The sequence below is a fragment of the Eleginops maclovinus genome, chromosome 21 (genome assembly GCF_036324505.1).
Source record: "Eleginops maclovinus isolate JMC-PN-2008 ecotype Puerto Natales chromosome 21, JC_Emac_rtc_rv5, whole genome shotgun sequence".
Classification (NCBI taxonomy): Eukaryota; Metazoa; Chordata; class Actinopteri; order Perciformes; family Eleginopidae; genus Eleginops; species Eleginops maclovinus.
The window spans coordinates 12706572-12847793 of NC_086369.1; the positions used below are offsets into that span (position 1 = coordinate 12706572).

The 141222-nt window shown below is 41.7% G+C and overlaps 10 protein-coding genes, 1 long non-coding RNA gene and 1 other non-coding gene across 23 annotated transcripts in view; 6 read left to right on the forward strand and 6 right to left on the reverse strand.

Moving 5' to 3' along the window:
• The first annotated feature begins 209 nt into the window (after positions 1–209).
• Positions 210–5688, forward strand: LOC134883916 (crystallin J1B-like). Of its 2 annotated transcripts, none has more exons than XM_063912413.1 (10): positions 210–356; positions 724–790; positions 1572–1751; positions 2528–2626; positions 3171–3263; positions 3339–3495; positions 3574–3689; positions 4059–4136; positions 4515–4654; positions 5281–5688. In XM_063912413.1, exons 2-10 carry the CDS (start codon positions 724–726, stop codon positions 5383–5385), a joined length of 1035 nt encoding a protein of 344 aa, XP_063768483.1. In that variant the 5' UTR covers positions 210–356; the 3' UTR covers positions 5386–5688. The 2 variants fall into 2 exon arrangements, with proteins under 2 accessions (XP_063768483.1, XP_063768484.1); XM_063912414.1 differs by having other exon boundaries at positions 229–356; positions 721–790.
• A 2048-nt stretch (positions 5689–7736) lies between these two features.
• Positions 7737–16698, forward strand: sh3glb1a (SH3-domain GRB2-like endophilin B1a). The gene is made up of 9 exons (XM_063912489.1): positions 7737–7989; positions 8431–8572; positions 9118–9246; positions 9713–9846; positions 10609–10701; positions 12836–12925; positions 13191–13291; positions 13781–14015; positions 15472–16698. The coding sequence occupies exons 1-9, from the start codon at positions 7927–7929 to the stop codon at positions 15577–15579; spliced, it is 1095 nt and encodes a 364-aa protein (XP_063768559.1). The 5' UTR covers positions 7737–7926; the 3' UTR covers positions 15580–16698.
• Positions 16699–20992: 4294 nt separating this feature from the next.
• Positions 20993–25609, reverse strand: nrros (negative regulator of reactive oxygen species). The gene is made up of 3 exons (XM_063912488.1): positions 25199–25609; positions 23896–24010; positions 20993–23090 (listed from the first exon to the last, which is right to left on the reverse strand). The coding sequence occupies exons 2-3, from the start codon at positions 23995–23997 to the stop codon at positions 21141–21143; spliced, it is 2052 nt and encodes a 683-aa protein (XP_063768558.1). The 5' UTR covers positions 23998–24010; positions 25199–25609; the 3' UTR covers positions 20993–21140.
• Positions 25610–28857: 3248 nt separating this feature from the next.
• fbxo45 (F-box protein 45) lies at positions 28858–31725 on the reverse strand. The gene is made up of 3 exons (XM_063912490.1): positions 31242–31725; positions 30095–30451; positions 28858–29938 (listed from the first exon to the last, which is right to left on the reverse strand). The coding sequence occupies exons 1-3, from the start codon at positions 31566–31568 to the stop codon at positions 29753–29755; spliced, it is 870 nt and encodes a 289-aa protein (XP_063768560.1). The 5' UTR covers positions 31569–31725; the 3' UTR covers positions 28858–29752.
• Positions 31726–31930: 205 nt separating this feature from the next.
• fam168b (family with sequence similarity 168 member B) lies at positions 31931–37102 on the forward strand. Of its 4 annotated transcripts, none has more exons than XM_063912491.1 (7): positions 31931–32437; positions 33986–34092; positions 34192–34275; positions 34444–34586; positions 34713–34929; positions 35247–35371; positions 35494–37102. In XM_063912491.1, exons 2-6 carry the CDS (start codon positions 34008–34010, stop codon positions 35357–35359), a joined length of 642 nt encoding a protein of 213 aa, XP_063768561.1. In that variant the 5' UTR covers positions 31931–32437; positions 33986–34007; the 3' UTR covers positions 35360–35371; positions 35494–37102. The 4 variants fall into 4 exon arrangements, with proteins under 4 accessions (XP_063768561.1, XP_063768562.1, XP_063768563.1 ...); XM_063912492.1 differs by having other exon boundaries at positions 31938–32437; positions 33986–34077; XM_063912493.1 differs by having other exon boundaries at positions 31958–32437; positions 34713–34911.
• A 602-nt stretch (positions 37103–37704) lies between these two features.
• Positions 37705–44258, forward strand: rbbp8 (retinoblastoma binding protein 8). Of its 5 annotated transcripts, none has more exons than XM_063873860.1 (20): positions 37705–37801; positions 38937–39004; positions 39366–39469; positions 39589–39631; positions 39758–39853; positions 39935–40026; positions 40358–40430; positions 40671–40852; positions 40960–41055; positions 41492–41565; positions 41696–41763; positions 42101–42323; positions 42419–42584; positions 42673–42761; positions 42886–42997; positions 43120–43242; positions 43324–43369; positions 43453–43540; positions 43622–43763; positions 43953–44258. In XM_063873860.1, exons 3-20 carry the CDS (start codon positions 39376–39378, stop codon positions 44051–44053), a joined length of 1908 nt encoding a protein of 635 aa, XP_063729930.1. In that variant the 5' UTR covers positions 37705–37801; positions 38937–39004; positions 39366–39375; the 3' UTR covers positions 44054–44258. The 5 variants fall into 5 exon arrangements, with proteins under 5 accessions (XP_063729930.1, XP_063729932.1, XP_063729931.1 ...); XM_063873862.1 differs by having other exon boundaries at positions 37738–37801; positions 39363–39469; XM_063873861.1 differs by having other exon boundaries at positions 37746–37801; positions 39340–39469.
• A 90-nt stretch (positions 44259–44348) lies between these two features.
• On the reverse strand, positions 44349–48488 carry LOC134858021 (transmembrane protein 241). 2 transcript variants are annotated; one of them, XM_063873863.1, is made up of 15 exons: positions 48244–48475; positions 47668–47714; positions 47382–47459; positions 47205–47286; positions 46996–47073; positions 46735–46760; positions 46608–46659; positions 46457–46505; positions 46261–46306; positions 45598–45633; positions 45478–45512; positions 45313–45382; positions 44822–44915; positions 44617–44681; positions 44349–44535 (listed from the first exon to the last, which is right to left on the reverse strand). In XM_063873863.1, exons 1-15 carry the CDS (start codon positions 48313–48315, stop codon positions 44472–44474), a joined length of 894 nt encoding a protein of 297 aa, XP_063729933.1. In that variant the 5' UTR covers positions 48316–48475; the 3' UTR covers positions 44349–44471. The 2 variants fall into 2 exon arrangements, with proteins under 2 accessions (XP_063729933.1, XP_063729935.1); XM_063873865.1 differs by lacking the exon at positions 47668–47714 and having other exon boundaries at positions 48244–48488.
• Positions 48489–49320: 832 nt separating this feature from the next.
• nsmaf (neutral sphingomyelinase (N-SMase) activation associated factor) lies at positions 49321–64009 on the forward strand. The gene is made up of 31 exons (XM_063912624.1): positions 49321–49455; positions 50349–50435; positions 51138–51216; positions 51366–51427; positions 51772–51808; positions 51939–51989; positions 52740–52811; positions 53014–53061; positions 53292–53344; positions 53464–53593; positions 53680–53751; positions 53852–53960; positions 54225–54401; positions 54599–54678; positions 54963–55053; positions 55400–55463; positions 55679–55730; positions 55880–56000; positions 56137–56268; positions 56351–56393; positions 56479–56645; positions 57203–57314; positions 57545–57603; positions 58092–58159; positions 58244–58311; positions 58394–58517; positions 58637–58720; positions 58850–59000; positions 62838–62940; positions 63215–63324; positions 63469–64009. Exons 1-31 carry the CDS (start codon positions 49418–49420, stop codon positions 63561–63563), a joined length of 2739 nt encoding a protein of 912 aa, XP_063768694.1. The 5' UTR covers positions 49321–49417; the 3' UTR covers positions 63564–64009.
• Positions 64010–64280: 271 nt separating this feature from the next.
• Positions 64281–71324, reverse strand: cngb3.1 (cyclic nucleotide gated channel subunit beta 3, tandem duplicate 1). Its single transcript, XM_063912628.1, has 18 exons — positions 71052–71324; positions 70627–70751; positions 69904–69999; positions 68775–68929; positions 68008–68307; positions 67726–67934; positions 67552–67602; positions 66936–67022; positions 66764–66828; positions 66549–66671; positions 66315–66456; positions 66064–66223; positions 65852–65949; positions 65683–65766; positions 65482–65600; positions 65100–65252; positions 64875–65016; positions 64281–64693 (listed from the first exon to the last, which is right to left on the reverse strand). Exons 1-18 carry the CDS (start codon positions 71142–71144, stop codon positions 64682–64684), a joined length of 2214 nt encoding a protein of 737 aa, XP_063768698.1. The 5' UTR covers positions 71145–71324; the 3' UTR covers positions 64281–64681.
• Positions 71325–71940: 616 nt separating this feature from the next.
• LOC134884029 (cyclic nucleotide-gated cation channel beta-3-like) lies at positions 71941–76901 on the reverse strand. Of its 3 annotated transcripts, XM_063912627.1 has the most exons (14): positions 76651–76901; positions 75942–76462; positions 75808–75858; positions 75650–75736; positions 75495–75559; positions 75244–75366; positions 74402–74543; positions 73914–74073; positions 73694–73791; positions 73536–73619; positions 73263–73381; positions 73019–73171; positions 72476–72626; positions 71941–72384 (listed from the first exon to the last, which is right to left on the reverse strand). In XM_063912627.1, exons 1-14 carry the CDS (start codon positions 76829–76831, stop codon positions 72367–72369), a joined length of 1953 nt encoding a protein of 650 aa, XP_063768697.1. In that variant the 5' UTR covers positions 76832–76901; the 3' UTR covers positions 71941–72366. The 3 variants fall into 3 exon arrangements, with proteins under 3 accessions (XP_063768697.1, XP_063768695.1, XP_063768696.1); XM_063912625.1 differs by having other exon boundaries at positions 71941–72626; XM_063912626.1 differs by lacking the exon at positions 74402–74543 and adding an exon at positions 74774–74915 and having other exon boundaries at positions 71941–72626.
• Positions 76902–82764: 5863 nt separating this feature from the next.
• LOC134884031 (uncharacterized) overlaps positions 82765–141222 on the reverse strand; it is a 63741-nt gene continuing 5283 nt past the window's right edge. The window contains exons 2-3 of the long non-coding RNA XR_010168367.1: positions 103893–104029; positions 82765–85998 (exon numbers count right to left, since the gene is read on the reverse strand). This is a non-coding gene — a long non-coding RNA (uncharacterized LOC134884031). The remainder of the gene's footprint in view (positions 85999–103892; positions 104030–141222) is intronic.
• On the forward strand, positions 131762–131891 carry LOC134858190 (U11 spliceosomal RNA). Its single transcript, XR_010164931.1, has one exon. It is a non-coding gene; the product is annotated as a U11 spliceosomal RNA (small nuclear RNA).

Consider the following 141222-nt stretch of genomic DNA (forward strand, 5'->3'; position numbering starts at 1 on the left):
TGATTTTGAGTGAATTATTGTTTAAATAGCTTAGCACACAGCTCCAATGATTAGGTCAGAAGTTGTCAAATACTTTAAAATATACAAAATTCAGATTTCTACATATTGATGCTTATTTGTTTGAAAAGTTTGAACCTTACACATCAATTCTACTCCAGTCAAGTTTTTATGTAACCTCTATTTACACTACCAGCTCTTCGGCCTCTATCCTGTGCCAAACGGTTCTTCTAAGGTTGCCATTGGTCCATGCTTATCACTGAGCTGATGGTACCCTCCCTTTGTGAGAAAACTGACATTGAGACAAGATATTTCAACACTTCAAGTCGTCAGTTAAGAGGTGAAGAGGAGCCTCGAAGGTAAGGATAGAAAAAAGTCTGTGTTTGTTACGGTCTTAAGATATATTTTAGCACTTCATTACGATGCACCATGCATATACACACATTAATATTCTGAGCATATTACAAAATAACTGGACTAAATTACAAAGTGTGTTGTCTCTCAGGTTGTATTAGTTTTGAATGCGTACAAATAACTTCTCTAATATCTTTACCAGATGTTATGTCATCAAATGCTGTGTTGATACAGCTATCTTTGATTTCTACAAAAATAACTGGTAGAAAAGGATATGAAGACAAACTAGAACTAAAAATATGATTTCATTTAAGATGAAATGCTCATATTATTTCAATGCATGTGCTCTTCTTCTGTGTGAAATGAAAGCAGATGGCCTTGACTTTGGGAGACAGAGCCATTGGGGCCATTATTGGGGCAGCAGTGGCAGATGCAGCAGGTAAGATAAACTGTGTGATACAACTGCTGGGACAGCCACAGTACTTTCCATTTACAGTGTGCTCACCAATTCACATGGCGTTTGCATGTTATGAGGTTTTCATAGCACTTCTACTGGTTCCTGTATATATATATATATATATAGCTTTCGAGTGTTTTTCCAGAATTTTCCTTTTGTATAACACCTTACAGTGTCTTGTTTTGCAGCATGTTGCATAGTCACATTGTCAGTGCTCTTATCTTTAAACAACATGTGTACATGCTGATTAAATACAGAGGAGGTTACCATTCAGAGTATGGCGCTTACTTAAAAGTCATGATGACTTCACACATGGGTTATGAAAGCACCGTTTCTCCAATAGTAGCTACTGACTATTGAATCACTCCAATATAATACATTTTCTTTTTCACTTCCACATCATTGTGAACTCACAGCATAATGATGAGTAATAAATGAGTGATTCAAAATGTTAGTTCCTGCTTGGTGACGGCTTCACATTGTTTCTTATTTACTTGCTCCATTACGCCACACATCTATTTCCCTTCCCATGTTATCTGTTATTGACAGGCTGTATATACAGAAGGTCATTTCCAAAACAAAAGTATTGAATGTTCCACTATTTTTCTGTGTGTGTGTGTGTGTGTGTGTGTGTGTGTGTGTGTGTGTGTGTGTGTGTGTGTGTGTGTGTGTGTGTGTGTGTGTGTGTGTGTGTGTGTGTGTGTGTGTGTGTGTGTGCGCGCGTGCGCGTGCGTGTGCGTGCGCGTGCCCCCCACTGATACAGCCCAGCCCATGCATTGGATCTACAATCCTGACAGACTCAAAGAAGTTCTCTCTGATCTGGAGCCCTGTCCGGAGTTTCGGCCTCAGTCAGCGAATCCTTTCTACCGCAGGACTACGGGCGAGCAGACCTGCTATGGAGACCAGGCGTACGTGCTGCTGGAGTCACTGAACCAGTGTGGAGGTACGGGAACAGGCAGCAACTATGTTTACATGACACTGTCAGTGCCTGCCAAAGTCATGGAGTAGTATCATCGTTTTGATCAGCAATAAATCAGTGATGGCTGCTCAAAGATTCTCTCACATTTCTAGTAAACGTCTGAGAAAAACACTGTGCATTGTTAGTACATCAAATAAGAAGAATTAGAGCAGAGATCATTGTTTTACCTTAGCATGAAAAACCACAAGCAGGCGGAAACGGCTAACCAAACTGTAGTTTAAAACAGATAATTGGTGGTTTTATCTGGGGTTAAAGAGAAGCACTTTTTTTCTCTTTAAATGACTTCTTATAAAGGTTACTTCCTTAACATCATGCTGCTTTGAAGGATACTTGAAACTAGCTATTAAGATAATGAGCTTCATAGAAACATGTTTCCAAAGATGATAAATCAACTGAGGAGTTTGGTCATTTTTTCATTGACTTCTATACATTCTGACTTGCTACCAGTGGAGTCGCCCCCTGCTAGCCATTAGAAATAGTTCAGGTTTAGGGCGCCTCAACTTTGACTTTACTTTCAGACCCGAATGCTACCCATATGTTACCATCATCTCTAACAGATTTTCATGTAAGTGTATTAACAATGTTGAGACTTTCTTTTTTTTGGTGACGTACTATACTTAACAGATCTCTTGCCTTATGTGTACGTTGTATTAAAGAGGATGTTACATACAGTAAGTGGGTTTGATTATTGTAACATGGTTTTTATTAAAGAAATAAAGCACTATGTCATGTGTTGGCAGATGTTAATGAGGAAGATTTGACCAAGCGCATCTACAAGTTCTTTGGTCCAGGAACAGTGTACGACCTGCCTCTCAATGATCCTTACAGACAGAAAGGAGGTACTGTACATGTCCATCTTTTATGTAAATGGCGATTATGTGATGTCCATATTAATCAATCATTATCCTAACAGACCTAAAAGGATGTGAGAGCCTCTGTTACTGTCTGATAATGCTGTGCATAATGTTTTCCCTATCAGCTGATGGGGGAATTCCCACCCCATGAAAGTATTCCATACAGTCAGACTTCTCTGTTCTTAGTTGGTGTTCAGAGCTTTGGATATGTGCTGCTTTTTTTTACTGTCAGGATATCATATAAATACAGTGCTAGTAAAGCACTGTGACAGCACAGGGCACTTTTGGGTACAGTAAACCACAGACATCTTTAGAATAATATAAGAAGAGCTGTGTCACCATCACTGGCAGAGATAGCTGTGGCTGAGCAGACAAAGAAAAGAGCTCCACCTACAGAAACTTAAACTGCATCAACAGAGAGAGGAAGTGTTTCTTTTCCTGTCTCTCACTTGCTTTGCAGCATAGCCATGTCATTTGAATGAAGCTGTAATTCTTCTTTAACATTCTTTTTTTTTTTGTTATTCTGTAGCACCCAAAGCAATCCTCCCCATCGATGGCCCATGGAGAAACGCGAGCCTCAAAGCATTCATCAGAAATGTGGATTCTGGCAAAGAAGAAACTGGTAAAGACCACAAATCAGAATTCAGGAAGACATCCCAAGTTTTGTGTTTGTAATGTGTGTGGTTTTTTTTATAAGGATGTGATGTGGACTGTCAGATGGACGGGGTCACCAAGCTGGCTCCGGTGGTGGCCATGTATGCTGGCCGGCCTGAGATGTTGGAGAAAGTGGAGAAGGCCATTCGAGTGACCCAGAACAATGACATGTGTGTGGCGGTGACACTGGCTGCAGCGAGGTAAGAGAAAAGCGTTGAGCACAGTAGTTTGGAAGAGAGTGAAAGGAGAATGAACCTTTTCCCGTCTAATTTTGCAAGGTTTTTGGAGCATTTCATTCTGAATGGTCCAGACCCCAATGCTCTGGATGCTGTTGTGGCTCAGTTGAACGCTCCAAACAGACAGAACCCTCAGGAGCTGGACCGGGCTGTCGTTGGTAAGATTACATGTGTCTTTAAAGCTTCATGAAATTTAAAAGAATAATTGACAGACATCCTTAACCTATGGTTCAGAAAGAGTAGAATTGTTCAGGAAATAGCGAAAACGTTTTATAGTATCCTTCCTTAAACAAGCAGAGAGGGCATTGGGCGAAACACAATGCAGAATCAAAGAGGACTTGTGGGAAATGTGGTCAAATCTGCAAGAAACGCAAAATGTTAAAGGGGTGAAATATGTCCTTTTTGCATTTGTTCTTTGAAAGCAAAATAGAATGTTACATAATGTGTGTTATTGGCAGCCAACATGGGCTCCAGCGTTTAAACATTAAACAATACATCTAATCTCTTTTCCTGTCTCACTTCTGCAGCGCATATCCACCAGGTGAAGGACAACCTAGCCAAGTCATCCCAACAGCTCCTACCTGCTGAGTTCAAAAACACATGAGGTGAGCCGGTCGCTAGCAGCAGGATCCAGGTCTGTTGACTTGGCATGGGCTTGTGTGCACTCCCTGTCAGTATCCGTTTGTAGGGTACAGTCTTTGATCTCCTGGCTAATGCTCTGCCTCCTTTCTTTTCATCCTCCCCCTTCCTGCTGAGTTGAGTGTCTCAGGTTTTACAGGGCTAAAAGGTTGAGATGCTTAATATACATATTCAACTCACCAGAGCTTTTCAAGTACTTCTATTGATATTGTGTACGTAAATCAAGCCACGCACTTTGATGGCAATATTTGACACTTAATAACTTCTATTTTATAGTTAAATCAGTTACTGTATTACTCACCATGTCTTTGTCGATCTGTGACTAAATATGGCTGTGTGTGCAGTGTTGCCTGATGCGTTCCAGGGAGCGCTTCATGGAGTCCTGAAGCTGAAGCAGCTGGATGAAGCAGTCAGGGACACCATGCGCTGCGGGGGATGCACCTCGAGCAGAGCCTCCTTCATTGGAGCCTGTTTGGGGGCACAGGTAGTGTAGGGCTGTGGCTCTCGGCATATGAAATAGTGATTAGTCATTTAAACTGTTTTGAGTTTCTAATTGGTGAAAATCAGTAGGAAGAAGTGCTTTTCAAGATTTTAACATTGTTTGAACATTTCTGTATGTATATAATATGTTTAATTTATCCACTTAAATATATTTTAGTTGATATAGAGCTGCAACGATTATTGGAGAACTCAAATTTAACTATTTTAATAATTCATAAACTATTGAAGCAATTTTTATGCAGAAAACTCAAACATTGAGATGTTATCCTTCAATCAAATTGTCTTTTCATATTTAAATGAATATCTCCAGGTTATCGCTGAATAAACAGCACATTCTGAGATATCCCTTATTAAAACATGATGATGTTTACATGCAAATTATGTTTAACGGTACAATAATGATGCTAAGCTAAGTGCACAACAGCTAGCCTAGTCACATAATCAATCAAAAAGGCCAAGCCAGGTCAAAAGCAGGCTGAGACATTTCCCATGTTTGTTTCATGGTTCAAATATATCATTTATCATATTGTTGTTGTCTGTGGGCTCAGTTATTCTGAAAGCTTTGTGCTGCCTTCGATGCTTTCAGCTGTCATCTTGATGTGTTTTCAGACTGGTCTCCAGGGGATCCCAGAGTCTTGGAAGGAGAGGACACTCAGATATCCTCTGCTGCTGGAGCTAGCACAAAGTGTGGTCCAAAAGAGTCAGCAAAAGTAGTTCAGCTTTGATTTTGCCCTAAATACAGTTGTTTTATCACATATCAAATATTTATGGAGTGTGGATAATCAAAGCTTTTTAGAATAGACTTGCAGATGTACTTTGACACGACGATTCATGACAGTCGCATTCCAAAGTCTTGTACTGAATGAAACTCGAACCCATTTGCTCGGTCAAATCTGCATCATGTAAGAAAGTTAAAGGTTTGTATGTTGAGTTGAAGACATGTAATACATTTACCCTCAGCAGCAGCATTTTAGGAAATAGTATCAAATAAAAAGTGACTTTTCTGTCATCAACATACATGTTTGTGTTGCTTATTTGCTGTGAAGTGGACAGTTTAATAATCCCAAAAAACAAACTTTGTCTTAGTTAAAAAAAGTCATTCTGCTGAAGTTAAGTTTCAAGAGGTTTTGGTTTTCTCTTACCCTCGAGTGTTTTCTGTTATTGTCGAGTGAAAGAGCAGATACACACAGATTTACTACTGGAGCAACCAGAGTGCAACCGATTCCTCCCTCAAAGGAGCTGTTCTGCCTTTCTAAAAGTGCTGACTTTTAAAGCACCCGCCCCAACAATTCTAAAAGTTAGCCAAGCATAAAGCCAAGCCAGAGCCTTAATATCTTTGACATAGTGTGGTTATAAAAAATGCAGTGTGTACAATGGGAGTCCATTCCCTGTTATACAGCTTATACTTGTATATGTATGCAGAAATGTATAATAAATAGGGAATAGTTGATGCTTGTTTAATAAAATTCAAGGTTGTTAATCTGTCCCATTATGTCATTTACATGTCGATAAGAAATTACTGTAGGTGTCCCATGGGAAAAACCAAAAGCATGTTAAGTTAATACCTAACATAAGAACAATTGTCTGGTTGAATAAAAAACTTTGAGCCATCGTTTAGCTGAAAGGTTGTAGCTGACGACGCGTTGATAGCCTACAGAGGGGAAGTCATTTGATTTCCCCCTCTGCCTGACTTCCTCCCACACAGCAGGTAGCAGGCGCTGTCTGGCATAATTACAACCAGACATGAAGAGTGTTTTTGTTTTTCCAAAATCGGCCAAAGTCTGTTCCCTCAACACATTTTCTGAGAAAGAGGGGACGGTTGCAAGACATTTCGAAATATTATCCTCAGGATAAATGAGATGCATGAACCAAACCTTCATCGTGGCGTAAAAAAACTGGAAAATAATTTAAATGGGGGGGGATCTCTCCCTGCCTCCCTTAAAGCCTCAGTGTAGAACCATTTGTCCTTTACTTTCATTTGAATTGCAAAGTTTGGAGTCCAGCCATGACTGCTGCTAATAAGAAAATGCATAACTTATGAGGACAGATGAGACTCCCTCTCCTCCTCCTCCTCCGTCTCTTCCTCCTCCTCTGCATAGTAGTAATGCATAATAAAATGTGTGCTGTTGCGGGAGGGGAGCATTTCTGATAGAATGGTGTTTTTTGCTTTTGATCGTTACTGCTATTTGAGCCCCCAAACATTGCATGATTGAGTTTAAACTCTCATTTAAATTTGATAGCTGTCAATCAATCATGAATAAATCAATGGTAAAGGGTCGACGAGTGGTGACCAGCCAAGGGTGTGAGGTTAAGGGTTCAGGGCAGATCATTATACTGTATGGGTTTAGCTGATGCTTAACAGGAACTTCAGTAGAGAGAAAACAGTGTGCTTATATTTTCAAACCATGCTTTATATGATTTCTAGTATATTGTACATATGCATATATCTCAATAGCCTAAGAAAAGCAGACAAAATGCCTTAAGCTTTTAAACATGTACAGTATGTGCAAGGTGCCTTTACAATGAATATCCTTTAAGTATCTAATGCATTCATATACATTATATGTTGGTTTAAGAAATGCAGTTCTATTATGTTATTTCCCCCCACTTCATAGTTTTGGGATGAGGGGACTCTGGTCCACCCTCCAGTATAGTAGGTGGCAGTAATGCATCTAAAACGCTAGTTGCCAACCTCCAGTAAACTAAAGAAGATGAAGAAAAAGATGGGAAGTTACCGTCTTTGCTTGAACATACACCTGAGCAGGGGAAAGTGCCAATACCGTAGATATAGGCTTTAATAAGAACATCAGTTGCTGCACCTGATCAAAGAAAGTAAAACATTCAGGGTAAGGTTTTTCTATGAGGAAATACTACTCTTGCCTTTACACCTCTAAAAAACATGAAACTGTCTGGTGTTGTCCCACACATGAATGCCGTTTCTTACAATCCCCCTGCGGAAACAACAGACGTTTGTTGGTTTACTAAATAAAACTCGTGTTGTGTAGTTTTACTTCACTGACATTCATTTTTCATGTCAACTTTTCCGTTCTCAATGTGCGCATGCGCGACACTTTCTCCCAGTTGTCAGAATCGGCTGGGAGTGAACTCTCTTGTGCTGTGTACTACCTTTGTCAGGTTCAACAGCTGGGTGGAACTCCGACAAAAAGTTGCTTCAATGACATTTTCAATAGGGATGGAAGTTTGACTCTGAGACAAGCTAGCAGTTGTGTACGTGTTTATTCTAACCACGGTGCCATGGATTTTAATGTTAAACGGTTAGCTGCAGACGCCGGTACTTTCCTGAGCCGCGCGGTACAAGTAAGTGTGACCGTTGAGTTCGTGGAAGTTGTTGCTAATCAACGTTAGCTGCTAGCTTTATCAGTCAGGCAGTGTTAGCTCGCTTGCTAAACAGCTAAAGCTACGGTGTTGCTAAGTAGCCAGTTATCTTCTGAGAGAAATACATATCCTTTAAAGTTGCACTATAGTGTTTTTAAACGGAACCTGCGACACTTTGGTCCATTTATAACGTATTATAACACCCGTCAACATTACTATTAAAGCAGGCCTCTGAAACCATTAGATAAAGCTAACAACATTAGCTTGGAAAATGTTTATTTTAAGTTGGTCTATTCAGTTTGCTAACATTAAGTGGATATCAAATATGCCACGCAAAACACCCCAGCCCTTGTCTCTTCTCTCTAGTGTGTTTTTAGTCGAGACAGTGTGTGCACCCTATAACCGGGTATTTTCTGTTTCCAGTTCACAGAAGAAAAACTCGGCCAGGCTGAAAAGACTGAGTTGGATGCCCATTTGGAGAATCTTTTGATCAGAGCTGAGAACACCAAGCAATGGACAGAAAGGATTATGAAGCAGACAGAAGTCTTACTACAGCCCAACCCAAGTAAGGCTCTCTGATGACTGAGTGAACTGACAAACAAAATGCTGACATTCTGGACCCCCTTTTCAGGGTAGTATAGCACAGGTACCCTCTTTATGTTCCTGTGTATTTGGGGCGAAAGCCAGCAAACCTCATGTATGGGTCTCTTATATGTGTGCCACTGAAAAGGGGTCACATGAAAAATGCTAAACATCTCTGTGATGGTGTTTTGAAATACATCAGTAGGTAGGGTATCTGTGCAGCCTGTGGGCTCAGCTGTGCATCCTCCTGCGTTCACACCATGGTGCCATATTGCAGTGACACAACAAACACAGACAGACCAGCTGCTGTAACAGTCTTGGATAATGCAAACTGGAATTGTTCTTAATTTTCCTATGTACAACATACTGTAACACATATATGCTAAGCTGTGACTCACTGTGTTCACCCATGTGATGCAATAACAGTTTCTCATTATGTTTGTCATTATGAAAGCCTCTCTATTAGGCTGGCTCCCCCTCTTGTAGTCTTATGACTTTGTAATTAAGTTTTGGTTTTCTGATTTGCAGATGTCCGGCTAGAGGAATTTGTGTACGAGAAACTGGAGAAAAAAGCCCCTACACGAATGAACAACCATGAGCTGTTGGGCCAGTCCATGATTGAGTCAGGGAGTGAATTTGGTCCTGGCACTGCCTATGGTGAGAAATACAGGGATTGCCCTGACACATTAAGACGTTAATGAACATTTAACTCCTGTGGAATGAAACTTTGGCTGTCACACATGTCATTTTCTTTTTTTAGCCAGTTCCTTTTGATGATGATGATGATGATGATGATGATGATGATGATGATGGTGATGATGAACAAAAACCTCCCCTTCAAATTGCTCAATTCTAGGAGCATACATGTTTTAAAGCTTCTTTGCTTCTGGTTATTATGATTCAGATGTTGATAATGCATAAAAGTTGGGATGCATGATATGGATTTCTTTCAGCCTACTTTCACAACATACTTTGAATTGCCATCATATTGTCAGTGTCTTGTCATGGCTCTAATTTCATTATCAGAATGATGATTCTTGTTTGTACGTGTCTCACGTCACAACTATTTAGGCCTTGTTACCCCGTCCAGCATAATATTTACAGTGAAGCTTTGTTTGTATAGGAAATGCTCTGATAAAATGCGGGGAGACGGAGAAGCAGATTGGTGGGGCCGAGCGGGAGTTAATCCATAGTTCGGCCATCAACTTCCTGACACCTTTCAGGAACTTTCTGGAGGGCGACTTCAAAACCATCCTGGTGAGTTGCTGCTGCTATGAATCACTTTCACTTTTCACCAAGCTTTGAACTTTTATCTGGAACTGACTCAGCAGTGTTAGTGGCTTTAGAGTTTAGATGAATTATAGTCTTGATGATTACCCCCATCTATCCGCAGTTCTATCTTGCAGCCTCTGTAAACATGAATTATATAAACTCGCTGTTATCCTCAACTCTTTTATAGAACTTAAGATATTAAGTTCTGAATTCTCAGAAAGTAAATAATTATTTTGGGAGCTGAACATTTTTCCAAAACGCAACAATGTTTGGGTCTAATGTCGATCCAAATATGGAAACTGACCACTCACCAAGACTTGTACAAAAACTCAGATCCTGGCCTATGATTATGCTTGATAAAATTAGCGGTTTTAGATGTTAAAAAATGCTGAACAATCATTTTTGTTCCTGATTCCTCTGGGAAAAGAAATCTGCCTGTGGATAATGTTTCCCCTCTGCTCATACAGCTATATTCATTGATCTTTCACCTGTTGCACAACTTTTTTGTAACCTGGTGGAGAAGCATCTGTAAGAAACATAGTCTGTTGCGTGTGTAACTTTCCCCGTCGGACCATTTATTTAATGTCTCAATCCATTCTACACAATAAAAGTGTCTTCATAGTTAGATTCCCAACATTATGCTCATTTTTACCATAAAGTCGATGGTGACAGAAGACTCACCTCTCTAATCTAATCCTCACCAAAATTGGGACATTTATTTAATGGATTTCTTGTATTTTTTTCCAGAAAGAAAGGAAGCTGCTGCAGGTCAAACGTTTGGATTTGGATGCGGCCAAAACCAGACTAAAGAAAGCCCGGATGACGGATGCTAGAGCTGCAGTAAGTTCACACACACACACACACACACACACACACACATTATCGTCAATGCGATAGTAACCTTATCTTGCATCTCCGTGTCTTGCTGCCATTGTAATGCTGAATCTCGAACAGTGTTAGTGAATTCTGTTTTCTCTACAATCATAATCCAATTTCCTTTTAGAGAAAGAAAAGCTCTCTGGGCGTTTCCTTTTTCTGAAGTCTTATAAGTCACACTTTTACACAACATGAAGCCCATCGCTGTGTTTCCTGTGACATACAGTCACATGAGCAGCCATGGGAAGTTAAGACTTCTCTTTTTCTCTGCAGTTGTTTTAAAGCTATGGTGTCCACGTAGTCTTTAAACATCGGATTCAATTACCTTTCTATACTAGGGCTCCACACTTGCATACTTTTCTGTAGGTCGAGAGGGCAGAGTGTTAGCTTTAGTATTGTTGACAACATGTAGATACATCATTAAACATTACATTGACCTTAAAGACATGTTTGTGCCACAGATGCTCAGTAATCAAACATAGCATCAAATGTTGGTTAAATATTCATTTGCATATAAGTTAGCAACAGCTGATTTGACCTTCCTTTTTAATTGTAATAGAAAGGAGTGGATACAAAATGGCTAAGGTTTTGAACACTTATTTATATCGTTTTGCTTATCAAATTATTTTAAACAAATGCTCCATTTATATTCCCCACATTTCATTCTAATTGGAAAGGTCTGACTTTCAAGTTGACAAACTATTTCTGAAGATGATCTCGATCAGGACTGGAGTATTTATTAACTGAGCCAAAGCTAGGCACATTTACGCCACAATCTATCCCCGTGCAAAAGAAAACAGATGAGGCAAATATTCAACGAAGCTGCTGGTATTCTACATCTACCAGAAGCATTATCACTTACAGAACAACATAATGTCAGAGTGGATGGACAATAAAACACTTGGAGATATCCCAGCAATGCTATTTGGCTGCAGTTGTCAGAGCATCAGAGTAAATGAGTGGCTTTTGAGCCAACTTCCCACAAATTCAAGGCAACAAAGAGCTATAATTTTATTCCAATTTGCTGATTCAGAGCCAAGTTACCCCTGTGGCTTCTCAACATGCTCATTTAATGTAGCGCTTTTAAACAGCAGGAGGTAATGGCTTGTTTAATCCATACAAACAAACATGTGTCCTGTCAACAATTTCTGAATGAAAGAGAAGAGTGTCATAAAATACGGCGGTAGATTCTGCTGGGTAACACTAGCACTATTCTTTCTGTAATCTTTGTTTGACGGTACACAGACACAAGTTTGGATCTCTGAGGATTAGAAGTATTTATGTGCATCATTGTCCCAGTCCTTGTATAGTGTGTGTTTTGCCGCTCACACTAACACACACACGCACTGTTGTAAGGATGTGTTGTGTTGGCCGCAGCCGTGCAGCAGCTGTAGCTCTAACTACTGTGTCACTGTTTTCAAAATGCAAAGCAGCAGATGTGAGCAGAGGAAGTGACAGAGGTGAGTGGAATGTTGGAGCCATCTTTTAATTGAACACACACCCTCGCACAGACACACAGCAAACCCCCTGGTAGCAGTGTTAACAGCTGCTATGAAAAGCTCTCTGTAGCTCCTCCATGACACACACTGTGGTACCTCGTGGAAAACCTAAAGCCCTGAAGAAGTTCTCTCTGTGGCTCCGGACAGTAAGGCCGTTGTCCCGGTCATTCTCAGCACCACACCATATGTTTATTGGACTCTTTAGCAAATCTCAACAAGCCATTGTTCCACACATCTCATCTTGAATCTCTTGGCTCAGCGTGAGGAAAGGAAACATTTCCCTCGGGACAGCAACATCATGCTTAGCTGACCTGTTTGTTCCCCTGTCTTTCCTGATGTCTGTACCTCTGACATCCCTGTTATAGGTTTATATAAGACCACATCATGTCACATATACAGATTCTGGGATCAGTATATGTTGCGGATGACTAAACTCTTCCTTTTTTGGCCTAACTGGAATATTATATGTTGGAATTGAGTAGTTATTTTGGAATTCAACAAGCTTAAGAACACAGATAATAAGACACATCAAAGGTGGCAACACTGACTTCCTTTTTTTTATCTTGTTATTCTATATGTCATTTCTTCTCCATTCTCAGGCCGAGCAGGAGTTGAGGATGTCCCAGAGTGAGTTTGACCGGCAGGCGGAGATCACCCGGCTGCTGCTAGAAGGCGTCAGCAGCACACACGTACGAAACCCAGCTCAGCTCAGCACAGGCTACAGCTTCACAAATGCTTGTTAAAGGCCTTCCCCACCACAGGCTTCCCCTTTTAATCGTCATTCAACCAATAAACAATAAGGGATGTTATTGTAGTGCTGCCAGGTTTTGGTCGCAAAGACTTAACCCCAAACTGACTGGGAGCAAGATATACAACCAAAGATTTTAAAATGTGTTTGCCTTGCATTTTAAAAGTTAACTGGATAGAGATTTGTGAATTATTTTGCATATCCAGGCACACCACCTCCGCTGCTTGAATGACTTTGTGGAGGCGCAGACTACGTACTACGCTCAGTGTTACCAGTACATGGTGGATCTCCAGAAGCAGCTGGGCAGGTAAATACCACCGTCATCCTTGAAGTGCTTCTGGTTCCCATTGATTCTTTGAAGTTTAGGAATTTGAGGAAGATAATTAATGCTTTGACTTTCTGAGTTAGAATGATCTGCGCTCATCTCAATGTTTTAAGCATTACCTACATTCGACTTCAAAAGGGAGAAGGGAGGAGTAGTAAGTCATTGTAGTCTTTCCCCTTCTTACTTTAAGAAACCCTTCCTGTAAACACAGGTACGGATGTCCGAATGTGTTTTCATTCTTTTGTGTGATAAAGTGAACGAGAAGCAAAGCCACTTATACACTTTTTACTTTTCTGCTGAAAGAGGAAAATGAGCAATACTTTATCAGGGATGAGGTCACAGGGAAGTCAAGAATTCTTACAGGAAAAGAAAGAGCCCTATAATTAGACCGGTAAATAAAATACTGCGGAAGAACACGTCCGTCAGGTTGCCACAGTTCCAGTGTTTATCATCTCCCTTTCCTTTCACCAGTTTCCCCTCGTCCTTCTCCAACAACAACCAATCGTCGGTGTCGGGAGGGGCCAGCATCTCGGTGCCCACCATCCCGGTGTCGGCCTCCCTGCCCAGCGTGTCCGCCGGTCACGGCATCTCCACAGCCTCGGGCGGATTCAACGAACTGAGGAGCTCCAACGGCAGCCGCAAAGCCCGGGTGCTCTACGACTACGACGCCGCCAGCAGCAGCGAGCTTTCCCTGCTGGCTGATGAGGTGAGCCCGGGGTTATCGTTGCTCTGTTTCATTGTATTACTGTGCAAAAAGTGAAAAAAGGTGTGGGAAACATAACAAGAAGGATGTGTTTCTTTCTTTCTTTAAATATTTATGAGGATTTTATGATTCGATAAACAGGAATCACCACTCTTAGATGGTCGAAGCGGGTTGTGATTTAGCAGACCACTTTTTTATATAGGTGTTATTTAGCATGGACCGCAGTACTGTCTCACAAAACTCAACAAGAAATACAAACAAAAAACTCTTTATCTTTAGTTTAAAATGATCCATTTCAAGTTGGACAATACTTCTGCTTGCTAATAAAATGAGGAAGTAGGGTCTAAACCCAACATGCAGGGGGGGCAGTTCCTGTACCATAGCGAGATAAACGCCCTCCCTTTCCTGGAAAAGCACCGAGCGGTCCATTACAGCCTGTGGGTGACAATAAGCCAGCATTACCTCATTCATTCTAGTACTCACATTTCAGAAAAGTTTCCAGCCGGACCTTGCATTCGGAGAGCCTGTGTGGCCTGCAGACAGGATGTATATCCAAGCGTTTCATAAACCCATCAAACTTTTATTGAAATAGCTTCTTTTACAAAAAGGTGCTTCACCTACGAAAGAGGATTAGGGCCACATGCGAAAATATTTTGGAGATCTGATCTGGATGTGGATTTTCGTTTTTGAATTCAGAATTCTGACATTTTAACTCAGATCTAAAAAAATAAAATAGCTTTTGGTCAAATCTCAAAAAATGTTTTAGATAGAATCGGAGGATGAAACCCTCTTTATTAGTCACATACATGCACACAGCAGAGCACACACAGTGAAATTGGTCCTCTGCATTTAACCCATCCTAGTACTAGGAGCAGTGGGCAGCTATCGTGCAGCGCCCGGGGAGCAATGGGGAGGGGGGGGATTGGAGGTGTCCGGTGCCTTGCTCAAGGGCACCACAGCAGGGCCTAGGAGGTGAACTGGGACCTCTCCAAGTAGCAGTCCACTTTCCATTTTTCAAGTCTGTTCGGGGACTTGAACCGGCAACCCTACGATTCCCAGTCCAAGCCCCTACTGACTGAGCCACTGCTGGACATTTTTTTTTTTTTTTTTTCCAGGTGGCCCTAATCCTCTTCCCTACTTTAAAAACCGAGAAAGTCCCACAAAATAAAAAACAAATCCCCCTGCTCCAGCAAGTTCATATACAGAGCTGCACATAACTAAAATAAAGAATGAAGTCATAAACACAGGACTGAGTAAAGAAGAATAAACGTCATTGATTCAAAGCAAACATTAGAAACCTGGTGCCTTAGGGAAACCTTTGTCTGTGCGGTGGATGAGTCGTTCAGAATGGACTGCATGCTGACCTTTGCTATGTCAGTAATATGACAAATGAATCTAAGATTGAAATGAATAAGACTTGATAACTATACACATAAACGCTGTATCCCTGCGTTTACAGGTGATCACAGTCAGCAGCGTCCCAGGCATGGACTCAGACTGGCTGATGGGCGAGCGCGGCAACCAGAAGGGCAAAGTGCCCATCACTTACCTGGAGCTGCTTAACTGATACCCCCCAACCCCCAACTCCCAAACCCCCAACCCCCCCCCCCCCCTTTCAAGCCCTCTGTAACCAGCTGTGATCTCATATTTATATATTGTGTTGCAGGGCCCCTTTCTCTTCCATTCAGCCATTTTTTAATGAGTAATATTTCTATGAAAAGGAGTCTCGATTTTAGCAGACTCAACTGGAATGAATATTTTGAGTGAGGTGAAACGGAGCCCGATCCCTGATGTGTGTTTTTACCCGACTGCAGTACATTTCTAAAACCTGCTTCCACGCCTCCTTTGTGTTTGATGCCATTCAATATGTGCCGGAACATCTCCCAAATTGTAACTTTTAAAAAAGAAAAAAAAAAGCTTTGTTTACAGATGTGTCTCAGAGGGTGATTTCAGAGGGTTCGTTTTTACAAAAATGTGCTTCACTTTGAAGTAGAGATTGATCCTGATTATAAAGTCTTATTTTATAATGTTAATCTTATGGTGCACAAGCTGTTCCAAAATATGAAACGTTTCTTTAACATTATCGTAGCTTTTGTGCGTCAGCTTTATTCAGTTTCACTCGTTCGATTGATGACCGAGGTATAAAATAAGACAAGTTGTAGCCTGCTGATAACCAAGCAGTTACAAAACTAACCCAGACATTGTTTAGTGCCTATCACCGGGAATCGGCCTTTCTAAAAACCAATTGCCCTTTTGTATCACATGCAGTATTGAGACTGTAAATTCAGTCTCCTCTTTTATTATTGAAGCCCAATATTTTAAGTTATTGACGATTGAACACAAGCATTTCCACATTTATATTCGATGTATTAACCAGAAGACGTTTTCTGTCTCTGAGTAAATTATTAATTTGTGTATTCTCCATTTATCCACTCTGTGGCGTGTTTATCATCTCTGGTGTTGGTTGACTTGATGCAAAATATATATACTTCTGTATTTCTTTTACAATATTAAAGCCCTTCTAAAGCTACATTTCAACTGCACATTCAGAAAAGGCCGTGTTACGTTCTGGGAGATCAAATGATACTACCACATGGCTGCTTTTTGTTCTGTGTGTTACGGATAAGATAGCATACATTTGTAAAATAAATATATACAATATGAAGCATTAAATAAGAAAATATAACTGCTCTGCTGTCTGTTGAGATTTCTGATTTCCAGGTGGAACCACTAGAGGGCAGAACAGGCAACATTATCAAACTGTGGGTATTATTAAATGTAACTGTTGGGACATAGAATGTTTGGACCATGTTAGCGGGCAGAGTCACGTGAAATTCAGACACAGAAAGTTAAAAGTGTCTGTAATGCATGTTTTCTTTAGAACCCGTGGTATTTCGAATGCTGCTTGATGACATTTGGTACGCCTACAGAGCAATTTCAGAAAATGTTCTTATCAAATGTTCAAAAAGTGCATTCTTCGATTTCAACACTGATGAAGAGTGGGTAGTGGTGTGGCAATTCGTTGAAAGAGGTCAAATTAGTTGAAAAACATGACCACAAAACTAACTGAATCATGCCAATTTTGATCCAGCGACACATTTAATTTGATACAGAACGACGTCTGATTCTTTTGTTGATTTGTCCTTTTTATATATAGATAGATTGACAGTGAAATACATTTCCTAATGTTGACACATTCAAAGTAAAGAGTAGAGTGCCTCTACCCTTTGAATTATTTTGGGATCGCTCCTGACCCAACCTCCTGAGGCTTCCACTACTCCCAGTGGATGATGATACAGTGCTAGCAGCTGCGGACCAAAAATGCACAAATCCCTAGAAAATAACTGACACTGCTGACCCAATTTGACTGATAACTTCATTTGAAGAAGATATGAAGTGTACAGTGATATTGGCCTTGCTTAGCCTCTCTTCTGAGGATTCCGCTCTAACCATAGCTTCATAAAATGACCTTCAAAATCCTACATAGAAAGTATTTTTGCATTTCCATAGTCATTGAGCAGTCCGGAGGCAGTCACGTTTAAAAACTCATGGCTAAACAGTAAGTCCAGCGCAAACCACCCCGTCCTCGCTCGTCATAAGAGCAGGAAGGGTTCAGAGGAAGTGGAGTTTTGCAAACTGCCTGTTGACTTAAGACACATCTGTACATCATCACACATTTTTATTTCCAGTATGTGCACATTAACATCAGCAACTAGTCACTAAACTGTGACCTTGGTAGCCTGTGTTGCTATTTACCAAAATCTTATTGTAGTAGTTTTGAGTTCAACATGAAAAGCTAAAGGTGATTTAAGGCAAACATTGGTCCTAACAAAAACCTCAGCTGTGAACTGTTAACTGCTTTATGGAACCGGCTTGTATAACTCTTCTGTATCTCTGAAAATAACCTCAGCCACTTACAGATAGAGTTAGCCTTAACCAGTTCACAGCTCAGATGAGTGATCCTGAGAAAAAACACTTCCTCTTTCAGAAGTCCTCATTTTCTTTCATAATGTCACTTAGAAAATACTGTTGGTCAGCTGCCATTTTAGGCCTCCTTGAAATTCACTTCATGTAGGCTACAGGAAAAAAAAAGCGAAATGGCAGTTTTGTATCATCAGCTCTTCTAAAAAAAAAGGCTTCAATATCACTACTACAGAGCATGCTTGTGTGTGAACAACTGTAGGCTGTTTCCCATTCCTTTAAACATCTACCAAGAAAGCTTTGAAGACTAGAATGAGTTTGTTTGTGGGTGCAAAGAAAAGGTGCATTGAGTTTTCATCTGTGAAGTCAACGGAGGGAAAATAACTGGTGAGAAGATAAACTGCTTATCTGATAAGTTCGCTGGAAAGACTGGTTCACAATGTAATTGGGCAACAGGTAGCCACAGTTCTTATCACTGTCAAAGAGTGGCTGTCACCACTAAGAAGCTGTGTGGTGTTGTGTTTTGGTCATGAATGCTCTATGGATGGCAATGCTCTATGGATGGCAATGCTCTATGGATGGCAATGCTCTATGGATGGCAATGCCTTTTGGATGTTTTTTATGTCAAAATACTAATGATATTCCCATAAGGCCTCAGCTGCAATTGTTGTGTAGTGATTGGCAAATGTTGTTATGCTAACATGCTATACTAACGTGGCAGAAAAAGGACAATTATAGACTTCCTTCGCATGGGATCAGACTAAATCATTCAAGGGTCGTAAGGTTGGGGGGGTCAATGCCTGCTTTTATCCGCCTATTACCAGCACCTTTCTACAGGCTCATAGGTGGAAGAAATACTCATATCTTTAACTCGAGTAAAAGTACAAGAGTGTTAGCATTAAAATATACTCGAAGTAACAAAGGTAAAAGTACTTGTTTTGCATAATTGGCCATTTCAGATTTTAAAATATAATAATTCATTAGTTAATTTATATTTTGTATTAGCTAATAATCTGAATCTGTAAAGTGACTAACTGTCAGAGAAACGCTGGAGTAAAAAGCACAATGTTAGCTTCCAAAATGTAGTGCGATGGAAGTATCAGTATCGATATAAGGTATCTTGACACCTTTTCAATGCTATCAGGAACACCTTTACTGATACTTTCACACTGTGACCCTGACCACTTCTGGTTTAATATATCTGGACATGCTTTGTGAAGATTGTAGATAGGCCTTGCTTCGATGTACGACAGAACTTACTCGCTATCCTTCAATTCAATTCAAAATCATTTCATTTGACCACTTTAGGTCATATTTCACTTTTGCAGTTATCTGTGAGAACCTTTAGCCACTGGTTGAAGAAGAAGAAGCAAAAACGTTATTTCCCTTGCCACATCTTTTGTGAAGAGCGTTGTGGTGTTTATTTGCTAACTTACTTCAAGGACTGACCCCAAAACCACAGCTGGGCTGATGTGTGTTATGCTAGTTTGCTTTGCTACGTGCACTCTGCAAACTATGTATGTGTTCCCTTGCTTCCCTGACCCCCTCTAAATTTGGCTTTTGCAACCACATGTAATTAATTTATACACAATGTTGAGCTAGCTACGTTTTTAAAGCTTGGCTGCATGTTGGGTAAATTCCCCTTTGACTGACTTTTATATAGTTGATTTCTAACTTGTGGATGGGATGGATGGAACTTCTGACCGGATATAGCTGAGTAATCAAATGTAATTCCTCTTGGTCAACAATTTTGTGACCAGTAGCAAAGTACCTTCCGCAAATGATGCTTTCTTGACGGCAAGTGTTTCCCAATCTTTCCCAATCTGACTTTTAAAAGAACAATCCTCAACAAAATCTAAAATGTATGTTATCAAGTTGGGTGTTTGGGTATGAGTTATCGTCGTCTTAAATCTAACGAAACTAGACTTGCACTCGGCTTGTGATACTCAAACACCCCAAAAACCGATGGGCTAGGTCTTATTGACGACTTTATCATAAAAGTTATGTAAAACTAATGACATTTTTAGGCTTTGACACGGATTCACTCAGGTTTTGCTTTTTATGTTCCAACCACCATGACCCTGAGCATCACCACAGCGGTATTCTGGTTACTTTCTGGTTAGGGTTCCGGCACTCAGCACGACTTCACACAGATCTACCAACCTTCCTGCTCGTAAACAACAGACACACTCGCACTCGCACTCGCACTCGCACTCGCACTCACACACAGGTAGAGAAATGTCCCTTTTTTGTAATGGCTTTCATTAAAGTATTGTAGCATAATACTGTAGATGCATCTGCCCATACCTCCTCATTCAACAGTGTAAAGAATTTAAATACTCTCAATGTATTCCACTTATGTATATATTTCACATCCTCAAATCTTTAGTGTTGTTATTGTAAATATTCTTCTCTCTTTTGCACTATTTTATTTATCTTATTTGCACCATGTATGTTGAGTTGTTGGAGGAGCATGGGACATAGGATTTTCATTGCCAACATATACGTTGTATATGCTGTGCATATGACCAATAAAACCTTGAAGCTAAAGGCAGAATTGAAATGATTATCAGTCATCAAAATAAACCAACGTTTTATTGTTTTTAATGTTGCTGATTTGCATCTGTGACTCCCTGATGGGAAGGAAACCTCAAACCCCTCCTCTCTGAGATACTGAACTGGGCAGTTCCTGCACATCTTAGCAAAACAGGAAATTTCATGTTTCCTCTGCTGCTTATAGCCACAGCTTGCATCACACTACTTCTGCATATGTACACACACACCCACCCACCCACACACACACACACACACACACACACACACACACACACACACACACACACACACACACATTCACATCAAGTCCCACAAGAAAACGGCCACATATTGACATTAGGGTTAGGGTCTGGTTTTGAACCAAAGTATAAAAAGTAAATGGTCTTTTGCTCAAAAATCATAGAATTATTCTTTCATTAATGAAATAATAATAATAATAATAATAATACAATGACTTGAATTTATAATAATACAATGACTTGAATTTATAATAATACAATGACTTGAATTTATAATAATACAATGACTTGAATTTATTAGATAGATAGAATCGGAGGATGAAACCTCTGATTCTATCTCCAACATACATTCAGTTACGTTTATTAATAATATACTGTACAGAACATGGTTTTGTTTAGGGTTTATAAAGTATCAGTAGGATGTACGCTTCAGGCACTTCTTTTTGATTGACATTGGTAACTTTTTTGGCTTAGAGGTGAGGAGAACAATAATTGTTATGCCAACAAAAGAAAGACAGATGGGTACAAGGACAAAGTACCACCATATAGGTTCCCCTTTCTGATAACACCAAAAGGCCTGAAAGCGCTCCACTCTGTGTCTCATCTGGAAGAGATCCTTACATTCAATGTGTGATTGTCCGACCATATTGATAGTCTTTGTTGTTTCAAATGCCCCGAACCATTCGATTTGGCAGCAGTTGAATGGATTTCCTGTTAGGAAAACAGTTTGCAGTTTTTGGGCTAATGTGTTTGCCTGAGCTACGGGAATAGTGGACATGTTGTTGTCCCTCAAATCCAGCACTTTTATGTCAAGATTTAGAAGGGAAGGGGGAACATGGGAAAGATAGTTACCGGAGATGTTTAAAAACTGCAGGCTTTGGAAATGGGAGAAGTCAAAGTCTTTTATGTGAGTGTTTCCTAAACCTAGATGCTGTAACGTTCTTAGACTTTTTATTGACTCTTGGACAATGACTCCAGGATTGTCTGACAGATCTAAGCATGTTAGAGACAACCCAGTGAATGCAGATGAAGGAATTATTTTAAGGTTGCAACCCTTAAGGTAAAGCTGCCTTAAGGATGCAATGTTTTTCCAATCCGCGCAAGTTGTTCTATTGTCTGTTTTAGTCTCAGATTCCTCAGGAAAGCAAATGTCAACATTGTTATAACTCAGATCCACTGACCTGAGGCTTGGCAATGAGGAAAATAATCCAGACGGTAACAACTCAAGGTTGTTCAGGCTAAGGTTAAGGTATGTCAGATTACCAAGAACTGTCAGCATACCTACATCCGCTGAGATCTGGTTCAGCCTGTTGTTGCTAACGTCCAACTCGTACAAGCTGCCAGAGAACTGTTCAGATGTTAGATTCAAGGTTTCCAGACAGTTTGTTCGCATTTGAAGTCTAGATAGAACAGGCATTTTGTGGATGAATCCTTGAGGAAAATACTGCACCTGGTTCCCTCTTAGATCCAAAATCTCCAGAGATGCGATGTCTCCGTGAATGCTCTCGTCCCACAGCTGGACCGTCACGTTGCCCGTATACTTGTTCATATTGTAGAACTCAACGGTTGTGGTCGTGTTTGGCAATGTGCTGTTGTCTACCAAGTGTTCGTAAAACCTCACATTGTTTTGGGATAGGTAAAGATTCCGTAAGTGGCTGTGGTCAGGCAAGAAAGGAAAGAAGAACAGTCTGTTATCTGATAGGTCGAGCGTCTCTAGCAGGAAAGTGTCATTAAGATCCTGTCTGGAGCTGAACCATTCAATAAAGTTGTGGCTGACATTGAGGACCACCAGCTGGGTCATGTGGAAGTCTGTCAGGCAAAGCAGATAGTTGAAGGCCAGGTTGAGCCGCTGGAGTTTGGGATTGCTGTCGAAGGCGCCGTCGATCTCGTACATGATGTTTCTCTGTAGGTCCAGCTCTTTGAGTTGGTGGAGATCGCTGAACGACGTCTCATCCAGTCTCTCCAAGAGGTTTCCAGAAAGATTGAGGTACTCCAGGGATGTCAGATTTTGGAGGAGAGTGGCAATCATTTCATCATCAAGCTTATTCTCAGATAGATCCAGAGCCCTTAGCCTGGGTAGAGTCTTTAATGCATGGCTGGTTTCTTGGTAGCCAACATGAAGATAGTTGTGGGCTAAATTGAGGCTTTGTAACAACTTTAAGTCTTGAAAAGTGTTTGATTTAATTTTTTCTAAACTATTACAAGCTAAGCTCAAGGTCTTTAGTGAGGGATAATCGAGGAGAGAATTGTTCTGTAGTGTTTGAATGTTATTGTCGTTGAGCTGAAGCTCCTCCAGGTCCTTCGGGAGTCTTGCAGGCACAGAGGAGAGCTTGCCATTGTTGCAGACAGCCGTTCTTTGTACCTGTAGAGATAAGAGAGAAGTTGTATGTCTATTTTTGTCAGCCAGATGGGTAATGAAGTTCAATTCAGCGGTCTACCATTTGAGTGAAAACAGTGTTTTTCAATTTATAGCATTGAATTCTATTTATATTTTTTAATTCAAGTTATCTATAGGATTTAAACTGTCGATATAATTCAATCAATTTTCAATCCATTTTATTTAAGTGCAGAATCACCATGAAGCATGGTCCCCATTCCAGAGATAAGGGGCACGGTAGGCAACTGCTCTGAAGCCAACCGATTTTTTGATCATTAAACTATGGTGACCAAACCAAACCAAACCTGGATTATTAACAATTGATTTACTTCAATAAAAAGAGACTTTATTACCAGTTAGATAGTGAGCATGTCACCAATAAATCCACTGCTGTAAATGGGAAGTTGTTATACAGCCTAAATTATATGTAGTTCAGCTTATTAGATACTACATTTCTCTAGTGTGGACATCACTTATAATTGGAATATTTAGGATTACTTACTGATTATTCATTTAATAATTTACTCACTTTGCCAGATAAGCAAACATTGCAAATGTCAGAGCACATGAAATATCATTGCTGCAAAATGTTCACATGACCTTTTTTAGTCTCAGTTCTCATCTTGACGGAAAATCTGATACGCACTGAATAAAGGGTTATACGAGTTTGTTACTGCTAGACATGAATTGGTCTGCCGTTACATCCGATTAACTGTGTTCCTCCTGTTAATGAGACATCAGTTAATTTCAAGATCTGTTTTTATTAAGTAGAAAAAGAGAGACATCTTACCAGCTGGCATATGCTGTGTTGAGGGTGACTTGAGGCTGTCGAGAGAATTATCCACATGGGTAACAAGCAAAGCAGGATGCGTTGGAGCCTGGCGACTGGCATTTTAACATCCTCACTGTCGACAATGATACAAAAAAAAGAGGGGGTGGGGGGATAATGTGTTAGCCTTTCTGTTCCTCAGTTTAAAACCCTAATTATTAGAATGGATCTAGCATTGGAGGATCATCGTAGAATCATGACATGTCTTTAAAACTAAATGTGTGCTTAATGAATATTCTTTTTCACTGTGTTTGTATTGTTGAACTGGGAGAGCATTGGGGATGTCACAGCAATGATAATGCAACAGAAGAAATGTATACTTTTAAATTATTTAAGTTATGTTTTTATTATTTAGGCATACATAAATATTTATTGAGCAAATTATTTTACTCTTTTTTTTTTGCAACCCGAAACTTTAGGTATGAATATGGCCTGAGAAACTGACAGTGTCCGGTTCATGCGCCTTCCATTACGGAGAGTAATAATATGAATGTTCTCGATAGAAAAATAGTTCTTTCTGAAAAAAACTGCAGCTGGACAATTTTGTAACATTTCCCCAATTTCTAAGTGTGTGACAAACACTGAATATGGGGGCCTTGTGTTCCTTTTTGGCCTGCCCACATGTTACCTATTTATTAAAGGTGTGTTATCCTTTTTTGGAGATGGTATAAAAAACCCTCAGAGTTAAGATTTGAGTCTCATTTGAAAATGTATTTGACCACCATTTACTTTTGTTTTATGATAAACTATTCAAATAAATATTAGGGCTAAATGGAAATGCACAACATAACTTACAGCATATCTAAACCATCCTGCGGTTAGTGCTGACACACTATAATCAATGCTTATTTTGCATACAAATACCACAAAATGACAGCATATTGTGTCCCATGCATCTGGATAATATGCATGGGACACAATATGAAAATATGTTAATTGGAAAATATAATCTAAAATTAAAAATCTGCATAAATAAATGAAGATGACTTTGAGCTATTTGAGTTTAAATAATGAGTAATCCATGACACAGAGCTATAGCTCAAATGCATCAGCGACATTGAAACACATTCTGTAAAGCATACCATAAAGACTTTTAACAACTCTTAACAACTGAAGCATGTGTTAGATATGATACAGTTCTTAAATGCATCTAAGACGAAAGAGTTGAAATCCAACATTCAAATTTAAGATACATCATGCTTTAAGCAGTCGTAGCCTTAGCGCATACTGCAGTACTAGTTGAGTGCAAGGTGCATTTACTTACGCTGGTGGTTAGGTGTGGATTTCCCAAGCCACTGACGGTTGATCCTCTGACCATATCGCTGGTTGATTCGCTGTTGCAGTGTGTGTTCTCGTGTGTGAGATTCAGCTGCCTTCCTCTGCTCTGAGTGAAACACCAATACCTCTTTTTACTATTCACGGAAGCAGGCAAGCAACGGAAACCCAAGTCACATGGACAAGCTGAAATCAGAAAGATGTTCTCAAGGCAGGGGCCACAGGAAGGCGAGTGCAGGCTGAACAGCTCTCAATCAGCACAGCATAAGCCTCTTTGTTTTTTGTTTCCCACCAGATAAACTTCACGATAGTAGTTGCATGCAACTTTAAGGTTGACAGCGCAACTGCAACCACAAAAACCTGAGCAGCGTACACCCTTCACACCCTACACTTGTTCTGATCAGCCAAGCTACTAGAAAGGAAACCACTCGACAAACACACCCTTCCTGCCTGATATTCGGCCTGTCGAACCGTCACGAAACACACAGATACACTCCAGTCTGTGAGTATGTTAAAGGGTCACAATGCTTCTGGCCGAAAGGTAATTTAGAGAACAAAATTATTAAGGAAAAACACACTTTTAAGCACAAAACACATCACTGCAACAACTGTGTAAACTTCTTAGAAGTAACCCATGGGGGAAAGAAAAGGGAACAGCACCGATGGTTGATTTGTTAGTAAATCCTTCCTGTTTTCACACAGGACATCTCAAGCTCTCACTTCTTTCCTGTTGTAAGTTTAGGTGGCAACAACATGCATTAATCGAGGACTGCATACTGAGGGTAATTGTTGTGTGACACCCTTAAAGGTCCAGTGTGGAGGATTTAGTGGCATCTACACAGTGTCCTTATGGTAACGTAAAATGCCCTTTTTGGATGATTTGTATGTTCTAAGCTCCTGTAGAAACATAGCAGTACAACATATTAAACTCTGTCAAACCCGCTCTCTGTAGATATGAAGGGCTCATTATAAGCTAGTGGAAAACAAATCATTTTAAAGTTTCAGCCTATTTTACTTTAATATGACATTAATGTGTTCATCACAGCTGGTCCAGGTGGAGCTAATTTAATTACTGTATATACTGCTGCTCGACATCTTAACCTACAATTATATGTCATTGCTTATGCATTAGGTTATTCATATTTTGTATTAGCTTATAATCTGAAAATGTAACTATTAACTCATTTTGTAGTGAGGAGTACAATATCGGCTTCCAAAATGTGGTGGAGTAGAAGTATACAGTTACTTAAGTAAAGTATAAGTGCCATAATATCATACTTAAATATCTACTCCGATATGTTACACATTTTGGTGTATGGATGTAAACATTTCAGTTAAATCTCGAGGTCTGTCCTCATTGAAGTGAGGTAATGACTATTGGACTGTTAACCACTATTTCCTTATTACAGGAGAGACTTCAAATGCGGTGGAAATGAATTAATTAACTGAACTCGTTGGTGCAACTCAATTAATCAGCTCTTTTGGTGGAAGGGGTTGAATTTTCTGTTACAGGCCCACAGCAAAGAACGTCTGCCTTAAGAAATGAGACGGTGAGTTAGACAGGAGTCTTCTACCGTCATGGCAAATGGTGAGTAGCGCAACGAAAGGAAACATGTGAGGGTCACCAAAAACATCAGCATATTAACTCATGTCTGACTGGCATGAGGTTTTCTCACTTGTGTTATTCTTGTCTTCTGAGCACAAAGAAAAGCAGCTCTCACTCTGGACGTGTGGTGAAAACATGTGGGCACACGTGTGAACCCTGTTCTGTGTTTCAGGAGATATCACGGCCTGGTGCATTGTAAAAATTCAAGCATTCTATTTTTAAGGGCTAAGGTGGTGAAAGTGGCCGTTGGGGTGTAAAGTCCCTTGGGAGAGGGGGGATGTGGGTAACACATCCTGCAGTAAAGAAACACAGCAAAAGGAGCTGCTGCTACTACAAAACATGACAATAAATACGAGAATACTGAGGATTATGGTTTAAATGTTCTTGCTTACTGTAAAATGTGCTTTTTCTTCTGTTTTCTTAACAGTAGTCCCTGTCAACAGCAGATGTTAGTCCTGAACCTATATCCTCTTGAAATTGTACTGTGCACATGACCAGAATTGTCTTTTGCTGCAAGGCTATTAGCATAACATGCACAAGAGTATTACTGCCCTCTTGGGTTCACAGGATATATTGCTTATTTGAAGTATTGCAGGTGTCAGTAGGACTGTTATTTCAGGGCATGGGGTTTAAATGGCTTTGCATTTGATCTTACTATATGAAATATATGATAATGGAGTATGTAGAGCGGCTTTAGTCTGAACACTGAGCAAAAGAAACGGTATGGGGAGGTTAGCTTTTGTGCTAACCTCCCCATTGACCTTGATTAATAGGGTTGTTCATTGATATAAAGATACTGCAGTAAAAATTGATACAGGAGATCAGCAACCCAACAACAAAGGTGACTGACAGGCCGTTAAAACGATCAAAGATGGAGAGGCTGACATTGACAGACAGACAACCGGGCAAACAGACGTTCAGGGTCAGAACGCAGAATGGCAGCATATTAGAGATAATGCTCTGTAGTAGGAGATACGCAGTGCCTGAGAAAGTGACAAATAAGCAGACATACAGGGGCAGCCAAGCTCTTAGCATTAGCAGCTCATACTGTATTCAATCAATCATTTATTAAGGTGGTAACCCTCTGACCTCACGGAAGAACACTTTGTCCAGTGCTGTGATGTGGTCTCCTTTTATTTCCTGTTGGCTGACGGCTGAGATCCTGTAGGTGTATTTTTTTGTCTGTACTTTGCACAACACAATTTTTATGGCAGTGTGAAACATGAAGTCAACTAAGGAAAGAGTGTTTTATATCCCCAGTGTTTGCAAAAATTACTAATTCAAGTTCATTTTTTGGGCCATACATTGTCAGGGAAATGTGACTATGCAGTTAGTGTTGCAGAGGGTGTTGGTCTGCTCTATTGTTTTCATAATGGGAGCCTTTTCCTGTAGTGACATACTGTTTTGTACTCTGGCCGACCCGTGCAAATGCGCAGCCCAAAACACTTACTTATGGAGAAAGGCGCCGCACTTTAGTAAAGCCTGCACATGTTTCGCCAAGTTGTTTCTTTATTTGCAGATCTGTTTTTGAAAGCACAGACCGTTTCTCCTAATGTAACGTTCTGGGCTGTTTTAGCTCGTTTGCACAGGTCAGCCACCGTATGTGCATGCAATAATGAAATGGTGCCTGCAGAAGTAAAATCACTATTTTTCAATGCTTCATTTCTTTTGAATCTCCAGATATGCAAGACTCCTTGCAGTGCAGAGTGGCCAGTTGTATTTGCACATTGCCACTTAACTTCTGCTGCTTGACTAGAAGACAGAGAGTAAGGATAATAATTAAAGTAAGGTTAGACACTGGAGAGGTGCAGATTTTGCAATATTCACCGCTGAGTACAGGGTGAGACAAACACACACTTATGCTAATTATTCCTTTGCTTTAATCCAGGCACACATGAACATTGGAAACTTTTAGAAGTGATCAGATTTAGAAGTGGTAAACGCAATGCTTAAGGAAAAATAAGTACACATTTACTCTGACATCAACTCTATGCAGTGTCTAAAAGTGGCTGCTAGCATCTATATAATTCAGAGCTTTATTAAAATTCATATCACATGGGATGGAAACATGTAGTGTAGTGGGACAGTCGTGCATAATCAGACATCCAGTCATCTTAATTCTAAGAGTGGCAACAATGTAGACTTTATTCTCAGGCCTTATTACCATACAGTAACTATAGTACCATAGATAAAACCAAAAATAAATAGTGTGTAATACTACGGTAGCACATTAAAAAGGACTCACATTAACATGATACAGGTATAGCTTACACCATTACTGAATAGGTATATTAAAATGTCAGATGTTATACTCCATGCACATGCATGACAGTTGGTCCGCATGTCCTCTATGTTTTCAAAGTATAACATCAAGTCACATTGATTTGGCATATAACTATTATAATCCACTCATCACGTATAGTCAAAGTGTTAATCCACGATGAGCTGGTTCTATAAACTCATACAACAGATGGCAATTCATAAAAACTATTGTTTCACTTGTTAACATGATGTCTTAAAGTATTTGCCACATTTTAGAATAGTTTTGGCCTTATTTAAGCAGACATAAAATCTCAAGTAAATGTTCAGCACTGTTATCCATAATCGCATAAATAATGTTCCCCCATTCCTGTAAGTAAAACAGTCCAGCAGCTAAACTGTAAAAGTGGACACTTCCACATTGATACAGAAAAATGTTTCCGACACATTCATCTTTCTTGTAGTTTGTCCATTCCAAAAACTGCCTCCTTATGTTGGGCAGTAGTAGAAATGTGAACAGTTCCCTGTGCGTGTGTGAATAGTATTCAGCTTGGAAGGAACATGACTCCTTGGACTCCAAAACCTTTTAAACGATGTAACAAACAGGGTCAGCTGACAGAGAAGGTCCTGCACTTGCCGGTGGACTGAGTTTTAATGGTGGCATAGGTAGGTTTGCTTCTATCCATCTAGAGGTTTTCCCAGGTACACCATGGTGACTTCAGTGTTGCCATACACTGCAGAGACAGCGGGGAACAGGCAGGCTTTGGGCAGTCCACGAAACGCTATTCCAAGAAACTCAAAACCCCTCTCGAAGGCTAGTGTCTTGTCGTCCATGTCTAGAATAACTCGTATTCTCTCTCCAATCTGCAACAAACAGAATTACACATTACTGGATTACAAAAACGGTAAAGAATGAATACATTTAGAAGAAAGACAAAAAACATATCTCCTTAGGATCAAATGATTCCACTAGTTTTAGATCTAGAATTTGAAAAGGGTACAACAATAAATAACTCCTACCTGATATTTTGGCGCATTGTTACACTGGGGGAAGTTTCCATTGACTTCCCCATTATGAAGCAGGTTGTTGTCCACCAGGTTCCAGCCCCAGCTCTGGTCATCACTGCCCAGCAGGGCCACGTAGCCCTGGCACTGCATGGACGCCCGCTTGGTGGCGAGGCCGATCACTGCCACGGTGCCAAGAGGGCCTTCCCACCAGATCTCCCAGGCGTGCCTTCCTTCCGTAAAGCCAATTTTGCCTCGTGCACCATCCGTGCTCTGGGCAATGGGGTTGCGGTGCAGGGTGAAGCCGTTCTTCTTCACGTAAACATTGCGGGAGCAGTCGTGGGAGCTCAGAGCATATTGATAGGCCTTGAGCTGTAGTGGACACACATTAAGGGTTAGTCTGATGTTAATGGCATCACAGTCGTGCAAACATATTAAAACACAAACACACAAGCATACTTCATAACATCATATTTAAGCATGTGTCGGGTGCTACATTTAAAAGGGAAGTCCAAACAAATCCGGTACCTAGATGCTTTCAAAAACAAAGTACTTAAGCTTTAGGACAGAATGTGTTGCATTAATGTTGGTTTTGGAGCTCATAGCTTCTGTACAATTATTGTGGTTGATTATGGCTGCTATTACTTTGAAATAAATTGATCAACATCTTCAGATTTAAAGCCTCAATCTAATAACTGTTTGGGGTTTTCGCATTTTCAAGTGTAGCAAGTGATTTACAGCAGCTTCAGTGGTCCCAAAATCAGATCCATAGGTTCCCATTTGATATATTAAATCAGGTAATACCAAAATGTTATCCTACATACTACTCCAAAATATGGTTATCACTATCATTTCATATTTCTGGTCTTCCATAGTGTACAGAGACTTACGCAATAGCATAGTAAACAATTACAGTGACCTCACCATTGGGCCCTGTAATAAAATAGGGTTCAATGACCTAATGTGAGCGAATGACAACAAAACACAAATGATTTAAACTGGTTAATCTCTTCACCAAACCGTAATAAGGAATATGCACGTTTGATTTCGGTTTTCAGCAAACTGCACTTGTAGTTTGTCAGTGAACCACATTATCCGCAACGCTACGTGAAGGTGTTTGCAACCCGAGACCAGAAGAACAACAGCATATATTGAAACCTACTTTCCCCCTGTAGGTGGGCAGGTTGCACAGGATGTCAGATCGCATAGATTCATCGCTTAAAGACCGGTTGCAGAGGCTGCGCCACACCTCGCTATTTTCATCTGCCAGGATATTGTTCCAATGCCAGCACACCAAAGTGCAACGCATTAAGTCGGACAGCTCCAAATACGAGAAAACATGCTCCAGGACCCGAGCTGGTAATCTCCCGGCCACCCCTGCGCCTCCTCCGGCTGCAGCAGCGTAGGGAGAGCCGGCGGAGCTGCAACTGGCTGCCGCTGCTGCGCCCTGACAGGAGGAGCCTCCTCCTCCACCGGCCGCTCCAGACATTGTGCCCCTGCTCTTTAACCACAAAACCAGTCGACCGAATAGTTTCACCTGACGACGTAAAATAGTTCCTAATATAACTTAAATAGCAACATTGTACCTATAAAATCGCACACAGTACGCAATGAAACTACAACCGTATGGACCCTACTCTTCACAGTTCAATGGCTGAATGGAAACGATGCGTCAAGGTCCTTGAAGATCAGAAATAAATATAAATTATATAAATGTAATGCTGTTAAAGAAACATGAAAATTAACTGATATGAGTGCTTTTTACCTTAAGTCTTAAGCAAATTGTCAGATCAGGTATTTATGAGTTATTAGATAAATGGAATCACTTGACAAAATGAAATATATTGTAGGTGTCTTCAAGGACCATTGAGTAGACACAATAATAAGCTCACGGTGAATTACAACAACGTTGGAGTTATGTGTATTGTACATTATATTATTGCAATTTCAACGTTTTGCGACTGTGTCGAACAAAACCCAGCGTGAAAGAACCATACTAAATATGAACCGTATTGTTAATGCACAGTTTTATCTGGGGCCGGTTACGTCATTTTATTTTGGTAATTAACCGTGTTAGAGATTGTGCTTGCATTAAGGAACATTTGGCGGAAAAATACACGAGTGTGTAGAGACGATAACAACTTGACATTACAATAACAAAATCATTAAACTGATAAAGCAAAAGCGTTTTATATTCAATAGATTTTCACATACCACGTGACACTACACGGAAGTGACGCGGATGCTGAAAAGAGTTCAGTAAAGCATCTGGGAGCAAAACACCAGCTAGCGTAAAATTTCACATTTTACACCAGAAGACCGAAGAAAGAGACCAATATACGTTCAGAACAGTTGACAGTAAGTAGTTCTTGGTTATTACCTGGATAAGAATATGTGTTTTTCTGTGGTGTTGGGACAGGCATTACTGCAGAGCACAGCTGTCGGGCTGCCTGCCTCCTGTGCTATGCGGCCTGTTGACAAGCTGCCCCCATCTGGCTGCTGTCCGGGGACACTCCGGTGTTTTTCTGCGGTCAGACAGGTGATTAGCAGGTCAGGCTATACATCATGACCAACCTGCAATGGTAAACATGTGTAGCTAACGGCGGGTCGTGCCGCTAATAAGGCTTTTGAGCCGAGCTAGCTAATGATAACAAAGCCCCGCTGCGTTCACCTTTCGAAATTCTTCTACTTAAAGGTTGCCATCTTTATTTTTGCAGGCAATGTATCTAACATCACCTGAAATTACATAAACACCTCTTTATCAGCAATGCAACCTGGAATAAAGATTCGTTCTAATTACCGAGCATCATTTTGTAAAAATAGGAAATATATATATATATCAATTTAGTGTATTGCGTCACACTCGCTCCTTGGTTTTGGTGGTAGGAAAGAACACTACGATCTTATTATAGCTGACATTTTCCTGGTGACAGTTTTGCATGTCTATTCAATTTCGAAATGGGATGATAAAGATTGTAGCACACTGTGAGGTTATTCATATCATTGTGGTTTCCATAAAGAAAACTCTTACTTTAAAATAAATTCGAGTTTGTAGTATCCTCACCTTAACTGTGCACATATTGTTCTCTGTATGAATAGTTGTGTCATTTTTTAAGTTTCACCTCCGTATAAAATGAAATAGAGTACTAGAATGGTGCGTTCTTCACTGATGGAATTGTCCTTGGATCAGCAGACTCGCAAAGTGATGTAATGGTGTTTGGACCACCGCTAGAGGGCAGCACTGAGCGGCTTCCTTTTTTAACTAATGAGCATCATGTGAAGTCAGAGCTTCCTCTGGTCATAGACGTTTTAGAACAACTACAACGCACATTTGACATTTTAATAAATGCATGTATAGGATTGTGTTTAACTAAATGTTTATTACAGTGGGTTTTTTTCAGATTTCGTATTAAGGCCATAGTACAACATTAAAGATAAAAAACCGTGACAGTGACTTGGAAGAACACAATAACGGCAAGCCTTTTATGTGATGGAAATGCTTTAAGACATAATAGATACAGAAATCTATTGTCACTATGACCTGTGAAGGTCATCTCGCATTAGCAATGCACCAGCAGTCCTCACTGTTCTCCTCAGAAGATAATATCATATCCGTACACACATTATCATTTCTACAAGCATTGTAGTCCTTAACATATCAGGACTTGTCTCTGCTAAGTGTTGGCATATGGACCTGCCACTTGGCACGAGAGGAATGTCAACATTTCAGCATGCCTTGGCTTGATCTGTTTAACCTACAGAATAAACTGTGATGCCTTTTGAACAGCCTTGATGATGAACAGCTACACTTGACTCCTGAATCTGTGCTATATTTAACCAGATATAGATTTCCATTTCTTTTGTGTTGTTGTGTTTGTCTCTGATAATGTGCTTCTTGTATTGCAGCATCTGTGAATAAGCATCCATTATGAATCCGGTTTACAACCCTGCAGCAGCAGGGGTCCCATTTACCAATACCAAGGGTATGGCATACCCAGGTAATTTTATTTGCTGTGTGTAATTTTTTTAAACAAATATCCTCACTTAAAAATATCCAGGAATCAAGAACATTTTCAATGATTGACTTGCTGTTCTTTTTTTGGTCATGGTAGCTGGATTCCCTGTTGGCTATGCAACAGCAGCCCCGCCATACAATCCCAATATCTATGCAGGAGCAAACCCAGGCTTCCCCAGCGGTAAGAGCGTTTTATTACTGCATGTATGACATAAGCTAATGGAGATTTGACAAGTCGGTGCTGGAGCACGGATTTAAACGTGTTGTATGCAAGTCACACCCACTGACTGGAAGTGACGCTGAATTGAATTATCATCAGTACTAACTGAAATGTCTTCGTCCCACCCAGGCTATGCTCCAGGCACTCCTTTCAAAATGTCCTGCTCTCCCAACAATGGGACTGTCCCACCTTACTCCTCCTCACCCAACCCCTACCAGGCCGCTATGTACCCGGTCAGGAGCACCTACCCCCAACAGAACCCCTATGCACAGGTTGGTGTGTGTTTGAAATGAGCTCTTGGTTCTAGTGTTTATTTATTGATATTGCTGCTTCAATGTATTTTCTGTCAGGTTTACATTTATTTAAACTCCTGTTTATTTCAAACTTTTGTCTTCCAGGCGCTAATACCTTCACAACAACAAGGCACTTATTACACACAGCCCCTGTATGCTGCCCCGCCTCATGTTATCCATCACACTACAGTGGTCCAGCCAAATGGGATGCATGCAGCCATGTATACCCCGCACATGCCTCCTCAACGCCACAACAGCGTCGCCATGGGGATGGTAGCCGGCACCACCATGGCCATGTCAGCTGGTGAGCATCGATTAAAGGGTTGGTTGGTGTAAACATTTTCCAAACACTTGATCGTACCAGCAAACTGAGTTGTACCACATTTAGTTCATAATGTCTGAAATGCCGATGTAGCCATTTAGCATATAATTAAACCGGTTTAAGCTTGTACACCGGACAGGATTGATTGAAGAATGGAAATAAAGCCATGTCTAATCCCTTTCCTTTTGTATAATGTATCACTTCCATTTATTTGTAGAGATGCTAATTCCAACGTCACATTCCCTGTTGAGAAAGTGTGTGTATATATATTATTGTATCATGGCTGTGTTCATTCTGTGGTCACTTCTGCTTCTCAGGAACCTTGTTGACGACTCAATCACCAGCGTCTGTTGCCCCCCACCAAGTCACGATGCCCACATATCGGCCCCCGGGCACACCTGGCTACAGCTATGTGCCCCCACAATGGTGAAGAGAGAGAAGCGTGAGTACCTTTTTTTTAAACATTTCTTTAACATGTTACCTTTGTGGCTTTACATTCTGCCCCCGGAAACCTTTCCTGAAAACACGCATTCAAAGTGTTTCTGCATTTTGTTCTCTTCGCAGGTTAGAAGACGGTAGATATGCATTCACACTCTACGCCAGTGTTTTTTGCAATTGGTTTGGACCTGCTCTGCCAGTGTCTGCAACCAGTTACTCTTCTTCCAGCATAATGTGAATCTAAAACCCAAATACATAGAAAGAGGCCCATTTGGATAGTCGGGGGTGCAGAATAGGCCCATCCCCATGACCCCTCTCAATGGAATAAGGCTGCATTCCATGTCAAACCCCAGCGCCAGCACCTCTTCAACCTGCTGCATATCTCACATCAAACAGCAATGCCTCCATGCAAACTTCTTTTGTGAACTGTCATGCAGGGTTTTATAGCTTAAAAAAATCTTAAGTGGTAAAAAGGGAGTTTGGAATAGTTTTCTGTTGTTTCTTTCAATTTGGGGGATATATATGATGTTGAATGCATGTGTATACATAGATATATGAAGTAATGCTAGCGCAATCTACCTGCTGTGACAGATGCAAAATCAACAAAAGGCACATCCAAAGGAACAAAAAAAAGTAATAATCTGCAATGCTGAATCACCAGTGTCCATCGATTACATGTGAAAGAGTGAAAGACAAGAATCGTGTATTCATGCAAAAACATACCTGCACAAAGACGTGCAGACCAAACTGTACTATTTTCACTGTTCTGTGATTTGGTTTTACGGCTAGGTTTTCATTATTTCATGCAGTTAAAGCATTTGTTCTTTCCATTTTTGTATTTTAGGAAAAGATGGGACTTTTTAAGTGTCGCAAAGGCCACCAGTCAAAAACTCAACCATTTTGAGTGTTTTACTTTTCCTGTGTCAACTTTTCCAAAAGTGTCAAGCAGATTTTGTTCCTTTTTTTTGGGGTGATGATTTTCAAATTATTCCCTTTTTTTTTAGCCAGAAACACTCTTAGTGAGGAACAAGTAGAGGAAGTGGTTAGGAATCATTTGCACCCATTTCGAAGTTTAAGAGAGAGAGAGAGAGAGAGAGAGAGTGTGTGTGTGTGTGTGTGTGTGTGTGTGTGTGTGTGTGTGTGTGTGTGTGTGTGTGTGTGTGTGTGTGTGTGTGTGTGTGTGTGTGTGTGTGTGTGTGTGTGTGTGTGTGTGTGTGTGTGTGTGTGTGTGTGTGTGTGTGTGTGTGTGTGTGTGTGTGTGTGTGTGTGTGTGTGTGTGTGTGTGTGTGTGTGTGTGTGTGTGTGTGTGTGTGTGTGTGTGTGTGTTAAAATAGAAACCATTAAGTGGTGCCATATATTGCAACGCGCCTAGAATATTCGACCTACATCTCACAATACTCAATTTGTTCTTAGGTAGGTCTAAAGCACTACATAAAATCACTGCTAACTGTGGACATGTAAGGAAAAAGTAATCTTGTTAAACTTCATTCGTGAATAGCACCACTGAAGGCACTAAATCAAAACAGTAAAGTAAAGATATCTGACCTTTTGCATTGCTCGCTGTTTTACCTCAAGGTTTCAGGCTAACCACCAATATCACTGTTTCAGACATGCTTTCATATGTTGCCTCAGTCACCTCGGTTAAATAATCTGTTTTGTAAATGTTATTTTTGTGATTTTGGTTCTTGTTTTGTATTATAAAGAAAGACCAAAAATAAAACAAATATAAGAATAATCTTTGTTCTGTGTCATTCACTTCTTGGTCCTAAACAGTACTTACTCACATAAAGCGTTACACATACAATGTTTATACACTATAGGTCCTTCCTTCCTGCAGGGGTCAGGCTGTACAACCACTACAGCCATTGGTAGACCCTCCACACACATAGACTGGAATACATACCCCTGATGTGCAATCACACTGTCTGTAAATATAAACTGTCTTTGTGCAATTTACAAATGAAGGATTTCTGACTCTGATAAACAATAATACCACGTTTTTCTTCCAACTGTAAGCTACAGGTGATATATTAGTTGTAAAAAGTACACAGCAAATGTTGCTTATACATCTTGGGCAGCCAATTAGAATGAGGGTGAAGTATTGCTTCTCGACTAACAACAGACAAACGCCTTCCATGCTCTATTATACATTAAACAGCTATTAAAGAATAAGCTACACGTACTGTAAACACGAATTCAAATATATATGTTTATTACGGGGCTGCTACGCATAAACAAACAAAGGTGCCTCAATATCGACAGTAGAAATAGCAGTAGTTATGAACAGACTCGAACAGTAGAGGGCGCCACATATTCCAGATCAGTAGAAGAAAAAACAGTAGAAGAAGAAGAAAACCTCCCAGCATGCAGTTCGGCGCGCGAATTCTGGGATTAATACACGAAATAACATATATTTAACGTGTTAGCCTCAAAGTATAGAGCTCCTGCAGATGATGTCATATATGCTGGTCACGTGACGAGATACGACAGGGGCAGCCATTTTGGCAGTCATCGCGGCAGTAAATTGACAGGCACTGGCAGACTGTCAAGGATGGTGGATAACTGCTGTGCACCAGGTTGCACAAATAGGCGTGGGAAAAAGAAAGGTGTATCGTATTATCGCATTCCTAAAGACGCGGAGAGGAGGGAGAAGTGGATTGGAGCGATTAAAAGAGCCAGGAGCCTTCAGAAAAAGACTGAAAGATGGGACCCCCCGGCCGTTGGCTTTCGCTTATGCAGTGATCACTTCATATCAGGTGGGTGAAGGAATACAGTACAATGCTACAAAAAGTTTCTGGTCAGTTTAATTAAATTTAATTAGTTTAATTTAAGAAGTAGCACCCAGTTATTATAGCTAACGGACACTGTGATGTCCCTTTTTAACTCAACAAGTGTGGCTCTGGCGCAGCCTAGCCAGTTAGCAAGTTAGCTTGTAGCAAGCTAGTGGTAAACAAACCCGTGTTGAAATATTCCTTCTTATTTTGTAGGGAGAAAGAGTGATAATCCGTTGAGTCCGGATTTTATCCCCTCAATTTTCGATTACCTTCCATCTCCAGAGAAGAGGAGACATAAAACGAGACTGGAGGTTTTTAACAGAAGGCAGAAGGCTAAACTGCACAAAGTAGAGCAGGCAAAGATATCTGCAGAAGCCATCCGTCAAAGGTGGGTAGATCAAACTCCTGTCTGATTACATGTTGGGTCTACTTGTGATCGGTGTGTTATTCAGATTATTTTATTTCAAATAGTTAACTGCCGTACAAGCTTTTGTACGCTCTGAGGGAGTCTCCTGAGTACACTGATGGAAAGCTTACAAGATAGCTGTGGATGTCTGCGTAGCGCAAGTCGGGTACATCGTCTTCAGAGCAGGAGGTTATGCTCTTGAAAAGCACACCGGGTGAATTATATGGGTCGCTTATATTTAATCTCTCTAATTTTGTACTATAAAGCCGAATTTCACTTGAATTAAAATGAGAAGTATACTCGCTCGGTAAGAAAACACTGGCACCGGTGGTCATGTTGACTGCCAAAATGGTGGCTCCCAACCAAAAGTCACGTGACCGCAGGAGCTCTATAGTCCCCTACAAGCCTCAAAGTATAGTCCCCTACAAACAGATACGTGTTCATTTGACTCGTTTATGTAAGTTTTGTTTCACGTCGTGTATGTTTAACTCAAGGCTAGTAACGGGGCTTCTGTTTACAGTATATTAATAGCGAGTGACAAGTAATGTGAATTTAAGCTAACGTTTTATCTAACTTCAAGTTGACCTTAAAACTTGTACTGTGTAACTTCTATCGATGATACTGCTCAAACTGTTCAATATAAGCAGTCGTAGCAGCATTGACAGGACATACCGAGGTTGAGCTTGTAGGTAGTTAGTAAAGTTAGTTAGTATTTAACGCAGAGAGAACAACGTGTTTGCACATTGAACCATAAATGCATACAGAACACTAGATACAGATATGTGTTTTCAGGTAGTAAGGTGTCTGTGTCTTAGCAGTGAATGGAGGATGAGCAGCCCGGGACAGAGCAGAGGGACATCAGCTGACCTCTTTGAAGACTTATGGAAACAGCTTAGAGAGTGCCACCAGAATGCATTTCAAGGTAACCACACCCCCTCTTTGTACTGTATTACATTACATGTAAGTGACTCTAAAAACATATTGAAATGACTGTTTTTATTGTGTCACACTCTTCAACATTGCATATGTTGCTGTTTTTAGAACTTGAGACAAAAGTGAGCAAGTTGAAAAAGGAGCGATACTTGTGAGTATAACAACTAATTAACTTAAAATGATGATGGCAATAACATTAGGAGTTTTGTCCCTGGCTTGAAACCATCGTGTGTGACCGGTCGCTGAAGCTACCTGTCATTGCTCTTGTTTTCTCCAGAGATGCTCAGAGACTTGAGGTGTTTCACAGTCGCACCCAGCAGCTAAAGGAGCAAAACAAAACCCTCCAGGATGCCATCATTCTGCTGGAGGAAAAGTAACGTGTTGCACAACAGGTTAACTTTATTAAAAAACTATTTGAAACAAAGAGCAGCAACTGTTTGAAAACTATTTACAGGCTCCATGCAGGAGGGTGTGATCGTTGTGCCAGCTTAGAGGAGGACATGAAAAATAACCAGGATCAGAATATTCGACTCCTCGGCAAACTCAGTGAGTTAAATCATTAGTCCTGTTATTCCAGTCAGATAGAAAAACTACTGTCTTTAAACATGTTTGGTTTTTAAGCAGGTATCTGTATCTTCAGGGGGGCTGGAATTGAATGGATTGCCATGACATCTTCAGGACGCTAGCGCGTGTACATTATAAAAGTCAAAATAAACCAATTCAAGATAAGATAAGACGTTATAAATGTACACCTTATCTTAAATGGGGTTATCTTGACTATACCAGTGTACCACAGCATATTGCTACTGGCATGGCAAGCAGCACAGTGTTTTAATTGTGAGCGAGCATATGTGTAACACCTTCCGTTTTTCACCAGAGAATGAAAACAAAAGCCTCGAGGATGATAAGAGAAAACTACGTGCTGAACTGCAGAAATTAAAGGTTTCTTGGTAAGCTCTTTATTATGTTAGCTTCATGTTTTGTGTTCTCTTCGACATAGTCAATGTTAAAATAAATTAGCAGCTTTTTCTGTAAAAGCTACCCAAGACAATTATAAATACTGGAGGTGCAAATCTGATCAAACTGCTTTCACTTCTGCTTTGATTGAGTCAGGTTTTTGAAGCAGAAAAAGCATTTACTATGAAGTTTCAGTTCTCAGTTAAATATTGCAGGTGTTGTTTTATTAACAGTTCAGCGCCCGAGCAGATCACATCCCCAGAACAAGAGGAAGGTATCATCCCAGACTCACCGATCCTGCCAAGCACGCTGCCTGTAACAAACAAACTCAAGAAACGAAAATGCATTGACAAAATGAAGCACGTACGCTATGCAGAGAGGCCTCTACCACAGGCTAACAACTCGCTCTTCAGCGGTCAGTCTGTTATAAAGTTACTTTTGTTTTTACATTTCTGATGCCCTTTGAATCTAAATCTCCTGTCTGAAGGCACCACATCTTCTAATGTGTGTTCTTTTTTAAAGCACTGGATAAGGAGCATGTTGATGCAACGAAGAATCCTGGAAGAGCACAAGTTCTTGTACCCAACACATGTGAACTGGACACAACAGAAATATCAAGTATGGCTTAATCCAATGTACTGTTTTATAGAACTAAGAAGTATAATACAGGAGGACTGCTTTTGGTTTTCTAAGAAATAAGAACTGGAACCCTATTTATTCCCTCCCATTAGAAAATATCTGTTACTTGAAGTCCTAGATTAGCACTTGGCAACTTTTATCTACACAAACACACCCATCGTATCAGCGTAATACACACGACGGTCTGCACGGACAGAGGCCTGGCTGTTCAATTTGGTCCCCTTTACACAGAGGAATGAATGATTAATGAAAGCTCCAAAGAATAGTATAAACCACCTGTTGCATAGTTATCTATTTGACATAAGGCGTCATATATTTACATAAATCGTAAGCCTGATAATGTCTGGTAGAAGTTGAAGTCAAAGATCTATTCTGAGATTTGTAAAGGTGTTGTTGGGTCTCTGTCTTTTTTCAGATGATGTGAATTTAAATCTGGAAGACGCTATAGCAGAAACCTGCGGCCTTGAACTTATTAACAAGCCTTACCGGGTAGGTAGCTTCATACTGGTGTACAGTTTGTGTGAAAGACGTTTCCTGGAATATGTACTGTGTAACTAAATCATTCTTTCAAACTAACTCGGCTCATTGATAACATCCCATTACCTTCCTTTTCTTCCAGAAAAAAGAGACAACTGCAGGCCAGAAAAGCAGCTCAAAATCTCCCTTGAAGTATGCCATTCATTCAAAGTAAGGAGGACAACACATGTTACAGATCATTTGCTGACTATCACAAAATCATAACTTGTCAATTCTGACTTTTGCATCTTTGGCTTGTGAAAAAAGACACAGTGGCAAACAGCAATGCATACTGCTAACCTGTCACTTATCTGAGTCATATTTAAAAACTACAGTATTATACCAACGAGGTTTGAAGCTTTTAAAAAATGTCCATAGTTTACGTTTAGCTTTTTCCTGACTATTTTTCCTGACTATAATATATTCATTCAGAAATGAAGTTTCAATAACACACATATTTGTGTTCCTGACCTTACCGCTCCTCCCCTTCTTCCACGCCGCTCCACAGCCCAGACTCCACCTCAGAAAGGTCTCCGTCGCTTCTCCCACGTGTCAAAAGGTTTTCTGGGGAGGGCTCCGTTAACAAAGCAAAACGGAAAAAGGAGGAACGTTTTCTGCAACAGGAGGACAAACAAGTAAACCAGGAAGGGGCCGACACACAGAACGGAGGCAAACGAACTTCCACGCCTTTACGCAACCAAAGCTTTAAGCAGGGGCTGCATGACGGCAAGGTTAGAGATATGTCGGGTGTATGAATGTGTGTGTTGGGATGAGTTGGATAGAACATTTCCTGCATGTGTTTTATATGTCATGTGATTTTTTTCAGTCTGCACAAAGTGGGTCTTCCAACCACAAGCCAAGTGTTTCCTGTTTGAGTCCTGCTTTCAAGAAGCCAAATGTTAAAGGAGAAGAAAACAAGAACAGTGTTGGAAGGAATGGAAAAGCTCAGCAGGATCCGAATGCCTCACACAACCAACATGGAGGAGAAGATGGTGAGTTTTGTCCTGTTTCTCGCAGAGCGCTCTGTCTGATCATCACTCTGATCAAGTATTGCTTTATAATCACTTTGTGCTCTCACAGGTAAAAGGAGGATTAAAGTGGAGCCCATGTGGAGCATGGATCCTGCTCTCGTCCCATCCATGTATGACAGTGAGTGGAGAGGGGATGAGGTACAGTCACATGACGTGATGAACATACAATGTTCAACAGGGTGTCTCTGTAAACATTCGTACAGATACATTGCTTAAATAGTGTCTCTTACACCCGTCTGCTTATCTGTATTTTATATTTTAGCCAAAGGAAGAAGAAGAGGAGTGTCCTGCAGATACTGACCGCACTTGGGTCAGTCACAGCCTTCTCCAACGCCGGGGAGAAAATGTTCAGGACAGCAAAAACAGTGTGTCTGGTGAATACAGCTTTTATAATAATTACTTACTGAATAATGTTTTGATTGACAGCTTCTCTACAGAATTGAATAGACTAATGGGCTGTGATGAAAGGTAATAACATATCTGTCTCTTTTTCTAGGACCGGGAGAGAAGGCAAATGACAGTTTGGTTATGATGTTTGACACCACAGCTTGCGGGGAGTACAACTCACACTTAGACCAGAGCCAGCCCTGTGGTGGCGATGATGAAGAGGAGGACGATGGTAGAATTTTATATTTAAAAAAACACTTTGCTATTGATAATCAGATCTGAATTGAACTTTGTCCTTGTTTTAATCTCCAAGATCCTCATGAAACCACTATGAGCCAAATCAGCAGACGCAGAGCCCGGTAAGAAACACTGCTCTAGCCTCACAGTCTTCAATGTAGGAGGCATTCTGTTATTTCCAACCATCTTTATCTGATCTTTTTAGAGGTCCAGCGTTTGCACACTTGGCTGTGGTCCGCAAGAAAGACGAGAGAAGAAAACTGAAGGGCACTACCTGCAAGGAATGTGACATTGTAAGTGTTTTGATCACCAAGCTCAGCAACACTGACATGTTGTATCACTGCTCCTTTGCTAAAGATGTTTGTGTCCAACAGTATTACGCCCATCTCCCAGGAGAGGAAAAGGAAAAGAAGTTATCAGCATGCTCGAGGCACCGGTTTCTGTACATTCCTCCTTGTACTCCTGAAAACTTCTGGGAAGTTGGATTCCCATCAACTCAAACCTGCATTGACAGAGGTACTGTCACTCTTTTCTTTATTAGTCAAACCCTCAATCTAACAGAAAGGGTTATGGATTAACAGGACATTTAACACAAGTCCCTGCAGGCGTCATAAATTGTTATTTTTCACAATGTCTCGACTGGCACAAAATCCCTTCATTCTACATAAAGACAATACATATCTAAGATGTATCATTTCCTCATAGGTTATATAAATGAAGAGAAGAATCCCCAGGCTCGTACTCGGAGAAGACAACCCTACAATGCTTTATTCTCCCCCCTAAAGCTAAACCAGGAAGAAAGCTAAAAAACTAAAGTGTGTTTTTGAAAAAGGCTCATCACGTCTGTTTCATACAGTGATCTTACTCAGAAAGTTGACACCTTGTTATCTTTTGTTGTTCCATTTAAATTCTTTAATGCAGGTGTTTTCTGTATGTCTGACTGACCTATGTTTATTGGAGATTCAGATAGTGACAGAGTTTGCTTTGGGTAAATAAAAATGACTAATGTTCCGAGTTATTCCAAGTAATCCTTTTTGATTGATCAAATACTGCAGTTCAAAAGTGTGTCCATAGAAATGTTTTGGAACATAAGAGCACAGGGGAGGCACAAAAGATAGTTTATTTGGTCAGCAGATTGTCAGTGCATAGATCAAAGTTACAAAAATAAGTTACATTTTTATAGAACAGAATCTCTTTGGGCGTAGCTGAAATGTTTCTAATTCATCACAACTGAGAGTCTCTCTGAGAATACACCAGCAGGGCCTCTCCAACATGACTGGCGACCACACTGTGAACAAAATAATTCATTAGTGGAATGATTATAACCCAACACCGTTCAGTACTTAGACCAGGCAGGAGATGTGCTTACCAAATAAGGGAGGGAGTGTTTATGTCCATGTTGAAAACAAATGGGGACAGGGACATGGCAGTGATCTGGAAGGAGAGAGTTTCTTCTTAAGCAACCAAAGTCTTTTGAGTGTGTGAATTAGGATGCTGCTTTTATGAAGTTCACCATGCTACTAATTTAACTGTGAAATAAACATAAAAGTGAGTAAACTGTATTTTATAATCACCTTAGACAGAAATATCCACACCTCAAAGTGCTCAAGGGTCAACCCACTCTTTAGTTTGACTGTGGCCAGCAGCAACAAAAACCCCAGCAGTGCGCTGTGAAATAAAAGGGTTAGGTTCATGATTCTCCAAACAATCAATCAAATACATTCATTCCTTAAGCTACACAGAAACGTTCTGGTTTCTACAAAGGAAGCTGGGACTTCCCCACATAGATCTTCTAATAATGGCTCTACGCCTCCACACGGTATAAATAGTTAACTTGTTAAGTTGTGCACTTGATATCCCACAAGGTTACATTGACAGTCCGGGCTCTGTGTCAAAGGACACCTGGCACTGAAAGCTTGTTCTGTATGTACACTGTATGATGTACACTGTCCTTGCTTGAAGATATTTTGGCTCAGCAGATGTTTATAATGACCTAGGATTTCGGGGTTGGCTCTATTCCGTGTGAATGTTTCCAAAAAAGTGTTGATGGACAAAAAGCTCTCACCTGGCACAGCAACCACAGTGAAATGTGTAGGACTGAAGCGAGGGAAACTCCATGGCACCCATGAGGTCCCCTATAGGGTGAATAAGACTGATAATGTGACCCTTCTAAGAAAGAAATCAACATTCGATTTTTCGCAACTTTTATCTCACTCAGGGTCAACCTCACCTGTTGGGTGAGCGGCAATGGCCAGCAGCAGTACGCTGTTATAATAGGGGGAGAAGATGAGTTTAAAGTAAAGATTAAACTGACTTAGAAAGTAGCTTTTTAATACATATGTGTTCTTACCTGAACAAGTAGTTAATGCACTGCTGCTCAAGGTCACTGCAATGAAAACGTCACAAAAAGATGTTGGTCAGAAGAGTGGTCTAACTACTTTAGACTGAGAGCTGCATTTGACGTACACGGCCCGGCCAAAAGAAAGGTCACCAGTCTGTGTGGGGGCAGTGCTATGATCTGGGGTTGCTGCAGTTGGTCTGCTCTAGGTTCAGCAATGTGCCCAAAGGATGAGGTCAGCTGACTCCCTGAATATACTGAAGGACCAGGTTATTCCATCAGTGGATTTCTTCTCCCCTGATGGCACGGGCATGTTCCAAGATGACCATGCCAGGATCCATCGGGCTCAGATTGTGAAAGAGTGGTTCAGGGAGCATGAGACTTCATTTTCACACATGGATTGGCCCCCACAGAGTCCAGACCTGAACCCGATGGAGAATCTTTGGGATGTGCTGCAGAAGGCTTTGCGCAGTGGTCTGAATCTCCCGTCATCAACACAAGATGTTGGTGAAAAATGAATGCAAGACAGAAACAAATGTTGTGACGTTGCAGAAGCTCGTGGAAACGATGCCACTGCGAACCGTAATCAAAGCTAAAGGCGGTCCAACGAATATTAGAGTGACCTTTTTTTGGGCCAGGCAGTGTATGTGACTATATTGTTGTGCTTCCACATACCTCAAATTACTGGATTTGTAGTGAACTTGAAACACTCTGTATCCACCTGAAAGATCACATAATTGTATTACACTGATTAGAAGTGTTCTTTCAGTTATCGGTGGTGTCCCTCAGCTCAGACCTCAGGCTGCGGCTCTTTCCTTTACACTGTTTTCTGATTTCTCACACTTAAAGCATCTCTGTATATTAGACTTACCGACGCAGAGCAGGTGACCAACAGCCCACACGTAACCACTGATGTCAAACTGGAAAATGAGCAAACATGTAAACATATGTCATTTGTTGTATCAAAGGACCCTTGTATTCTTAGATAGGATCACACTGATATGACCGTGAAGAATCATTACCTGAGGGTCATACATGGGGAGGTTGATGGCGGACAGCAGCATGAAACATATGCTACAACAGAAAAAGAAGAAAGGTCATTTTTAATCTTTGGATTTCTGAGTTTATTCTGAGTTATTTTGCACAAACCTGACAAGTTTCAGCCACTGGGTCTTCTGTTGATAGAAAAGAATCCCTTTACTACTTGATGCGATTTCAATATTGTCCCTTTTGCAACAGAGCATATAGAATTGCTTCTAGATGTATAATATAGAGTGTGCAGCCAGGCTCGTGAAGCAGAGGTGGGTCTGCCTCCTTTGTGCTCCATTTTCCTCCAATCAATAGGATGAGGGAGTACAAAGGGACGGAGTGTACAGACCATAATGGTATGTCTTCACATACGCCACTTACCTCTCTATGGACAACCTTCAGGATTATGTAACTGACAACATGGGAGGAATTCTGAAGAGTGAAGAAAAAAGGAATGTCCTGGGTAGAGGAAAAGAAGGATTTCAGATGAACTGTATCTCCACCGTATATGTTAAAGCAAATATAGGAGATTTAGAATGAGGGTAGTTAAGACGATACATTATCTAAGGGTTGTAGGTTATATGACGTACAATGCGTGATAAAGCTCTTGAACCAGCATAAATGTTTCCCACAAACAGGAGGGAGCCTGGAAGCCAGGAAAGAGCCGCTGATCTGTAACACAACATGTTAAGCTCCTCTTAGATATGTGGTCATTTGTAGCCGCTGAAATCAAATCATGTGATTCATTCAATATGTATGAAACATGCCTGGTGATGCGGCTCATTTCCACCCATCCAAACTTCCCAGAGAGTAAGAGCAGGAAAGCCCCGACAAATGTCTGCCATCTGAAAAGGTGCATTTTAAACGAGCTTTTCAGGTTGTGAAGTGTGTATTTATAGGACGCAAACAGGCCATTTTAAAAGAGATGCAGATGTAGGGTTTTTCTCAAGCTTTTCTGTAATTACACATGTTTAAGACTTGTGATATGTACATGTATTTTTCAAACAATTGGAATTCACTTAAAGGCAACAAATACCTTCAGCTATTACTCACCCTTGAAATAAGGTTGGATATGTGAATTTTAACACTGACAGGACGAACTGGAAAAAAGAGTGATATAGTTCAGGTCATGTTAACTCATCATTCTGAAACTAGGAGGTGCTCCACAAGAATATGCCAAGGCAGTCTTAAGGTATAACTTCAATTAAAATACATAAATTGAATCTGTTATTATTATTATTACACTTCGATTCGGTATGCTGTACATCCAAAACTGTTTTTACAACTTAATTTCCTGCAAATAGTTTGTACCAAAATAAGAGAGGAACGTGTTGAGTTGTTAATGTGAGTTTGAATCGGTGTCTTCGTGCATGATTAGTGACGGGTCTTTACTGATAAGGGTTACATTGCAATGTCCATGAGATTACCTCACGTTATCTACACGGGTAGTAATGTGAAATGCACAATAATTGCCTCGTTGTCGATGGCTTGGCTTTCATAATGCAAAATTAAAGTATTTACTGTCACGGTAAATAATGATTAAAAGTCTGATTGATTTTATTTAATTTGAATTGGATGCAAAACACTGTGCTTGAGAGTAAACGCCAAATCCTGTCGTCTTACACTCACCTTATTCGTGAAATATGACACAACGAAAACGACACTAAAAGCGAGTCCAGCAATGTGTCTCCTCCACTGCATGTTGACCAGCAGACACACTGCAGCTGGGACATTATTCCCAACAAAAAATAATAATACTACATTTAATACAGGGAGCCCGTTTCAAACTAAAAATGTCAAGACCGAAAACTTCCTTCACTGCCTCTGATGACACGTCAAGACGTTTCGAGACAAAGATCGTCTATACTTGAGGAGACCAATCACTGCTCAACTGTGCGTCACGCATCTTAATCCAAGCCTCGTGTATATTTTTCTGCAGGGCGTTTTGGATGTGATTGTGTATGAAAACAAATACACCAATATTTAATGTAAAATGTGAGTCCTTTGCAATAAGAAAATATTTAATTCATATGGAACCTACCATCCTTCTTTCTATCTGTACCTGTATACCCTCATGTTCCAAATAACACAGCTTCCCCAAAATATCTTCTTGGTGTCTGTCTGCGCCGGGATCCTGAGTGGTGTCTGATGCTGTGGTCCTGAGTCTGGATGCAGAGCCGGGTCTCTACCTGTTGCTGTTGTCCTGCCTGATGCCCACCTTACTACTTTGATGGCTGACATCCACCTGGATCCCTTGTCTTCTTAGTTAGACACATGCATTTTCCAGCATTTTGGACTATATGTATTATCTCCTTAATTTTAACACAATTTTTGCACGTCTGTCCGTCCTGAGAGAGGGATCCCTCCTCTGTTGGTCCCCCTCAATGTTTCTTCCACCCCCCCCCACCCCCCCACACTATTTAGATTTAGTAGATTCAAGTCAAATCACTGCTTCACTTTTCAAAACATTCATGGGCCAATTTTAAAGGTAATTTCTGAAATAAAACCAGTACAATATGACTACCTAATTTTGAAATAAAAAACTTTAAATGCAGAATAAAAATAAATGAAAACATTATCATGACGTTTTGTTTAATTTTTGATCAGGTTTCTTAGCCTTGGTTAAATGTTGTTAATTCGTTATGGTATCCCGAAATAAAGTCGGAGTGAAGCCTCTCGTTTTCATTGTTATGGTAGCGTTTGTCTCATGCAGTCACGTGGTGTCCAGCAAGTTTCCGTGTTTACAGCGATGTGAGCAGACTGCTCGGTGGGTCTTTGCTTCTTTATAGGATGGTGTGCAATCATGGCCTTTTTAAAGACGCGAGAACTGACTAAAGAAAGGTTTGTACTGCTTCTCCTGCTGTTGACATCAATTCAGAAAGTCGAGGTGATTCTGTGGGTTAAGTCCGGGGTTTTTCTCTGCTGTGGCTGAATCCCATTATGCGGGCAGGCTGGGCCACTCCGCTAACGAGCGCTTCGCTGTCAGCTGTGTGATGCGCTCCTCTTTATTGAAGGCACAATGAGCGGCCTCGGTAGGGAGCCGGAATTCAGTCTTCGCTATCATAACGCCATTAATAACTGTTTTCATACCAAACCGTTATATATCCAATGTCTCCTTCAACTAAACACATACAACTTGTTTTTGACTTCACATGACCTTAAAGACAAATCCTCACTAACCTAGTTTTGACCTGAAGGGGCATCACTATCTATATTCAACTGATGTGAATATCCCCACAGAGACATATATCCACCGAGGAGCATAATAGGTATTGTAGTGGCTATAGTGAACATGTGGTAATAGAATACATCCTTCATGAGTTGGACCCTATATAGGTTTCACATTAGGAGCATCTCTTGAAAGTTTTTGGATCAGTTTCTAAGTGGTTCTGATCTAAATTGAGGTATTGGATTTCCAGTCTACTCGCTGACATGTGGCTGTGTCAGGAAGAAGAATTAAGCATCCACTGTTTCAGCTGAAGTGCAAAGCTGTTTGCAGCACAGTTGTTACACTTTCTTATTTCATAATTCATCAAATAAGAGACAATGTTTTGAGACAGTTAACCATTAAACATTCATTCAAACATGGTGAAATTCAGATTTCCAGAATAGCTTGTGGTTGAATTGTTTCCCGATTCAATTTAGGAGTAACAGCTGATTCTAATCCTTCCATTTTTGTAGTGGTTTCAGTAGTTTCCTCAAATGATGACATTCCTCTTATTGTTTTCCTCTAGATTTTCCCTCCTGTTGCTGGATTTGGAGGAATATTATTTTGAACAGCACACTGCATACCATGTGACAACCAGTTCAAACAAGGAGAGGTAATTCAAATAGTCTTCATCTACTATATTTCTACTACAAGATAATGAATCATATCCTGTTAGCTGTGCATGTAGAACTTTATTTATTCATCAGTTCTTTTGAGGGAACACATTTTAAGTCAAATCCTTTAAAGCTTGTGGCGGTTTTGTTAGGAGCAGCTGTCCAAACAACATCTTATCCGGTTCTTAAGCCTTGAGCAAACTGAGAAAGAAGTCAAACCCGCTCGGAAGAAGACTATGCAGACATATTTGTTTTATTGTCGAATCAAAGCAGGCGTAACACGTGTCCAAAAAGCAGATTTCTTAATGTGAAAAGCGTTTTCCTTATGACAATGGATAAACCTGTGCTGTGATAATGATCCGTATTTGTTGTCATTAGTATAGTTTTTCCAATTTCAGCATGCTGTATTATACCATCTTCAAAGCTGCAGTAACCTAGTGTATGCTTATTGATGCAGCCTCATAAAAGGCTCCTCCTAACCCACCATTATAATCTACTTTGACCTCATACCAATTCATCTAAGCACGTATGTCCCCATCACTATTCAACGCCAAGTGCTTCTTCCGGAACATGTGTAATTATGCGTTAGGTTACATTTGTAGGACTCTTTACTGCAGTCCTTAAAGTATAAGTGTGGTTATATAATTTGACTAAAGTGGCTAACAGTACTTACAAGCTAACATCAGTTATTTGCTTTTCAGAAAAGTCAGAGGCTCATTCAAGGTCTGTTCCAGATCTGTCATATTTGATCCAGAGGATGTTGCAGAGCCAATTTTAAAGGTTTGTTTGAACATACTGAACTACATGCTGTATTCATCTCAAAGCCAGTATTGTCAACACTTAGCGCGGATGTTATGTTGTTTGTTGCGTGTCTGCTTTGCAAAATACAGGTTGTTGTAAAAAAGTGACTACATCATTTGTCTCTGCAGATCCCTCTTCGAGACTGTAAGAAGATAGAGTTTGTGGAGGGAGAGAGAAACCCTTTCAATGAGTGAGTGTTTCTTCTCCAGCTCTGTCCACACATTGATGTTTATTCAGTTCGTTAAACTGGTCCGGTAACTTTAAAAAGGGCATGCAGGTGTTGGAAACCAAATCTGACACCAACGTTTGCAAATAAATAAGCTATCTATATCTTATCATTTAAAACAAACGGTGTTGCTGAAGTCTGGAAGACACACCCAGGCAGTCTGGTTTACTCTTAGTTATTCTATGTTGATAAGCAAAAACCAAAATGTATATTTGAGTTTTTAAGTTTGGGATTTAGTTCTGGTTTGAGATTTTCCTTTGAAAATACTTATCCAAGTTATGACTTACAGTGTTGTGTTTTCCTCATAGTCCGAGACCATCTGTCATCGCGGTTTCTTGTGTACAGGTAGGTCTTCATTACAATCCAAAAGAAAACATTACTTATTCACTGTGTCCATCTTTCTAATGTTTGGTCAGCGGTGTTATATTCGTCATGACACTTTCCCAAAGTGAAAACATGTTCACTTTCATTTCAGGCGATCTACATCAAAGAGAGCAACGTCATAGCACCTTACAGGAATGAAAGGGTGAGTCAGTGAAACTCCTCCGGGTTCTCCCCTGATGTTTGTATGCCAGGAGCTTGCACGGACTTGACTTTGCTCATTATTTGTCTTGTTTGTTTGTAATGTAAAAATGCATCCATGCAAAGCTGCAAGTCTGTGCACGTATTGTAGTCTGTTTTTGCCTGTGGAGTTTAAATGGTCCGAAAAATACTGTCAGTCACACATGAGTTTTCACAGCCTCAGATAAAATGTGGATCTCAGCCATGCGGATACTACGGGGATGTGTCATCAGTGCACAAGTGCCGATCTCATGCTGATTCTCACACTGAAACAGAAAATGGCATCTATTACGTAATTAATTATAGGACATGTTTCCTTTTCTACTGTTGGCACACGAGAGGCAGCCATTTGTCTTTGGTTGGATTATGCAAAATCCACTATTGTAGGTTAATTATAACACCTAATATCACATCACACAGGACACCATAAAACAGTTTAGTATTTCAAGAAGTTTACAATTAAAGCAACATTGAAAGGAGCACCATGTACTGAAGCGTAAAGTTCAAATACATCAATAGCAAGTGCGTTGTGCTAATGCAGCAAAAGGGGGCTGTAAAATAAATGTGTTGGAAGAATAGATGGAAGTGTAAGCCATAGAGAAGCAATAACCTGAAAATGATTTCCGAATAAGTAGTGCAGATCAAACAGAAACGGCTCAAAGATCTGCTCGTATATTGAACTGAAACACCCTAACGTCTCTCATCACTTTGGCAGGGGGCAAAGACGGTGACTTTCCAGTTGGAAGATTTGAGTAAAACAGAAGATGTCGTTCAGACGTTTCTTCAGGTACGTAGCCTATCCTCCATAATTCAGGCTCCGGGATTGGGAGGTACATTTACATCCAATAATATCTCTGAGTCATGTGACCTGCCCAGTGTTTGCTTTAATAAACAGAGCTGTACAAACGTTCTACACGGGGGGGATGCATGAAATGTGATTTCTACTGCTGGTGTAGCTCTGCTCATTTAGGCTCTGATACATTTTGCAGCTCCACAGGGCGTCCTGTCTGGAAAAGCTCGGAGACCAGACTGCCATGGTGAGTCAGTCAGTACTAAAAGTTCCAGCGGGCCCCTCAAGTCTTAAAGATGGTGCAATGATAAAAGACTAAAGCATGAATCTCTGAACCCTCTGAACCCTCTGAATCTTGTACTTTATTCACACAATCTTATTTCCGTTTGGCGCATGGTTCCTTTTTCTAACTGTTAAAGCATGGTGACCTTCATATAGTCCTACATGATCAAACACACCCTTGTTGTGTATTTCTAGATTGCCGCCATTTTACAATCACGTCTGGCGAGGTCTTCTTTTGACAAAAACTGGTATGTTCACTTCAGCACATTGATTCATATATGTCTGTCTCTGTAATGAAGTATAACAGTTAGGAGGTTTCTGTTGGAGCACGCAGTTGGGTAATAAAATGTTTGGGGCTGCCATAAAGCTTTCACAGCGTTGCAGAGAAGCCTCACATGGAATGTGCGGTGGAGATGGTCCTGCCTCTGGTGTCCAATCCTGGCCACGTCTGCATAACGGATGAAAGCCTCTACTTCCAGCCTCTCAATGGATATCCGGTGAGACGCCACTTCTGAGTGGACATGCTAAAAGCTTTTATTAAGCTGTGGCTATAATATCATGTTTATATGACCTATCATTCCAGGAGCACGTAATTCAGATCAAACTCCACAGAGTCAGGAGAATTTACAAGAGGCGGCATGGACTCAGACCTCTGGTGGGTTTAACTAGGAGCAGTTAGTAAATACATAATGAAGCTGTCAATAGGGAGGAAATCTTTTAGATCCTCCTGTCTGTGTGCATCTCTTCTCACCCAGGGACTCGAGGTGTTCTGCACTGAGAATGACTTCTGCTCCGACATCTACCTGAAGTTTTACAAGACGGCAGACAGAGATGAGATCTACTACTACATCGCTACTTTCCTGGGTGAGTAAACTCAAAGCCAGCCCTGAATCAGTGACAAAGCGTCTCGAGTTCCTTCACTGTCTTGTGTCTTTAGGACAAGAAGGTGAACAGTATTGAAAGTCTTATAGATTGAAGTGTGACTTTCTCTATTTTCTTCCATTTAAACTGTACTGGTGTCTTTAATGGTGCACATGCAATGATGATGGATGTTTGCATTCACCTTAGAAAACCCTTTATTGGCAAAACACATACATTTTTAACATTGCTGTTTTCCTCCTTGCTCAGAGAACCACGTGACGGAGCACACAGCGGAGAGCTACATGCTGCAGTGGCAGCGCGGTCATCTGAGCAACTACCAGTATCTGCTTCACCTCAACAACCTGGCTGACCGCAGCTGCAATGACCTCTCACAGTATCCCGTCTTCCCCTGGGTCATCACAGACTACACCAGCCCACAGTTAGGTGGGTCAACAGCAAAGGATTCCTGATGAATAATTAACAACACATGTTACTGCAGGGGCCCAAAGTGATCATCAAGCTTCAACGATTACTGTATTCCTCCTCAAGTTGTTCTCATAACTGATTGATTTAGGCTATAATTGACCAGATTACACATCCATCAGTAAGTTATGCTCTCGACTTCTCCCTCTATTTCCCAGATCTGACAAACGCTGCCACATTCAGGGACCTAAGCAAACCTGTGGGAGCTCTAAACAAAGAGCGACTAGACCGACTGCTGGTGAGTCTCTGCTGCTCCACGTTATTTTTACTTCTATAGAATGTATTTATTTTTGCCACCTATCACCCATTCTATCGCCTCATAAAAACATGGATATAGCAAAACACAATTGAGATGCACTTTGCTTGGTAGCAGAGTTAGGTGTGTATTTGGCAGTTTGCAGCTGCTTTGAAAGATACAGATTATCTTTGATCCATTAGTTCAGGTTTGGCGGCTGCAGAAGCTGCCCAGTCGTTTGTGAGCTTGCTCCTCAGCATCAGTGAACACAGATATCTTGTCCACAGTCTCGATACAGAGGGATGCCTGAGCCCCGCTTCATGTACGGCAGCCACTACTCATCCCCAGGCTACGTCCTCTTCTACCTGGTCAGAGTCGGTACGTCACACACTTCCATTAGAAGAGCTCCAGTGTAGATAAGAGCATAGCACACAGCTTACATTCAGTGCGTTTGCGCATGGTCCACCACGTCTGCTATTCTCTGCATGCTTGTGTGTTCTGCAGTATAGTCTCTGATCGTTATAGCCTGAGGTGTAAAGCGTGTCAGTTCATTGACTAACATACAAACCTTAAATTCAATTTGTATTCTTCAAAAACAACATGTTTTAAATCTGATAATATTAGATTTTATGATTCATCCAGCAGCTGCTTTGGGCTGTAGATAAACCATACAGACCAAAACCAAGAAAACATTCATTACATTTACTTTTGTTCTACTCTACAGCTCCTGAGCACATGCTGTGTCTCCAGAACGGCCGCTACGACCATCCAGATCGCATGTTTAATAGGTATTTTATACTCCAATTTAATAACCATGACATGTAGGATATATTTTTGGACAGTTGAAAAATAAAAAAGATATTTCTATGTTCAAACTTATATTATTCACATTTAGTCTATAATAATAACACAGCATATTTACTGCATAATCAGGTCTTGTACTCTATGATATAAGTATGATTTTGCATGTTTGTATTTACTGACCTCCATGGATGTCTTACAGCATAGGTGATACGTGGAAGAACTGCTTGGACGGGGCAACAGACTTCAAAGAGGTAAAACATGACTTATGTAAAGGTCCCTTAGAAACTAAGGCCATATGAAACAAATACCTTTCTAGAAGTGAAGTTAAGTTTAGCGTTGTCACCCAGACGAACACGGTGTCTTCTATGGTTTCTGTATGAATGTTTTTCTTGTGATGCAGTTGATTCCAGAGTTTTATGGGAATGACTGCAGCTTCCTGGAAAACCAACGGAATCTTGGTTTGGGAAGAAGACAGAACGGAAGCTTGGTTGGGGATGTTGTTGTCCCGCCCTGGGCCTCAGGTAACTTCCTCCCATCCGTTCCTGGTATGCATGTAATCTCTGTCACGGTATACTCCTGCCCCCTGTTGTTTTACTAAATATTAACGCTCTCAGTCTGTGTGCTGCTTCACATTTGCTGTGTGCTGTTTGACTCCAGATACCAGTGATTTTCTCCAAAAGCACAAGACAGCGCTGGAGAGTCAGTATGTGTCGGAGCACCTTCATGAGTGGATTGACCTGGTGTTTGGCTTCAAACAGAAAGGCAGTGAAGCTCTCGCAGCCCATAATGGTAAAGAAACCCGCAGCTGTTTCTTTCAAATCAAACCAACCAAACGTGGAAAAAAGCTCACATGTATCTCATTGTTTTTCAGTGTTTCACCCACTGACCTATGAAGGAGGCATAGACTGTGATAGGTACAAAGAAAACCACTCACCGATGATTATTATTAAAGATCCTCATCATGACTTTGTGGATCTAACTTTCCATTACTCTGCCAAGCATCGACGACCCTGACCAGAGGATCGCCATGCTGACGCAGATCCTGGAGTTCGGCCAGACGCCCAAACAGCTGTTCACCACCCCTCACCCTCAGAGGATCACCCCCAGGTTTCACAACATAACCCGAAGCCCCAGCAGCAGCTCACCTGACAGTGAGCTGTCTCCAGGTAGAATTGACGATCACACACACACACACATGCACACACACACACACACACTTAAAAAGCATCTGAAACTACGCTGTTCTTTTAAACTTAAAAACATGTTATAATATGAGCAAACTGCAAAGTCTGCTGCCGGTGACGAATCCTAGCTTTGTGTGGAGAAGACAAATAGTCAGTTTTCTGTTTATGCAGCACATGCTTTGTGCAGTTTGGGAGGCATAGTACATCAGTGAATCATCCGCGTAACATTAGTGTAGTTCTGGTCTTCTGAAGGTGGGTGCTAACTGAAATGAGTCATTAAAGCACTGAAATGATTGACAAAATGTGTCTAATAATAACATTTATTCAAGTGTGACCAAACAGAGGGTGATTCATGTTCAACTGACCTAGATCATGTCTTTGCCAATTTTACAAGGAATTAAAAGTATTCAGAAATAATGAATCTGCTCAGAACTGCGATTTAATTTGTTTCAAGCGATTAATTGCGTAATGGTAAACTGGCATAAGCTGCATCCACCACCATGCATTCATAAAAATGTCCTCTGTGTTTTCCTTTGCAGCCTCGCAGAGTGAGGACTCGTCCTTTGAAGACCTGACAGAGGAGAGCAGGAAGTTATCCTGGGCAAACATCGGAAATCTGAAACCCATCTCCAACCACAAGATCCATAAAGAGTAAGTCAGGAGGCGTCAAGGTGGGCTACAGTGGTGATTACTATCCACATATCACTGAGAAAAGCTCCAATTGGAGAAAGCAGCTGAAGAAAATAGCAGCATTTGTGAGGACTGTCTGTTTTGACCTTGCTAAATGTACAAGTGTGACTGTTATATTACCCCCCCCCCCTCTCCACATCTGGATAGTTATGCACTTTCTTGTGTAATTGAGTCTACTGTTAAATGTGCAGGGCTGTGACCGGCATCGCTGTGACGCGGGATGGTGCAGCTATATTCTCCACATCCCAAGGTCTGGAAAATATAAACATATAAATAGAAGAATGTTCATTATCACAGGAGCAGAACGGATCAGAATACTTTTTTAAGGAACTTCCGTTTAGTGTAACCTGTCATATTCTGACCCGTAAGTATCATTTGAACAAGGTATCATACTCCTTTAATGTATCACAGAGCCATGTGTGTTTAGCCTGTCTCATAATGCAGTCATTGTAATGGCACTGTAGGGCCTCTTCTCCCTCTAGTGGCCCTTTGGGGTTCCTCTATTAGCATTATGGTGCAAAATGATGTCATCACAGTAAGAACCTCACAGAGGAATGAGACAACACTTAACGTTTGAATTAGTTCATCTAATTAGTTTTTACAAGTAGAAGGGAGAACAAACGGCAGATTAGTTAAAAATACTCTGATTACAGTTGAGCTGAAATGGGTGTTCTCTCCTTGGTGGGAAAAAGCGAAGTTGTACTCTCCAATATTCAGCTGTATGACTCTTTGTTCCAGACTCAACCCTCAAAATGTTTTCCAAAGAGTTGAAGGACTTCCAAAGAAGCATGTCCTTCTCTAACATGGTATGCAGCTGTATTTACTTTTCCCTTCACCATCCCTCTAACCACTTTGAGCTCTGAACACTGAACCATGTGGCAATTTTTCAGGCATTATCGTCATGTCTGATGCTGGCTGATGGTAAAACTGTGGTGTGTTCTTCCTGGGACAACAATGTGTATGTATAATATACAAGGACAAATGATATCAAAAATGATCTTCCTTTCTACACCCTGATCCATATGTTTCTCTTCCCTTAGTTATTTCTACTCCATCCCGTACGGCAGGCGGCAGGACACACTGATGGGTCATGACGATGCCGTCAGTGAAATGTTTTGGTTTGATGAGCGGCTGTACACAGCGTCCTGGGATTCCACCATCAAGGTAAAAAAAAAGTACTTTTATTGAGGTGATTCAAGCGATCGATCAATCGATTTATCAGGCATTTGAATTAATTTTATTGGGAATTTGGCATCAGGTGACCATTACTGCTTATTTCACAGGTCTGGCAATGCCCTTCTGATAGCTCATCCAGTCACAAGAGATCCCAGTTTGAGTTACTAGCCGAGTTGGAACATGATGCTGGGGTGAGTGCCAACACTTATGTTGATGTCGTTCATAAAGAGGAAATGAAACGTGTTGGGATCAAAGTCCAAACACACTGAAAGGAAGGAGCAGCACTCAAAACATGCAAATGCGTTCTCCCCTGTCGGCAGGTTAACACCATTGGTCTGAATCCAGCGGGCACTCTGCTGGTGTCTGGCTGTAAAGATGGGGTCGTCACCATCTGGGACACCGGCAGCTACACAACACTGCAGCAAGTCAGCTGCCACACGGGAACCATCCACCACATGGCCTTCAGTCCAGGTATGTGTTGAACCAGACAGCATGACACACTGATTGGTGTTTAGTGGCATAAGGTTGGGAAACCTGTTGATAAAATCCAACCCAATGGAAACTGGAAGTAGTGATATATTTATGACATCATTTACCATTCATTTTTGACACATTTGAATGACATAAGGGCACTTACTGAGCTATGGGTTTGTAAAACATTTGGATGACATACAATGCATACTAAGGCATTCAATAATCTGACTTTTTATGAAAATAGAATACTATGATTTTCACCAGAGATGAGATATACTATACTCTTTCAACAATTAAACTATAAACATTTTTTCGACATTCTTTCCTTTACCTTTTTCCGACACAGTATACCACGCCTTATCTCGAGACAGTATACCATGCCTTATCTCGAGACAGTATACCATGCCTTATCTCGAGACAGTGTACCATGCCTTATCTCGAGACAGTATACCATGCCTTATCTCGAGACAGTATACCATGCCTTATCTCGAGACAGTATACCATGCCTTATCTCGAGACAGTATACCATGCCTTATCTCGAGACAGTGTACCATGCCTTATCTCGAGACAGTATACCATGCCTTATCTCGAGACAGTATACCATGCCTTATCTCGAGACAGTGTACCATGCCTTATCTCGAGACAGTATACCATGCCTTATCTCGAGACAGTGTACCATGCCTTATCTCGAGACAGTGTACCATGCCTTATCTCGAGACAGTGTACCATGCCTTATCTCGAGACAGTATACCATGCCTTATCTCGAGACAGTATACCATGCCTTATCTCGAGACAGTATACCTTATCTCGAGACAGTATACCATGCCTTATCTCGAGACAGTATACCATGCCTTATCTCGAGACAGTATACCATGCCTTATCTCGAGACAGTATACCATGCCTTATCTCGAGACAGTATACCTTATCTCGAGACAGTATACCATGCCTTATCTCGAGACAGTATACCATGCCTTATCTCGAGACAGTATACCATGCCTTATCTCGAGACAGTATACCATGCCTTATCTCGAGACAGTATACCATGCCTTATCTCGAGACAGTATACCTTATCTCGAGACAGTATACCATGCCTTATCTCGAGACAGTATACCATGCCTTATCTCGAGACAGTATACCTTATCTCGAGACAATATACCATGCCTTATCTCGAGACACTATACCATGTCTTATCTCGAGACAGTATACCTTATCTCGAGACAGTATACCATGCCTTATCTCGAGACAGTATACCTTATCTCGAGACAGTATACCATGCCTTATCTCGAGACAGTATACCATGCCTTATCTCGAGACAGTATACCATGCCTTATCTCGAGACAGTATACCATGCCTTATCTCGAGACAGTATACCTTATCTCGAGACAGTATACCATGCCTTATCTCGAGACAGTATACCATGCCTTATCTCGAGACAGTATACCATGCCTTATCTCGAGACAGTATACCTTATCTCGAGACAGTATACCATGCCTTATCTCGAGACAGTATACCATGCCTTATCTCGAGACAGTATACCATGCCTTATCTCGAGACAGTATACCATGCCTTATCTCGAGACAGTATACCTTATCTCGAGACAATATACCATGCCTTATCTCGAGACACTATACCATGTCTTATCTCGAGACAGTATACCTTATCTCGGGACAGTATACCTTATCTCGAGACAGTATACCATGCCTTATCTCGGGACAGTATACCTTATCTCGAGACAGTATACCATGTCTCATCTCGAGACAGTATGCCATGCCTTATCTCGAGACAGTATACCATGCCTTATCTCGAGACAGTATACCATGCCTTACCTCGAGACAGTATACCTTATCTCGAGACAGTATACCATGCCTTACCTCGAGACAGTATACCTTATCTCGACACAGTATACCATGCCTTATCTCGAGACAGTATACCATGCCTTACCTCGAGACAGTATACCTTATCTCGAGACAGTATACCATGCCTTACCTCGAGACAGTATACCTTATCTCGAGACAGTATACCATGCCTTACCTCGAGACAGTATACCTTATCTCGAGACAGTATACCATGCCTTACCTCGAGACAGTATACCATGCCTTACCTCGAGACAGTATACCATGCCTTACCTCGAGACAGTATACCATGCCTTACCTCGAGACAGTATACCTTATCTCGAGACAGTATACCATGCCTTATCTCGAGACAGTATACCATGCCTTACCTCGAGACAGTATACCATGCCTTACCTCGAGACAGTATACCTTATCTCGAGACAGTATACCATGCCTTACCTCGAGACAGTATACCATGCCTTACCTCGAGACAGTATACCTTATCTCGAGACAGTATACCATGCCTTACCTCGAGACAGTATACCATGCCTTACCTCGAGACAGTATACCTTATCTCGAGACAGTATACCATGCCTTACCTCGAGACAGTATACCTTATCTCGAGACAGTATACCATGCCTTACCTCGAGACAGTATACCATGCCTTACCTCGAGACAGTATACCATGCCTTACCTCGAGACAGTATACCTTATCTCGAGACAGTATACCATGCCTTACCTCGAGACAGTATACCATGCCTTACCTCGAGACAGTATACCATGCCTTACCTCGAGACAGTATACCTTATCTCGACACAGTATACCATGCCTTATCTCGACACAGTATACCTTATCTCGAGACAGTATACCATGCCTTATCTCGAGACAGTATACCTTATCTCGACACAGTATACCATGCCTTATCTCGACACAGTATACCTTATCTCGAGACAGTATACCATGCCTTATCTCGAGACAGTATACCATGCCTTACCTCGAGACAGTATACCTTATCTCGACACAGTATACCATGCCTTATCTCGAGACAGTATACCATGCCTTACCTCGAGACAGTATACCATGCCTTACCTCGAGACAGTATACCTTATCTCGAGACAGTATACCATGCCTTACCTCGAGACAGTATACCTTATCTCGAGACAGTATACCATGCCTTACCTCGAGACAGTATACCTTATAGTCGAGACAGTATACCTTAGATCAACAGTATGCTTATCTCGAGACAGTATACCATACCTTATCTCGAGACAGTAAATACCTTATCACGAGACAGTATACCAACCTAAACTCGAGACAGTATTCCTATCTATGAGGCAGTAATACCAAGGCCTTAACTCGAGCGACAGTATACCTTAAATCGAGACAATTCCCTTAATATCCGAGCAGTATACCCTACCTTATCTCGAGACGTATACCATATCTCGAGACAGTATAACCTTATCGCGAGACAGTATACCATGCCTTATCTCGAGGACAGTATACCAGATATCAGGACCTGTATGCCTTATCTCGAGACAGTATACCTACGTATCTCGAGAATGTATACCTAATCTCGAGAAAGTATACCTTATCTTGAGGCAGTATACCATGCCTTATCTCGAGACAAGTATACCTTATATCGAGACTGTATGCTTACTCGAGACAGTATACCTTATCTCGAGACAGTATACCATGCCTTATCTCGAGACAGTATACCATGCCTTACCTCGAGACAGTATACCTTATCTCGAGACAGTATTCTAAGTCTAACCCTTTTTTCACGGAGTACTGGCTGTATTATGCCTTGTTTCGACAGACCTTGCCTTTACCCCTACACAGTATTCTGAGTCGTGTTTTTGAATTTTTTAGCCATAATATGCTACATCATGTTTTTTCATTTCCTGGACAACCTGTTTGAATGCCATATTTGGGGAGAATAGACCGTTCCCTACCCCTATGGGGAACCATGACTGAAGAGAAGTCTCGATTGGTTTGTCCTCAGATAGCAGACACGTTCTGAGTGTTGGCGCCGACTCCTGTATGAAGGTTACTGACGTCCAGACAGGAATGGTGATATCATCCGTGAAAGCTGAGGAGGAGCAGAGGTAAGATCGCAACGGGAGAGGCATATTTCACCCAAAGCAAGGTACCTCACATTTGAAGCTCCTTAAAATTCCTGAGTTTGGGTATTTCCTCTGCGTATGTATATTAAGGTGAAATAGTCTCTAGGTTCCTTGCTTTTTTTTCTGTTGAGCAGGTGGGCCAACTTTTATTTTACACCTTTGACTTAGCTTTGGTGAAAGGCCTTCACAAATGTAGGCCATTGAATGTGATATACCTGATGCTGCAGCTCAAAAGGAGTTATTGCTGCGTGTTCAGGTGCTTCTGCTGGGACGGGAACTCGGTGCTGTGTGGGGGGCAGTCCGGTAATCTCCTGCTTTGGAACCTGCTCAGCAATACAGTCACCCAGAGGATCCCTGCACACTCAGGTACAGCCCACCTGGTTTAATGTCGATGTGCACGATGGCTTTACTTCTGAATGTGACATAAAAAGAAGATGTTCCCTCTGTACTTACAGAAATGATAAGGTTATGATGCATGTTGTGTTCCTTTTGTAAATGGCGCGTGCATAGGTGCCGTCACAGCCATGTGGATGAGCGAGCTGTGCTCCACGGTGATCACAGGCGGAGAGGACAGACAGATCATCTTCTGGAAGCTCCAGAGTTAAAGGACAGTTTCCTCACAATCCATCTGCTGAGGAGATAAAAACCTCCTGTGCAATATTTTCTGGACTCTACTGGCCAAGTATCCCGCAGACTACATGACTCTCTTAACTGTTGGGAGGAGCTGCAAACGTCTAGTGTCACAGCAGTTCTCAATCCTAAACCAAACAAAAGGTCATACAGTCATGTCAGCTCATAGCTTCTGCTTATTAAGAGGATGTCAAGTTGCAGTATTGTGCATGAGCAGGATCTTATTTTTAAAGGTATTCTTTGTTCTGCGCCATCTTTCCCTGTTTTTTTAGCTTTAAATTAGAAATGATGTTTCTATAGCTATATGTGCATTTTATTCTGTGAAGTGGACCTTACATGTCTGTTATGCTTCATGCTGCTCAGGTGTTATCATTACTCAGTAACACTGATCTTTAAAAGTAAAGTTTGCTGTCTCCTAATATTTCTCTGATGTTTCAGGTCTCTTTGTAATCTAGGGAATACCTTAAGGTTTAGTCTGGAGCTTCTGTCAGCAGCTACACATTGGGATGCAGGAGTGTAGGTAGGTAGTGGACTTTACCTGCTCAGCTATTTCTGCTAACACTTAATGAGTACGACAGGACAGCAGTCTGAAGAGCTCCGTTAGTAATAACAGGGGACACATTCTGGAGTTAACGGCTTCATTTTATATGAAAAATAATGAAACATTTACAAATTGAAAACATGTTCAAGGAATCGTTAACTGATAAAAATGACCTTTATGTCTTTTACTAAAATGCTGACATGGTAAACTTAAAATAGCAAACCTATATTACAACATCCGTTTACAGACTCTCACAAAGCTCGTGCAGTTTAATGCTCCTTACTAAGGGAGTACTCGTTTGGATATAGTCTGCAGAATCACGGCCCTCTTTCATGGGGGGCCTCAGATAGCCGGGGTGAGTAAAAGCTATACAAATGCACATTTTTGCAGTACAATTTTCACAGATTTGGCTGCTGATCAGGATACTTTTAACTCTGTAAAGGTTAGCAAGGTGAATAATTGTAGACTGCCCCATTTCTGAGCCTGTCAGTAGCCTGTGTAAAGTGAACTACACAAAGTGATGATAGATTTGAAGTTGTAGAGATGGCAGCATCACTCTTTTTTCTGCAAGAGAGAGAGAGACAAAGCTGTGTCACCGCTGCAAGGCTGCTACTAGCTCTTTCATCTTAAAAATGCTCCAACACTTTTAATATCTTACATTGTCTTTAGGCTATTGTTATTAACCAGATCAAAGTATTCCAGATATCTCCGTATAAAAAATGCTGCTTCACTGTAAAGACTTTACCTTCTCTGCGGCCCCTTTGCGTAAATTGGCGAACAGTTTCATTAGCTTGGGTGTCGGTGGCTTCGGTCCAAACAGAGCGCCTCCTTTAACCTTTTCCTCCTTAGGTTTAGGGCCCGGAGGGCCTTTGGCTTTGGTAAGGGCCCTTCACAAGCACACAGACACAATCCTTAATGAGCTACATCTTCGGTGTGTCATTGTGCGTGTGGCTAACTGTAAGTGGCTCACCTGCCCTTCCTGGCCAACACTTTCTGAGACTCTGGGTAATGGACAAGGATATCAAAAAGGTCTTTCTTCTCCAGGACGAAAAGGTTAGCGAAGCCATGCGCCTTCACGTTAGCTGTGCGCCTGTTTCCTCCATCTTTGGCAGACTGTAGTAAACTGTGAAAGGACAGAGGTGGTAATAAACCATGTGTTTAAGACAATATAATACACTGCGATGCTACAGCATGCATTATACGAACAAGCTCAAGAAAATGTCACAAATGTACCTACACACATTCTCCTTCTGTACTTGTAACTTATTTTTAGCTTGCCTATACGTGTCATTGAGTCACTTCCCAGAGGTTAGCATGATGAAAGATAAACATGTTACTAAAAGCAGACAAACCTGATTTCTCCAAACACACAGCCAGCCTTCAGTGTGACAAACACAATGCTGTTGTCCGGGCCCCCCACCACCTGCACCGCTCCACTTTTGATGATGTACATCTCTTTACCGATGTCCCCCTGCAGAGGAGAGTGCAGGACCATTTGGATATTTGCTTCATTTTGATCACCACCGTTTATCCTTCACACACAAAATACTGACTTTCTTCACAACAAAGTCTCCGGGCAGATAGATGATGGACTTGAGCCTCAACAGCATGTCCACCAACATCTGCTGGTCGCAGCCCTGTGAGAGACAGTATGAGGGAAGCAGGTGAGCTTTCAGTTCACTCCCCATGCTCCTGAGCACAGGACACAGATTGCAGAGTCACCTGGAACAGTGCGATCTTCTGGAAGGTAGACATGTTGATGTCCACAGCGATTGCAATTTTCATCACCAGAGGCATCTTGTCCAGCAGCTCGGACTCATCTGGAGAGGACATGTATACAGGAACTCAGTACGAGTCAAATACTTTAATTTAATTTGAGTAATACACTGTTTTTTAGGTCTACATTTCTGGTATTAAAGTCTGTAAACAATTACCCAGCATGCCCTGAGCTGCCCATGTGTAGTTGTACCAGGTCCGGACTCTGTTCTGCACCATCTTGGGGATCGTGTAGGTGTTCATGTAGTCAACGCAGCCGTCCATTGAGGCCCGGAAATATGTCACTCCTGCTGTTGCTGCTCCTATCACGTCTCTCATCTGAGGGAAGACAGAGGGAATGTAGGTGGTATAAAAAAGGACAAAAGCTTATGATATTAGCATGTTGAATACAGAGCTTTCTCCTACACACCTGTCCAATCAAACTGGAGAACACAAACACGCCAATGAAGAAGTTGGACATCTGAAAGACAATCTCGAAGACGGTAATGGGCTCTGGAAGACCCCCGATGTTGATCAGGCTGCGCACTGCGTAGTAGTAGCAGCGAATGTACCTGTGGAAGAACGGGTACAACGTCAATTCAATAAAAGATAATGCACTTTAATTATGTGATATCACAAACGAGATGAAGTAAGGAGTACATACGCGGTGCCCTTTCCATCATACACCCATGTGGTCGTCCCGAGACCCTGGTGTACTGAAGCAACATAGTAAATGCAGGCGTTGATATGGAGAGCGAACAGCAGGTACCCTGTGGTGCGAATCACTCTGTGAGACAGAAAACGGTATAAAAGTGATTAGATGGAGCTGGACTGATCAGTGTAACAATTTGCTCCTGTCACTGCTCGGGGATCATTTACCTCCAGATGTAGGCCTTGGCCATGACACTCTCAAGTCGATCGCTGAACTCAAAGAAGGACTCAAGCTACAACACACAAGGAAACAGAGTACTCAGGGACCCGTCATGAAAATACATTTGTCTCCGTTTCTCTTTTCGATGACAGGACGAGTAGAAATCTGTCTGCTGCTTACCCGGACAAAGCGGTTGATTCGGTACACTGAGGAGAATCCAAACTCTAGGCAGAGGAGGTCAAACGGGAGGATGCTGAAGATATCCGCCTAAAAGAGAAGGGAAAAAAGTAGTTATTTTAAAAACAGCTTACGGGTCTCTGAAGTTACGGGTAGATTCTGTTGAAGGTTAAGTGATGGAAGAAGTATTGAGATAGTGTACTTAAGTTAAAATGCTCCGTTCAAGTGTCGCAATTATCAGCTAAATGTACTAAGAGTAAAAGTAGTGGACATATATTATTATACATGACATACCATCTTTGATACTGATGCATCAAATCTCTAATCACCATGTAGCATTTTACTTTTGCAGCTGGTCTTTTATAATCTGTATATACGTAGCAAAGTAAATCCAGAGGTCGCCCACCTCCAGTCACGAGATTAATCGGATGTGTCATAAGAGGATTCATTAGGTAAGAATTAAAGGAAAGATCCAGTGACTACAGCTGTCCGGTAAATGTAGTAAAGAGTACGACATGACGCCACAAAGTTAGTGGAGAAGAGGTATATACAATGAAATATATTCCTGGTAATCTACTTGATGACCTTTTGATCCCTGGACACATCATGACAGACTCACCTTAAATCTGTATGATTTCCGATAATGCACTTTAGCCAAGGCTCTGTCTTTCTGCAAGGGAATTACACACAGTATTTCAGTTCAGACGAGTTAGGAATACACTTATACACTCAAATACAACTATCACAGGTACAGATCTTACACAGTGATGGTTCATAATGCCTTTTGACTCACAATAATGTCCCCGGCTTTGACGAACTGAAGTCGGGGCTGCCATATAATGATGTCAATCACATTCACTACGTCACTCAGGATGTCCAACAGTATCCAGAAGCGGTTGGTGGTTTCATTGTGGTACGGGAAAGCCATCCGGGCGGTGCAAAACCAAAAGTTGTAGTTGATCGCCACGGCTACCACAGCTAACCAGGCAATGTACCGACGATCTGCAGAGGGACAGACGCATGTTATTATTACTTTGGTCTCTTCCGTCCTGTCCCCTGTTGGCCCGTCACCTACCTGTGAAAGGATCGATGGTATTTCCCAGGATGTTGTCCATCCGGCTCTCGATTGGACTGAAGAAGGCGTCGAGGAAGGAGAAGTTGATTTCTGGGAGGATCTTGGCCGCCTTCTCGGCCTCCTTCGCCAGCCGCTCCTCCTCTGCCTTCTTCTCGGACTCCAGCCGTTTCTCCTCATCCTTCTTCTTCTTCTCCTCGGCCTTTTTGGCTGCCTCTTCTGCCTTCTTTTTATCCGCTTCCTCCTTTGCTATTCGCCTCTCTTCGTTCAATCTGATGTAGTCCTCCTTCTTCAGAATAGGTGCTGAGAAAAGTTAAGTTATTCACAATTTAGTAACTGAATAACATCACAGACACAACACTGAACTACCTGCAGGTCAACTCTCAGTGTTTTAACAGTGCCCCATGGTTTGATTCTTTGGACCGCTGCTATCATTTCCTTTACAGATGAATCCAAACCAACATAAACAGGAATATTGAAATGAGTGAAAAAGAATCAGGTTGTAATCATTGCACAATGTCAGCCTTAAACAATCTTAAAGGCATTTCAAATCTAAGGGACTTTCTATCAAAATCCCACCCAGAGAATGTAATGATTTTAAAACAAGTAGACTAGTCTGAAAAGTTTGAGCACAGTACATTAATAAAGCTCAAAATGCACCTCAGTTTATAAAACCAGCACACACTTTTAAGGGTTGATGTTATATATAAGCTTGTGGACATGAGTGGGTCTATTCTGTAGATATAAAGGAAGTTTATGTCCATACTCACTGACAGGAGGGGTGATTTCTGGTGAAGTGGCATAAGGGTCTATGGCTTTCAGTTTGAGCAACTCTCTCCGCTCCCTCAACCTCTTGATCATATCTCTGAGAACGTCATCGGTGAAGCGGAAGTAGACAACAGGTGGAGGAGGAGGGGCCTCTTCACTGAGACCAGGAAGCAAAAGCAGAAAGAAAGGTGAATTAAAGAATAGCATTAGAAGGGGACATTTAATCAAAGGAGAGACATCATCAATAAATGGGACGATTTACAATGTTATATTGTCACTTATAAGTGAAGGGAGACACAAATCTATATGAGCAGTGTGCAAATAAACAAAGCATTCATTAAGTAGCATTATTATCATCTGCAAAGAAGGGGAATATCTTTGGAACCAATTCCAGCTAGCATTTGGATGCTTCCCCTGAGCGCTCAGTCAGAAATACCACTAATCTCCTAATCTGCTTTCCGACTTTAGGAGTCACAGGCTGAACCCCCCGTCTGACGATGGCTGCTGTCACTGCGGCTAACAACCAGTACGGAACAGCAGCCATCGTCTGTTCCCTCTGCCTGTTGTGAGGAAAGACCAAACAATGCACCCTGCAACATCTCAGGAAAAACTGCCCCTTTGCACATGTAGGTTTGGAAGGTGAAAAAATAATCCTCTAGATGTTGATGGCTTATACTAGCAACAGTTATGCTTTACACTTCCTTTGATAATGTAAATATAAACTCTGGTTAGCGGACACAGCTCTTATTGTATGCTGAATGTTACTGATACTCCTGGAAACCTAATCCTAGCTCGAGGCAAGAGGAGTTCCTGAAACAGACAGAGCTGTTAATAGCTACTAATCACTGTTACACTCTCGTTCCGCCTTGTAATGATTTAATTTATAATACAAATATCAGTTCTAAAAGGGCTTCTAACATTTTCAACACAATAATCCAAATCATATCAAATCAAATCGGATTGTGGCTCAAATTTGCATCTCAGGAAAAATAGATCTGAATTTAATGTATTGCTTCGCCTAAAGTAACTTTTGAAAGCCTGAACAACAGGCATCATTGATGTATCAACGAATCATCTGTTTACACTTGACCTCTGCAGGGTCGCAGGTGGAAGTATGTGGTGCGTTCTCACCCCTCAGCCCCCTCTGGATTGGCAGGACCAGGAGCTGGAGCAGCAGCAGGAGCAGGAGCAGCAGCTGGAGCAGGAGCTGGAGCAGGAGCTGGAGCAACAGGAGCAGCAGCAGGAGCAGGAGCAGGAGCAGCAGCAGCAGCAGCAGCAGGAGCAGCAGCAGCAGCAGCAGCAGCAGCAGGAGCTGGAGCTGGAGCAGCAGCAGAGGAGCTGGAGCTGGAGCTGGAAGTAAATATAGCAGTACTCTTTATTTAGTGTTTGACAATTAACATCATCACTGGACCAAAAAGAAGAACAGCTACATGTTCCACATCTAATCCTCCTTTGATATAAAATCCCTTTAGTATAATTGCAGTATAAATTCAAATTTAAGTGTGAATTCTGATAACAGAAAAGTGCAATTTATCGTAGATTTGTGAAGAAGTGCATCAGGAAGAGGGACACAGCTGCTGACAAGTTGTGACTGCGGTCTGCAGGAGGGTATTGTTATTATTTCAAACAATTGGAATCAAATAAGATATACTTTGCTTCAGATGTAAATATAAGCGAGACGTGTTACTACCTTAGTGACATCAATTAATTAACTGCAGTATTTACAATATTTCCAGACTGTAGATCAGCCGGACGTTACATGGTACGAGTTGTGCTCTAAACGAAAATCATCACCTCTTTATCTCGACATGGAGACAGATCATCTACCAATGATGTGCAACATTTTCCTCACCTGGTTTTGGCTCCTCTTTTTTGGGCTCTTCTTCCTTCTTCTCCTCCCCTTTCTTTTCTTCCTCTTTCTTTTCCTCCTCTTTTTTTGGCTCCTCTTTCTCATCCTTCTTTTCAGGCGGCTTTTCTTCCTGTAAAGAAATAATGCTGGTAACTGGCAAGACCAAGTGGACGATTGTCTTGAGACAAATAGGACTCATTTCCTGCCTCAGTTTCAGGATAAAATATTGCCAGCTTAGCATCCTACTGAAAAAGCAACAGTAAATCCACCATGCTCTTTATCAGAGCCAAACTACGTCAGAGGCTCTCCCTGATCTGAGTAGCATTCAAGGAAAAGGGATAAACGAGCAGGTGAGTGAAGTTAACGTCCCATTAACAAAAAGATAACATGTCGGGTTTGAATTTATTTTGAAGATTACAAAAGGCCTTACCTTTGCTGCTGGAGCTGGGGACGGTGGTGGGGTTGGAGCTAGTGCAGGGGGGGGCTCAGGAGCCCTGATCAACCTTTTCAACCTGCTGAACATGGGGGGGCTTGAAGTGGGCTACAGCCAACCGGCCTGCCCATCCACTTCTCCTGAAGGTGATTTTCAATTTGATTCTCGATTCCTGTGAAACTCTCAGGACACTGTGCGGTCTTCGTCTTACATCCAAACAACAGACTGAGGCAATTCAATTTATTAGAGGCATTAATTCCCTCAGGGCACTCCCCTTTTTCCAGGAGTCAACAGAGTGAGCTTTCACCGCCTCAAAATCCCTGGCAGGACCGTCAGGGACTCTAAAACCTGTGTGCTGTCCCATGTGGTCTGGGATGGTAACCCTTTATGCGTGTTAAACTGCAGAGCCTCGAGTCCATAGACCATCGGAAGGGCTCATCTTTGTTAGTGATATTTATTAATAACTAATACGAGGGCCTCTCCTTTAAATCAAATGCCAGGTCAAAGAGGAGTGACAGATCAGATACTGTTTGGTAATTACAAACTGCTTACTAAACAAATAAAAACCATTTAATTGGAGTCTGCATTTCACATCTATCATTCTCTAATATATATTCCATTACGGGATAAAACATGGACTATATGGTAGTGACTCCAAAGGGTCTGGTGTAAAATTAGACTGCTGGGGTTATTTCAGACTCTGTCTACAGAGTTCAGAACTCAGAGAGCACTTAGTGAATTACCTCTCACGATGTGTCTCTGGCTAACGGGATTATCTTCAGCACAGCTCTCTGTCCCAACTTTACCTCCTACTGTACACACACAGTTTACACACAGACAGACACACGCAAAGAAACAGGAAAGGCTTTTCTTAATTTACGTCAGTATTTATTTATTCAAGCCGATATTGACAGATCAAATCAATTAAACCTTGTGTTGTGGACACTATTGTTCTCTCTGTGAGGCTTTTACAACCACTGTGCATTGGCAAGCTGAACATAGTATAGCAGAGAAACAGAACAAGGTGGATAAATACATAATCTTATACAACAAGGAGCCTCCACTAAGGGCGGTGGTTTTCACACACAGATATTGCACATCTCATCAAAATAGTTTGGAGACACGTTTAAATCCATTTTTGGCGTTTAAACCTACATGTTGTCTTCGGTTCTGTTAAGTTGTCTAAGCGTATCAAACCAAATGTAATAAAATGACAGAAAATACACAATCAGTACAAAAGGATTGTAATAGAGTGAAAGAAAACTGTACATTCACTCCCAAAAAGGAGTTATAAATAGGAAAAACATCCTTATTAGTTTCCAGAAGCAGCCTGGTGGGGGGGAGAAATACAAAGCCTATGTCAGCGTTACTGCGAAGGCTTCTTAATGAGCATACATAGAGAGGTGTGGAAGTGCTGTTACCTGCAGTTTTCTAATCGTGTTCTTGTTCAAGCTTCCACCGAAGGCTCGCAGCAGTTTGGGCGTGGGGGGTCTGGGTGCGAACAGTGCGAGCCCCTTCTTCTTATCCTCATCTGCTTTTGCCATTGCAGGACCCTTCGCCTTCATCAGTTTCCTACACACAGAAACGGATGAAGCTAAACAGAAGTGCTAACTGCACGGCAGCTGCTACGTAGGGAATAAATAGAATATGCCTGAGTCCGATGTCTAAGCTTGCCTAAATGTATTGGTAGCTGACTTTAACGGTTTGGGTTAAAAAGTGTCCTTGTTCCTGAAACATGAGCTGCTAGTATGAGCTTTTCATACTAGTATGATATACAGCTGATATCTACACATGGTGACAACCTTTCTGTTAGCAATAGATGTGTTATTTGCTAACAGAGTTATTGGTTTATCCTTTTAAAAACTTCTGTGAAGTTTGAGAAAAATGTATTGCTGGAATGTGTGCAGCGGTTCTGGGAAAGCCCCAGTGAGGGGGTAGTGGTGTGTCCTTAGTGTCCGACTTACTTTCCCTTCCTGGCCAACACTTTCTGAGACTCTGGGTAGTGGACCAGGATGTCGAACAGGTCCTTTTTCTCAAGGACAAAGAGGTTAGCGAAACCGTAGGCTTTGACGTTAGCTGTCCGTCTGTTCCCTCCGTCTTTGGAAGACTGCAACAGACTGAGAAAGAACAACGTTTTAAGGTTGACATTCCCCGGACAGCGTTCTCTGTCTGTGGATCCATTATCATCACAAAGAGACAAAGACACACCTGATTTCTCCAAACACACAGCCAGCCTTCAGTGTGACGAACACAATGCTGTTGTCCGGCCCCCCCACCACCTGCACAGCTCCACCTTTGATGATGTACATCTCTTTACCGATGTCCCCCTGTGAGACGACACAGTCAATCACAGGCAGAAACATAACAACTAATGGACAGAATGACAGTAAATGTTTATGAAATGTCTCGCTTATAACAGGGTGCTGCAGAGTAAAACTAAAATTCAAAGGGGGTGAAGAAAAGAGAACAATGTCCACTTACTTTTTTTACGACAAAGTCACCGGGTAAATAGATGATGGACTTGAGCCTCAGCAACATGTCCACCAACATCTGCTGGTCGCAGCCCTGTGGAGATAAACAAGATGATTAAACAACCTAATGTCCACGCTGCAGAATGTCTGCTGTGTTTGTGAAAGCACCTTGAAAAGATCAATCTTCTGAAAGGTGGCCAGGTTGATGTCAACAGCGATGGCGGTTCTCATCACCAGAGGCATGCTGTCCAGCAGCTCCGACTCGTCTGAAAGCATCAAGGGAAGCTCACAGGGGGAAGTAGAATCACTGTTCTGAGATGGTGTGGGTTCTAATAATTAAAGGCTTTCTAACAAAACTAAACTGAGCGCTCTGCTTAGTGTTACTGACCCAGCATGCCCTGAGCGTCCCAGGTGTAGGTGTACCAGGTGCGGACTCGGTTCTGCACCTGAGAGGGGATGTGGTTGGTCACCATGTAAGCCACAGTGCCGTCCATGGAGGATCGGAAGTATGTCTGTCCTGCTGTGGCTGCCCCGATGACGTCCCTCATCTGAAGCACAGGGAAAACTTTCGTTAAATTTGGAGAACTACTGCAGTTCAGTTTTTGTCGGTAAAATCTATACATTTAACTAGATTTTTGACAGTCAAGACTTCACAAGGAACCGGTGGAAGACAACATTTAGAGTGACGGATGAGGGGGGGTTAGTGAACCTACTACGGTGAGATGAATTTTGATCTGTCATTTCTAAAACCACACGTTTTATTCACCTGTCACTACATCACGAAAACAAGGAGACACGGTCATTTAGAGGTTTCTACAGGTTTCAACAGGAACTGAGCATGCTGGGACTTTGACTCGTCAATTAGCTCCATGTTACCTGTCCAATCAAACTGGAGAACACAAAGACGCCCGTGAAAAAGTTAGTCATCTGAAAGGTAATCTCAAAGACGGTATGGGGCTCGTTAAGACCCCCGATGTTGATCAGACTGCGGACAGCGTAGTAGTAACAACGCAGGTACCTGTGGAGAGGGCGGGGCGTTAGGGCGACGTCACATTCACTATACTTCATTTGTTTTGGGACGGACATAGTGATAGACGTATGTGCGCATGTGTTGAGGAGGAATGATTGTTATTCATCCCCTTTTTGGCTTGATTCCCTTGACGCCTTGCTGCCAAAAATATTGAAAGGTTGAAAAGAAATAGGCTCAAATAAAAATAAAAGATTTAGAAAAGGTTATAATTAAACTACCTGGACAACAATGATGGACATATAGAAAGCCCCCAAAAGGTAGTTTGTCATCTGAAAGATCTGTCCGAACATGGTGTCTGGTAATGGCAGCTCAGCGATCATCAGCAGGGACTTCTCCGCATAGAAGAAGCAGCTGAGGTAACTGCAGCAGCAGCGGAGGAATCAGACAAGACATTTCAAAGTGTGGACGCCCCACAGACGGAGGGAACTACAACGTGTTTTCAGTGCAGCAGGCATTGACTCTAAAAGCTGGGTGGTGGTTGATATTTAAATAAAAACAGTCATACTTTAGTTACTCCTGCTTCCCTGTATGGTCTGAAACCTACCGATGATTTTTGTTTATTCACATTTCACTTTATGTCTTCATTGTGTTGCAGATTTTTCACTGAGGCCATTACACCTTTATTTGATGTTTATTTATGCATGTCTTTTCATGGAGAAATAGCAAACTTTCTAACTATTGTACTTACGCGCTGCCCAGACCGGAGTAGACCCATTTAGTTTTCCCGATTCCCTGATACTCTGAAGCCACGTAGTAGAAGCAGGCGTTGAGGTGGAGCATGAAGAGAAGATATCCAATGGTCCGAATCACTCTAATGGAAAAGTAAAGAAACATATCTTTATCTGTTCATCGTTTACTCATCTTCAAACAGACAGCCTTGACTTCTTTGAAGTGATGCAAATATGGCAACAACAATCACGGCTTGATCCTTTGACTGACCTCCAGATGTAAGCTTTGGACATTAAGCTCTCAAGACGGTCGCTGAACTCAAAAAATGTGTCCGCCTTGAATATAAGCGTGAAAATGTCAGCCACAGGAAGGAATCGAAGTCAAGCATCAATCGGCTGGCGTTTGAGACACATGAGGAAACTCACCTTCATCAGACGGTTGGCTCTGAAAATGGATTTGAATCCAAACTCTAGGTACAGCAGGTCGAATGGCAAGAGGGACAGCATGTCTAACTGTTGAGGGGAGACAGAGGAGTGAGGTCACTGAGATCCAGTCTTCCTAATGTTTCTAAGAAATCGAGTACCTTGAATCTCTCTGACTCTCTGTAGTTCTTCTTTGTCACCAATCTGTCTTTCTAAAAAAGCGAACAGAATAATTTGTTAAATCTCAATCTTTCCCATCATCAGGCTCCACTGGTAGGGATTAAATCAGACTTACTATGATGTCCCCTCCTTTGACAAACTGTTTGCGGGGCTGGAAGAGGATTGTGTCTATGAGGTAGATGAAGTCTGCCAGCGTATCTGCGCCAAACCAGAAGGGGATGGAATAGTCAGAGTGGTACGGGAAGCACAGACGGGCCGTAATGAACCAGGTGTTGTAGTTGAAGGCCAAGGTCACCAAGCTCAGCCAGGCGATGTAGCGCCTGTCGGTGAAAGGGTCAATGGTGTTCCCCAGCACAGCGTCCATCCTGTTCTCTATTGGCTTCAGAACAATATCCACCGAGTACCAGAAACCTGCCTTTAGCTTGGTCGGTATGTTCCAATTCAGCTTCTCATTTACAGCCTGCAATTGAATTTGCTTGTCCTGGTCCTTCTTCTTCTCCTCATTCTCCTTCTTCTTCTTCTCCTGCTCCTCTTTTTTCTTCTGGTCAGCCTCTTCCTTCTTTAGGCGATCCTCCTCTGCTTGCCTTTTCCTCTCCTCTAAGAGCTTTGTGTAATCGTCTTTGAGCAGCACAGGTGCTGAAAGGACAATGTTTAAAAGAGTCCTGAGACACGGAATGCAAACTTCAATCCTTTGTGAACTATAAAGACTTTAAAGCACGGAAGATAATCACAAGTCACTGAACTAAAGCTTTCAGCCTTACTTACACAGCTGAAATGAAGCTCTGATTTGTGTGCACGCAGATTGGTAACGGGTTAGTACTTACTGACAGGAGGAGTGATCTCTGGAGAGGAAGCGTACTGATCGGCCACTTTCTCCTTGTAGATGTTCAGTCTTTCTTGCATGCGTTTGGCTATGAATCTGAGCTGCTCGTCTGCATACTTGTTTATGACAATGGGTGGAGGAGGAGGAGGTGGCGCCTCTTCTCTGAAGATAAAAACAAACATCAGAAATATTAACCACAGTACTTTGGCTTTTAATGAAATATGAATTGAAGAGGGTAGTAGCAGCCTATATAAAAACTCTTAAACCCATGAAACACTGCCTGCATAGCGCTAACTACACACAGTTGGTGACTAGCTGTTGTAAATAGAGGAGGATTTAATAGATTCATTATTTCCCTAAGGAGCGAAGTGACCAACATTGAGGGAAATGTTAGAATAAAATAAACCAAGTTGCCAGAAACAAAACTGGATCAAATGCTAATGTTGCTGTATCAGCTGGGTGTGGGCAATAGCCAGCTATGTGCTAACAAGATTGCCATTTCATCTTAAGCCATGTTGTGCTTACAGCTTTTTAGCATCTGGCTGGAAGTGGCTTAAAAAAAAAGAAAAGTAATTGCAGCGAAAAGGAGATGTAATGAGTTCTTCTAACACAAAAAGGTATGTCAACAGGAGCTGCTTTTCACACATGGTTTAGCAAGCAAATTGTGATTTGTTGTGTCACATAAAGTCATTTGTACTGTGAAATGACATTTAAAGTGGAAAGGCTCAGCTTAAAGGACCAGACCACTGCAGCCTCAGCGGTGCAGACGGAGAAGAGGACTTTTGTGCTGATGTGTCGCCCCCCAGTGGTCCTAATGTAGTGTTACATCCAGCTGACTATTTGTGTCAGTCATTGATTGGAAGAAATCACTACTGCACCACAACTTCCAGACCAGCTTAAAACATGTTAATATCATTTCGTCCACCAGATATAAATGACGTTACGCTAAATTACAAAAATGCCTCTATTTATAACTCAACACTGCTTCCTAAATGACCGTACAGTTGAATAGGCACCTCTCCAAATCATATGAACATGAAGTAATAATGTATTGCACAAGAGTTATATTTGACTGCATAGGTTATAGTTAATAAAAACCAAGACAAGGAAAGCATATTTATAGTTTGTAGACAAACTGTAGAGGTGGACTAAGATAACACTTAAGAATATCTTAAATCCTTGGATACTTTTATCCTGTAAACAGTCTAACAACGTTTTACAACATGACAGTATCCTGATGGATGCAGATGGAGGTAATCGTTTTTGGACCAGAGTGCTGCGTTTTACAGTATGTCATAACAGCTCAATCAGCAAAAATGCACCTGGCATAAGTATCTTAAAGAGGGTCCTACTTTATTACCCAATGTTGAGGTCCTCTGTCATAAGGATACAGTAAACACTGTATTAGGTTTATTGAAAGTGTACAGCCCTCAGCTATTTACTCACGCCATTCAAACTCCACATAAAGCCTCAGCATCTTACTACCACTCATTTATCCTCCTCTGATGAAACACTTAATACACATACTCATTCAGAGAAGTAACATTAGTTTTGAGTGTTGCAGGTGAATATGTCACTGTCGGTTTTATTATTGGTCGGCCTGAGGGGCCTTAGTGAGCTTCTTAAACCTTAAAAGCTGCAAAGCTTTTAATCCACTCTCAGGTCAACCCCCCCCCCCCCTCTTATGCAGGTTGTGCTGAGGGATCAAGATCTCACATGTGTTCATCTCTGTATCTCCCTGTGCTTTTGCCAGAGAATCTGATTAATTAGTGGCCATTGGCTGATTAATTGAAACTAGTACATGGTGTCAGTGTCTTGGCAGGCGTGGGGTTTGGTACACTAAAGTGTTGTTTGGAGGCTCGAGGGATCAACAAACTTCATCTACTCTCTTTAATTACCCAAAACGTATATTATACTCGCAATGCATCTCCCAGCTATATTGTCTGCAAACATGTCAGGTAGAGAAAACACCAGTGATGATAGGTTGCTTAAACTATTGGAGACTACGTAAAGCAGCAAGGGAGTGTCTTACCCCTGAGGTCCAGCTTGATCTGGGTTAGCTGGAGCTGCTGCTGGGGCAGGGGCTGCAGCCGGACCAGGGGCTGGAGCTGGAGCCGGGGCGGCTGCTGGGGCAGGAGCAGGGGCAGGAGCAGGGGGCCGGGGCCGGGGCGGGTGTTGATTCTGAGCAAATAGGAACAATCAGAATGATCATGAGTGTATCTCCTCCAAACCAATTTTGCTCCTTTTTAAAGCCTTGCATTTGATCATTGTATTTTGACGTTATACATTTCCTGACTTTTTTCATGTAACTTTTGTTATTTAACTTTTCTTGCCATACAAATAACATCGTTGTTGTTGTTGTTGTTGTTGTCACTATTTGTATATAAGGTAAGTTGAGCACTGTCAAGTCATTATCAGTTACACTCCAAATGAATATATAAAAACATGTATGCTATAAATGAAATTGACAATGTGATGCATGTTTTAAATGAAAGGCTTTTTTTAAGGGTAAGTTGATTCTCAGAGAAATTAAGGAAAGTATTATTATCTATACATGGTAAAATAACAGAGTTATGACACACCCATTGTGCTTGATGGTACAATTGCTACAAGATATGTGCCTAACCTGAGAGCAACTCTGTCAACAAGTCACTGAATTCAATGCATCTTACAGACCTCAGATGCAGGGTCAATGTTTGGACACACAATAAGTTCAAGAGACGTTAAATGTGGTACACTTTTTGCAGTTTATCAATGTGGGCTATTCCGTCTGAAGGATCTGATTTTCCTTCTCAATAATCTTCCATTTTTGTTAAAGCAGCAGTAAGTATGCTTTGAAAAACAATGCAGACAATGGTTGAGTAGCAAGCTCTAAAAGTCATTTCAGTACAAAGTGACAACATTTTGCAGTATGCCTGGTATACAGTTTCATCCTTAAAGGACAGACAGTAAAGCCCAGCTGACACAAAGCGAAACAACAAGGGAAGCAGAATAATTTGGTTTCTAAATGTGTGGTTTCAGCCGCTCACATAAATGATCACTTACCCAGTGGTTTGTCCTCCTTCTTGGCCTCATTCTCCTTATCGACTGGCTTCTCCTCCTACAAGACAAATCAACATTTTCCACAAAGTCAGATGCTTATTAGTCAAACCACGGTCATTAGAGACACTTTAATTTAGAGAGCCTTGTAAAGAAAAGTGAATTAAGCATTTGACAAATTACTCTCTTGCCTGATACACTTTTTTTTATTTTAAACAAGCTGTGTCTGAGATGAAATGAATTTAAAGGTGCCCGTTGGGTAATGAGCACTTTCAATGAGGTCTGTGTCAGGAAGCAGTTTTATTTGATTCTTTGTTGGCGAGGGTAGGTAGCATTTGAGTGTGTTCGGGAGCAGATAAGATGCCACTGATGTACACCAAACTTGCTGTGTTACAGGCCGGATGCAACACTGCACAGCATTGTTATCACCCTTGATTTCAGTCTTGGCTGTTAATGGGCAATTGAACGCTTGTAAGAGCAATGTAGAATAAATTAATGCACTGTAAACATTACACAGTTTAAAATGAACAGTTGTATTTGCTTACTGAATATATTAAGCACACTTTTTTCTTTTGAAATCAAGTCTTACCTTGGCTGGAGCAGGAGCAGTAGCTGGATCTGGATCTGGAGCTGGAGCAGGAGCAGGGCTGCCGGAAGCCTTTGGCACCTGCGGGCCAGCAATGATTCTCTTCAACCTGCCAAACATGGCCAGGAAACAAAAGCAGCACCTTGTAAATTAACCCTCTCTTTTCTCTTTGTCAACCTCTTCTTCATGCATTCTTTTAAAGCAACACGTCCTCACTACCAAGCTGTCTCCAATGGTGTTACTGCTTAGCTAGCACTACTAATACTCCTGCACAGAAAATAGCCCCCACTTTTGGTGTCATGTAAGCCCATCACCATCTATAAGATTGCAATAGGCTTACAGGTTTAAGAATACTGCCTGTTTAGAGAACGCATGTGCGAGTACTTACAGATAGCTTTCACCATTGCACTTAAATGCTACTTCTCATGTGGTAACAACTGCTTTAACCCCTATCTTAAAGCATTGCAGCACATCATGTATGCTATCTTACTACAACTGGCTGTACAAATATGTTTGAGTGTTATAAGAATCTTCCATAAAGCAAAGGTGCTCAAAATGTCAACCTTTAAACCTTGTTTTACTAGAAACAGTTGATCTTTTGTTCTTTTCTTCATCATTCAGTACAGTTGACGTCTTATGATAGAATGTGCTGGCCATTGGAGTAACTACCATAATAAAAAATATTGCTCTACTGATGTTTTCCCCATAAATAATGACTTTCACTGGCTCAGGGAAGCAGCAGATATGCCCAACTACCCATTTATAGCTGCAACATTTCAGTTTAGAACGATACAGCAGGTCTACAGTTAGAGTTATGAGATAATTATCTGTAAATATCTGTTAAATATGTGTAGTTAGCAAAGGTGGTAGAACTACCAGAGTGTAGGAATACTATGTTACATGTAAAAGTCCTGCATTGAAATGTTACTCGAGTAAAAGTACAAAAGCATTAGCATCATAATATACTATGGTAAGTACCAAACGTAAAAGTAGTCATTATGCAGATTTGTCCAATTCAGAATCAAATATGTTATAATTATTGATCATTAAAGGGTTATCAAAGCTGGTAAAGGTGCAGCTAGTTTTAAGGGCTTTGTATACTGCAGGGTAGCTGCTGGATTTACTACAGGTGGAACTAAAGTCTGATCTAAGTGTTGATTATACTATTTCACATCTTTCATACAAATCTGCAAGTTACTAAAAGTATTAAATAAATGTAGTGGAGTAAAAGTAGACGATTTACCTCTGAATTGTAAGTACAAAGTAGCATCACACGCAAATACTGAAGGAAGTATCTCACAATTGTACTTAAGTTGAGTACTTGAGTAAAAGTTACTTAACACCTCTGGTAGTTGGTACATTCTGTAAGTCAACATACATAAAGCAATTCGAAATGACAAAACAAAGTTATGTTGCAAAAAAACCCCGAAATTTCGGGCTTTTTTTGAAGGAAAGCATGAACATGCGATTCAAAATGGCGACGGCCGGCAGTTAACAGGTGTGTACAATGCAAACAACGACAACAGTGTTAACCTGAGGGAAGCTCGTGTGGTAGGGGGTTACATTTCCGCGAAGATACCGAGAGTTGGGACGGCAGTATTTTACTTTGAGGAGACTTGATGTAGAGGTTACCACACTGTACAAATAAATACAACAATGGCACTCGTAGTTTTCACATTACGTCGGAAACAATCAACCGCGAGCAACACGTGGTAACGAACGCAACTATATATATAGCCTGCTTCTGGCAACGCCCTCGACCTCTACCACAGTAAAGGGGAATCTCACCGTAAATCAAACTCAACAAAGACCGTAAAATACATTTCAACAACCTTTAACACCACATGACAATACACTACATGATCATCATTTATTTTACAAAACAAAAGGTAATCATAAAAGAAACCTGAACAGCAGAATAAAGGATACTCCCCCCCCTCAGTTATTGTCACATGGTATCTCCCAAAAGCTTTAATTGGTGCTCTTACAGGTGGCCTTAAACACATGAACTCTGATACAGGCTTCTGTATTTTGAAGTATATTAACACAACGAATATATTTTATAAGAATATTAGTGCTCTTAAACTAAATAGTGGCAGTGATTTAAATGGAAGTGGAAATGATGTTGAGGGAATACTTTATTTAAGCACAATTATTTCTGAACTGTCATTTGGCTTTGGATATCATGAAGCTTAAGTGGAGAAAACAATGTAACAGCAAAAATACGTATTTGAAATGGGTTTCAAACTGTCTGTGTATACCGAGACACTCTGCAAAATAATCAAACATTTTCACTAAAACTTTGTTGTGTGTCCTCATTAAATTAGTTCCTAAAAGTAATTGAAATTCACCCTGTTTTTAATTCATGTTAGGAAACAGTTGTCCTCTCCCTGGTGCATTTGTGTCCCCAAATGTCAGTTAAAAAATCGGTGATTTAACCAGGTGAATACAATGAAAGAATGGGCTGCTAAACCTGCTATCAATACTCAGCAGATGCACGGTTGAAACCCAAACACAGGTTAAAAGAAAAGGAGGCAGCAGGAAGAGTTTAATGATTTATTGATGGAATAAACAAACAAAGTCCCAAGGCAAAAAAGGAGGATTGGCAGGAATGACTGATAAGGTGAAATGGTGAAGTGACTTCATGACTAATGAGGGACAGTTTAACAATTAATCAGGGCAGACCTGGATCAAACCTTGCAGGAAGTGAAGGGATCTGAAACAAGAGGAGGGGTGAGTAACAGAATAACCCAGGAAACATGAATGAATAAGTTGTATGTAACAACATTTAGAAGCAGTGCAGGTTATGACACCTGTGTGTTCTGTCCTGTCCACATGCTGCGATTCACAGAACATAGACTTTACATCATGAATACATAAAACTGTTTCATAATCACCATGATACACATAGGAGGACATTATAAGTGCGGTTATTTCACCCCATAAATCTCTCCATTTAACTTTCATTATCTCGCATACTTCCCTGTTCCCATTTAGCCCTTATCTCAGTAAGACACTCATTTGCTTGCCTGTCGTTAAGAATAAAATGACACCCACCCACACAGCCCATATTAAGCTGTTCCATCCCTCTTGTGACACGGGGGGCAGACCAACGAAATGCCAGGGTGATGCAGATGGGGATGGCTCAGCCGTGGGCTTCATGTAATGTATCTCCGAGCGTTCTCAAGGACCATTGACTTGTCTGGGGCGCGGAGATGAGTGGAGGAGGAAGCAGGCGAGTGCTGATGCACTTTTTCATGCCTATACATATTTCCGCTATCCAGTGATGCGAGGGGATAGGGTCATTAGGTCCTCTCCATCTCTACCATTAATCTAATTACGCCTTTGGGGGAGGGCCTATTCACTGACACTGCTGTGAGAGAGCTTGGCTCGTAACAAATATAACAAATAAGTGGTCTTGTTTGTTATTTTACTCTGTTGTTTTTGGAGAGGTGAACAAAACCCTTTAAGTACCTTTATTGTATTAGAAGATTCTAAGATGGTACACAAAATGGGGGGAAAGCGATTATAGGAGGTGAATGAATATAATTGTGTCTTAATTCAGATTAAACCCTGACCTTTTACCTCCTCACACACACTCTACAGCATCGCCTTGACAAATAAGTTTCAGCTGTCTGTCAGCAGCAGAACGACTACAGACCTTGACAGGGTAACAGCGAGAGTTAAATTTACTGCACAAATTGGAGGAGGCTGAATTCCTCGGTGGCCAGTGACATATGACTCACCGCTCTAATTGGTGTAATACAGAGCTGCTCTCTACCAGGGGTCTGGAAATTATAACAAGGCCTAACCAAAGTGTGGGCCTAATCATTGTGACAAACGCCACAGTGATTACTCCTTTTATAACGCTATAAAATTCAAGCACTTCTCTGTCACTATTTCAGGGGTCCCCATTCAGTGAAGAAAAGACGGAGAGAGGCTGTGATTTGCTCCTGGAAAAGGCATTCTGGGTGACTTGAAGAGTACACTCATCCCACTGTTTGAAGTATTTGAAAGGTATTAAATGGATAAGGAGCTTTGACTTGTAAGCTTAGATCTTAACTTTGTATTAAGGTGACTTAATTATTAAGCTTCAAAGATGACAAGGACTTTTCTAACCCATGCTCACTGACAATATAGGGTCCAAATCCAGTGTGAGTTATGAAGCTTTGAGTCTATACATTTGGATTTGTTTGGTGCTAGAATGAATTTGGAATCGGAGTGCATTTTCTTCCATTTTTCACTTTGTTCTAGAAACCTATGGATTGCTTTCCTTGACGAAATCAGGTCCACAAGGTTAAAGTAATAATCCTTGAAGGTTTTTTTTTTCTTTCAATGTTGTTGCTAAGCATTCTGGTTATTTTGTGGTGTTTTTGCTTTCGTGTTGAGAAAGTTTGACTTTCAGGTTTAACGGTTTATCTTATCAGTCACGGTGGCCACACCGTTAACACTTAATATCTAGTTTTTTATTCGTATTGCTTTTCACAGAATAACCCTTACTCTAAAAAGAAAAGCATTCCTGTGCTCCATTAGTTTTGTTTGTAATGTGTTCGTTTAGGCCCTTGTATTTGTTAAAGTAACACTTACACGGTTAATATGGCAAGTTATATCCGAGTAATATTGTACAGTAAGTCATTAAAATGGTATAAATCTGGTGTAACTACGTACTGCCTTTGATATCTACTTTGACATTTAAATTATATTTTGGTGATCAAACACTTTGCACATCAGCAGCGTTGAGTGTAGCTTGGGAATGCGACTGAATGTGTCTTCAAAGGGAATGTGTGAAAAGTTAAAAAGGGCTGAGTGTTGATGCTATGTGAGGTGTAAGTCATTCAGTTATGGGCTGCACTTCTGAATGCTACCAAAAGGGGGCAGAGGATCCTTTCATATGTCTCCTCTCCTTCAGATGATAGAGCTATTTTCATTAGAATTAGCCAGATGCTATTGAGAATTACCCTGAGATCTGAGAAAGCCAACAAGAGCAGACACCCGTGTGACTTATGAGCACTTTAAAGACAGCCACATCTGGTGCTACCTCAGAACTTGTCCCAGGGAAATAAAAAGGAGCCACTAATTCAACGTCAAACCTAAGAATTAATGCTTAACATCTGATTCTTTGAGGTGAGGCATTTGGGCACTGGCTGTGGCTCTCTGGGAGTCAAAAGCATAGTCTAAAAGATATTCTTCAAGGGAATGATGATGCATTGAGTGTAAGGGCGACACAGGAGGAAACATTTTTCAGGAAAATGCTAACTTGAATGCTTACACATTAAAAAAAACCCTTTGTTTTCAAAGTCACATCATCATAACCTTCAAACTTCCTGGATAACGACCAAAAATATTAATCACGAATAATTGATTTTCCATCTTGAATTGTGTTTTAGCAGCTAACAAAAGTCTGACAGAGTGAGATGAGGTAAGTGAGACAATACAAGGCTGTGTTTTCTTTGGAGAACTCCACAGTTGAGATGCATCTGATTCCCAGCCATTCCCATTGTTTCACTCTTTCCAGTGATCTCTTCCCAAGGTTGCAGAGTGCTGGTTTACTGGACTTCCCTGGTGAAGATGTCGGCGTTTTCAATGCTTCTTAGCCAGAGCATGAGAAGCCTCGCCGGGGTCTTCAGTGTGTGTTTCTGTGCGCAGAAAGCCACAGAGCGCTGAGGTGTGTCATTGAGAGGACCTTTGGGGGTTAATGCCTGGCCGGTTGATGTGTACATTAATCTGAATGGAGGCACAAAGTGACAGGTCTGTGATTTAGACTGCCTATTAAAGCTTACATTCACATGTTACATAACGTTATGGCTCCAGGATGGGGGAGGGGTCAGCAGCTCAGGTGCTCTGAGCCGCCTGCTGATGGGAGGGTTCTGCATGGACAGGTGGATGATAAGCGGAGATATGCTAACACATACATATCGACATCAGGCCTTGGGATCTGTGTTGTGATGCTACTGTAGGTATTCATATCCACAGTATGTCAGATTCCCCCCTCGTTGGATATTTATACTGCTCATAGGTGCGTTGTGGCCTCATTCAGACTGCTGACAAGGCAGAGGTGGTGATGTTCAGCATAATTTGTGATTGGACAGTTTTAAAAGTAGAAAAGCTTGAGATGTGAAATTTGGAATGGAGGAAGGAAGGAAGGAAGGAAGGAAGGAAGGAAGGAAGGAAGGAAGGAAGGAAGGAAGGAAGGAAGGAAGGAAGGAAGGAAGAAAATGAATAAAGGAATGAAATGAAAATGTAAGAAGGGGGAAAGGAACGGATGAAAAGGACAAATAAGGGGGGAAAGCAAGGAAGGGTAGGAAAGCTGCAGGAAAGGAATGGAAAGGAATGGAAACAGAAGGAAAGAAAGGGAGAAGGCAAGTGAAATAAGAAAGGAAGGAAGGACGTAAAAGGTGGGAGTGTGTAAAAGATGGAAAGAACGAAAAGGGAAAGAGTGGAGAAGGAAGTGAGAGGAGGGAGGAAGAGAAGAAAGGAAGGAGACAGGAAAGAAGTAAGGAAAGAACCTACACGGAGAGGAAGAAGGAAGGAATGAAACAAAGCAGGAAGTAAAGGAACTGACGAAGGAAGGAAGGTGAAAATGAGAAAGGAATCAAGAGTTTTTGACGGACATAAAAGAAGGGAGTAAGCAAAAGATAGAAGAAAGAAAGTGGAAAAAGGAAGGAAAGGAAAGGTGGGAGGGAGAAAAGGATTAAAAAAGGAAATAAGTAAGTAAAGTAGTTAGGGCAGGAAGAAGGGTTTAAAGGAGCAAAGGGATGGAGGATGTGAAACAAAGAAGGAAGAGGTGCAGATGAGATGGATCCATACATCACAGGGCTGAATGGAAGAGGGACAGCCGGTCACATAGATCAGTGCCGTCTGCAGAGATGACACGTCCAAGCTCTCCCTTTGACATGGTGATCATTTCTCATGAATGTTAACAAGCCAATTTCTTTTTTTCTCTTTTTCATGTCAGGGTCTGACACACCCCAAGGGACCAATCAAGTCTTACATGACAAGGCTGTCAGCCAGCGTTAAGCTACAGGTCTCCCCATCGTAACACTTGCAGCCGGACAAAGGTCAACTGCTGCTGAAAAATATTAGCTACTTCCTGTCAACACTTCCTGAATTAGCTTCACTGACTGAGGCTAATGTGAAGGGATGAAACTTTAATGATCAATGTGAGGGAGTGTATGAATAGTCTCTTCTCCTGTTTATTGAGTCTTTGCCTTTGTACTCAATGCAACATGTACAAGGAACATGCTGAATGTAATACTGCATGACAGAGAAAGAACATTGACAACGAGCTAAAAATACTTTTGCACAAAACCAATCTCTTCAAAAGTAAATGGGCGATCTAAACATACCAGATAGATGCATTCTATGGCACCTTTCAATAAAACTCACCTCTTACAAAGTTGTCAGAAATGGGGAAGTGTGCTACATTGATCAAAACAATTCATCTATCCAGGTGACTATGCTGTACACATGTTTATTTGTACTGTAGAGTGAGGAATTCTAACATGGGGGTCTATGGGGAGGGGCTTGTTGCTTGATATTACAGGTAATAACATGTCTTTAATGAAATCTTTTGGATGATCTGTTTTTGAATGTCCTCAGGAAATATCTCAAAGGTTAAATACATCAACGTATAGTTCAAGTGATTCATCACCAAAGACGGATAGAGACTGCTGAAATGCATGAAACATTAAATGAGCAGACATTGATTGACTTGGATAACGACAAATCTTAAACGTCTGTAACAATATTAGGAGTAACTTTCCATGCATTGTTCTGATGTGTTATCGGCCATCTGACCACAAGAGGAGGAAGGCGAAGGTTAATGAAAGGTGTGTCTCTCCGCTTGTCTTGTGCCACCCTCCACAGATGGAGACACTGATAACATCCTCCCTCTTCCTGTCCTCTCAGAGCTACTTCTGGCCCCCGGCCGCCTTCCCTGCTGAGCTTCACTTCCTCTGGATAAGAGCTGCATCTCGGACTATCTTCATATCTGTGCTACGGATGCCAACTGTAATCCGTCAGGTCTGTGTGTGGGTGTGTTTTATATATAGAAGAGCCTTGCATTGCTGAGACTGTGGCCATGAAATACAGTAGCGTGGCTTTTTATGTAAAAATGATCTCCTCCAGATAAATCCACCGTGTAAGAATAACAAAGGGAAGTTGACCTCTGCTTAAGCATACATATCATGCTTCCCGTTGGTGTTCTTGAAGTGATAGAATGCCGTTTTGCTTATGATAGCGTTATCACAGAGGCCTGTGCACAGCAGGGGGGCCGTGTAGGTACAACAACACTCCACTGGTACTTTTATTTCCTCTGACTTTTATTGTAATTTTTTTTACTGTACTGCCAGTGAGAGAGCTCCTGCTTCTTATACTAAGTACAGACATCAGCAGAGACAGATTAAAATAACTAGCATTACCCTTTAAAAAGTGGTAATCTGCCAGTTCCCTCATTATATTATCCTCATTTTGGTGATTTTAAATGCACTTCCACTTCCCGGCAGACCAACGTAATCAGTGTGTTTTTGGGGAAATTGCATGAAGTTGTAGTTCCTGAAGATGGAAGTTTATCTTTTGCCTCGTTAGTGACGTTTATATCAAAGTTACCACCAACTGTAGTACCTTTTTTAACGGTTACTCCTAAACAAACTACAGACATAAACACAATCCACCCTGCGATTAAAACGCAGTTTGCCACGCATGCTTAGACTGGCAAATGCAGATGCTTTCAAGAAATGAATCCAATGTTACTCTACATTTTAGAGTGCTAGAAACAGAAAAATAAACAACAGAGGAAAATAAGTCCAACATGTACTATCAGAAATGCAACTTCATGTAAAACTGAAGTTAAAGGGTCAAATTGCAGATTTGATGCAACGGATTTACAGTTATTTAACTAATGCTATTCAGAGTTACACATGTTAGTGGGAGTTGTAAAACAGAAATCAGTTTCATGAATGTTATGATATCATTTCCTCATGATGAAATAATTACGACTGTAAATGTAAACAATTTATTTTGGGACTCATGGAGAGGTGGTGCTCTGCTTAAATTATGTAGCTGGCAAAGATGCTATTTAGTGCAACGTGGATGAATTTGAAATCCTTTGGGATAAAGTAGGACTTTCATCAACTGTTGGGATGTTAGGCGAATCAGGTCTATAACAGCTGCTTGAGAGAGGCTACTCCTGTTCCTACAGTTAGCTGCTATTACACCTACAGTCGCCCACTGCTGTACACTTCCTCCACCCTGCACCTACGCTCTGGCTTCCAGTAAGCCTGCAGCACCACAGGGATACTGTAATTTCTAACTATGTCTTGCCACTCATTTGTTTTTACAGGCAATGCAGAGACTGGGATGTAACAGAGGTTTGTGGACTGCGAATTCCAGATAGTAGAGACAGCGCTTGTGTATGCACAGACAATCACATTCTCATAAAACACAACAACGGCAATTGAAAGTCTCCAATTCACCTGACCTGCTTGTCTTTGGACTATGGGAGGAGACCCAGAGGAAAGCCACAGAAAGTATGCCAACTCCACTCAGAAACACCGCAGCCAGCTGCTGGATTTAACCCCTACACACTGTACTGAAGTTCTAAGAGAAACACACTGGCCTCATCCCCTCTCTCTCCACTTGACAGGAAGAAAAAACGTTTACTCACAGACTCTCATAAATCTGTGATGGTGAAGTTCACACACTTCAGGATCTCAGACTACCACATGAGGCTGTCGAGGTGTGGATCTACATTCAGCAACTTTAATGTGAGACTTAACACATAATGCAGTGGAGATATTGTGAATTTTGCAGCTATTTTTGTAATCTAAACTGCTGGTATAATATAAATGTACAGCATATTCATTAATGAATGTTTTGATTCCAAAGAAATGACTCCGTGCCTGAATGTGTTTAAGGTAGGCAGAGGTGTTGCTTGGGTGTAATGTACCTTGAGCGGATCGTTTGACTTCAACAAACCTAGTGAAAGGCATTTAAGGTGTGTGTGTTTGTGTGTATGTGCATATGTAGTACTGCCTTATATCACGTCCAAGTGCATCGTCGTTTTTTTCCACCTATCCCTGCTGCCTCGCCAGATTTTCACTCTCAGAGTCCACACACACACACACACACACACACACACACACACCTGACTGCATGCCAGACAGGAATTGCATACATTGTCCCCCTGCTGGGACGCAGCACCTGTCCCTCCACTCGACCATGTCAGCTGATGCGTCTCCCTGGGACAGGATAGGATGGGTGTCCAGCCCTGGGGCTTGTGGGTAATGGCCACAGGGACAGGAGTGCTTGATGCGTGAGCTCAGCAGATCCCAAAGCTTCAGTAAAGAACTCGCTTTGTCTTCACTCTCACTGTTTTTCTTTCTGATTTGATCATGTATGTTCCTTTCTTTCATTGGTTCCAGTTCCATTTCCTCTTTCCAACATATGTAGCATTGTTTCAGTACGTTGATTGATTGGGAAAAAAACTTGTTTCCGTTCAATTCTTTCTTATTCTAGTCACTGCCTTGTCTTCTGATGCTTATTTTCCGACTTCCACAAAAAAATCAACGATTTACATTTCTTCAAAAGATGTCCCTCAGATTAAAAGTCCCCGCAGCCCTGTGCAAGAAAACAACAATCTCTGTGCTCATACCCTCTGTTAGCCTAACTTGCTTTGAGTGAGCACTCAACCACGTCTTCATCAGTGAATGGGGTCATCATTCGACCAAAGTAATGGTGATATTGATGGTGCTAGACAAAGTCGAGGGGTAACCACAGTTAATAAAATACAACCAGAGAGGAATATAAATGTCTGAACTGAATTTCTTAGCAATCCATCCAGTTGTCAGGACATTTCGATGCAAACCACAAAAACTAAGCTCATAATGGTGGAGAAAATGTGCATCAACCAAGAGCAGGATCCCTCTTCTGGGAGCCACAAATGCCTGCACAAAATGTCATGTAAATCCATTAATCATTGGCTTATTGGCTATCATAGCTTAAAACAATTATAGTTATAAAAAGGGATCATTAACCTAGTTTTTGTTGAACTCAAAAAGTAAATGCATCGCCGTGATCACTGTGACTGAGGTGACCTACAGTAGACAGCCCTATTGACATCGCTGCCTCAGCAGAAATGTACGAGGAGAGGATAGAGAGGAGCAGCTCAGTTTATTGTCACTCACTCTGCTGTCACAACTCTCTGAATGAGTGAGGAGGATGGTCAGGTGTGTAAAAAAAGACAAAATAATTACACAACTTGAAGCCTGCCAGACAGCCTGCTATCTCCGTGTTGTACACTGCAAGTACTCTGCAAGGGAATGAAAGCATTCTGCACACACACACACAAACACACAATTACTGCAGCTACTCATTTCCTGATTCCCTCCCTGGGCAAGATGATGGTCCGGCTCTTCTTAAAGCCATTTATTACCATCTATCGCCGCAACACCATTATCGAAGATGGTATATATTTAATCTTTATTAGAAAGCAAGGGCAAGAGGTTCGACTTCGAGCAAATGGGGGGTTTATGCAGCACAGAGGATCCATATTGGAGAAATGCAAGCTCAGGGTAAAACTGCAGCAGCTGAAGCAACAAGGTATTTATTAGCAGCCGTTGGGATGAGCCCAATCAATAGGCACCATCATGTTAGAGTGGATATTGAAATGTGATAGCCTGCTCCAGTCTTGCGTCTGTGTTTGCTCACTGAACTAGAAGCTGTGATCAATATGCGGCAAGTCCTGAGGCATCAGACACAGTGAGTCATAGACTAAAAGCTAGGCTCATTGATGTGCCCGTGTAACCTGGTTGCTGCATTGTAACTGTGTGTAACAATGCTCTCTGTTGTCCAACACAACTTAAGGTCTTTCTAGTCCCTCACAGTAGTAGGAAGATGCTGAAAATGAATTGGACCCTTACAGCAACACGTACATGGCAACCTTTATCAACAGAATGTGAAGTAGTAACAGTTTTGACATAATGTCCCTATGAATTGTTTTGCTGGAATTTCTACTGACATGAGCATGCTAAGCAGTTAACCAAAGTCCATCCTGTCTTGTTATACAACAGTCCAACTTTAGAGGACCAACAAGTAAAATGGACTTTGAAGATTCAGTGGCCATGTATGTTTTGATTATTCGTAGCTAGTAAGGTGCCTCCCTAAAAAGTTCAGTAATAAGTAAAGGTTACAGTACAACCCGTATAGCTTAAAGCAAGCGAGGGTGTGCCTCCTTTCCCCCTCCGATCTTCCCCAGGGATTTCCCACAAACCACAGATCCACAGGACTAAAGACATGTTGAAGTATTTTATAGCTACTTTAAACATCCCAAGAAGTGTTGCCAGAGCTCTGGCTGGGACTGATGTCTTGTCTCATGCGCAAATGCTTTTACCATCCCTCTCTCTGCTCAACCTCAGCCCCACTAATGTGGCTTGTGTGCTAGATGAATCAAACCAAGGGGCTGCGTCATGTTTTCATAGCGTGATATACATCTAGTCTGATAAGGAGATTATGCTTTTGCACACTGCACAGCCATCTTTGTGAGACATATGTGCAGGGAGAAAAGTTGTTTTAATGCAGCAGAATTTGCTGAAGAGAAGTGTGTTGGTGCAATGCCAGCCCAGGAAATGGAACAGATAGCTGTAAAAGTGTCTTCCAGCACCCTACCTGCCATAGAAATGATGGACTGCACAACACTGACGGGCAAAGCCTCACTCTCAAATAGGAGACAGGTGCTTGGAATCAGCTCTGTTATAAAACCCTCCTGCAGCCATACAGTACTGGAAACACAATATCCCTCCACGTTATTTCCTCCCTCCATCATTTTCACCCGCTGGCTTTCACCTCATTTTATGCCCATCTCTAGTTTTTTATTTAAATGTGTCTGACACTCTGCCAGGAGGGAAGAAAAGAATCCGGACCTAAATATTACCCGGGTGCTATTCGTGCCGTTGAAACGTCAACACAGAGAAAAGAGAGGACAGGCAGGAGTCACTGGAGGACGAAAGAAGGGAAGTTCCCCTCTCATCTGGTTCTGGCAGCGGGGAGTGAGTCATCCTGATGAGTGCCACAATGCTAAATGACTTTCCCCCTTCCCAACCCGCTCTGAGGGTCAGTCGAGGTAGAGCGTCTTTCATGACTAGTCAGGTGAATGGAAATCCTTCACAGCTGTCTGTCAGGACAGAAACAACGCCGTTTTTTTTCATGTTTTCTAAACTAAGCAGTCATTTCAGGACTGAGTAAAGGTCAGCGGAGGTAGCAGCGTCATTCATTATGAGTGCATGAACTCCTCACTCTACAATCGACTATGGATTGCCTCCAGTCTGGTGGTGAAACATAAGAGGGACTGAGAGTCCCCTGGGGCAAAGAAAATGACAGCGTACAGCTCAACTTAGTCACATAAGAGAGCAATAAAAGGAGGAAATAGATCATTTCAGGACAAGTGGAATAAGATCTCAGGCTGGTGAAATCTGAATCTAAATCTGACAGCGGGATCACCTAAATCTACAGCATGTGAAGCCTAGTCTGCATAGTAATCACTAAGTATCAAGCAAATATATGAAGACTGTGGTTTCTGGAAGAGAAAAACAACCAATCAGTTAAGAGAGGATTCTTTGGCCAATGAGAAACATCATCTGTGATTACCAAGTTCATCAACCCGCAGAACGGCTTAGTTGTATCAATATAAAGACATTTTACCTGGGAAAAGACAATGGCAGTTTATCTTTTAATGAGATATGAATGTTTAACTCAAAGACACAAACACAAGCCAGCAATGGAAATGAAGTGTGTGTGTAATAGTCACAGAGAGCTGTTGACGGCGGAGGGGGTCCCAGAGTAAAACCCATTCAGTCACGGAGGTGGGCTGCTGGAACATCGCTTGTGCAAAATGAAAAAAGTGAAAACTCATTTTAAATATATGTTGTTTTGTTCTCATGCCATGTCAGTGCCCTTCAACTCTGTTACAAATCACTGTTACAATCTAGCAATAGCAGCCGTGGCCAAAGGTCTTTTTGGTCGGAAACAGTTGTGTCCTGTATTGTTTCTTGAACAATTCAGCAACCCCAATCTTCTCCTACTGCCGACTTTATGCCTTCTTTCTCCTTCTGCTCCAAAAAAGTCATTTTCCCTAGAGTTGCTCAATGGTATTGTCACTTAAACATGCAATATGTCTTTACTGGATACCACTGATTATGTTGTTTTTTAGTAGATAAGTCTCAGTATTTCTTCTATTAACAGTCAAGGTGGGTCGTCACTTCATCACTTACTCAACTAAAATAAAATGATTATTGGTCACATGTTACATGACATTTCTGTCATAACAGATCCACCACCTTTTCATGCAACCCGCAGCTCTAGGAGCAGAAAACACCCTACAACTTATTTCTCAAGATAACCCAGAAATTAATCCATCATAGAAAGAGAGCTATGAAGAAGCGCATGTCTCTACTAACACACGCCTATACTCAATTCTTCCTCGATTTCCACTGTTTGATCCAAATCCACCACAGAAACAGTCCTGACACAATATCGTTTTGAGCTTGATAAATTACTTTGTGAAAATCTAACTTGCAGAGTTGGACTCACGGTCTTACAGCAGGCCAACACACAGATGTCCCAACATGAGTAATGAGAGGACAAAGGTTTCACATTCACAGATATACAACATTTTATATTCAACGTATAGATTAGATGTGGTTTAGCTATGCATCTTCTGCTACTTTGATTTCATGCTCGGTTTAAAAGATGTAATACTAATGTTTGTTGTAATAAAAAATATGCTGTATTATTTACATTAGTGAAGGTTATCTCCTGTTCCCTGTTGTCAGAGGACCTGTGGCGTAAGATTAAACTGTGTTGCTTCTTTGCAAACACAAAACAGAAAACATCTATCTGATGGACACTTTTATTAAAGAGGACATTTTCATTTTGCATCTTTCATGGTACAGTATGGGGAGGATATTATTGCCAATAACAAAAAAGAATATGCTCGGTCTGTAATATAATAGACCTCATCTATCTCATATTGGATTAATAAAAAAAGATCTTCTGCTTTTTCCCTCCCTTTCTCTCTGATCTCCCACTGGCACTGCTGAGACTACTTTCAGTAGACTGTTATCCCTTTAATCTCTGTGGTGGATTTCTTTTTGTTGAGACTCAATTCTTTCTGGCAGAGGTGGGACATAACATGCCTCTGCCAGGTCTCTCTTCCAGTTTAAAGACAGCTGCTGCTGCTGTTACCGGGGTAAAACCTCATGAGAAAAGCAGTTCTTCCAAACCTCCATTCACTGCTTGTGTATTTCTCTTCTGTTCGGGGTTGTTCTCATCCTCAGGCTCTCTATTTCTCTTACTTGTTAGTTGGAAGAGTCAGGGCATTAATCAAGCCCAATGTTCCAGTGGCTGAGTGTTGGGGTTTGCTCCAGACTTGGTGATGAGGATGGACATTGAGCCCTCTGGTGGCTGGTGTGTTGTTGGGGTTTCTAGAAAAAATATGGTTGTTAGGGGGCAGGAAGAGCTTCTGGGTCATTTTGGTTGTTAGTTGTTGTTTTTGTATTTAATCTTTGCTGCTCCACACACGCCTAAAGTCAAACACTATCATCAGAATGAAATAACTTCCTTTAAGGACAGTGGAGGACATACACTCTCCACTCGAGACATTTCCCCCCTTCTCTCCTCACAATGCATTATCTAGTGACAAAGGCGTCCCTGGCCTGGCTCTCTTTGCCATGATGGATGGTCCACAGTGGCCACAGTGATTGGCTAGTGCTGATAAAGCTCTAAATGACTTTAGCGGGAATCTCATTGCCCCACGATCCCCCAAAGACACGACCGGGGCTACAGCTTCTTTCGTAATCCCATACAGCTGCTAAAATTGAAACCAGACTGCCTTTTTCCTCAGTACTGACCTTTAACCCTTTTCAATTTCTTTTTCTGAAGAAAGGACGGCAGAGGCAGGAAAAAGGGCAGTTCTTTACTTCTGAATGTCCAGATCACACTGATCCAAATGGCAATTGCCTTACTCTACTTTTTTGGTATCCCAAATTACAATCCAAACTTTGACTTAAAATGTAATGCATCACCTTTCTCATTTCAGTCCTCATCCCATTTCCCCCAGTGTCTGGTCATTGGGGCTTTAAACTCCTAGAGCTCTGTGTGTTGTCGGGCCGATAACAGCTGGTCTCTTTCCTGGTATTGATATACAGCGAGGTTCAGGCACAGTTGGAACTGAAACAAATCTTATCCAACACCTCGTCGCTCAGAGCGTTTTGGCCGTGACTGCCTTTGATATAATGACTCCGGAGGAGCAGGATGTGTGGAGGTGGAATCAGCGTCAGTGTTATTATTAATGATGACAGATTGATGACGGAGGACTGTAATCTTTTCCAACAGTAAAAGGCCACCACACACAGCTCATAACTCCAGAGAGCCAGATTCACCTATTGTCCGTTGAAGACACATTCCAGAAGTTCTGATCATTGGTATTTAGTTTGATCTGTCAACTGTTATGGCAACCAGGAAACGATTCGAAGCTTTCCTTGTTTTTGCTTTTATCAACAAAACAAATGTCTTCTTACTAGGACTGAATATCCCATGAATAATGAGTCATACAAGAAAAGGTCGCACATCATCATTGGTGTTATAGACTGCCGCTACTGAAGGACTCCGTTTCAAAGCCTCTTTTTCCAATAAAAAAACAACATGATTTGGTCAGAAATATGGATGCTAGACAAAGCGATAGAAGAGGAGAAGAGAGAAATGCAGCATCTGGTGGTTCAGATCATTCTCTCTTTTTGTGTCTCTGCCTCTTTACTACCATGTTTTTTCTAAGTGACACGCTCTCTCTGGAGAACGGCATCAACAGAAGTGTTATAGCACTCAACTCAGCAGCACATGGCTCACCCCCTACTGCACAGGACACCATCAATCTGTCTCTCTGTCCTTCTCTTTTTCACCCATACTGACCGCGCATACACACACCCCCGGCATCCCACAAATTAATCTGCCATTCTGCTTACACAATTGTCCCTTTTCTGACTGCTCAGCTCCTTGCTGTGTGCATCAAGGAACTACAAATCCTTGACACTGCAGAAAATGATTTGTTTTGCCCCAAGAATAATTCAGAGTCCTTCCTGTTCTCACGATGATAAACTCTTCCACCAGTTAATTACAAATGTATGGCAGGATTAGAAGGGGCAATTATTATTATCACTGGAAAATGTATGATTAGTGTCACCAAGTGTTGTATAAAAATAGCAGTTGAAGCCTGAATTAATTAACAATGTGTGTTTACTGTGAAAGCAGGATGATGCGCAAGCACTCCTCATGGCCCAACCTTGAGCTTTTTAAGGGTTGCATAGGTTTGCTGTATTAAGAGTTTTATTTATCCTCTGAGCTCTGGAGCATACTCACAGAGAAATATTTTCAAAAAACGAATAGTCCCAGAGAAGGTCGCTATCAAAATATCAAAAGGAATGACTAATATTGAAAATCCAGCATTGCTTTTGAAGTTGCGAATAAGTTAAAAAACCAAATAAAGTGAACCTTTTATTAGTAGTTTGTGCTTCTACTGTGACTACTTCAATGTTTCATCATGTTTTAGATCATTTACATGCACACAAACGTATACAACAAGGGAAACCCCAAAAAGCACAATAGGGCCCATTAATAGCATGAAGTAACTGGGAATACAACAAAGTCTCGGAGATTTCAAAGAGGCCAATACATCAAATCTTGTTATTAGAATCATGAGGTAAACAGCATCAATAATCTGGCGTTCCCGTTACAAATTGCCATCAGCTTTATTTAAATGCTTCGCTGTGACATACTTTGGCATTAGATTGCAATTTCACTGCACCAATCCTCTGTTGCTGTAAAAGTTTGGCTTGCCTACTAAGAGTGAAACATCGGCCACGTAAAGTCATCAAAAGATTGTAGGAGGTCTCGCTGTGCTTGTTATCCACAGCTTGCTTTGTTTGTATTTACAGCCAGTGCATTACCAAACCAGACGTTAACTTTTGGAGGCAACACATGTACAGTGTCATTTGGCTAGCAATGCTGTAACTGTCGGAGAGGAAGCAAATTTAATTACCAGCAGGTCAGGGGTCAAGACTAACGATAGCGACAGGGAAAGGTCTGGAAGAAAACAAGGTCCCTGAATCAAGGTAGGTGGTCGCAGAGATCTAATTAGTGAAGCCCCTTCACACACTGCGAGCAGCATGAAGGGAAATAGTTTGTTTCTAAACCCACCCCATTCCAAACTTTTAGGAAAAATATGGAGAGGATATGAACTGATACAAAAAAACTAACTGAAATATATAAAACACATATAAATAAATCAATAAAACAAAATACAACCGGGGAGAGGAAAAAGGAAGGCGCTCAATGTGCTTAAAAGGACGATGCATTGAGAATCAGTTAGGGACCACCGAGGTTCAAGTTATACAGTATATATGGGATAATAGGCTGCCATCTCTCCTAGAAACACACTAAATCATTTAGGCAGGATGTAGTAGAAGGTGGTTTTGGAGTATTTTCCCACTGTAACATGATATGGCTACAGGCTATGAATGAGACCACATCAGCATGTGTTCGCAGTGAGACCCAAACCAAGACATGTGAATTTCCTACCTTCACAGTAGATCGCCCTCAGTGATTTAAATCAGTGGTTCTTAAACTTTTTGTCTGACGACCCCACAAAAAAAACTGGAGAGGTTTGGTGACCCCACTTTCCCAAAAGTGTGTAAGTGTGACGTCACGTTTCCGTAGCAACCGATTTTTTGTTCCAATCCAAACAAATTAACAATGTATGACGATTATTTTATGGAAAAGGAACGATTTTGTGTGAATTAATTTACGAGTTTGCGTCTCCAATGATTTGAGTGATAGTCATACATTTTGAAAGAAACAGCAATGCCATCTGCAGTTTGGTTGTTTGGGGGCGGGCTGTAAATCGCGTTGCCAGGACAACGTTATGCATTGCAAACCCATGGTAACGACTGTCAATCAAGCAAAAACAAATAGGCAATGTGTAAGAAAAGGCCTGGGCGGCAACAATTTATTAACGCAAACAAGAACTGGAACAAACAAAGCAATGAAACAAATGTCCAAATCAAACGGGAGTCAAGAGTCAACAGAGAGTGTGTATGATTGGAACGATCTCACTTCCTCTTATACGGACGCCATGTCAATGAGAAGGATGGGCCTGCTTCAGCGAGCATAGCAGGTCAATTCGGGGATCGATGCTGCTCACAGCAACACGAAGATTCTCCTCCATGCTGTTGAGACGACATCTGTATTTGTTCTTTATGTAGGCCAGGGACGAAAATGTCTTTTCGCACAGATAGGTTGATCCAAACGGCGTGAGGATGTCCATGGCAGCCTTGGACAACCCGGGGTATTCCTGCACAACTGACAGCCAGAATTCATCTAGAGTTTTTGAGGCAAACGACGCCTGCAATGTGCGGTCGCTGGACAGCTCAATCAGCGCATCCTCGAGCTCAGATGGCAGGTTGTTTGAGGAGCAGTTGGTGAATGGTTGTCGTACCCAGTCAAAAGGCTCTACATTCTCCGTGAGGAAATACTTATTGAATTTGTCGAGGAGACTACGAAGATGACAGGTTATTGACTCTTTCAATGAATTGGCATTCATGTCACTCTCCAAAAAGTCGTGCAGCTCCGAGAACATTTCAAAGTCCCCACTCTCTGCACGGGCTGCCCAACGCTGCAATTTTTTTGTGAAAGCATTCACTTTGTCTGAGAGGGTCAGGATGTTTGTGCTGGGGCCTTGTAGTGACAGGTTGAGACTATTTAATTTGTCAAATATGCACGCCAGGTATGCAAGACGTGATAACCATCTCGAGTCAGTGAGATGGTCTGCAAGAGGGGAATGCACGTCTGAGAGGAAGGTGCGCACCTCGCTTCGCAACTCGAACAGGCGTGTAAGAACTTTGCCCCGTGAAAGCCACCTTACCTCTGAATGAAAAAGAAGGGATTCATGTGCAGACCCCATTTCCTGGCAGAGAAGGGCGAAGAGTCGTGAATTTAAAGGGCGCGATTTGATCGAATTCACTATTTGGATTGCTGTTTGAAGAACATTGTTAAGCTCGGGTTCAAGTGTCTTGGATGCCAGGGCCTCCCTATGGATAATGCAGTGTGTGAACTTGACATGTGGTGCAACGCTAAGGACCTTGGCTTTCAGCCCTTTGTGTTTTCCCATCATAGCCCCGGCACCGTCAGTGCATATGCTTATGCATTTATCCCAATCCAGGCCTGTCTCCTCCATCCAACCATTAAGACAGTTAAAAATGTCTCCACCAGTACATCTTCCTTCCATCGGAGAGCAGCACAGCATGTCCTCATGCAGTTTCCCGTCATGACTGTAGCGAATGAAAACCATTAAATGGGCTACATTAGTCAAGTCAGTAGACTCGTCTAACTGCAAAGAAAACCGGCTGTTTTTCACTCTCTCGATGAGCTGGCATTTCATATCATTAGCGATGTCGTTAATGCGTTTGGACATGGTATCATTGGAGAGGGGAATCTGTTTAAGCACACTTGCGATCTTTTCACCATGCATTGCTGTGGTCATCGCAATTGCTGCAGGAAGGATGAGGCTTTCAGCAATTGTGTGTGGCTTTTGTGCTTTGGCTACAAGGTGGGCCACTTTGTATGACGCTGCCAAGGCTTTGGTGGGCACAGTAGCTTGGCTATGCACAACGGTCTTTTGCCCATGCAGCGCAGCTTCTTTTCGTAAAAAAAATGTCATGGGTTTCTGAGCATCATCTGGATGTCGGCTTTCGAGATGTCGTCTCATTTTTGTGGGCTTTAAACTTTCATGTGCCAGAACATCGCCGCAAATAACACACTGTGGGTGGTCGAGCTCATGTTTTACCTGGCACGTGAATCCATATTTAAGAAATTCTTTCAGGTATCGGCGACGCCTCGTTGGTGGGTCTTTTTTATTCTCACCACCGGCCAAACTTGTCCCATCTGAGGATCGCGGAGGAGTAGGTGCACAACTGGAGGTAGATGGCACTTCTGAGCTCAAATCATTGTTTTTTAGCAGCCACCTGTCCATTTTTGATGAAAGTTATAACTAGGCTAGTGGCTAAAAAAGTGGCTAGTATCACAAACGTGGCTAGTAACGTGGCGAGTTAACTATGACGTATTGTAAAAAAACCGGGAAGAAATTGAGTTTGAACAGTGGGCGCAGATTGTTACATTGTTTCTATCATAGGACCAATAAACGATTCGAAACGCCATTTAAAGCTGGGCAACTTTTTTTTTTCTCTCTCTCTCTCCCTCTTAACAGCGTGTAGGAATGAGAAAAAGGCAGATTTTCATTGTATTGACATTTTATTTTTCGTTGTTTCACCAGGTGTTATAACAGCTAATTTCCGACTGAAGTAACAAATAATTTTGCGACCCCACGGAAGTTTTTGCCGACCCCGTTTGGGGTCGCGACCCCTAGTTTAAGAATCACTGATTTAAATGACCGACAGCATTCAGATTTGACACATACGGCCAAATCTAGGTACACACTAATAAGCCTTTTACAATTCCCAACTGTTTGTATCAGTTAGCAAGAAAGACAATGAAATCCATGGTGTATTTCTCATTACCATTGAAAAACACTTCAGGAGAAAGGGAATCCCCTCAACAGTGCCATATATTGTTAAAACAGACTCAAACAGCTCAGCATAACGCTGCTGACTTTGGCTCCACTATAACTGGCACTGAGCTCATCCAGCCTCTCTTGATGTGCAATAACCATGAACTAATTATTACGTTATGCTTACAAATGCGACAACGCCAAAAGACGAAAATGAAATGCAGATACCACAGGCTGCTTATTCCCCTTTGGCCTCAGTGTGACTATATGGATAAGCATTGATTTAGCATGCAAGCTCTTTGAACTTGTGCAGCACTGAACCTTTGAAATAAGCTGGAAGCTATGAGGCAGCGCTCAGCAAAAGTCATGCATGACTCGTCGGAGAGGACAGAGGTCCTCGGTGTTGGAAGATTCATCATCGACAGGCTTTGCTCGGCTTGGCAGATGGGTAAGCTGCAGGGCGAACCGAGAGCTCACATCTGACTTTAAAAAATGTTGATCTGAAACTGCAGTGCTCAGGCCTCATATAGGATTCTCTCTGTGCACACGTTCACATAATACTTTCATGTTTTATAATTGTCAGGCAAAAGGACAGTCCTGTTAGACAAGTTTGAATGTGAAAAGTGTCAAATCTCATGCTGTAAATCACCTTGTGTTATACATTATTATATAGATGATCTTTTTCATTGTTTTTATTTTGTATTTCTAGGAATGTTTTAGGTCTGCAAACTATGGACCAAACCAACATGGAGAAACTTAATAGCTTGTCCTGTTAAATTGCTGCTAACAGCTTCTGTGTACGTCATTTCTTCAGTGTGATACATGCACTGTGACTCTTCATCAGTCACTTGCAAAACAACAAGAGTCATACCAATGGCTGACTACAGAATGCCATGTCATCACAGGGTAGCAACTTGCATACAAAACATGCATGCAACAGGTGTCATGGTGAGTGATTGGAAACAAGTGCATTTATTTGTTGGTTTGCTAAAGATGCTCACTGTTTTCCAAAGGCAAACAAGTACCAACACCAACCAAACTGAAATGAAAAAAATCAAGCTAATGTATGTTCCAACAGACAGCATTCTTGTGTAAGAGCTGTCCTGTCAGGTAGCAATTTAAAAAGATGTGTTCGGTCGGAAAGACGTCATGTTTTAAATTTGGTTTCCTCCACCAGATGAAATGAAAACAGGGTAAAGAAAGAAGAAAAGGAAAGGATGCTGCAATGTGTGATGTGGCTTCTTTGTTACACTGTGAATAGATCCTCAGGGTCGACAAACACAAGTTGAAATAATCATACAGAGTGAGCCCACACCCGTACGAGTAATGAAAAATCGTACACAATAACATCTCCCTCCGCCTCTCTCAGACTCAAACACAAAGCGTTTACAGTCTCCCATCAGGACTGCATTGTGGAGGTTTCTGTGATTGATGTGTCTGACCTATTCTGCGAGCAGGCAGCCACATCGGCAACCTAATTACCCCATCATCATCATCACACTGTGGGGAGCAAAACACCCAAGATGCGCACACACACGCATACACACACACAGCATGTTCCTGAGGACCTTTTCAGAAAATGTTGAAAAGTACAAGTTTCAGGTTGCAAAACAATGACATGCAATTCAGACATCTGACCTCAGAGAACCTACATCCAAGCAGAAAGTGATGTTTTCCCCGCCAGCCCTGAGAGCATTTTACTGTTCTGAGAAAGGGCGGTTTTCTGGCAGACTATTAGGTGTGCAATCTATTCACTGTTTGGATCACTGACCATGCCTTTATTGTTTTACAGAAACTGTGAACACAACTTTTTCTCTGTGAGTCTTTGTCTTTTTATTTGTACCATGTACTTCACAGTTGGTTTGTCTAGAGGTGTGCTCTAGTTGGATTTCCTCAAAATCCAGCAGCAAATCCGTCCCTATGGCAAGAAACCATATACCCAGCAATAGTTTTATGCCTTATGTCAAGCCAGTGTATAACCCAAAAATAACTACAGAAAAACAACACTCACCACTGCAGGGAGTGTCATCCGACTTGCCGAGAGGCCAATGGAAGTCATCAGAGGTCATCATCAGCACGTATAGATGTTGATGTTTGAAACGCGGCGCATGCAGGGGGAACTATAGACCCTGTACACCTTCTTCGTTCCTATAGAAACACAAGACATGGGCAGACAGACAGGTAGGCTCAAAGATAAAGTCAAATGAAACCCTGTAAATTATTCAGACAGACAGGCATTCAGTTTGACAGCGGTTACATCCCTCTGCTGTTTGTTTTCACAACTACTGTCCCGTCAAAGAGAGCTTCGATGTTATTGCTTTAGACAGCCCAGTTCCCAAGCACATCTCAATCCCACTGAAGACACAACAACACACACACACAATCACATCTATTATTCATTCTGTTCACCAAAGCCATTTGAATACATTAAGCGAGCAGGCGGTGCCGTCTGTGTGTCTATTAGATTCAGCTGTAGGGAGGCAGCTCATGCCTGGACAATCATTAGACACACACACACATGATGCATATGTATGAAAGTACACACACACACACACACACACACACACACACACACACAGTTTGTATAAGGTGATTGAAAATGAATATCAGGAGAGCTGTCTGACTGCCCCAAAGCAGTCCCATCTGCCTCTGATTCTTTTAATTATTCAGTCTCCATCCACCCATCTTTAATTCACTCTCTCTGCTCCTCAGCTCAAGGGCTCCTTCTCCAAGTAGAGTCGGCCAAATTAAGCATATTTGGAAACCCCCTTCCATGTGGTAAAGAGGAGGAGGAGGAGGACGTGGACAGAAAACAGGACCAAATTAGAGGTGGAGAAAAAGGGAAGGAAAGGATGGTTGGGAGTTAAGTAGGAGAGGGAAGGCTGGAGATGAGAGCCACGGGGAATTCCACCGCTTGCTGCCAGCCATTTAGCCTCTGCAGCAACTTGTCTGCTGAAGCAGCAAACAAATGAAAGCATGAAAAGCAATTGTTCTTCTTTGTAGGTACAGTCCGGTTAACCCTTTAAATAATCAATCATTACATTTAGCTGACGCGAATTACACACACTTCTATACCAAAGACATGCTTACAGGAGCAATTTGGGGATATGTTTCTTACCAAATGATAGTTTGACTGCAGGAACTAGGGAACCAACCACTTGCCCACCAATTGGCAGACACCCATTACCCCCCCTCAGCCACAGCTGACCCTAATAGTTTGTTTAGTTGGTTAACAAAATGTCTGAAACTATAAAATGTCAAATCTCAGTGGCTGTGATGTCATGGGTTATCTGCCTGGAGCAATATTTGAAGCTAAATCTGGATGTAACATATGAGGACTACAGCTACCAGGTTCCCGAGTGCAACCTCTAAAAAGGGGAGCTAGCCTGCGATGGTTTAGAGGTCATGACTATATCTATGGGTCTGGTCAAACCCAACCCAACTAAATCAGCAGCACATTTAGGCCAGAATCAGCAAGAGCAACACGATCTATTGGTTGGATTAAACTGCTCAAATAACCATACAGCAGTCGAGTGAAAAAAGGAAAACAGTTCTATTGGGTCTCTGCCTTCTCCGTCTCCCCCAACACCTACGTCATGCCTCTTATTGTAATGCTCTGGTGCCAAATTGCCCTCTGAATGTGTTTATTGACCTTTTATGCTGTTATCATCTGCCAATATGACATAAGTGTGCCACTTGACATTGAATATAGATCAAAAGATAAAGAAGCTTTGAATAAAACACTGTGTAGTGTTCAAAAAGGTCAAGATCTGGTTCCACCCACTGCAATAATAATGCTAAATCAAAGATGGATCACTTCATTTCATTGCTTTTGAACTGGTTTACAATTGAGGCCTGTTGAGTGAAGCAGACACAACTGCTGCTGCTTTTAATGTTGAGGCAACATCTTAACAGGAGTCAATGATTGATTTGTCATCACAGACGTCACTGAAAACACAATAAGGTCCGATGTATTCTTTATCTCTTACATACAGTAACCTGTTTGCTTCAGTACTAAAACAAGCAAGAGGTTGCATTGTCTATATGTACTGGTTCTATTCTAGAAAGTGGGATTTCAGAGATAACGTTACGAGAGAAAAGGCTTTCAGAATGATGACAGTTAAAACCTTGAACTGTGATTTTACGCAGTGCTTATCAACCCTATCAATCCATCTATCTTCACATGCTTAAATGCAGTCTTTTTCACCAGCACAAAAAGTCATTAGCGTTCTTCCTCTCTAATGAAAGTATCCACCTGAGGTGCAAATAACAGGATCCGATGAGACATGCTGGAGCTCTGCTGTAAATGAAAATGCTTGCATTACATTGACCGTTGAAGACATTGTTTAAAACCAGCTTCGATTTATGAATCAATTTGTCATTATCATAGGCTGTCAAAGCAGAGCCGACATCGCTCAGTGGATTTTCATTTGTCATGTCAGGATTGTCTCTGCCTTGATGCGAGCCGGTCTCTCTTGCTCACATTCACAAAATTGCCTTCCCTTTGTCAGACCTGATAATCACGTTACACTGTCGTCGATTAATGATTGGGAAACAAGCCTGAGGCATGAGCCATTCTGAGGGAAAGAATGCTCCCAGCCAACTGCACGAAGACAGATAACAAGGAATGAAGTAGCCAAAACTAAATGTCAATAGTCAACTGTTTAATGACATTGACAGGAACTAGTGACACTGGCTTTTCCTATGTGTTGTGGTTAGACTAGGGCGGTGGTGGCAAAGTCCATAGGGGCTTGGCCTGGGAACTGTTCCTAACACTAGGATGGGTCAAACGGCAGAACGGGACGATTAAGGGTATCCTTCTTCTTCTCTTCTTGTGGTCGTATTGAATATCACTGGCAAATTAAATGTTTCCTTCCCCCTGGTTAGACCTAAAGCATGACTACAACACTCTTAAAAGTATCCTTAAATCATGCCTTGGAATTTCAGTTTGGTCCATCAAAGCTAAGGGAGCTAACAGCTGCCGCCACACTAAATCATTCTCGGTTAAAACAGCCAACAATGTTTGGTAACGCCTTTCTTTTTTTCCCCAAAACTTGAAAGACCCACACTCACTCAGTGAAGTGTCAGTATTATCAGTTTTCATCTTTGCTTCATCATAGATATTCACACCTGACAACACTCTGGATTGAACTCCACAGCTTGTGTTGTGTCAAGAAGAGATAAGAGATGAGAGTGATGGGGGAAACTGATGGTGAAAGAGACGGAGAGTGTGAAGAAACAATAGGGTAAACAGAGACAAAGTAAAAAGGAATGGCAGAAACAGAGAGATATACGGATAGAGTGGAGAGTGAGATAACGGCTAACCGGGCCGACAGAGGGGGGGTGGATTGATTGTGTCTCATCAGCGCCCACGCCCGACAGGTGTCTGACAGCCACAAGCACACGGTTTCAGCCCAGACGCACACGCGCACTAACACAGTCACGAACACAGCGAATGAAGCCGTCTCTGTCTTAATCATGTTACCTCATTTGTATGCAACGATCCAGGCTCTTGATTCAGGAAGGCAGATAAAAAGGTGTGTGTGTGTGTGTGTGTGTGCCATGTCTAACCTCTCCCTGCACAACAAAATAAACCCAGTCGTGTGTTTGTGATTGCTCAAGCAAATCTTTTCCTGCTCTGGATGTTATTGTATTGTGTAAATGTGTGTGTGTATGTGTTTCTGTGTATGTATATGTGTGTATATGAGAGAGAGAGAGAGAGAGAGAGAGCGAGAGGTATATATGTTTTTGTGCATGTAAATGGTCTGCAAAGGCTAAAATCTCAATTTCTGGAGTTTCTCTCCCACATGATTGTACATTGGATCCCTGTCAACAAACAGCAGAGATTTAGCGACACTGTTCATTTCCTTATCTACCTCCAGTTTGGCTGACAGGGGCTTCATTTCCTTTATTTCCTAAAATCCAATTACATACTGTATCTCCTGAGCGTGTGTCCAAACCTGAATCAGCTGGGATGCATGTCCTGTCTTAACCAGCTAAACCAGGCGTCATGTTTTTAGTTTACCCACAGCAGAGGATTGTATGCATTCAATGAAGTATTGCAGCTTTATGAGGGCGTGTCCAAAGGAGTCAGCGTCAGACAGTAGGTACACAGAGCAATAAAGTCATCCCATACACACAGTAGCCTGATACACATAGCTCTTGTGTTCATGACTTTGGATGAGTTCACAGGATATGCTTGGACTGACTGATTGTGCTGCAGCTGCAACACACACACACACACACACACACACACACACACACACACACACACGTAAACAAACCTCACAGGCCTTTGGCTGGCCTGGCCTCATTCAGACAGCAGCTTTGCTTTCCCACGCTCACAAACTGGAGCAGACCATCCTGGAATAAGACACCGTGGAATATTCACTGGACAAACTATCGGAATATTGTGTCTCATTTCCAGACGATCACATAAGTCCGCTGGGCCCTTTTGTTTTATTGTTATCTACCACACACACACACACACACACACACACACAGGCCTGTTTGTTGGCTTTATATATAACTGAGGATCATATTTACTGTAAATGCAGGCGTTTTAATCCACCCAGCGTGATGGATTACATGTAAAACGTGGCGACCCATTCACAGTGCCGTGTAGTGAAAGACCTGATCGATTTGCCTTGCCTCCATGCTTTAATCCTGTGCAGACTTAGTCCCAACTAAAGCTTTCCTGTCGCTGTGTCTTTAATTGAGTGGGACGGCTCAGCACTATGGCATCACTCTGACGCCTTCAGGGATTGCAGGTGGTAAAGCTTACAATCCGCTGCGTTTTGTGTAGCTGCCGCAGCGTTGGGTAGCATTCCCACTGAGCTATCAGTGGTTGAGCAGCAGTGTGTGTACGCCGGTGTTACTCGATACATCCTCTGGGAATGAACTAATTTCCTCCTAAAGCTTGCGTTGTTGGCATCTGGCCTCGTCAGAGATTTCTCAGCTGTCTTTTTCCTCTCTTCTTGCTCCATTCCTACATCTTTTCCTACTGTTGCTTTATGTGCCAGGCCTGCACACTATTATGGACTGATTATTGCTCCACTGCTCTCATTACTGTCAATGTAGAGCTCATAGAGGGTAATAGCTGGCTATTATTGGGCTATTAGAGAAGATGATTTGCACATTATTAGCACTTTCTGCTTAGTAACTAGACAATCAAACACAGTGGGTTTGTTTTTGGGGGGTGAGCTATGAGATATACTTAAATGCACTATGCCAACAGAGAGCAGCCGACACATGTTTAAATGTGTGCACATCACTTTAGCCCCATTAGCCTGGTGTCAATCACAGATGGCAGTTTGTGGATCCCACAGCACACATCTTGCTTAAGCCCTAAATGTGCAGCTGATTAATAAACAGCCAGGCTGCTAGCCTACAATGCTGTCTGCACTGGTGTCAAATTGAAGCTGTATGGAGAATGTATTCCAAATAAAAGTAGTAGTACTTTGAACCTACTGTATTCACTGAAGTTGCATGTTTGGAGATGATGGCCACACATCAAGTTGGGTTTTCTAAATAAGCTGTGAAGGAGTCAAGATTGTTTCTATTGATCCACAATATTACATATATATTCACAAACACTCAACACGTAGGAGAATAACACGTAGAAATGCTCTACTCGATTGATTGGTCACGCTTGAGTCAATGTGACCTTACAGAAACATGTCCCAGAGTCACATGGGGTGAGGTGTTCAGCTTTGACTTTTAGAGAGTTATCTCTGAAAGCACAGACATAAGGGAACAGCTATAAATGCTCTCACATTAGAGCCTGAAGCTTGTAGGTGTGTTTGGCGTTGAGCAGGTCATTTAAAGACTGGATTTAGCAGCTATTTTCTCCTCTATAATGGTACACGACGATGTAGTTCACTCCTGGTAATTTTCATGAGCCTTTTTTTTTTTAGCCCTAGCAGCTTGTTGAAATATAATCAGAGTGAACTGGAAACCTGTCGACTGTGACAATCAAATGTTCCTCCGTCTCACTTCTGAGTCCTGAATGGCATCTCTGAATGTCAGTGGGCGGCGGTAGGGTGTTATTTCAAACTTCAATTCACAATAAATGGCAACCCTGTTGTTTCTCCGGTGTTTGAGTCCTTAGACATGATGCACTTTTCTTTTCCTAACAACGTAGAAACTTAAGTCACTTTCTGACCATAAGATACCCAGAAATATATATTTAGATTCCTACTAAAGTCCACATTTTGTGAACTCTGGCACATCCTAAAGCTACTCTTCCTTCCTACACAATTATCTTAAAGTGTATGCCTTTTTAATGACCCATGTATTCTGAATTTAAACAAATACTTTATAATTCTAACAGAGAATTAGGATTCTCTAGCTTGAGAGTTTGATGGCACATCCTGGTACACCCATGGTTACAGGGCTGAAAGAAAGACACGTTCTAGACTAAAAATATTTAACTTGTCTAACAGAGACACCTGCCACTGCTCACCTGTCCTGCCTCAGGAGCATCTGGCTCATTTAGCCACACACACACACACAAACACACACACACACACACACACACACACACACACACACACACACACACACACACACATACACACACACACACACACACACACGTAAAGTCGGGCAAGGTCTCATCTGACTCTGCTGGTTCTCACTTATTTGCTCTGCCTTTACCGTGAAAATTCGCCTTAGCATGTCCACACACACACACACCCACACACGCACACACACACACTTCCTTCTTCCCTCGCCTCATTTTTGATTTTAACGATGATATCAGCTGCGAGTCATTTTTCTTTATTTGCTCCAAGAAGCACACTTAAAGAAAACTAAAAACATACAGAAACTATTTTGGTTCACTTTCAGTTTTGCTCGTTTTATGTCATTTTGTGATGAAAGATTGGGAATGATGCTCCCCAGCATTGTCTGATATCATCTGACAAAGCAGTATTCCTTAAGTCTTTCCCTACAGACTGTATTTTCTCTTTGATCCAAAACACTTGCAACTTTTTATATCGGCTGCATGGTTCCGAGGAATTTGTGGTGTTTCTCTTGGGTCTACAGTGGCTTAGATTTGCTCTCTGTCTGAAGCACATTGGAGCAGATGATGGCGTCTCAGGCTCATTAGCTTTTACAAGACACAACCAGGACGGAGCAGATGGGTTGCAGCGATGGAAAAATTATTTAACTGAGGAGACACCGTTCCAAAAGCCATTATGTAGACAGGTGCAAAAAACGTCAGTGAGAAAAATGTCGTGGCAGTGTGATAACTGTTGAATTATAATGTTCCTGTGCCACTTCAAATCAGAGCTAAAGCTTCATGAGTGTCCCATCCCGAATGATTGCCCTATAATACATTCAGCCTGCTGGCCTTTGAAGTTGGAAATGTACACAGAGGTACTTCTCAGTGGACAGTAAGCAGTACATGGAAAATTCAGCATGAAATACAAACTGTCTGTTAACAGCAGTGAGCGTCCGTCAGTAGGAAAGCACACACTTCTCCATATGAGTTGGACAAGCGTTTCTTCGCGGATGCAAGTAAATGTAGTTCATGGAATTGCATTACAAAAGTGGTGCGTCAAATGAACCACAAATCAAGACCATTTTTTACCGAGGTGTTGATGCATGTCACAGGGAAATATATTCTAATTCTGAGAGCGGGAACGCAGGAGAACAAACAGAGGATTAGGAGGAGCAGGCAGCGCGATACAAGTGAGTGTTCAGCCTGGATTTAAATGCTGAGAGTGTGTCTGTGTCAGTGATGCTCTGTATAATTGAGCCTCTCTGCCTGCAGACTCCTTTACATTTACATTTTTAGGCTGCTGAGCCTAAGTTTCTATGCAGAGTGGCTTATGTAATGTCACAGTGCAAGAGGTAGAGGTACTGATGAGAGAAGAATAAAAAACTAATACTGAAAGATACTGTAAAAAAATCTATTTGCATGTCTGGACATCCAAATCAAGTGAATCAAGAGAATCTAAGGGTTTAAAAAAACTACTACTTCATGTTCTTTATTCTGCCTAGTAACAGAAGCAGCAGAATTTCTGCCATCAGCAAATTGTCCTCCGCATAACCTCCATGTCCCCCATAATAATTATTTAACCTTCCTTCCTGAATAAATTTGCCTCATTCTGACAAATGAATAGATTGGAGGCAAAGGAAATAAAAAAGTGATCTGTAATCGGAATGAGATCCACAATTCTCTCATCACAACACAATCCGACAATGGTCCGAGGGCGAGGTTATTAGGCTGTATGAAGTGTAGTTAGAGAAGGCAGTAGGACTGTAGAATCTAAATTTGATCCAAGTGCTGCCTGACATATGAATACAGTGTCGGGGATCCTGCATTAATACTGACACGCATTTCATTTCTTTATCCTATTTACAATCCTTCCCTATTCTGTATTGTTAGTTCCTGTTTCAGATTACAGGGGTCTGTTGATTTGTTCAGATCTGAGGCATGATAACCACACCGCCCCAGCTGCACTTGACAAATGTTGAAATCCAGCCCCGATGGAAAAAATTGCCCCTAAAAATTAGAGCGTGACCCTGGTGTTTAGACTGGATAAAAGCCTTGACGGATTTCCCCTAAACAGGATAAAGATGTAGAGCTCCTGCGGTTTCCTGTTTTCTATAAAGACTCTAAATGTTGTTTTCAGACTGTTGACAGTTGTGGATTCGGAGTGACATGCAGGTATTTAGAAACATCATAATATTGTGTGATGTGTCATATGGAGACATTCATTTGCGGCTCAGTGGGAGCTGGATGTCTGCCTTGACACAGTTTTGTTCGCCCATAGGGGAGTTAGAGGCGCATCGCTGGGATTTGTCATCGTCCACAAGATAAACACAAAAACAAAAACAGCACACAGTAAAGGAAATACCAACAAACTGGTGTTGTCATGTCTGATTGTTGGGTGTACCAAGTTGATCTACAGCCGAGCGCTCCAGCAACCTTAAAGGCGGGACACATTTGAAGTAATTCCTTCCCAATTATCTACAATACTGCAGTGATTACACAGGACAATAGTAGCATGCTATCTGGCTCCAGAACATATTCGTTCTTAAGGATCCATTTTCCTCATCACAAAGAAAAAAAGCTACGCTATGACGAACATCATGTTGGCTTCTTTTATGTCAGAGAGGATAAATGCACCTTACCCAATTTACGTGTTGTGAAATTGAATTTCTGAAATGTTTACCTCGGGTAGATTCATTAAAAGGGAATAGAGCTTTTTGAACAATTGGTAATCAGTGGATGTCAGTGGAAATGATGCTGAATCGTGCTTAGAAAAATACCCATCAGTGTTCACTCACTGTTGGTGGTCTCAAGCAGCAAAGCATCGCAGCATGGACTGGGAAAAGGTAATGTTGATGCCAGTTGAATTTCCTATCGGGCTCTTATTTTTTTACAAGGAATATCCGCCATCTGTTTACAAAAATAACAAACAGATAGGAAACATTTACAATCATAAGTTTATCATTTAATCCAAAGCACAGACCACCAGCTGTGAGATGTTCCTACTGTTTCTGTGTCGGTCATTGTCCTTCAACTCCAGCCCTTCAAAAGAACTGGTTCAGTTTCAACGAAAAAGCTTTTCACTTTTTAATTCATGGGGTTTAATATATTTAAATTCCTGCGGGTCATTTTCTCTATCTCCGGATCAATTTGAGTCACAGCAAGAATCTGGGACAAAGCTGATTATCCGGAGTGAGACGGAAAGATAAAAGGTAAAAGACCAGAGTTACGCCCAACACAGCTCTCTGACTGACATTAGCAAGATTGGGCTTAAGTGTTGGTGCTTATGCTTAAGTAGGGTCAACAAGAAAGGTCCACTTCATTTAGCTTCCGCCATTCGAAGGTCGTTATGAGAAATAACCGTGGCAGAATAAACCACAACGAATTCATGTTGGCAGAAGTCTGTTCAGGGAGTGAGTTACAGAAAGAATGAAAATAGGCAAAGCAAATTTGACAGTGTTATCCAAAAAGAGCAGATCTATCACTACTGATTTTACTGTTGTGTGTGTGTGTGTGTGTGTGTGTGTGTGTGTGTGTGTGTGTGTGTGTGTGTGTGTGTGTGTGTGTGTGTCAGACCTTGTTCAAAATTAAGCCTGAGAAAAGCTGACTTGCTTTGACACTCAGCAGAGTTATTCCCTGCCAGCAGCTCCACTAGTTTCTCTTTGTTTTGTTCCAAACTTCTCCATTTCCAAAAAAGTTCTCACTCTGCGTGCACCCCACCACCCCCCACCCCACCCCACTCTGTTTGTGTCATTTTAGACGTATGTTGGGACACTGCCAGTTTCCCAGTTTGATTACACCAGCGTCTGCCATGCTCCATTGCAGCGGCTTAAATCCTGACTTAGAGAAGGAAACTCATTAAAGATGCTTTTTGAGCCCCAACATCACACGTTGTCGTGCTTGCACAGCTTGTGTGATCACGACAGAAAACAAACGATACAACAGGATGACGGACGTGAAGCCAAGACAGAAAATGGGCAGGCAAGCAGATGTACGAAGGTATACAGAAACTAGCTTTGAACAATGGACAAGCAGTTTGTGAAACTGGGTTACCAATACTTGGTTTCAATGTCCCAAAGAAATGAAAGATCAGACAAAGTACAATAAATCATCTGTCACTATTTCAGGTCAGGAACTCTGGTGATCCACACAATTGGATAAATGAGTACATTTAAAATCTGTATTATATTTGAACATATAGAGAATCCCCTTTGTAACACAGAGAACGCAGCAGGAGGCAGTCATTGAAAAACGCGTTCATCGTACTTACAAAACTATTCATTTACTTCATTGCTTTTTTATCAATAATCTTCACAGTCTCTGTAACAACAACACTGTTTATTAGCTCAGTATTCAGAATAAGCGCTGAACTGATGGAGCACCACCTAACCTGACCCATACAGTAGGAATGGGCCTTAATACAGTGGTATGCAAAAGTTTGGGCACCCCTCTGAGATTTCATGACAATTTGCTTTTCCTTTATAATAGAAGATCACAGCAACAACATTTGTTTTCCTACAAAGATGTAGACGTTTTAGTGTTTTCCAGACCAAAATTCTTAGGGTAGCATTACATAGTTTTATTATAATAAAATAAAATGCAAAAAATGGGATGTGCAAAAGTTTGGGCACCCTTATAAATAGCATTCATTTCAACACCTGTACGGATTTATAGCTGACAGGTTGCTGCACAAAATTGCTTTGATTAGCTCATTAGACCTTCAATTACAAAGACAGGTGGAACCAATCATGAAAAAGGCTATTTAACATAGGTAATAGCTGGCTGTGCCTGGCCTAGGTTCTTTCTTAGGGAGTGGCAAGATGGGGACCTCAAAACAACTCTCCACTGACCTGAAAGCTAAGATAATCCAACATTATAAATTAGGAGAAGGGTACAAAAAATTATCTGACAGGTTTAAACTGTCTGTCTCCACAGTCAGAAACGTAGTTGTGAAATGGAAGGCCACAGGAACAGTCCGTGTGAAGGAAAGATGTGGTAGGCCGACAAAAATAGGGGAAAGGCACAGGCGAAGGATGGTGAAAATGGTCACAGAGAAGCCACAGACCACCTCCAGAGAACTACAACAACATCTGGCTGCTGATGGTGTAGTTGTTCACCGTTCCACAATCCAGCGTACTTTGCACCAGGAAGAGCTCATTGGAAGGGTGATGTGCAAAAAGCCTTTCCTGAGTGTTAATCACAAGAAGAGTCGCATGAGGTATGCAAAAGCACATCTGGACAAGCCAGAAGCATTTTGGAACAAAATACTGTGGTCAGATGAGACCAAGATTGAGTTATTTGGTCATAACATGAACAGGTATGCATGGCGAAAAAAACACACTGCATTCAATGAAAAGAACTTGTTGCCCACTGTAAAATTTGGTGGAGGATCTATCATGTTATGGGGCTGTGTGGCTAGCACAGGTACTGGAAAACTTGTTAAAGTTGAGGGCCACATGAATTCCTTACAGTACCAGGAGATTCTTGACAAGAATGTTCTAGAGTCAGTCACAAAGTTGAAGCTACGCCGGGGTTGGATTTTTCAGCAGGACAATGATCCTAAGCACCGATCAAAATCCACCAAGGAATTCATGCAGAAGCACAGGTACAATGTTCTGGAATGGCCATCCCAGTCCCCAGACCTTAACATCATTGAAAATGTATGGATTTATTTGAAGAAGGCTGTCCATGCACGGAGGCCAAGAAACCTGACTGAACTGGAGACGTTTTGTGTGGAAGAATGGGCCAAAATACCACCTGCCAGGCTTAAGGGACTTGTCTGTGGCTACAGGAGGCGTCTACAGGCCGTTATTGCAGCAAAAGGAGGCAATACTAAATATTAATGGAATTATTTCTTAGGGGTGCCCAAATTTATGCACATGCCTATTTTTGTTTGAATGCACATAAACATGTTTCTGTTTGACCAATAAAAGTTATTTCACTACTGAGATGTTTCTGTTACCATAAGGTATAACATATGTTAAAATGAAGTTGCTGCTTCAAAAGCTCAGCAAGTGACAAACTGATGCAGTGGTTTTCCTAAGGGGTGCCCAAACTTTTGCATACCACTGTATCTAATTTTGGTAAATCCCTGCACTGTTGTCGGGCAACTGTAGAGCTAATATAGGATATGGGGGAGAAAGGTAGGCGAAACTGTCCTATAAATTACAGCTAGTCTCTGCTGCTCAGTAATCCGGGCTGTAATTTTGGGACATCAGCACTTGCGTCATCGAAAGCCTAAATATAGCTTTGTTGGTGCGTGTGTGTAGGTTTCCTGTCAATGGAATAAGTTGCATGCATGGATGTGGATACATTTGGGAGGGAGCAGAAAAAGGCAAAAGCAAAGTTACTGTCAGCTTCCTTCAAAAAAATATCACTCTCAGCCAGGGTTGGAGAAAACATCTACCTCCAAAACACTTTTCAATAATGTGTCTTACATTCATAATCTATTCCTTCTCAAATATTGGTCTAAGTGTGTTTTAGTGTTTGCTTTCAGTTGATGCTACACCCAAACAGCAACAAGATGTGCTTGTTTGTATGGGCTATAATAGTCTGAAGTGTTGTTCTTTGCTACAGAATCTGCCACCACAAAGGTATGATATTAATATCAAACACCTCTTAATGACTAATTCAAAACCTTTAATTATTTTATGACTTGTTTATTTTTGGAAACTGTGTCCTGAGGAAGGATCTCACCAACCCAATAAAAAGGCTCCTGCTCCAATTCCCCGTTTATTGAATTGTGCGCCCACATTGTCTATGCATTCAGTCCACTGATGTGTGTGTGTGTGTGTGTGTGTGTGTGTGTGTGTGTGTGTGTGTGTGTGTGTGTGTGTGTGTGTGTGTGTGTGTGTGTGTGTGTGTAGGTGTGTAGGTGTCTCTTTATTTGTGAGCATGTGTTTTGTAAGGCAGATAATGAGCATGCAGAATGCATTCTCTGATTTAATTCCAAAGCCGTCTGACTGGCCCGCCAGAGTGCGGCAGTTTGTATTCATAAACATAATGCACATCGATCTCTTGATTTGTTTCCACAGCCAAATCAGTCTGGGTATGAGCCTCTTTCTAATTCACTCTATGATTGGTTATCTGTTTCCTATCATTTTGATCCAACCTTGGCCCATGAGATAGTTGAAGTAATAGCATTGATTTATAACCATTCTCCTGTTGTGTATAATTACTCGTCTTCTTGTGATGTATTCTTTGTTCTTTCCTATACCGTCACTCTTGGCAGAGTTGGGCAGACTAGTGGGAAGATATTATTTAAGATGTTCATAAGCCTTAAATGTAAATCTTGTAAATTCACACCCCTGTCCCTTCAGTGCAAAGTCAAAAGGGATATATGTCTTAATATGAATACATTCAAAAGCATGCCTTTTATTAAATGTGGGCTAACATCTGAACCCAGGTAAAATATTGTACAACTTTACTGATCTTATGATGTGTAAACTCCTTAGTGGGATTTTTCCTCAAAGGCTAGCTCATATCTGGAGCAAAGTGGGCTCCATCTGTTTTCTTTCTGTTGTTGAAAAAAGCACTTTCTATTAATTGTATCATAAGAAAGCAAAGAAAAGCAGATTTTGTTTCACGAACCAAAGCTTCATCTCTTTTGAAGGACACATACAAATACTGCCTTTGACAAAGGAGGAAGCCAGATGTTGAAATATTGAAATAGTCACAAACTTGCCAAACCCTAATATGCTGTTTATAGGATGAGTTCATTCTAGCAGATCCCACTTCTGAAAACTATCCTCTCCTCGCATTTATTATCCAGACTGAAAGCATCAATCACTGCTGGAGCTTCAGAGAAACTATCTTTCTGCTCTTAGCTAATCGTATGTCTTTAAAAACTGGATGCGGACTGCCAGAATGAAGTTAGACTGATCAAGTTTATTTGGTCCATTCAATATCAGCCCATCCCAGAAGAAAGATTTACTGAAAAGCTTTCAGCCATGTTTTTGTTCCTAAGGGTGATCGTTAAGGTTTTTTCCGATGTGACAGACAACACAAAGGAGAAACTGGAAGGACATTATTTGCTTTCCTTTCCTAACAGTCCGATCATGTCACATAAGGACATTTCTCTATCTCGAATCAGCACAGAATAACAGAGACCCTAAATAACACTGACTATGTTTACAGACCTTGTGTGACCCTCTTCAAGAATCCTTCTCATATTTCCACTAGAAAAAGCAACAGTTTGGTCATCCTGAACTGAAAAGACCCCTCTGTCTGGGTAAATCTATTCTAAACAGGAGAATAGCAACTGAAACCGTCAAACCGAATGACCTGCGTTGTGGATCATATGTCAGCGCGTCTCTTTAAACAGCATACTTCTCGTGCAACGGAAAAAGAAACAAGCTTATGGTTTATTTCCTGGGCAGAAATCGTGCCTTTTGGCTTCAGATCCCATCAGGTAATTACAGTTTTAGTCATTACTTTTATAGGTTTATCTTCCGAGGGGGGGAATAATCCTATCAGCAGGGATGGTGGATGAAACGCCATCATAAGCAGAGAGCTGGGCTTGCGTAAGTTAAGCATATGGAGATATCCGTCTCTGCTGTCACTGCTGTTCCTGTGTCTCGTCAGAGAAATAGTAATTAATCTCAATGAGGATCTCTGTTTCTCACTGACAATTGTGAAAGGAGTTGTCTAGATGACATTGGTGCGGTGAAAGAAAGAAAACAACATTTAGACTTTGTAAAAACGGTTTCTTTCACAGGTTAGGTTTGTTATAAACTTTAACCAATGGAACCTTTCTTTCAGGGCATGTTTCAAAATGTACACTTCCTTTTTTATTTGTTGAAATGGCTTACTCATCGAGACAGTGACTCATGTATACAGCAAGATTATAGAGCATTCAGTAAACCTTGGGAAGTTTGTTTTTTGTTCAACTAAACAGTAGGACATATAATTTTCACAGAAAATGATTGTTGTGCCAGACATGCTGGTTCCAGTCTGCCATCCTTACCCCAAAAGGTTTAGAGTTCATGGGAAAAAACTGCAAAGCAAAACCCGTTAAGCCAGAGAAAACACAACAAGTCGCTATAAGAAGCTCCAAAAAAGGCTAAATTCATGAGCTAACAGGTGGGCCACAAGGTTTACCATTTAGTTAAGCGTTCTAGCTACCATTCGCTAATTAGACCAAAGACAAAGTGCAGGCTGATGGGAATGTACTTAGTGTAGTTTGGCACATATTCAGTCAAAGTCTGGATGAAAAATCAGGGGAAAAAGTCATTAGGGTTGGATTTAGTTTAAAAGGTATTTCAGTCTGGACCAACTGCCCAACAGACATTGCCTTCCAAAAGCCATTCCAAATGTCCTCTCACTAATTGTAATGTGGAGCCTTGTTTTATAACAGATGAGAGTGCTATCTGGTAGGACAGTTTTTAAGGTGCAGTCCAAAAAACTGGAAAACTGCAAGGAACAATTTGTAAAAAGGCCCGTGAAATTAGATGACAGGTCTTGGCAAGAAACTGTGAAAACGGTGTCTGACATTCACAAAGTCACCAAACTGTTTCAGAAACCCTTATTCTGAAAAGAGAGAAAAAAATTCTGTCCCCAGCGTTGAAAGGTTTGCTGAGTCTGTGCAGCCTCCTGTTACCCCAGCAAGGTACAGGAGAGGAGGGTCACAGCCAAGTCATTTCCGCTATTTGGACTAAACCAAAGCATCCTGGGAGCCTGAGGACTCATTATGTGTGGTGACACTATGTGCCACGGGAGTTGTCACCAGGAAACCAGCTGACAGGTCCTTCAATATAACACACATTTCGTATGACCTCACATCTGGACAAGCTGCAGGAGCGTGGTTTTGCTCTGCCTCCAAGGCCGATATGTCTTTGTTTAAAATCAAAAGCACACCTTAAGGAACACACACAGAGTACCTACAGCACAACAATACATATAACATATATGCAGCACAGTATTTCTCCAAAAAGGGAGATGGGGATCCTAAAAACATCCACACCCAGAACTCTGTGGCATAAAGTGTTTACTGACATTCTCACAATGCTTGTTACTCACTTGAAGACTCAGAACAACAACACAGGTCGCTGATGCTTTATACCACTTGGTGACAAAGGAACAAGAGGGACTGCGTTGGCTTTATTTCCCAGTTACATTTTATTCCTGTGTGTGAACAAAGCCAAACAAACAATAGGCAAAATGTTTCACTTCACATTTCACTGTCAGGGGAACAGGCTGTTCCCCTCAGCCTGCCATTGTTGTTCTCTAAATTATACTGTGCTCCACGGCAACGTTGCCTCAGAAAATCAGTTTCACTCAACACCTGATTTGTGTTTGTGGCTGCTACGGGGGAAGCAGAGGTACACACCGAGCAGGGAAAATGGAAACAAAGGTTCCTACAATTGCTGAAATATATCCATCTAAAAGAAATGTGCTAATTTGAAAACAATGGACCGTTTTCTCACCTGGCTTTTTGTTACCAGGTTTGTACATAATTCCAGAGTTTTCTATGGGGATAAATGAAGCTCTTTCAATCACCATATTTTTAACAGTCCTGCGTTAGACCTGTCTCAAATGGACAGCAATTTATTTATTTAGACATAAACATACACAAGAATGTGCAACACAGTGAAAAAGCTATGACACAAAGACTGAGAACGCTAGCTCTCCATCGCCGCAGTCTGATGACGGTTTACTATTGATCAATAGTATGAATGAAAAGAAAAAGAAAAAGGTGTGAAGCCAAACATACGTAATAAATACCCAAACAGGGCCGTCGTATAGCTCAGTGGGTAGAGCTGGCGACCATATAGGCCCTACTGGGGTTTGAACCCCATGTGGTGGACCCAGGTCCGGCCTGAGTCCCTTTGCCGCGCGTCTTCCCCTCTGTCTCCCTGTTTCTGAACTGCACTATATTAAAAGGCACTGGTTGAAAAATTCTTTAAAAAAGGTGTGTTGGTGTATCGTTTATCCTAAGTACAAACAAGTCACCTTTTTCTGTGACAGTTGGAGCTTGCCACATTGGACTGATTTCTGTCTTTAGATTGGATCAGTACTTTGTGAGTCTCTAAAGACGCTTCCCCAAAATCAAAGTAGAAGAACACTGCTTAACAAAAAGGCCTATCGTGTTCCAAACCTTCTACTGCAACAACAATGAGCAAGTTCCTATGCTTTTGTTGGTCCCATGCCAAGTTGTGGCACATTGCTGTGAGGGCAGCAGCTTTATTAGCTCCAAACAGTCTACTGGATTTACATTAGGGCGTTAATAACAACATAATCCCTGATGTGGCTGATTACTCAAACGGTTTCTGTACCTCGGCCTGAGGCAGCTCTGCTGACAGATGACTCCACACAGTGTCCAATAATAAACAGAGGACACAGGAGGAAACATGAGACCCGGCTACACTTCCAGTCCTTATAGGTAATCCATCATCGCAGTGCTGACCGGCTAACTTTCAGGGACCCATGTGGACGACATACAATACAGTCAAGAGAGACCCCCGTCACGGATGTCTTAGCCCCCTCCTTTGACACTGAGCATTGTTTCCCACTGCCTCCGCTGACTCGCAGGAGACCAGAAAGGATAAACAGAGCACCGAGCATGGCACAAAGTTTGTCCTCCTCCCTAATGAAGTGAAACCTCCCCGAGACCAAACATCATTCATCAAACTCCGGCCTCTGTGTTGGTGTGTGAGCGCCTACACCCGAAGTCTGTCCATATCTCTCTGCTTGGGTTTTCATTTTGTGTCCTACAGAGGAGGAAAAAAACCCAATTCTGACCAGTTTCTTTCTTGTTTTGTTTGGCACAAAACTCATACATCCAATTTCCTGTCTATTAAATCAGAAATCTCAGTTATATCTGATTTTCATGTGGAGTTACACTATGCAGAGTAGGTTTCCATTGTTGATTTATGCAGCCTTATGACACAACTTCCCGGTTATTTATATAGGAATGAGCTTTTTTCCCCAGATTTTGCAGCTGTGCCATAATATTTACATGATAAATTGCTAGCTTGTGTTTAGTCTGTGCTCAGATGTATATCTCGGTGAAATGTTTTTTCTCATCACAGTTTGGCAAGTAAGAGTTATTGATGTCTACAGCAAAAGGCATATATGGACATATGAGATCGGGGTCAAAGCAGATCCTTTGTAACGGCTTCAAAAATTTCAATTGTTCCAGGAAATTCTAATAAAAATCAAAGAGAAATAAATAAAAAGGAGGATGTTCTGATCAAAGACACTATTGGATGTAACACGCCTTGCATGATGGTAAAAAGCTAAAGGAAATGAAGCTTGATCATTCTAAGAACCTAAATCTGATCCAGGATGTGTGATATCTTCCATATGGTGCTGTTGTACAGCTGTAGCATAACAAAAGAAGCTGAGCACTTCCAGACACGGCTGTGTTGGGTATAATGTACGAGGGCCAGTATGGCTGCTTTGTTTCATGTTTGCTCGGGTTAAACACTGTAATGGCTAAACTCTGTGTCTGTTTCATTACACTGACAAATCCATTTATAATGGTCCTCAGATTCTAAGCATAACAAATTACTTCAATGGTCAGGTCTCCCAAAGACTTAGAGCAACAGGTTTGAGCATTTGAGCCGGATCTCCTGTCCTGAGAGTTGAAATGAACACCATGTTTTTAGATATCGATTTTTAACTTTCAGCTTTTCCTGACGTGGATGATAAAAGTATTTCCCTTCAAAAACGGAGGTTTCATTCATGTATTCAACTTTTACACTGAGATACATCTTGTGGTTTGGGCCTGTTCTCTTGTACAAGTTAGTAAATACTACATTATGTGGGGATTCATTTGTTGGCAATGACAAAACCCTTAGAACTCATAATTGCCTCTGACTGGCTGGGCACATTGTGTTTAGGATACAAATACAGCGATCTAATTTTATCCAAATCGCCTCCCAGTCTGCATCTCAGTTGCCCGTTCAGATCCTTTACCTGTGATCCACTTCAGGATCAAACGTCAGGCTTTATATTTGTGTTGACATCTACTTGTTCCCCATTTCTATAGAAGCTAACTTTGAGCATTTTGTGTTGCATTGTTGTTCTTCTTCTTATTGTTCAAAATTCCACATCATCAACAAGTAGGGTTCACCTCAGATGCCTCAGCGTCTCACAGACACAAGATAAGAAGTCTTGATAACACTCGGTAACATAAGGGGAAATAGGTCAGACTAGGATGTGTGTGTGTGTGTGTGTGTGTGTGTGTGTGTGTGTGTGTGTGTGTGTGTGTGTGTGTGTGTGTGTGTGTGTGTGTGTGTGTGTACTCTCAGCAGGCTCCACTGATAACACTCCCCTATCTCTCCTGCATTTAGTGCCGCCATGCCTCTGTCTGGGTTGCAGCGACTGCCGCCTCGGGGGAAATAAGGATACAGCACTCAGGTTCCCAGCAGGCCCAACATATGGAAGCTGCTCTCTCATCCAGTGGAGATGAATTCATCCCAAACTCATCTCCTCACACAGATTAATTTGGCAGACATGGCGAGGCAGGTGGAGAGTGTTGAGCGGCATCTGTGTGTGCGTATGAGATTGATGTTGAGGATACTTTTTGCTTCTGTGTCTCTCACTTGTGTACCGCTGAAGGCCTGGGTGATGGAAAACGGAATGAGATGTCAGCCTTTTGTTATTTACCGTCATCCCCGTGTTATTATTAGTCTCAGAAGTGAGGAGAGGGAGATTCATAATTTATTGTGAGTATCTTGGAAAGTTGTCATTGGTAGCACTCTGAATTGAACAAAAACACAACAAGGTTCTTATTAGACTTAAGGAAGTTACATTAAAGGCAGGGGTAGGTTCGTACTGAACATTTGAAATGTCAACTATATCAAACACTAATCCCAGAAATTAAGATTGCTTATTAATAAACTGCCTGGCCAAAAAAAAGGTCACAAGCCTGTGGGGGCAGTGCTATGATCTGGGGTTGCTGCAGTTGGTCTGCTCTAGGTTCAGCAATGTGCCCAAAGAATGCGGTCAGCTGACTCCCTGAATATACTGAAGGACCAGGTTATTCCATCAATGGATTTCTTCTCCCCTGATGGCACGGGCATGTTCCAAGAGGACAATGCCAGGATCCATCGGGCTCAGATTGTGAAAGAGTGGTTCAGGGAGCATGAGACATCATTTTCACACAAAAAAATGAATGCAAGACAGAAACAAATGTTGTGACGTTGCAGAAGCTTGTGGAGACGATGCCACAGCGACCTTTTTTTTGGCCAGGCAGTGTATGTTATCGTCATAAAATTTATGTCAACAATTCTCTTTTCCGGAACACACCAGAGCCTTTAACTCTGATATGTTATGGTGGATTACATGGTGTATGAATTGAATGCAGAAGGTAAAGCTTCTAAACTCATAGATAGATTTACAATATAAAACTATCTTTGACACAAACAGAAAGCTTGCGGGTCAAGTGCACCTCCTGGGCTCTGTGAGGCCCACTTCTAAATTCAGAACTGAGGGCGGATTTACTGTAGAAAATAACGATAACAACCCAGAAACTAGTTCAGCCTTCAGGCCAGTGGCTCAGCTGAAAAATAAAACCATATGGTTGCAAACACAATCCGCCTTGATTGTCCAAACCTAAAATTACAGCCATTTGGTGCAAGGGGAATCCTGCAGACAGGACTCACATGCTTCAGTGCTTTTATGATTCTGGGTAGAACGAAGGCAAAAGGATTAAGTTGGGGGTTGGCTCAAGGTTACGGGTGTTGATCTGCAGTCTTTTAGTCCTAGTATGAAAGAAAGAAATGGGCATTTAAACATCAGAATACCTACAGTAATAAGCCTTTTTAACCTCGCAGTAGAAGCAATAATATAAGAAGGCATGAAGTCTTCTATGATCCAACATGACACAAACTAAGGTCAAGGCTTCACCTTAAATGTTGTTACTACTTTTGCCATTCCAACATAACAGGGGAGTCAGAGCAGCTTTCTGAAAGACACAGTAAATGTAACAAAAGGAGCCTACGAATAATCCAATACACTTTTAAAACTCGTAAATATGACTTTCAACTCCTAAAATACAATAACACCCTGTCATAGGGCAATGTCTCCTTTGGCTTCTTGATAAATGAAAAATAAGAAAACAGCAATAACATTAATACGTTGGTTTTCAAATCAATTCCCTTTTCCCGTTTGTTTTATCCCTGACTAATGACTGCTCATTGAAGGAGTATAGTGAATAAAAGGCCATATTCCCAGGATAATTGCAGATGCAAATTGAAACACGCTGGAAGGAGATTAACTGCAGAAAGAATGATGTACTTTTATTAATCCCCGTGGGGATATTCGAGAATTCTGCATTTGACCCATCCTATTGTTATGAGCAGTGGGCTGCCATATGTGCGGCGCCCGAGGAGCAGTGTAGGGAACGGTGCCTTGCTCAGGGACACCACGGTAGCACAGGTCTTTCGGGGACTTGAACTGCTGACCTTACAGTTCCCAGGCCAAGCCCCTAACCACTTTGCCACCACCGCCCCAGAGTGTTGCACTGTGATGCAGGAAACCATACAGGGACCTTAAAACCTCATCAAAGACACAACAACTTTTTGGAGTTCCTGCCAACATGCTGGTCTACGGTCTGTGGCAGAGGTTAATAAGCATTGTGGTTGCTATCTGATGGTTGCCCAAGGGTGATGGGAATCTGTGTGTGTGAGAAAAGAGGACAGTAGGAAATGTCACTGGCCCTGGTTCAAGCTCTGGGTTTTCCCTGCCACATGATTGTTTTTGGTACAGTAAGCTGAGAAAGCAAACTGGCAGCACTTGAGGGAACAAATGAGCACAACTGCGCTACCAATGTTGAGCTTTGAAAAGTGAGATAGATGCTTCAAACGCTGACAGTGTGATAGCGCAGACGTGCTAGCACCAAATGTCAGAAAAAACCGCTCTTTGTTTTTCTCTGTACTGGGACGATTGATCCTCCTTTTACTCACAGGATTGTCTTAAAATAAAAACTTCAGCAGCTTGTACGCAAACAGCACAGTAAGTTTACAAAGCTAATTTAATGTTTATGTTTGTACTATCGACAATTAAGTCTCTTCTGTGAAGCAATTTAGAATCTCTAACCCTCCATTGTCTTAAAAGGTCAGCGCTGTCAGGACTGCTTCCTGTTGGTCAATGGTGCTAATTGGGAGGAAAAATGTCCCAAAAGTTGAACTCAACGCAGAAAATCACAGTCATTTCTTTCGTTTTAAAAGCCTCGGTCGTGACTAGCAGTTGAGTCACATTCACAAGGCAGCAGGGGAAGCCTTTATGCTGGATATTATGCATCCGGGAATCCAAAAGCAACCTTCCAGTTTTAGCTGCCCTTGGTGTCTCATGAGTCACTTATTAAAAGGTTCCCACTGACAGATTTTCTGTGAATCCTTTCAATTTAAATTTGGATTTATTTAAATGTTCATTCATTTAAGAGCTAATGTGACACTAATGCAACACCTATTGTGAGAAAAACCTGCTAAACAATGATTAAGATGGTTTTTAAGGCAAAAATAAAAACCGTAATGAATAAATTCCATTTGCCTTTCCCAGAACAGCTTAAGAGACACTAAATATATCAAATAACCCACAGATTGTGCATGTTGAAACCCAAATCGGCCCTCTGTGCGAGTCCTGTAGCTTTAGGTGGAGGTTGTTGTCTTTAGCCCAACGTGGACAGGATTAGTTGTACAGTGGGTGGTGTCGTAATGTTGTCATTACCGGTGAAGAATATAAATCAAGCTAAATCAGCCTCATCAGTTTCCTTTCTCCTCAACTTTCATCTAATTTTTCTGTGACAAACGGACTTACCTTTCCCACTCCATGTGGAGAGACATTCGTTTTGACACCGTATGTGAAAATGTAAAGCAGGAGCAAAATGTGGTTTGGGAGGACTATGGAAATCAAACGTTCATCGCCGTTTGTTAAAACTGATGACACAGATCTTATCCGTTGAAAACCAGCCTTCAGAATGTGTATATTTGTTGAGTGACTTTCTGTGTCTTGTCCTTAAATGTGATCTTCTCCTTGTAACAAAAAAACATTATGATTCAGTTTTAAATATTCCCTTTATGCAGTGATGTCAGGGTTCCAGACAACTGAGGAATAGTTCAAATGTAACTGTGAGATAATAATAAAATAGAAAAGGATGCAGATAAGAGAACGGAGGGTTACTCGCGTGAAACAACTACATGTTTAATTTACAGCAAATTATTCAAGACTTTTTGTGACATGCGTAGGATGAAACAAGTGTTTCCCCATGATCATTTACACAGAAATCTGCCATCTGAGCAGATGAAAGTGGGCTCCAGCTAAGAAAAAATGGATAATTTCTTTGTAGTCCAGGCCTTTCTTCCTTCATAAAGGCCTGTTCTCTTGCATTTCTGTGCCCTCTCTTCCTCTCATGCCCCCCATCACTCTGAAGCTCTCATCTCCTGCAGCTATTCTCCTCCATGCCGCTGCTCATGAGCATGACATTCCTCCTCATTTCCTCAATGGTCTGCCCCTCCTCCTGAGGCTCTGTCGCTTTCCCCGGCTAGATCATCATCTCACTCTCCGAGCCTCACCCTCACAAACGTTGAGTCTCTCAGTCCTCTGTGTCACCTATCTACCCCTGCTGTCCTCCACTCAGCTCATCTATTTGTCAATTAACCACCAATCTTAGGGACGGATAAAGACCAGGATGCGATAAGGCACGCGCACACAAACAAAAGGAGAGGGAACTGTGAAAATAACCCCTCTTGGTTTCTTATCGGAGATTTGACACACTCATACAAATCTGTTGAAAATGTTCCGAGAGCGAGTTTGTCTCTAAAGCAGCACGTAGACCACCACGGGATGCAATTACACAAGGCCTAATAGGGACATTTTTCATAAGGGAGTTGGACTGTGAGTATCCTGTACCATCAGATAAATAACTTATGTGTGTTTTTAGGAATGCCCACTTAAAACGAAGAAACAAGCTGCCAAAATGTTAATTTAGTGTCACATTTTGTGAAAACACTGTATGTTGTTGACAATTTCTTAATTCATTATGTTCCACTCATGCTGCAAACACAGAAGAGCCCAGTTCATGACTGGTAGAGACCAGTTTCAATTTGTCTCATTTAACTCTCATTGAATGCCACCACGCTGCAACACGTTTAAAAAGGGAGTTTTAGGACCCTCCCATTAATCTTCACCATAGATGCTGCATAACTGTCACAAACAAAAAGTCACCTCGCAAACCAATTACATGACAGCGCGAGGAAGTAAACACACGGCCGCAGCGACTCGATTAGATGGATGACAAAATGAAACAACAGAAAGGAAACAAATTACATTGTGTCAGCGGCAGTGTCAAAAACACCCAAAGGGATGAAGGAGGAGCCGCCTCACGCAGCATGGCCACCTCCCAGGCTCAGGCTCAGGCCCCCCCCCCCCCCCATGCCTCACAGCTGCTCCGCTCTGAGTGATGAGTCAAGTGAATCATTCATTGGCAAAAACAAACAAACACATTTGTTGCAGAGCTCTAACATTATCACGTTTTCTTTTTCAGTCTGTTTTTTATGAATGAACCATTAAGCAGTGGCTCAGGATGTGTAACATTAAACAGTGTAGAATATAAACACAGACAAAGACACGAGACCAGGAAGCGGGAATGCTAACTCATTTTCCATTTCTTATGACCAATTCCTGCACCAAAACTTGGCCTCAGGTTTTAAGAGTAAACAGATGGGACAGACAATTTGCATTATTACCCCAGACTGAATGATCTGCACACGAGAGCCCCAGCATATATTCGCTCTCATTAAGATTTTATTAGAAAGCTATGCATTATCTTGTCTTATTACCGTCGGTAGTCAAGGGAATGGACAATTTGTAGGGCCCTTTTAGTCTGCTGCTGTGACATTACATCAGTTACCTTGTCATCTTCCATGCTCTCCTCTGTCGCTAAGACTGATCTTTTCCCCCTCTCCTCTGTTCAATTCGGTATGAATTCCTTCCTCTCTTGTGTTATGAGCCCAACACACACTTACACACTTACACTCTTTTTTATCAATTCTTGCTCCAGATGTGATAGCCAGGGTGGTGGACCGGGTACAAATTATTCATAATGTAATTAGCCAGTAGGGAAATCATATTAGAGAATCTTGTCTTGGACCTCAGGGAAACTTTAAGCACTTCATCAAATAATGGGCCAGGCATCAAAATAATATCCCTGACCCAGTTCTGCGAGGCCGTCTCAACCACTGCCTAAAAAACGAGAAGAATATCATGTAGATCCAACAGGCCGAGTTCAGCTGCTAAAGAAGCTTACTGAGGTTAATACATACGCTATACCAAACATCAAACATGTGTCACTTTGCTCTTTCACCAATCCAACCATTTCTATGTCAATGCTGATGGCCGTGTCTTCATTTATTCGGTCCATACAGAGTACCAGTACTCACGATCAAGGAATAATAGTAAAAACAAATCAGTATGGATTAAGATACCCTGGCTTTTATTTTTAATGAACCCAGCTCCAAATTAAAAGAACCTATATTTCCGAAAAAGCAACTCAGTCGGGTGTTTCATTAAAGCCCAACTGTATCCTGAACTCCTCCCTTAGATCACCCTAAACTTTGTATACTAGACTACATGGAACTGACTGGGATGGTTTTTTTCAGAAATTAGCATCTGGCTGAGATCCCTGCAGTACTGACCGGGTCAACGGCCAGCCATGACATTATGAATGGAACTGATAACCAAAGCAAACTGAAATTAATGTGGAACACTCACGTCATGCGCAACACCTGGTCTGCTCAAAGCCAGTCTGGGGGATCCTATCGATCCATCCCTAAATTTGATTTATATTCCTTCTCCCAACAACACCCTTTTATATCAGTTTTCCCTGAGACACTCCCTGTAATGTTAAACACATGAGACACTTTACAGGCTCTGCCAGAATACTGATAGACTTCTAAGAACTGCAAACCATCTAGTACGTGTTCCTGTTTGCATCATCCCGGAGATCGCTCTGTTCCGTTGCAGTGGAATTTAAAAGTGATGCATACTTTTACACTTTTGCCCACTTTTGGACTTTTATCCTGTCATCCATATCGATTCCCTACACCAGTTTGTTCAACACTTCTCTGAGTAAAGGAAAGTCTAAAGATAAAGGATGTACCGGTTGCTCTTTGAAAACAGGAGGGCAAACAACAGGAGCAGCTGAAATGCAATCCAACTGCTTATTGTAGTGGCTGAATCATGATGAAGACAACTTCCCGGAGCAGTTTCCTAGGCAGCTAAAAACAAAATACATGGCTCAATGGAATGGAAATTGAGCAAGCATTTCAACTCAATCAGTAAAATATAATTAGATTTTTAAATGCCTTACAAAGCCTTTAAAAAAGCAATAAAACTAATTGAAATTCCTGACTTAGTTAAACTCTCAGCGAAAATTAGCGCTGTACAGTAGGATGATGCTTAAATACATGCTAGGAGGAGCACAGGAAGGGGAGCACTGGATGACGGTAATTAGGTGAATAACGACTGGAGGGGGTTGGGGAATTGAAACAGGATGCAAACTCACTGTTTTAGTTCATTACGGAGTAAATGCCGGCGTAGATTGGGGTGTGGGGGGAGGAAGAAGGTGTGTTGTTGAAATAGATTTAGAGTAAAAACACGAGCCACCTGTTCCAGATCGGCAACAAAGGCTTCAGAGCCCCACCCCTCCCTCCTCTTCCTCTTTCCTTCCAACAACAGCTCATTCTGCCTGACATCATCTTGGCCTCCATGAAGGTCTCCTGCCTATCAGTGTGTGCAGTTTATGTGACTGGATAATATTTGGGTTTTGAAGAAAACCAACTTCCAAGCATCTGGTGAGAGATAAAGTCCTTGTGATGGCTCCTGGCAGGGACATGATTTTATCTTTTTATACCCTATAACTCTGAATGGTATGCTATTAAAAAGTCCACATTTTATTACCTACTGTTCTTTCCTACTTTTTGCAGCCACACTTAAAATTCTCAAAGCCAGCTCTGATACTCTAGGAGGAATTGGGGAAAAAATTAAGTTCTTGCCAGCGGCTTTTCTACTTTGTGTTGTGTCCCTTTAAAAATAATGAAAGACAGGGTATATCCCTCTTCCTCTGATTTCCATTGTTTACCCTGAGCCGATGGCTGCCTTTATTTCCCTCATAAATCTCATTGTCTGTGTTTGACTGGTAGATTGAGCAGACAAAATGGGCCGCTACTCTGAGCCTAGAAAGAGTTTGTTCCACGACATTACACCGCTGTTTGCTGGATGCCTCCATCCTGAGAGAAGTGGTCGCCTTTCAGCGGGAGACAGGAAGAGGGAAATATATCTAAGATCTTAAGGCTATTCAAGGTTGTAGGACATCAGTCGCCAATTACAGTGACTGAGGTTAGCCTGTAGCTCCTTGGTAGTGTGACCTTGTCTTCAAGGGCTTCTGCCGTGCTTGGCAGAGGAGGGGTGGGGATAACCACTCCTTATGTGGAATCGCTATCAAGGGATTTCGGAAGCACAATTATTATATTTTTTCACCTCCTAGGCCCTGCTGTGGTGCCCTTGAGCAAGGCACCAGACACCTCCAATCCCCCTGGGCGCTGCACAATAGCTGCCCACTGCTGCTACTACTAGGATGGGTTAAATGCAGAGGACACATTTCACTGTGTGTGCCCTCCTGTGCTATGTGACTAATAAAGAGGGTTTCATCCTCTGATTCTATGCAGTGTCCTTACATAGCGAAGTTTAAAATTCAGGCCTGCTTAATGAAAAATGTTGAGGATTTTGTCCTTTTCCTGTGCAATGATGGGGAAAAACTGGCCAACCAATGTTTATGTACCTCCATTCAGATAAAGAGGAAGGAGATTTCTATGGACAACTGCCAAGATTTGCTCAAAAGCACACTGTACGGAATCCTTCTAGGCTTGAGTCTTTGTTGCCCACCCATACACAAAGTAAAGAGCCCTCTCAGCTTTGGGGATGGAGGTGCATCTCAGAAGAGAATAGGCAATTAAATGATACCAGCTGGTGTTCTGGCAGAAATATTACAAAGAGTCCAACGATGTCCGACTCAGCCTCGTCTTGCATGGTTGCCTTGAAAGCCAATTGTTCTGAAACGCATTTTTATAATAGAAGGCATCTAGCATTTTCTGATGACCCTCCTGTGACAATCCCAGCAGATGGAGCAGCAGGGAGGAAGGAAGGATGGAAAAGGAGGTAAAGAGATGGCGAAAAAGACCTGAGACTAAATTAGAGGAAATGAGAAAGAGCATGTGGAGGAGAAAAGCAATGTAGGAGATATGAGCGATAGAGGCGCAGCAAAATGAGGACCGGAGAAAAGTGTTTTGCTTTCACAGTAAATGATCCATCTGCTGAAGTGTTTTGTTGCTGCAGGGAAGGAGTTTGTTTTGCCCTTGGGATGTCTTCATCCTCAAAGTGTAAGCTCACAGCTGGTTCCACAGTCAGACGGTGGTAGCCTCAAACTCAGGGTAGATGACCTGCAGTCAAAAAGCTGCTCTTAAATCCCTGAAACCTTTTTAGATCATGATGGTAACGAAGTGTATGATACTTTTATTTCAAGAAAAACAAAGGATAAAAAAGGACTGAGCAATGTGAGCTCCTACAGCAAAAGGGATGAAAGAAAACAGGAGAAAGATAATGTTCAAGAGGTCCTTATATCGAGTACGCTTTAATAACATTGTTAAGAGACTAAGAGGCTACTACACGATTACACTGACTATCAAATTCATTCAATATAAACATCACAGTGCAAGTGGAGTCATGGCGCCCCTTGAAATTACCAAATGGATGCCAGCAAGGACACAATCTTATTGCAGCTAACAAAATTCCATTCTCAAAGAAGAAAGAGCACAAAAAGAGATATGTCCTTAAGCTGACCGTCCGCCTCTTTCTCTTCCTGTGATTCCTTCTAATCTTTCCTCATGTCACCTCATCATGGCTTACTAATGACAGCAGACTGTCAGCACCTGATCATTTCAGGCTATTATATAATCTTATTGAAGGTCATTTTCTTTTGGCCCACACGCAAGGCAGCCCCTTCTCCCTTTCACCCTTTATTTCTTTGGCTATATCTTTTACGAATGACAAAAGCAACAGAATTGGATTAATAACTCTTGGGATGTATCCAAAGTAAAGAGAACAACAACAGTCTCTCCTCAGCTCCCCTCTCTCCTCCCTCTGGACGTCTGAAACGTGCCCCCCTTCCCTGCTTTGATATGGGCTCAGAGTACGGGGGGAGGCCCCTCAGGTAACCAGAGCTGGCTCTTTGGACTGCAGGGCCGGCTTTCAGAGAGAGACAGATGTGTCATTGAAGACAGCCAACCATGACCTATGGGCGAGCCAGACAGCCTGGGAGGGTCTGACAGACAGCGAGCAGATCTGTGCCTGAGAACACACACAGCCACCTGTTTTTACGCTCCTACAATAATCGTGTTGAGAGAAGTTTCATTTTCAGCCTGGGAATTTCAAGAGGGAATTTATTTTTCCGTTTGCTTAATTTCAATCTTCACCTTTCGAAAAATAGCATGTAATGTTTTCATGAGAGAAATTAAATACATGTGTTGAAGGCCCTGCATACATCTCAATCAGCTGCTAACTCTGGGCACTAAAACCATGATAAACAGTGTAGCCATAGTTACGGCTTTATGGGTTTGAATGTGTTTTTGTCATTTCCTGCTGCAAACTTCCAAACCAATCTGAATTCAGAACAAACTAAATGTGAGGACCGTTTATGAGTTGTTTGCTTGTTGATAGGTTTGGTTCCCGTCTTTATTTTGCTGCTGTAAAACCAACGCCACGTCTACTTTATGTGGAAAGGCAGGGAGCTGAGAGCATGCCTGGCTAAACCAAAAGGGGAAACCACTGATCCAGATGAAAACAAAATGAAAGGAGAAAATTATAGTTTCTGGGGTAAACTTAACTTTAGTGCACTATTTACAGGGGGTGATGAGAGCAACATGCTGTTTGAATAAGACGACTGAACCAAGACAGAAATCAATATAGTCATTAGTTGTTTGCGAAAATGTAAATATAATGTTCCTATATCTTTTCTACCACCCAACAGCAAGGAGTCCTTATGAGAGCAATGAAGCTGAGAAGCAGCATACTCTACTTTCAGCCTTCTCCATCTTCACAATAACTCTTGCTGTCAGTCACAAGCTATTAGCTTTGCAGGACAGTTTGACATGCTGACTTTGTATGTGGAATGGTGATTCGCTGACTGGGGTTTTACACATTATAGTTAAATGGGGTCATTTTGCAGCCTGCTCCCCCTCTGTATCCAGAATAGAGATCAATGGGTCTCATTATATTCCACTGATATTCAATCACGTTTCTCTGAGTTCCCTTGTTCCCCACTAGCCAGCAACCAGTGACTCAATACAGAGCTGGGTAAAGGTAACCAGGCCTCTGCAGCCAATGCATTATGGGCAAAATGCCTGAGGGCGCAACAATCTCATCCTGTTGATTCTGCTGCGACGACAGAGCGCTGGTGTTTGTGCTTTAAGTTTGTGCCTCAGTCCCAGCAGTTACTTTTCTTGTCAGAAAATATTGACTGGCTGAAAACGTCTGAATGTCCCGGTGACGTTATATTGTGTAGCAGGTTTTTTTAAACAAATGATTACCAATCATAGTAATGATGAGTGAAAAACACATTAGATGGCTGCAAGTGGACGAACGTCTGTTAAAGGGTCAGAATGCAGAGATGCATTTGATAGTTGTTTTTGAATTACACAGCATCTGTTTAATGGTATCATGCATTTCATTTACTCTCTCACGTTTAAAAAATGAATAAATAGATATTTAGAAAAATGTAGTTAGACAGTATCAGACCGCACATTAAACAAATTCTGATGTTTCCACAGTCATAACTTTGAAATCCTTTGGAGCAAAGTAAAAAGGCAATTTGATGAATCATAGAATTGGAGATTATTTTAAACAAACAGCTGGATCTCCATTGAATGCTTTGCTCATGTTCTCTGGAGTGTTCTACTGCAGAATTATTTTATTTTTTAGATTAACCCGGTGATCCACTCTACACTATAAAGATATTTGGCTTTTTTGATCAGTTCACCACACATTCTCCCAAACAATCCAGTGAGGCCAACTAGCTGATACACTTTCCTTCAAGTAAGTCTGGGAACTCAGCGCAAGACCTGCTGTCGGAGCCAGCGTTAACAACACACATCCCATCTGTTCCCTTAGCTCAGCAAAGAGGTTTCAGGTCCATGTGAGCAACTACAAAAAAGAGAAAAACATTCATCTCCTTTGGAAAATATTATTAGGCCTCCATGGCGGTGTGTACACAAGGTGGTCCTGCTGCCAAGCACACAAACACAGATGACTCTTCACTGTCTGTTGGCTTCAAGTGAGGTCAGCTTCTTCCACTTCCTGCTCCTCTCTATTATTCTATTGCACTGCAAAAAGTAACCACCTTAATCTTTATCCGAGGTTCAATTACACTTGATTCGACCCAACCCGTAATTTTTGAAGAACTGTATAGACACTTGCATTATCTACATGTAATGAAAGCACCTTTTCTGTTAGCATGTAGCTTTCACATGCTAGCAGCTGCTGCTGACTGAGATCAGAAGCATTCTGTCAGTTCTGGGAGACAACATCTGGTGACCGATTTTGGATATAGTTGTCTATTTTCTTCCAAATGCATACAGCTAAATGAAAGTGAAATTGTACTTTATAAAAAGATATACGTTATACCATTTTAGCATTAACATTGTCATGTAGCAGGAAGTTCTCTCTCTCTCTCTCCCCCTCTCTCTCTGGAAGTAGGATGTACGACCGGAGAAGCATTCATTAGGGCGGCCTTGGCATCAAATAATGGCGTGGAACAAAAGTGGACAAGAAGAAAGCGACGCGAGGGTGCAGCACAGATGAGCTGCGGTATCAAGGCCAGTTGAGGGGGAGGAGGAGGAAGGAAAGGGGGGACGTGGGAATTGAAGCATATGGGCGAGACAGTAATTGTGAGCGTGTGCGTGTCGGCACACATGCCTGTGCCTGTTTTGCTCATGAACTTGATGGAGATTGGGCCATTAAAGACATCATCACTGTTCTGCTCAGGGGGACAATTGATGCCGGCACAAACAAAGACAGAAGTACCTCAACCTCTCTTTTTGTCATTAATCAATGTAAGGACGGCAGCTGCAGCACCCCCAGCATCCCCACAAAAAGTGTGGGTGTTTGAATCCCTCACACTGTATATTTTTACAAAGGAGGCAATTTACAATGATGGGAGAGTAAAAGCTCAGGAAGAAGGAGGCAGACACAAGACGCCGTTGGAAGGAAGCACATTTTATCTTGGCAGAGAACCGGTGACCAGAGGGTCGATGTGTTTTTGTATTCCAGATGCTCGCTGGAGAATGGGCTGTCATCTGGATTTCTATGTGAACATGAAGAAGAGACAGCGGAGGGACCGGGGTTGTCCCACCTCACAGCTGACGCACTCTGTATATATTTGTCGCATCTGTATCCTCAACATTTCGGAATTTCTAACCAAACTAACATCCATTGTTTATGCACATGTCTTCTGTGTCTGCTGACTTCATGTGTGTGCATGTATGTTTGTGTCCAGACCCTTCAGAGGCCAGTTCAGGCCACAGTGTTCGGCACCGAGCGCTGAGTCAGTGCATTACTGTCATGGCAGATGTGTCCTCCGGCCTGTCCCCTCTGGCTCTCACTGCTGGCCCACAGAGATGCATTCAGCTGCAGCCAGTGGCACTTTGCGTGATGAGCCTGGGCAATGGCCTCAATAAGGACTGATGGCAGCATTTGGAGAAAGAAAGGGAGAGGGGTAGAGCGAGGGAAAGGAAGGTGTGGAGGAAGGATTACTGAAGGCAGGAGATATTTGCAAGGATGGAGTGATGTTGAGCAGAGTAATAGGGTGGCGAGATGTGTAAAAGAAGGGTTATATTGGTGTATGCTGAGCTGTGTGTGCACTGAAATGGGCAAACTGCTGGGCATTAGAGATAAACAGCCATGTTCTCTGACTACAGGCAGCTCAGACACCTATCATTACCCTGCTGAATTTATTATCAGACACTGAGGGAAAAAAATGGAATCCATTTCACAGTCACGTGTAGTCAAAGTCCGGAGCCTCACCGGCAGCTGAGTGGAGCTGTGGCACGTGTCGGCCGATGGCACGCTTTTAAACTAGCCTTGTGCTGCTGCTGATGGGAGGGGGGCCGAAGCAGGGGGTGCCATCTCATTAGCACTTCACATCCATATAGCTGCGACTCATAAATAATTAGCAGTTAGGCACCATAGGGAGCCAGGCATGCTGCTATCTCAAAAGTTAATAAACAAACGGGCGATTTATTAACTTTGAGATCATTAGAGTGGTATGTTGTTTACCAAGATAACCTTTTAATTCACAGATATAAAGCATTCGTCGGCCTATTTCTTTCTGTCACACACACAACATTACATAAATACCTTTAGCAAAGAGCAATGGGGAGTGGTTACAGCGTCAAGAGCAGTGCAGTTACTGCCTGACTGGTTCAAAGCCAGCAGAGTAATATTAGTGTATAATAAAATGCCAGAACAGTGCCAGACCATTTGTGGTTTGGCATTATATAAAACGGCCCTAATGGCCAGTTACTGCCATATAAAAACTCTACAATGACCTTGACAAACCATTTCAATTGCTATTGAAACATTATTGATGAAATTTCTGTTGACTTTGGCCACCTTCTGCAAATTGGCACGCGGCTCCAAACAGTAACAACTATTCTCGTAGAGTTAGTAGCTGTATAGAAGGCTCAGAAAGCTTTTGGAGCGGTACAATTTTTTTGCAAGAAAAAGAAAATATACAAAAATAAATTCCGCCAAATAATCCCTTTTTACATTACGTCACAATTGATGCATCCCTACATGTAGCCTAAACAGACGACTCCTTATGCAGCCTGTTGTAGTATAATGGACACTGAAAAACTGCTAAAACAGCAATTCTCACAAGCAATGGTAGAAGCTGCAAAGTGCTGAGTATGCCACAGCTCTTTAATTGGAGCTGCACTTCAACCCTTTGTTCAGACAAACATAGCTGATTACTGTTGCACTAGAACTGCTTTAATGTAGGGACAAGTTCCGCTGTAACCCACTCACCACCTAACCCACTCTCCAGTACATGCGTCTATCATGTTCCAAAGCACTGACACATGTCGGCGGTGACATTTAGCTGAGTCAGATGACAGATGAGGCTGTGATAACAGTGATGGATGGCATTACCAGCCCTCAACGCAAACTAAACTGATGTCTCTAAAAGCAGAGAGGCATCTATGGGTGTTAAAGAACCATAGACATATTCAACTACATTTTACACTTCAGTAAAAAGGCCAAGAACTTGTTTTTTACCTTTGCTAAAGAAACAACAACTGGTGCTGAAAACAACTAAACAGACCAACTGGGCGGTTCACACTGACACCAATAGCAGACCTTTCCATGGTCAACAATCCACTCCCATCTTACTGTCGATGTATGTTTGTAAAGGAGTGCGTTACGCCTTGTCTCATTTAAGATTGATCTTATCTGATGCTGCAATTTGCTCAAGATTCCTCCTTCTATCAACAAAGAGATGAGTCATTTCTGAATATTACTGAAGTCTGATAATGAGTCCTTCCACTGAGGGTCGAGTCAGACAGACAGCTAATCAGGAGCAGCTCGCCCGCCCACCGGCTGCATCCACCTCCATTGAGCTTGATTATTTCAGCACTGATTTCCTGCAGCAAGCAACACTGGGTGACTCCATGATGTGAGATCACTGCTGACGGCTTTGACTGCTAATTAAGAGGGAAAGGAAGAGAGGGAGGAAAAGGAATGACTTGCAAAGTAAGAAAACTCAAACATTTGGAATAACTGAGCGAACAAAACGTACAGAAATGTTTCTGAATGAGATCATTGTTTGGGGTAATGCTGCGTCGCCTGGAGGATAATGGTAAATTGTTAAGTACTTTGACATTAATCAAGAAATGGCATGCCTTTATAAAATGAAACTAATTGATAACGCTGGATAGTTATACGTTCTACATTCGGAGGACAGAAAACATGATGTATCCAAGAACAATTCAGTCGTAATTAAGATGAATTGGTCTGTAATAATATAATTAATTACGACATCTAATCTAAGCAAACAAATTCCTCTAGGGAACAGTGCCTTCTGAAGAAATGAAGAAATGAAGAGGTACATGGCCTCCTAGCATGACGGTTTCATTGTAAAAGCTGCATGTTGTATCTGTTGTGTATTCAGCTTCCTGTTCCTTTGCAAAAGCACTCTCCAATACACAAGACCAAGCCCACCTCCCAGAACACAGACCCACACTCATTATGCTCCATTAGCTCCTGCTAACGCCGCGGCTCCTAACATTATCACGCCTTGACACTAATGTTATGACTATGATTATGGTTATTATGCAGGAAACACATACACACCGGAACTGGGGACCTCATTCCATTTTCTCCCCTGCCGTGAAACAAATCAAAAACTAGTTACACTGACGTCTCCGAATGCCATTTCTGCTACCTCACCGCGACATTAATATCATCCATCGGTAGGAACGCGCCGGGAAACTGTCATCTGGGGTCCTCTTCTAAGCTGGAGTCAATTAGAGAGGAAGACGACCTCTTCAGATCTCCAATTATCATCCTCTCCCTAAAAACCCTCTTGTTTATGCTAGTAATAGCATCGTCGCTGCGCTGCTAAGTACAACTCATACACATTTCTGAAAGTGTGTGAATGTGTGTGTGTGTGTGTGTGTGTGTAGGAAAGCCCTAATATAATAATATAATAACACAAGCTAATTTCATTGCAGAAGAAAAGGCATATCCTACAGATGTTACTGATTGGTCACATATTTCAAATAAGGGCTTAGTCATATGGCGATAAACTACTATCACAGATAGGTCACATGGTGCATGTGTTCTGTCAGTTTGAAATAAAAAAAGATGACTATGTCTACTTTAGTTTGTAGTTTTATTTTGGCTTTTGAACCGGTAGAAGGCCCTAGATAGAGATAGATTTTAAACTTTTTTTAAAAGTGAGTTGGAAACTAGCTACATCTGTTACAGTCTAGCAACAGAAGCAAAATCAATGGTCGACAACTACAAATAAGAATACACTTTCGGTCTGCTTCTGTACAAAAATGAAGCAACCACTTTTTCAGATGTATTTTAAACAGTGCCCAACAACACCAGAACATTTCACAGCTTGAAGGTGTAGCAACCAAGATTAAATGGGACAAAACCAAGCAGAAGGTCAGTGGGAAGTACACATATTTCAGTTTCTCCTCTCGCCTCCTCCAGCATCCAGGGTGTACCTCTCAATCTTTGCATCAAATGTCCTGTCTTATTGGTTTCCAATTAGTCAATGAATACAAGCCGGACGGGGTCATTTCAAAGACAGTTCAGGTCACCTTTTCAACCCAATGAACCCTGACAGGTTGACATAAACATTATCAATGTGTAAAAGCTTCTACTCTCAGTTCATTTGTCCTCAGATCCTTCTTTAAAGCAGCAGGTTACGTTTAGTTTCTACACGGTTTAACTTTAAATGCCAAGCGGCTTCACGTTGCTTTTGTTCCCTCTATTACACTTCAGGCTTTGTAATGAAGCACACATGTCTTGATGCTGCAGCCTGTGAAAACCATGGAAAACAAACAAATAAAACACATATTCAAAACCTTCCCCGTCCCTTTCCGCATTCTTAATCTTCTCTTCACCTTCAGCTTTCTAATAACGGTCTTAAGTTGACATTCAGTTTTTCCCAGGGCAAAACACTTCTGCTGGGGCTGTCTGCTCTCTAATTGTAATAATAATTGTGGTTCCGCCTAATCTCAGCCGGGGCTGTGACCCCCGCCCGCTGTGAGCG

Excerpts from the sequence above, each read along its gene's own strand:
- sh3glb1a (XM_063912489.1), top strand. The coding sequence starts at position 7,927 with ATGGATTTTAATGTTAAACGGTTAGCTGCAGACGCCGGTACTTTCCTG. Across the intron at positions 7,990-8,430 it reads TCCTGAGCCGCGCGGTACAA|TTCACAGAAGAAAAACTCGG; the intron begins GTAAGTGTGACC and ends TTCTGTTTCCAG. Across the intron at positions 13,292-13,780 it reads CTCCAGAAGCAGCTGGGCAG|TTTCCCCTCGTCCTTCTCCA; the intron begins GTAAATACCACC and ends TCCTTTCACCAG.
- nrros (XM_063912488.1), bottom strand. The coding sequence starts at position 23,997 with ATGCCAGTCGCCAGGCTCCAACGCATCCTGCTTTGCTTGTTACCCATG. Across the intron at positions 23,091-23,895 it reads AACACAGCATATGCCAGCTG|GTACAAAGAACGGCTGTCTG; the intron begins GTAAGATGTCTC and ends TTATCTCTACAG.
- fbxo45 (XM_063912490.1), bottom strand. The coding sequence starts at position 31,568 with ATGTCTGGAGCGGCCGGTGGAGGAGGAGGCTCCTCCTGTCAGGGCGCA. Across the intron at positions 30,452-31,241 it reads TGCCCACCTACAGGGGGAAA|CTCAAGGCCTATCAATATGC; the intron begins GTAGGTTTCAAT and ends TGTCCACTACAG. Across the intron at positions 29,939-30,094 it reads ACAATGCGCCAAAATATCAG|ATTGGAGAGAGAATACGAGT; the intron begins GTAGGAGTTATT and ends TGTTTGTTGCAG.
- fam168b (XM_063912491.1), top strand. The coding sequence starts at position 34,008 with ATGAATCCGGTTTACAACCCTGCAGCAGCAGGGGTCCCATTTACCAAT. Across the intron at positions 34,093-34,191 it reads CCCAGGTAATTTTATTTGCT|CTGGATTCCCTGTTGGCTAT; the intron begins GTGTGTAATTTT and ends TGGTCATGGTAG. Across the intron at positions 34,587-34,712 it reads AACAGAACCCCTATGCACAG|GCGCTAATACCTTCACAACA; the intron begins GTTGGTGTGTGT and ends TTTGTCTTCCAG.
- rbbp8 (XM_063873858.1), top strand. The coding sequence starts at position 37,919 with ATGGTGGATAACTGCTGTGCACCAGGTTGCACAAATAGGCGTGGGAAA. Across the intron at positions 38,530-39,362 it reads GCAGAAGCCATCCGTCAAAG|CAGTGAATGGAGGATGAGCA; the intron begins GTGGGTAGATCA and ends TCTGTGTCTTAG. Across the intron at positions 39,854-39,934 it reads ATCATTCTGCTGGAGGAAAA|GCTCCATGCAGGAGGGTGTG; the intron begins GTAACGTGTTGC and ends AACTATTTACAG.
- LOC134858021 (XM_063873863.1), bottom strand. The coding sequence starts at position 48,315 with ATGCAGTGGAGGAGACACATTGCTGGACTCGCTTTTAGTGTCGTTTTC. Across the intron at positions 47,074-47,204 it reads CAAGAGCTTTATCACGCATT|GACATTCCTTTTTTCTTCAC; the intron begins GTACGTCATATA and ends TCCTCTACCCAG. Across the intron at positions 46,761-46,995 it reads TGAAGGTTGTCCATAGAGAG|AAGACCCAGTGGCTGAAACT; the intron begins GTAAGTGGCGTA and ends TTCTATCAACAG.
- nsmaf (XM_063912624.1), top strand. The coding sequence starts at position 49,418 with ATGGCCTTTTTAAAGACGCGAGAACTGACTAAAGAAAG. Across the intron at positions 51,428-51,771 it reads GAGAGAAACCCTTTCAATGA|TCCGAGACCATCTGTCATCG; the intron begins GTGAGTGTTTCT and ends TTTTCCTCATAG. Across the intron at positions 53,594-53,679 it reads AGCCTCTCAATGGATATCCG|GAGCACGTAATTCAGATCAA; the intron begins GTGAGACGCCAC and ends CTATCATTCCAG.
- cngb3.1 (XM_063912628.1), bottom strand. The coding sequence starts at position 71,144 with ATGTTCAGCAGGTTGAAAAGGTTGATCAGGGCTCCTGAGCCCCCCCCT. Across the intron at positions 70,000-70,626 it reads AAAAAAGAGGAGCCAAAACC|TGCTCCAGCTCCTGCTCCAG; the intron begins AGGTGAGGAAAA and ends TGCTGCTCCTGT. Across the intron at positions 65,017-65,099 it reads GTGTTGGCCAGGAAGGGCAG|GGCCCTTACCAAAGCCAAAG; the intron begins GTGAGCCACTTA and ends GTGCTTGTGAAG.
- LOC134884029 (XM_063912625.1), bottom strand. The coding sequence starts at position 76,831 with ATGTTTGTTTTTATCTTCAGAGAAGAGGCGCCACCTCCTCCTCCTCCA. Across the intron at positions 75,859-75,941 it reads TCAAAGGAGGGGACATCATA|AAAGACAGATTGGTGACAAA; the intron begins GTAAGTCTGATT and ends TCGCTTTTTTAG. Across the intron at positions 73,382-73,535 it reads GTGACTTTGTCGTAAAAAAA|GGGGACATCGGTAAAGAGAT; the intron begins GTAAGTGGACAT and ends GTCGTCTCACAG.